The sequence below is a fragment of the Spermophilus citellus genome (genome assembly GCF_964194105.1).
Source record: "Spermophilus citellus genome assembly, chromosome: X".
In the NCBI taxonomy this organism is placed as follows: domain Eukaryota; kingdom Metazoa; phylum Chordata; class Mammalia; order Rodentia; family Sciuridae; genus Spermophilus; species Spermophilus citellus.
This window is the reverse complement of record NC_138190.1, coordinates 33,550,902-33,694,072: the sequence shown is the minus strand read 5'-3', so window position 1 is coordinate 33,694,072 and position 143,171 is coordinate 33,550,902.

Sequence of the window (143,171 nt, the reverse complement as noted above, 5' to 3'; positions counted from 1 at the left end):
TTACTAATTTCTTTCAAATCTTTTTTTTTTCTTTTTTTTGAGGGAGCGTCTTCCTGCATTGCTCAGGCTGGCTTCAAGCTCTTGGGCTGAAAGGGATCCTTCCTCCTCCATGTCCTAGCAGCTGGGACCACAGGTGTGCATATCGCTGTGCCCAGCTGGTAGCCACCCTATTTAAATGGCGTCCTCTTTTCCCATTCTTGTTTTCTGCACCCCGTCTTCTGCCATTACCATTTCAAATAGAAGCGAAGCTGGCAGGGACTGTCACCTCTTTCACTGCTCTGTCCCTGGAGCTCAAAACAGACACTGAGTAAATACTTGTTGAATGCATAAACAAAAGATCAAACTTGACCTTACACCTTTGGACACTTACTCTTTTGGGGGGCCTCTTCCCACTGACCCAAATCTCCCTTGTCTCTGGGCGGGCCTTCTGCTGCCTTCCAGACTCTGGTCAAAGACCTCTCTGGGCTGGCTGCACCCGCCCCGGGACCCCCTTCCTCCCGTGAGCTCCTGTTCCACTGCTGCCCACCAACCATGGCTGATGCTCCAGGTCCAGTCTCCTCACCTGTCTCCTTGGCTTCTACCCAGTGCTCAGGCCCTGAAGCCCTGTGGCTTTTCTCCACGTCGTCCCGTGTGCCACCTCCCCTTCTCCCTCCAGGCCCTGCCTGTGACTGGGCTCCTACTCCGTTCTGAGCAGTGCTCTGCCCGTTCTGTCTCCTGACGCTCTCGCCCTTTCGAGGTTTCCACCTCCAATATCCATAATCCAAAATCAATAAGGAAAAGCCCGACAGCTGAGTGCATGGATTAAAGAAGGAGAAAAGCAATAAAAAAGGGGGAAGAAGAATCAAGGAAAGTCCAGCTCATTAGCTGCTGTCCAGGGCGGCTTGTCCCCTGCTGTTCCACCTCTGTTGACGGGCTGTTCCCCTGCGCATGCGCGCCCTTTCCCTTCACCCCATCCTGCCTGTTCCTAAGCTATTGCCCTGATCCAGGCCGGCCTCGCCTTTCCCTCGGGGGAGGTGGCAGGAGCTGTCCCTGCAGGCCCTCCGCAGCCATGTGAGCCTTCTGAAAAACTGGACCCAATTGCCCTGCATTAGAGGAGATCTAGCCAGGCAAAGAGGAGCTGCTTAAACCCGGGGAAGTGCATCTCAGACTGGCCCCCATGCTGGAACAGCCGGAAGGCAAACATTCTTAGGGCTATAGGGACAACCAGGAACAGGGGGCATTCAGGGGACAGGGGAGCTGGGGTCATCAACAGGACTAGAAGCCCCGAGAAGATGCGGGAAAAGCAATGGATGCTGGAGACGCTGCCCAAGGCAAAGAGAGGAGGGGGACGCGCCTGCTCTCTCTCGGGCCACCTCCCGTCCCCCTGCATTGTCTCCATTTAGGTGAACCGTGAACAGAGGTCACTTGCAAAGGAGCCTGGGAAATGTAGTCTTTGCTTGTTACCCGGAGCAGGGCGAGGAATGGATTTTAGAGAAGACAAATGAGCGATCCACACCCCTTGGCTAGGTGGCCTTTGGCAGGTCCCTTCTCCCCACCATCAGCTCCCAGCTCACTGCTACCTTGCTGCGCGCTGTACGTCTTGCTCCTGGACACTATGCCCGGCATATCCGCCACTGTCACTGTGCCCAATAAGGATGACGCTGGGACCTCTGTTCCTGGCTTTCACCCACATCAGTACTCTTTGTCACTCAGGCTCCTCTATCCAGAGTGTTTTTACTTCTGATCACTCTTGTGTGATGCCCGACCTTAATGCCACCACCTCCACGAAGCCTTCCTGGACTTCACCTCCATACCCAAACGCACACAAACAACCTGCGTTTTCCTTTTTTCTTTTTCTTTCCCGGCACATCGTGCATTGATGCCTGGCCTCCTTCCTCCCTGCCTCGCAGTTATTAATGGCTTGTCACCGCGTCCCCCATTGCCCCGCAGACTTCCTAAAAGGCTGGTTCAAATGAAGCCTGTGCGGCGCCTTGCTCCTCAGAAGGACCCGCCACATCTCAGTTTAATGAATGAACAAGGAAGTCGCCAGCAACACATCAGCAGGTCGCCATGCCCAGTCTCTGTAGGTGAATGAATTTTGGCTTTGGCAATCCGTGCCCTGGGGGTATGTGACAAGTCCCGCTGAGGAGCAAGATGGGGAGTCCTCTCAGGCGGGAGCAGATGTCCACATTCTGCCTGTTATGACTTCAGCTTATTGTCCCTGGGTTTTTCTTTTAGACAGAGAGAATCCGCCCATGTTTTCATGTTGTTCTCATTGAAATCCACCCACGGGCTTTCCCAGAAGCCTCGGGTTTCTTCCTGGGGTTGGGGGTGGCAACTTGCGGGCTGGGGCTCCCTGGGGCACCCATGCAGGAAGCAGTGGTGGGCGGCGGCAAGGGTGACAGAGTTGGACACGGTGGCGGCCACCTCCTTAGGTAAATGCTCCAGGTGCCCGGGAGCATTGAAGACGTGTCTGTGGGTGTCCATTTGTAGGAAGGACTGCAAAAGATGCTTTGCCTTTTTCGGGATGAAACACCCTCAGAGAGTGAGAGGGAGGTGGCTGTGGATGGAAGGCAGAGGGGGCTTGGCCTTGGGCTCCTGCTTCAGGTTGTTCTTGCCTTCGTTCACTTGCGCATGCGTACATTTAAGAACTGAGAATTCAGCCGGGCGAGGTGGTACAGGACTGTCGGCTCAGCTTGGGAGGCTGAGGCAGGAGGATCACGAGTTCAAAGCCAGCCTCAGCAACTTAGTGAGGCCCTAAGCAACTCAGTGAGACCCTGTCTCTAAATAAAACACAAAATAGGGCTGGGGATGGGGCTCAGTGCTCGAGTGCCCCCTATATTTGGAACATACAAGTTTGCAAAGATCAGTGATGTGCTCCAAGGCTCCAGCAGTGGTGACATTCAAATTCATGTCTCTGGCCTCCTAGTCTGGTACTCCCAGGGTTTGGATGTGGTCCCAAGAGGAGACCAGCCAGCCCCTGCTTGGTCCACTCTGTCAGAAGCCAGGAGTCCTCTAAGCAGGTGGAGAAATGTGCTTCCCCCAAGTTCACACCTGGACCTGCCCACAGCACCCTGCCCTTCTGTAGCATGGATGTGTGACCAGAGCCACTCCACGCACTGCATTCCGTGCTCTGGGTCTCTAAAGCTGCGTCAGCTTGGGGTGTGGACAGGAGTGACCTATGTTGTCTAAACAAACCGCCAGCTTCTGGCAGCCTGCCTGCCTGCCAGCCTGCCAGGGTGCGGTGACATGCTCTGGCCCGCGAGGTCATCGTGGCTGGAAATCCTTTAGTGCCCCAAAGCTAGGAGGGCTGCTTACCATCTCCGATGCCCCCAGACACTGCTGCCGCCTCTGTTCACCTCCCCAGGTTCTTTGCTTTCTTTCTTTCATTTTTTTTCTTGTTTCTTTTTAGTCACCAAGAGACAAAGAAGAGACTCTCGTCGGCAAGAAAAAAATCCAAGCAGGTTTCCCCTACGAGAAACTACAGGGAGAGGCGCATTTGCGTCAAAATGAAGGTCTCTAGTCGTTTCTGTCTCTAAATAATGTGACTTTGGTTTGTCACTCGAGATGTATATTGGAAAAACCAGGCTTAAAGTATGTCATTTGAAACAGCCTTTTCAAATGACACCGAAATTATACTATTTTTAGGTCAAACACCTTGCAGACGTTGACATTCTAAGGCTTGGTTACGCGTGCAAACATTCAGAGGGAGACGTGTGACTTCTCCTGTTTCCCAGAAACAATTAACAGGGCGAGCAGCCTTCCTAGCCCTCTCCGTCTGCATCTGCCGGGTTCACGGGTGGAATTCAACATGGCAGGTGTCACCCAAAGGCCACCCCACAAAATAAGAGCCGGTCATTAGAGCAGCACCGCTTTGTTCCCTGGATCCTGTTGTCCTCTCTTTCTGCACAGAGCACGCTCTATATAAAGCCACCACCATTCAGAGTCACACTCGGACTATATAAAGCGCTGCCGAGAGATGAAAGATGGTTTTAACCCCTTCACTTTGGGGTTGGCTGTGACAGCGGCCACCACTCCATTCCAGAACGTGCAGAGTTCTGTTCTGGACCAATCTGGGGTGGGGGTGGGGAGGAGGAAGCTCAAGGTGGGACAGGTGGCCCTCCACATCGTCCCTTGCCTTCCCTTTTCTGCCTCACTTTAGAGTTGCTGGGGATCCCCCAGGCACAGGGTGACAGAAAACAAGGAAGCATGCCAATCATGAGCTAGACTCAGGCTGTGGCGGCAGGAGGGGTACCTACTTCTCTTTGGCACTCGACCCCTGAGCCACATCCCCGCCCTTTTTAAAATTTTACTTAGAGACAGGGTCTCACTGAGTTGCTTAGGGGCTTGCCATTGCTGAGGCTGGAGGATCACAAGTTGCTGAGGCTGGCCTTCAACTTGTGATCCTCCTTCCTCAGCCTCTTGAGCCTCTTGAGGGATTAGAGGACTATACCACTACACCAGGCCATCCCTAGGCCTTCTTATTTTTTATATTGATGCAGGGTCTTGCTAAATTGCTGAGGGCCATGCTAAGTTACTGAGGCTATTCTCCAATTTGCGAGAATCACAAGATCGAAGCCAGTCTCAGCAACTTAAAGAGACTCTGCCTCAAAATAAAATATAAGAAGGGCTGGGGTTGTGGCTCAGAGGTTAAGCACACCTGAGTTCAATCCACAGTACAAAAAAAAAAATGTAAAAAAAGAAGTCATTTCCTATATAATTTAGTATACACACCATAATATACAAATGGTTTAGTGCAAGGGGCATGGCTAAGGTTGAGAGCCTGGCTGTGTGATTTTGGGCCACTCACTTTACCTCTCTGAGCCTCAGTTTCCTGCTCTGGAAAATGGGGCTGATAGCAGCTCCTTAGTGAGTGTTTGTGAGGCTGGGACAAGAAGAGGCCCAGGGCTGACTGGCTGAGAGCTCGTGATTCTTTGGGTTAAATTGTAAGAAATGTGGTGATGACTTACCCTGTCTCGGCCTCTCTCTGCTCAGGTGGGTGAATACTGTGGGTGAATCTGAAACTGGCTGTGGGGCCACAGACTGATGTGCTCATGACTTTCCAGAAAGTCAGGGAGAGAGGATGGTGGGGCCCTCTGTGGTGGCTGCCAGGCTATTCAATTACCTTTGTCCTGGGAGATTCCAGCCACAGTGGCTTAAAAACAGGGGAGACACCCAAATGTGTGGTGCAGAACACACGGTCCCCACGTGTCCTGGGTTATTAGAGTGCTCAGGTATGGCAGTGGCGACGCCTTGGGGGCCCCACCCATGGTGGGCAGCCACCCTTGCCCTTCCCATTTCTTCTGTGTGACCTGTATGGCCACTTCTGAGACAAGCCAGGTTTTCCTTCTGAAACTTGTTTTCCTGGATCACGTGACTCACACCAGGTGAGACGGGGGTCAGGGAGTCCAGCTGCGCTGCAGGATGGAAGGAGGCTGCCGCTCGAGCTCTCTGCCCTCAATCGGACACCAGGGCTCTGAAGGATGCGTCCCTGTGTTCCCTGATACTCTTCCCCTCAGGAGGGAAGCCAGCTGCCATGTGGTGAGACACTCGGGTGGTCTCTGCCCCACCCCCCGCGCCCTCAGCCACGTGAGGGAGCCATCTGAAGCAGATCCCCCAGGTAAGGGATCATGTGGCACCAGACAACCTTCTGTTGGTCCTTTAAGATACCATTTCAAAGATTCCCAGACCCCCCAGATGCTTTTTTATCTTTTTTTTTTTTTTTTGGTTCCAGGATTGAACTCAGGGGCACTCAACCACTGAGCCCCATCCCCAGCCCTGTTTTGTATTTTCTTTAGAGACAGGGTCTCACTGAGTTGCTTAGGGCCTCACTAAGTTGCTGAGGCTGGCTTTGAACTCCCCATCCTCCTGTCTCAGCCTCCTGAGCCGCTGGGATTCTTTTTCCTTTTCTCTGTGTGTGTATGTGGTGCTGGGTGTGGAACCCAGGGCCTCGCACACACCAAGCAAGTGTTGTACCACTGAGCTGTACCCCACCAGCCCTGCCTTGCCTTTCTTTTTGGCTTATGGAGATACTAGATGGGAAAAGAAGCTGTGTGATTTTGGAGGAGGTCAGTGACACTGTGGGTGTGCATACCAAGCATTTTTCATTGCTTATGTCAGTTTATTACTGAACCAGCCCATGGGAAAGTATCATTAGTCTTATTTTATAGAAGAGGACACTGAGGGTCACAGAGGTTAAGACCATTGCTCAAAAACACCCAGCTAAATCCCAGTGACTCAGGAGGCTGAGGCAGGAGGATTGCAAGTTCGAGGCCAGCCTGGGCAATGTAGTGAGACCCTTAACAATTTACTGAGATCCTGTCTCAAAATAAAAAGGGCTGGGGGTGTAGGTCAGTGGTAGAGTGCTCGCCTAATATGTGCGAGGCCCTAGGTTCAAACCCCAGCACCTCAAAGAAACAAAACAACCCAGTTAAATTGGACGCTTGGTTGCTAGGTTGCTATGCCTGTTTCTTAATTTAGAATGGGCTGCTTCCACTTAGGCACTACTCTTGGAGGGTGGGGTGCTTTTCCCATGCCCTGTAGCCCAAGAGGCTGTCAATCCTGGTGTCCCACCGTCCTGTGGCCACAGAAATGGACCCAGTGTTTCTGGCCTGGCCAGAGTTTCCTATTCCTCTAAGCACAGCAATTGGTTAAGGGATGGGTGTGTGATTCTAGCCAGGTAAATCTAGATCTTCCCTCAGGCATCTGTGCTGGAGCCAATGAGGCAACGGCTCTTTATTTCTGCTGGGGTTGCTCCCCGGGCAGCCTGTGAATGTGCGGCTACCGGGGTTGACAGGGCTGTTCACAGCATCAAGTCCAGCCAAGTCATGGAGGAAGGCAAAGTTCTGGCTCCACTTCAGTCCCTGGATCCAGCTATACCTGAAGCCATTGTCTTTTTTTCTTTTTTTCCTGGAGTCCCCAGTTAAAAGAGTTGGTGAATTTCTTTGTTTGTCTTTCTTGTCTCTGCTAATTTGACTTGGGTTTGTGTTGTTTGCAATGCAGTAGACAAACTTCGGAGTTGCTTTGAGCATCTTGGAGCAGTAGAGTGTATCTCCTCCTCTGTGACAAAATGTAGCAGGTGCTGTTAGTGCCCTGTTGGCCTGTGCTGGGGGCTATGGCAGATTGTGCCTTTACAGGCCAGTGGCTTCCTGCATCTCGGCCTGAGGGGTTCTCTGGTTTCAGGACCGTGACAGGCCTGTGGGTGGTGGGAGAGGGGTGGAGTAGGCACTTTTTTTTTGGAGGGGGGGAATACTGGGAATTGAACTCAGGGGCACTTGACCACTGAGCCTCATCCTCAGCCCTATTTTGTATTTTACTTAGAGACAGGGTCTCACTGAGTTGCTTAGGGCCTCACTAAGTTGCTGAGGCTGGCTTTGAACTGGCGATCCTCCTCCTCAGCCTCCCAAGTTGCTGGGATTACAGGTGTGTGCACAACTGCACCCGTCTGGAGTGGGCACTTCTAAAATGCTAGGGAATTCATGGCTGTTTGAGGGAAGGCTAGGGGTAAGTGATTACCTATCTCAGCTCCCTTGTTTTTTTGGTAACAGGGATTAAACCCAGGGGCACTTGACCACTGAACCACATCCCCAGCCCTTTTTGTATTTTATTTAGAGACAGGGTCTCTCTGAGTTGCTTAGAACCTTGCTAAGTTGCTGAGGCTGGCTTTGAACTTGTGAACTTGTGATCCTCCTGAGCTCAGTAGTGAAGTGTTCCCGGGTTCAATCCCCAGTACCAAAATGAACAAAAACAAAAACAAAAGCAGAAAGAAACTCTACCGACTGAAATGACTGGCTCCCTTTTCCATTCTATCATAACCTCTGGGTAGATGCTTGCTCCTTTTTTGATCAGCAGGGACTCTGAGCTGGGATTGCGACGGCTTGGTGGTCTAGTTGTCGTGTTCCTTTGGGCTTAGTGGTTTGATGCTGAGGGCCATTGCCAAGTAGGAATGACGCATCGAAATTTCCTTGCCAGCGTACCCCATGTTAAATGGACTTGCCTTGGAATTTCGCTGTTGACATTGCATGTAAGGTGACCCTGCTCAAGGACCAGGGTGGATCCAGGATTAGGGTGTATCCTGCAGGTTTGAGGAAGTATCCCGGTTTAGGATAATTTGGGTTTAAGGTGTTCCCGGTTTAAGACTTGGGTTTAGGGAAGTTCCAGGTTTAAGGTGTACCCTGCTGGGGGGGGGGGGAATAGGGCTTATCCTGCTGCCTCAGGCACGCCCGATCCTTGAGTTCCTGTTGAGTTCTCGTGAGATTAAGAAAGTATTAGGAAGAAAGCCTCGTGGAGGAGGTGAATGGGGCGGCAGGAGAACTTGGATTTCCCCAGAACGTGTGTGGAGGCCGGTGTGAGTTCGGGAATAAAGAATTGCTGTTTGAATCTACAAAGCTGTGTGGTGGCTCGTGATTCTTGTGCCCAGCCAAGACATTGGCAGTTTGAGTAGACACTCCCATCTATCCCGACTCCCCAAGAGGTCCTGACCAGCTCAGCCGGCCATGTGTAGCCTTGGTTCCCAAGGTTGTTTCATATACCCAAATGCCTGCTCCAGCCCCAGCCATCCTGACTATATTCCACCTAGGAAGAAAGAGGAAAAGGAAACAGAAGGATATCCTGCTTTTCTTTAGGGTTAGTGATAAGGAGGATAATAGTAATAGCAAGTCTATGCATGACCACCTGTGTGCGAACCACTGCGCCAAATACATGTCATTTTCATATAACCCTACCAAGTGGTTACCATTATTAGCCCTCTTTTGCCAACAAAGAAGGGAAGGCACAGAGAGGTTAAGTAACTCGTGCAACATCACACATCTAGGAAGTTGCTGAATCTGGGCTCAGAAGCCCTCAGTTCTTGTGCTTCTCATTTCCTGGTCATTGTACACACTCCCTTCTCTTGCAACTTTATTCACCAGAGTCTAGACATGTGGCTATACTTATCCGCAATGGATGCTGGGAAATGTAGTCTTCATTCAGGGTAGTCAGGGGTGCAGGTAAAACTTGGGGGTTCACTTACTGAGAAAGGTGGGGGCAAACCTAGGGGGCTGGCTACTACTCCCTGACCCAGATGGCTATTGTCATTCATGGCACTGCCCTATTTGGGGACCTGTGCATTCAGTCAGACCACAAGCTTTTGGAGGACGGGCTCCTAGACCCCAAGTAAAGGTGTCATGGAGGCTGTGTGTGGGAAAGGGCCCCTGTTGTTGCTGTTGGCTTCCCATCTCGAACAGCAGCCCCACGGCCAAGATGATTCCATGTGAAGTTCATTGACGTTCTGGATTTTTATGTGAAAGGTCCCATTTTCTGAGTGGGAGTGGAATGCCTGTCACTCTGCTCTCCATTTCAAAACTGTCCCTTGGCTTGGCTTCCAGGACACCAGCACATCTGGCTTTCCCTCAGGGCCCCCTGGGCCTCCTCCCGGCCCCTTTCAGGGCTTGCTCTGGGCCTCTGCTCCTCTTTCTTGGCCTTTCTCCTGGATGACCTCATTTCCTTTCTGCTTTTAAAATGCTGTCCACGTCCTGATAACCAGACACCAGGTCGCCTCAGGATTCCAGACCTCCACAGCCCCTCGCCTACAGCCACCCCGTGTGGCAGTTCCACCCGCACCACAAACCCACCGTGTTCAAAGGGGAACCCCTGGCTCCCCACCCCCAACTGGAATCTGCTTCTCTGCCAGCCTTTCCCACTTTAGTTGATGGATTATTCTAGAACCCTGGTGGCCATTCTAGATACCTCAGCTTCTTCCACATCCAACTCTTCAGCATGTCTCCCAGGTCTAGCCACTTGTCGCCATGATCGCCACACCCTGCTCTGTCTCTGGGGACCCTGCCGTAGTCTTTCACCTGGTTTCCTCCATTTCTCTCTCCAATCCACACTTCAGAGCACAGCAAAAGCAAAGGCAGACCCCTTCCTCCTCTTTCCTACTCACGATCCCTCAGTGACTCCCGAGCGCCTGGGTGTAGCAGTCTGGCCTCTTCCCTGGCCCACAATATCTGGGTCCTTCCTGCCTCTCGCCAGCGCCTCATTCCAGGCACTATTGCTTAGAGCAGACGGCCCCAGACGCACCATCACTGGATTTGCTCGCAGATTCTGTGAGTCAGGATTTTGCAAAGGGCATAATGGAGACAGCTTATTTCTGACCTCTGTCTGGGGCCTCACAGCCAGAAGGCTTGGTGACTTGGGGGTGGGGCCATTTGGAGATCTCTGTGCTCCATGGGGGCAGGCACTTGTGATGGAAGAGTCCTGGACAATAGGTCCCCCGATCAGAGCATAAACACTGGCCCCTTCATAAGTGTCTTGGGCTACCTCACATTATGGCTTCTTCAGGGCAGTTATATTACTTAGGCGCTACCCCAGGGGCCCAAGAACCTATCACCAGTGTTGTGTGAAGAAGGTCCCAGCCGATTTCCCTTTCTGACCTAACCTCCAAAGTCATACGCTGGTACTCCTGCCACACACCAGTGATTCAGATATGGAAGAGACATGGACCCCGCCTCTCCATGGGAAGAGTGCTGAGGTCCCTTTGTAAAAGTCTATGCTTTGGAAAATGTCCCTTCCCCCTTGTTCTCTGGGCCCTGCCACACTGGTCTTTTTTGTTAGCTCCTTGAAGGTCCAAGTCTCTTTCAGCCTCCATGTGGAGGCTGCTCTCTCCTTTTTTTCTTTTTGTTTTGGAACCCAGGGGTGTTTAACCACTGAGCCACATCCCCAGCCCTTTTCATTTTTATTTTGAGATGAAGTCTCACTGAGTTTCTTAGGCCCTTGCTGAGTTGATGAGGCTGGCTTTGAACTCGAGATCCTCTTGCCTCAGCCTCCCGAGAGCTCTGGATTACAGGCATGTGCCACCACGCCCGGCCCAAGCATTTTTGTATTCTTTTGTAGTCTCTGCTCCCATTCTTCCTTAGTACTTTCCACACGTTACAATTACAGGTGCTTTGGTTATTTTAGTTGGACTCAGGCACCAGGGCTGTTTGGTTTTCTGTGGTATCTCCAGAGCTAAGCTAGAGGACTGGCATACAGAGAAGAAACCTTTAGAATCTTCTAGAGTCTTCAGGCCAGTTCTGGAGAACAGCTGTCCACAGGCTATTAACAATGATGCGGGATGGTTAACCCTGGCTGTGTCTCAGGAGTTGAAGTGTTTTGGGGAAGGTGGGATGTGGGGAGGGCCAGCTGAGAAGGAGATGGCCACAAAACAGGCAGTTCTGTTTCATTTCTGGTTTCTTTCCTGGGGCAGGGTGAGGGGTTGGTGATGCCAACCCATGCCCAGAGCTGCCTATTCTGCCCACCGCCGTCACTTCCCGGATCCAGCCTCAAGCACATTGACTTTAGACTCAGTTACTTCAGCCTCTGCACCTAGTGGATCTCCAGCTAAGGGACACTCTTCTCATTCCATGCACTTATAAATTCTAGAACTTTCCTGAACCTCCCAAGGCTGTAGTCAGTGACACTGCTCTTTCCTTCTCTAAATCTTCATGCACATGTTCACAGGTCTGGGGGCTTCTTGAAGACAAGGTCAGGCCCCATGGTGGTCCCGCCAATGGTGGATGAGAGCATTACTCCCTGGGCAGTGCTCAGACTGGCCAAAGCCCCTACCTTCTTGTGGGGCCAAGATCTTTGTTCTGGAAATCAGCCCTAGACACCCTGCAGGCTTTGGGTGGGCCAGGTAGGGGGTGAAGTATCTGGAAGCCAAGTGGTTCCTTTGGTTTGGCAGCTACTTCTCTCTTGTCGCAGTGGGACCTTGGCCATATTAGAATGTCTCCTTGATAGGGGGAATTGGCACATGCATGTAATCTCAGCAGCTTGGGAGGCTGAGGCATTAGAATCTTAAGTTGGAGGCCAGTCTCAGCAACTTAGCAGGGCCCTAAACGACTTAGCGAGACCCTGTCTTGAAATAAAATATAAAAATACTCACTACCCCCAGCAACCTGCCAGGCTAAGGGAGCCCCACAGCTAGACCTGGGCCTGGCAAGGGGATCTGTCTTGGGCTGGGGATGTGGCTCAAGCGGTAGCGCGCTCGTCTGGCATGCGTGCGGCCCGGGTTCGATCCTCAGCACCACATACAAACAAAGATGTTGTGTCCGCCGAGAACTAAAAAATAAATATTAAAAAGTTCTCTCTCTCCTCTCTCACTCTATCTTTAAAAAAAAAAAAAAAAAAAAAAAAAAAAAAAAAAACAAGGGGATCTGTCTACACACCCCGCCTTCCAGGCCACAGATTGAGAAAGCAGGTAGACCCAGACACTGGGGAGGCAGAGTCCACCCCTGCAAAAGGCTATGGCAATGCACCCAGGTCCCCATCATAGAAGCTTAATGTAATTATGCAGGGGTAAACACTTCCGGTCTGAGTGGGGATGAAGAAGACATCCTTTTTGTATGCAAAACCCCCACCCTCCCCCAAAAGTGTACTTAAGCTCTGCTTGACCTCTGCTCTGGGCTCTGGGCTGCTCTCCCTTCTTGAGTGAGCACAGAGCCCCAGCGCGCTGGAATGGATCCCCAATAAATCCCCTTCTGCAATTAAAAAAAAAAAAAGAAAGAAGACATCCTTTCTTCTCCTTCCCCCTCCCCTCCTCCCCTTCCTCCTTCTTTTTTTATTAATTAATTTAATTTAATTTTTAATTTTTTTGATAGTTTGTAGTTGCCAAAGGATGTTTAACTTTATTTATTTGTTTGTATGTGGTGCTGAGGATCGAACCCAGGGCCTCACACATGCTAGGCAAGTGCTCTACCACTGAGCCACAGCCCCAGCCCCTAGTTTTATTTGTTTAATACACAAATGGAGCAGAACTTTTCATTTCCTGGTTGGACATGATGTAGTCACACCATCCATGCAAACATACCCATTCTTCTCCTTCTTGTGCTGGGGATTGAACCCAGGAGCAATTAGTGGCCAGTGTCCCCCTTTTCCACTTGAGACCTGGTTTTGGCTGGGGGAGGGGACTGCCCCGGCCAGCACAAACCACATGGGTGCAACACTGACTATGGGGACACTGGCCTCTTGGCTTGTGTGTATTTCTTTTAAAATATTTTCTCAAAAAATTATTTGTAAGCAATGCTAGCATAAAATTTGGGTCCAATCTCACACCCTACACAAAAATGAACACCAAATGGATGAAAAATTAAGAAACATTAGAAAAAATTATCAAAACCCAAGATAAAATTTCAGAATGAACTATTTAATAATCACGCGGGCAGGAAGGGCTCCCCAGCGCAAAAGACCAACAGCATCCAGAGATGATGCCCACCTCATTTATAGGCAGAGGAATGCAAATCAGAGTGACAAGAGGATGATAGCTTTTATGCATAACACTGGCAAAAATGGGGAAGAAACTTCCCAGTGGCTTGGGAGGCTGAGGTAGGAGGATTGCAAATTTGAGGCTGGCTTCAGCAACTTAATGAGGCCCTAAGCAACTCAGTGAAACCCTGTCACTAGATGAAAAATAAAAAGGGCTGGAGATTTAGCTAGAATAGAGTACCTGGGCTCCGTCCCCAGCACCACAAAAAACAAACAAACAACAAAAGAAACAGGCACACTCATGCCACTGCTAGGGATCTAAACTGGGACAGTCTCCTTGGAGAACAGTTGGGATATATATATATGCACATTCAAATATGGCTATAACCTTTAGCCCAGAATTCCTAGTTAGTTCTTGTTCCTTCAATCCTATAAGCACATGGGCATATATTCTGAGATTTTTATGGAATCATCATTTAATAGCAAAAAAAAAAAAATTAGAAATAATCAGTATGTCCAACAGAAGGGGATGGTAAAAAAAAAAAGCATTTATGTCTTGAAATACCACATAATGGTTAAAAAGAATAACATGGACTGACTTGGAATATTTTCCTAGAAACAAAGTGGGAAAAGCCAATTACAAATCCACATGTATATCAAGTTCATTCGTGCACAACAATTCCTGCATGTGTTTATAAATGCAGAGATAAAGGACTTGAACTCTGTGGTCAGGCAGGGTTGGGCTCCCCAGAGGCACAAGAGCAGAATCTGGGAGGAGAGAGGAGGGAGTTTCGTCTTTCTTTTTTTCCTGGAAATTGTTTATCTTTTTATAATCTCATTTTGCTTTCTGAATTAAAACAAGAAAATATTTTTTTAAAAAATTGCTGGGATTAGTGGCACATACCTGTAATCCCAGTGGCTTGGGAAGCTGAGGCAGGAAGTTTGAGAGTTCAAAGCCAGCCTCAGCAATTTAAAGAGTCCCTTTCTCAGAATAAAAAGTTTAAAAAGGTGTGAGGATGTGGTTCAAGGGTTAAGCACCCCTGGGTTCAATCCCCAGTACCAAAAACTAAAACAAACAAACAGACAACAAAAAAAGTGATGCATGCCTTTTTAGAAGGCTAAGGAAACAGAAATAATTCTGATTGCTATGTTGACTACTTCTGTTAGTATATATGCTTGGCTCTGCTCTTGATGTTGACATGTATTATCTCATTTAATCTTCACAACAACACACTGGGATGTACACTATTCTGATGCCATTCTTTTGTGTTTTTGCAGTGCTGGGGATGGAACCTAGGCTTCACACATGCCGGATGGGGTGAACACTCTACCACTGAGCTACGCCCCAGCCCCTCCTATTTGATAGATGAGAAAACAGCTAGTGAGGGGAGAGCCAGGGTACAGAGGCAAAGCCAATCCCCACTTCCCTAGAGATGGCCACTGTTAGGTCTTATTATTTGCCGTCTATGTTGTGAGTCTGTATGAATGTCTATGTGCAGCGGGGGGAGGACTTTTGATGGCAGATATGATACAAAATCTGGTGTCCTCATAATATCCTTTCATATCCCTTTCCTCGTCCTTTCTTTAGTTTTTGTTTGTTTTTATTTATTTATATGTTTGGTACCAGGGATTGAACCCAGGGGCACTTGACCACTGAGCCACATCCCCAGCCCTATTTTGTATTTTATTTAGAGACAGGGTCTCACTGAGTTGCTTAGGGCCTCATTGTTGCTGAGGCTGGCTTTGAACTCACGATCCTTCTGCCTCAGCCTCCTGAGCTGCTGGGATGACAGGTGTGCACCACCGCACCTCATTTAGTTCTGATGGGGCCTTCTTTTTGTACTTTTTTTTTAGGGTGTGTGTGTAGGGGGGTTCAGGACACATCTGGTACATCTGTTTTGCCCAGGTCATGAAAACAGCCCTTGGAATAAAAGAGAAGGTTTTGACCAGGGGTGGGGGTGGGAGTGGGCCGGCGTCCTTGGTGGGAAGGGATCCCCAGAGGTGACACTTGCTCTGCACGTGGCATATAAACAGGGCTCATTGGGCCATGTGGCCAGGGGCTGCACTCCAGTTTCAGATGCCTGCAGGAACCGAACCTGCCTCCGCTGCGGTTAGGCTGTTGCGCCCTGAATGAATTAAAAAAAAAAAAAAAGACCTGTGAACTGTGTCCTAGAGAAAATATTTTGGATCCAGAAGCCAGGAAGTCATCTGAGCCTTGAGGTAGGGCTGGCGGGGAGCCAGGGTTCAGGAAAAGGCTGCTCCAAGTTCACAAAGCATCCAAGCTCTCTGGGCCTGACCTCTGTCCTCTAAGCCCTGTTGTCACCCTGGCCCACAGCCTGTCACCCTTGCATAGCTGCACATGCGTTGTTCAGGAACCAAGGCGGCTCAGAGTTTAAGAATGAAGAACAAATAGACTCTGGTGAAGCCATCTTGCTTGTCAGTGAGTGTTGGCTCTGGCCCTGAGGGCGCGTGGGGGTGTCCTGCAGGGTGGCACAGGGGGCTCCAGGGATGTGACTGGAAGGGGAGGGAGGAGGTGGAGCATTCTGCCGACAGTTGGTGCATCTGAGTGCCGCCCCTGGGAACCTGGTGTATGCTGGGGCCGCAGCCTGGATCTCAGCCTCCCTGGCTCCGGGGCCCAGGGTCTCTGCGTTCTGCTGGTCTATCGGTGCCTTTCCACACTGGGGGTTCAGGAAAAGTTCCCCACTTGGTCTGAAGGGCAGAGAGAAGATGTGCAGGCTTCCGTGGCATGCAAAGGGCGGGAATGAGCTGGCGAGCAAAGGGATCTGGCTTCTTTTGGGAACTGGACCCCAGGATGCAGCGACTCAGTTTTTGTTTTTTGTAGCAGGGATTGAATCCAGGGTCCTTAACCATTGAGCAACATCCCCAGTTTTTTATTATATTTTATTTAGACACAGGGTCTCACTGAGTTGCTTTGGGCTTGGCTGCCTTCAGCTGTTGGGGTCACTCAGAAGCTCACCATATTTGGCCATCTGTTGGGCTAAGAGTGACCAAGCAGATGGCCATCTTGGCTATGGGTAGCCATTCTGCCTGTCCCTCTCATTCTGCCCCGAGCTGACTCCACTGGCAGACTCTGGATAGGGGACATTCCCCTTTCTTCTAGAAGCTCAGGTGCCAGAAACAGCTTGACTTTAGCTTGAGGGAAACACAAAACCAACCCCATACCCTTTGCTTGCTTTTGTGAGTGTTATTTGTGGGGCACGAGCCTTCCCTGTGGGCTGACTGGTGCTAGGCCGCGGCCTCCTGGTAGGCTGGAGACGCCGCTGGCAGGGACTTGGGCTGTTCCCTGGCCACAGAGCCTCCTCTGCGAAGCTCCCCTGGTCCCAGTGAGGTCCCCTTTCCCCCACTCATTCCCTGCTCTCCGACCCTGGGATCACGCGAGGCAAAATGTGCGACCTCATGTGCCCTGGGGTGGCGGGCCCGTCCTGGGAGGGCTGGACGGGGGTTTAGTCTGGTTCCTCTGTCCCTGGACAGCTTAGTGATTTCCAAACAGCAGTTTCCAGACAGCCACACAGAAGGCGGAGAGGCAGAGAAGAGGCCACCTGCCTTCCGGGTGATGTGTCACAGGAGGAGAGGTCCCCAGGGCCTGACCACTGACAAACGTGACAGAGATTTGTTTTTCATCTGTGACTGAAAAGTTTGTAAGCCCCTTTGGCAGGAAGTCTTCCCTGGCATTTGGTGAAGTGACATTCTGGGGTGTGACAGACCGAGACAACTGGAATACACAAAGCCACTATTGGTGTGTCCAGGGCCACCAGGAGGCCCCCCCTCCCATGGGCAGGCAGGCAAGGCTGATTGACAGCATGAGTTTGGGGGTCACATAGAACTGACCCCTGGTCTCTGGTCTCTGAATTGGGGACAATAAGAACTCTTTCTGGGGTTCTTATGAAAATTCCATTGGATGATACTTTTGAAATCAGAGCGCAATGCGAGCCAGTGAGGTGCCAAGGATGTCTGTGGTGATTATTTTGGGGTGCTTTGTGCCCTGGCTCCTGGGCAAGCACGTGTTCTTTGGTTTTCCTTTTGTGCCCACCCTCTTTGGTCACTAAGTGTTCACAGGTGGCCAAAGGGGCCCAGACCAGGCATCTGATGAACTGATTTCTTTCTGACCATAGAGTCTTGAAAGTGCTAGCATCAGGATTATTTGCATCTTAACCCATCTGGGCCTCATGGATGGATTCATTCATTCTATAAACATTTACTGAGATGCCATCTTCTGCTAAGTGATTCTTGGCACTGGGCACCCACCAGGTGCCAGGCATATTGGTGATCTAACTTCATCTTTGTACCAGCATGATGGAGAAGGTGTTACTATTAGTCCATTTCACAGGTGAGGAAACCGAGGCTCTGGGGCCCCAGAGCAACGCCCCAGATCTGACTGACTCCAGTGCCTTCTTTGAGGGCATACTCACCATGTAACATTTGCGGGCTGCAAACAGAAGCAAGCCCTGAGCCTGCCTACAAGAAGGCCCCTGTCCAGGGGTGGAGACAGGAAGAGATACCAGACCACTAACATGAGGCAATAACAGTGGGCATTGTCTGACACAGAGTAGGGCACAGCTGGGGGCCTTTGGGAATGCTGGGTTGGGAGCACCTGCCAATGTTAAGGCTTCCTTATGTGGATCCAAGGCCAAAGCCATTCAGGACAAGCATAAAGCATGTTGTTCCACCTTCTCAGGGCCCAGCTCCTCCACCCAGGATCAGCCTCCCCCAGCCTGGTAGAACAGTCTCTTTAAAATGTCAGAGCAAGCCAGGTGTGATGGCACATGCCTGCAATCCCAGGAACTTGAGAGGCTGAGGCAGGAGGATCACAAGTTCAAAGCCAGCCTCAGCAACTTAGCGAGGCCCTAAGCAACTCAGAGGGACCCTGTCTCTAAATAAAATACAAATAGGGCTGGGGATGGGGCTCAGTGGTCAAGTGCCCCTGAGTTCAATCCCTGCTACCAAAACAAAAAGTGTCACATCTCTTCAAGGACATACAATGGAATTAGAAGATACCCCCCATGTTGTCCCCAACTTCTTCTATGTACTTATATATACTTCCCCAGATAGTTGTGGTGTGTACAAGGACTTATTATGTATATGGTTAGATATAAGTGTATTCTTTTTAAATATGCAAATATAGCACATTATAAACAAATGGTACGACACGATTACAACATATGTACTAAAGAGCCCGTCACCCTCCTGACTATTTTCCTTCTTGAAGGCCACCCCTGATGCCAACTTTTAATGCTTTTTTTTTTTTTTTTTGGTACTAGAGCTGGAACCCAAGGGTGTTTTACCACTGAACTACATCTTCAACCCTTTTGAGACAGGTTCTCACTAAGTTGCTGAGGCTGGCTTTGAACTTGTGATCCGCCTGCTTTAGCCTCCTCAGCTTCTGGTATTATAGGGATGGGTCACCATGTACTGCTTCATGTGTATCCTTTTTTTTTTTTTTTTTTTTTTTAAAGAAAGAGTGAGAGAGGAGAGAGAGAGAGAGAGAGAGAGAGAGAGAGAGAATTTTTTTTTAATATTTATTTTTTAGTTCTCGGCGGACACAACATCTTTGTTGGTATGTGGTGCTGAGGATCGAACCCGGGCTGCACGCATGCCAGGCCAGCGCGCTACCGCTTGAGCCACATCCCCAGCCCATGTGTATCCTTTTTGAGGGGAGGGTACTGGGGATTGAACTCAGGGGCACTCAACCACTGAGCCACATCCTCAGCCCTTTTTGTATTTTATTTAGAGACAGGGTCTCACTGAGTTGCTTAGGGCCTTACTAAATTGTTGAGGCTGGCCTTGAACCTATTCTCCTCTTGACTGAGCTCCTGAGTCCCTGGGATTACACAGGTGTGCTTCCCTGTAACCAGCTCATATATATCCTTTTCTATTTTTTGATACCAGGGATTGAACCCAGGGGCACTTAATTCCTGGGCCACATCCCCAGCTCTCTTTTTATTTTGTGACCAGGTCTCACCAAGTTGCTTAGGACCTCACTAAGTTGCTGAGTCTGGCCTTGAATTTCATAAACATCTTTTTTAAAGAGACAAATAATGGCAGGCTGCAAATATACCATAATATTCCTTGCTTTCTGTTTTTTCACTTGACACAACATTTTCACAGAATATTCTGAACTAATGCATATAGCTCTATTTTGGGGGGTGGTGCTGGGGATGCAACCCAGGGCCTTTTGGGATGTAAGCACATACTGTACTATTGAGCTGCCCCACCCCCAGGTCCTTGACATAGGTTCTGACTCACATATGGTCTGTCTGTCTACCCTGGCTGGAGAAAAGGTTTTGTACTTGAACCTGAAAACCCATGAATGCATACCTGTCTTGAATCCAGGCCTCAGATGCCATTCATAGAGATGATTCTCTAGGGATGGAATTCTGACCATTTGTCCAAGTGTGGCCTGACCGCCTTCTTTGGAAGTGACCTTCCCCTCTCTCAAGCTCCCAAGCCCAAGGGCCAGTGAGCAGCAGCAGCTGGGGTCCCCTGGTTCCTGAACCCCTCCAGGGAAGGCCGAGCGACGCTCTCTGTTTTCCCACTGCATTTCATTGGCGGCCAAGAGAGACTTTCATAACTCTTGCTATCTTTACAATATGTCGTTCAAATTTAAAACATGCTAAAAGGGAGAAAATATTTATAGAATTTTTCTCTGGAAGGGGGAAAAAAACCCTACTTTTAAGCGTAGCCAATGACATTTCTGGATACCACAGAAGGAAAACAGCAACAATTCGCAGAAGATAAAATGGACTAATTACACAACAGATCTCTAATTTAAGAAACTAGCTACATTCTTCTGTCTTGTGTGTGTGTGTTTTTGAAGATGTCAGAGAATAAAAATACTAGCTCAAAGGCTTATTAAGAAAAAAATAATGCAACCACTCTTCTGCAAGACGTCTGTCCTTCTTGGGTCCCTGCCTCAGTGAGGGCTGTAGAGAGGGGTCCCTATGGTGGCATTTCTTGGCCTGTGAGATAGTTTCCCATGGGAAGGGACAGGAATCCTGCTGCCTGAGTTATTTAAATCCTGCAGTGTGCCTCTCCTTTCCAGAGCTCTGTGCGTGTCTCCATGGCCACAGCTGCCGTGGACACCCAGCCTAGGAGCCTGGCTTAGGGGTGGCCGAGGTAGGTCCTTGTTACCTCCAGCTTTGTTCTCCCTCCTGAGCCCTGCCACTTGGAATCCTGGCTGGCTCCCTTGAACAAGCACCCCGGGTTTCTAGAACAATCGCTTAGCTGCAGGGTGGTCGGTGAAGGGAGTAGGCAGCCCTTCTCCCCTCCCTCGTTTCTGTGAATCCTCGTCAGAGTATTTCCAAATGGGCCACAGAGGGAATCTTTTCCTGGCTAGAATTTCCAGAAGCCAAAACCAACTGCAGCCAAAACCTCCCTGTGAACTTGGTTTCTGTTTGGATTTTTATGGAAACTGTTTCTCTCAGACACACATCCTGTGGGACGGTCTTCCCCTTCCCTTATTTTTATGTATGAGTGGATTATGTCAGCTGTTTAATGGGTTTGCAGCAAATGAAGGCCACAGGCCACCGAGCCGTTTTAATGAAGTCTCTGGCTGGTCAGCCGGTGGCTTTCAGAGGCCTTGGAGAGGGTCCCTGTTGTCTGCATGGGATTTGCTCTCTGCTCACTGCTTGGGAATCTTGGCTACCCCAGTGCTTCTCTGATTGGCTGGGGGATTTGGGGGGAGTTGTTTAATCTCCCAGGCCTGCGATGTAGGGCAGAGTGAACCCCAGCCCTGGGTATTAGCAGAACTAGGCACGAGGAATCTTTGTGGAAAAGGAAGAATAACAGTGAGCAAGGAGGTGTTTTGCAGGAGGGGGAGGCCCTGCTGGGGGCCAGGCTGGGGGTGTCCATTCTCAGCACTGAGTTCAGCTGCGGTGCCAGGGCCTCAGTTTACCTGGTTTGCTGTCCATTACTCAGTAGGCAGAGTGGGGCGAGGGGAGCACGCCCAGGGCCTCTGGGCAGCCCAACCTTCCCTTTGAGCCGTGGGCATCTGAAGAACAGGTCTTCTGTCCTTTGGGGGGACCAAGGCTTCCATGTGGAATCAGGGTACCCTCTCCTTCCCCGGCCGTGGTGATAGCTCTCTGGCTGGCCAGGGGCGGAACTGGGGATGAGGACACTTTCCTGCCTTTGCGCTCAGCCTGCTGCCTGGCCTGAGGACGCCTTATCGCTGGCATTCCCAAGGGGCTGGCTGTCAGCGACTACGGGAGGGCTGATGGATGAGACTTCCCTGGCACAGGGTCCCCACCCTTCCTTCCCCGTGGGCCCCTTTTATGATGTCTCCTCCAGGGCTAGTGGGTTGACAGTGGCTCTGTGGGGAAGGTCAGAGAGTCCTGACCCGCTGCGTTCCAGGGTGTGTATGGGGGAGGGGGATGGAGAAGCCCCTGGAGGAGGGTTCCCCCACCCCCGCCCCCACCCTCTGCCTGCCTCTTTTCTTTTCTTTTTTTTTTTTTTTTTAAGAGAGAGAGAGAGAGAGAATTTTTAATATTTATTTTTTAGTTCTCGGCGGACACAACATCTTTGTTTGTATGTGTGCTGAGGATCGAACCCGGGCCGCACGCATGCCAGGCGAGCGCACTACCGCTTGAGCCACATCCCCAGCCCCCTGCCTGATGCTTTTCAACCCTGCTCTCTGCACAGCCGCCTGAATGGGCTCTTTAAAATGCACATTGGACTTGGTGATTCCCTCCTGAAAACCCTTTGTGGGGTTTCCAGTGTCTGGAGACTGAAGGCCAAGTTCCTGGCAGTGGTTTGTCACCCTTCTGTGTGCAACCTCTCCAGGCTCAATTCTCATGGAACTTTGCCTCAAAATCTGTGTCTTAGCAACACCAGGGACTTGGACGTCCCGCAGGTATGGTGCTGTAGCCTCCTCCACTTCGCTTTCCTTCTTTCTAGAATGTTCTCTGGACCCTCCTGACTCACTCCTATCTTACAGTCAGGAGGCAGGTTGGGTGTCACCTCCTGAGACTGTCTATACATTGGTGGTCACAAGTTCATTCACTGGACTGTTGTTTAGTCAATCAGAGTTATAAGCAACCGGTGATTACAGGTCTGCGGCAGGCCTCGATGAATCCAGCCAGTGGCTGAACCAGAAAGGGGTCCTTTGTGTTGGAACCTTGCCCATCCCTCCCTGTCCTGCGCTTTTCTTCCTTTGCACACCAGTGATCTTTGTTGCCTGCCACGAATAAGGTGTCCCAAAGGAAGGACTATGCCGTGATCCCTAGAAGCGGTTGAGGTTGCCCTTTTTCTTGAGCAGAGGCCGTTGTCTCTAGGGATCACGGCATAGTCTGTGGAAAGCCGTCACTTGGCTATACATTCTTGGTGAATCCAAGAGGTCTCAACATGGGACTTTCTCAAGGCCTGTCACCAGCTACTTGAGTGGGCATCCCTTGTGTCCTCAATCTCTTCTCTTCTGTTTATTGGGCCCTTTGTGCTGTCTTCCCATCTGACTGCCTCTAGATGCTGATGAATCCCCAAATGTCTAATTCCAGCCTGGGCCTGGCATCTAATTCAACCCTGTGCCTGTGAGACTCTGCTCCCAGTCACCCTCAGGGTTGTCTCCCCACTCTCCCGACTCATGATTTGTGACACCTTCTCCCACCACCCAACTGAGAACTGAATTCCAGTACCCCACCCCTCAAATATTGGCTGGCCTCTGGCAGAAGCATTGCTTACCACTCCTGGGCCTAAGACTGGACAGGCTCCTGGAATTCAATTTTTTCCTTTTCAGCTGACCTAAGATAATCCTAATGGGGACAGTAGGGTGACTTTTCACCCTCTTCCTTTTCCTGAGGCTTCTCCTTGCTTTGCTGTTGCTCACAACCAGCAGCAGTTGGCACGACTTACGGTTGGGGCTGCTGCTCTTGGAACATTCTAGAAGCTTCATGGCCCAGTGCAATGTTGGTGCCAGCAGCCCTTGGCATCCTGTAGAGATGAAAACCAAGAGATGTCACTTTCTGATCAGCCCTTGCAGGCTGCCTTGGAGGACACTTTTACCCCAATGGAATGAGCGATTCAATGTCAAGGTGAAGTGCTTCATTTACCTGCTCCTAAATGACATTCACTGAGCAAGGGTGAGCAGTTTGCACATCCATAAAATGGGGCTAGTAATAGTGACCCCAAGAGGTCCTTGGTAAAGACTAAGTAAATAACATAAACTGGGTCACCTATACAAATGTCTTGTTTTATTACTATTAGTGCAGAGTCCCAGGGGCAGCATGCTTCTCTGGAAGATGGGGGAATCTTTGTGTGGACCAAGAACATGGTGCCTTTCTGACGAGACCCCCAGCTGGTTGACACATCCGGGGCTTAGGCTCAGCTGTACCTCCAGCCTTCCTAGACCAGAGCCTGGCTTCTGTTCCCTGATGGGCTCCCAGGTCGCTGAGTGGCTGCTTCTGAAGCGGTATATGTTTGACAAAGAAATGACCCCTGACCTTTCTGAGGTTTTTTTTTTTTGGTGTTGTGCACTTGCATTTATTAACCAGCCAAGGGACTCTCAAATCCACGGCTGCTCTTGCTTCCTGAGAAAAGAGGTAATGAGAGGAAGTGGAGCTGATGTGGGGGAACATGGGCCTGCCAGCCAGAGATTAGGATCTAGTTCTGATTTCTGTCCTCTGCTTTGTCAACTTGGGGCTCAGCAGGTGACCTGGCTGGGCCACAGGCTGCCTGTCTGTAAAGAAAGGAGCTCAGTGTAGATGATCCAGTTTTCATATCCTGTGATCTTATTCTGTGACTTTTTTTTTTCTTTGTTTGGTTATTTTGGTTTTGGTGCTGAGGATGGCACCCAGGGCCTGGAGCCTGCTAAGCATGCGCTCTACCACTGAGCCACTGTCCCCATCCAGCCGCTATTCGGTGACTTTTAAATGATAACCATTTTGAACCTGGAAATTAAATCTCCTCTCCTCTGCCCTGCCCTTCCCTCTTTCCTCCCATCCTTCCATTCTCTCTCTCTCTCTCTTTTTCTTTTTTTCCGGGGATTGAACTCAGGGGCACTCTACCACTGAGCCACATCCCCAGCCCTTTTTATTTTTTATTTTGAGACAGGGTCTCACTCAGTGGCTGAGGCTGGCCTTTGAACTTGCAATCCTCCTGCCTCAGCCTCCCAAGTAGCTGGGATTATAGGGGTGCACCACTGTGTCCAGACACTGTGCTCTCTTTTCAAAGTGGTACCCATCATTTTGAACTCTGGGGACACTTCCTTTGTATATCCCTAAGGATTCTGGTGTCTTTGCTTAAGGGGGTTTTCTAGTCCTGCTTGTGTGTGCGTTCAGCCTGGGAAGTACTGGTGAGGAAATGCCTTCTAGGGTGAATTCTTGACCAATGTGGAATGCACCTGTGCCGAGCCTCCCAGCATTCCTCACCCTCAGGAGGACGGTTCTGTAGTGTGTTCCCCACCTGCTCCCTGAGGTTCCCTGAGAGACTGGGTCCCAGTTGCCCACAACAGAATCCCAATCACCAATGCATCCCTTATCGGCACCCTCCCTCCTGGTCACAAGTTACCGGTACCTCACTGTGCCACTTTGGGCTGAATTGAGTCCTTCCAAAATTCATATGTGGAAGTCCTCCGCCTAGGACCTCAGAATGTGACTTTATTTGGAGATAGACCTTTAACGAAGTGATTAAGCTAAAATGAGGCCATTACTGTGGCTTTAATCTTTTTTTTTTTTTTTTTTGGTCTTGAACCCAGGGGTGCTTAACTACTAAGCCACATCCGCAGCCCTTTTTATTTTTTATTTAGAGACAGGGTCTCACTGAATTGCTTAGGGCCTTGCGAAGTTGCTGAGGCTGGCTTTGAACTCATGATCTTCCTGCCTCAGCCTCCTAGCTGCTGGGATGACAGGTGTGCACCACCGCACCCGGCCGGTGGTCTTAATCTAACCTGACTGGTGTCCTTATGAGAAGAGGAGATTTGAACACAAAAAGAAAGACCAGGGTCATGTGCACAGAGAAATAATTATGTGAGGACACAGGCAGAAGGCAGCCATGTGCAAACCAAGGCGACAGCCCTCAGAGGAATCCAACCCTGCCGACACCTGGATCCTACACATCCAGCCTCCAGAACTATGAGAAAATAAATTTCTGTTGCTCAGGCCCCCAGCCCGAGAAGACTAGTATTCTTCCCAAATAAACCACCCAGTCCCAAATCCTTGGCTTAGAGTCTGCTTCTGAGGGGAAAGAAAATTAAGACATAAAACCTCAGGGACTAGCTGGGTGAGGTGGTGCACACCTGTCATCCTAGTGACTCAGGAGGCTGAGGCAGGAGGATTGCAAGTTCAAGGCCAACTTGGACAATTTAGTGAAACCCTGTCTCAAAATCAAAATGAAAAGGTCTGGGGATGTGGCTTCGTGATAAAGTGCCCCCGGGGTTCATCTCCCAGTTCCACAAAAACAAAACAAAATAAAAAGTCGGGAGTGAAAGGTCAGTGCCACCCTAAAGTCTGGGATGTGAAAGATCTAGTCCTCGTGGACTGAGTTTAAAAGCAATTTGTAGAGAAACCATCTCATTCTTGCTTGGCAGGAAAGGAAACAAAGATTCCAAGACATGGAATAAGTCAAAAACCACTGTGGGCTGGGCGCGGTGGCACATGCCTATAATCCCAGCAGCTCCAGAGGCTGAGGCAGCAGGATTAAGAGTTCAAAGCCAACCTCAGCAACAGCAAGGTGCTAAGCAACTCAGTGAGACCCTGTCTCTAATAAAATACAAAATAGGGCTGGGGATGTGGCTCAGTGGTTGAGTGCCCCTGAGTTCAATTCCTGGCACCCACCCCTCAATAAAACCATCATTATGCTCACCTTGCCATATGGCTATTTGGGGCTGGCTCATTGATGGAGCTGGAAACTGTAGAGGGGTGCACGCCAGGAGTCAAGGCTGGGATAATGTGTGTTGCGCAGCACAAGGGTATAAATGCTTTTATTCACGTGAAATTGCTTCAGAATGAAGGGCCGCTCGCAAACTGACCCCCAAATGGAGCATTTTGTGTTACAAAATAAAATTGCATCCCTTCGGCTCCGAGAAAAATGCATATTGCCCTCCTCTGAAATGTGGTGATAATTATATGCCACATTATTCATCTTGTGTCATTGCTGGTCACATTCAGCATTTGGCACAGAGGCAATTTAGGGTGTGCAGAAAAACAGCGGCAGTCACGCGAAAGGCACCAGGAATGAATTCCAGGCAGTGGAGGTGACTGGAACAGTTGCAGGGGACCTCAGGATTCACTTTCCCCTGAGGCTGACCCAACTGCAGTTTGGAATATTCTCTGTGGAGGAGGAGCAACTTTGACATGCTTTTTAGCACAGGAAGGAAAGAGAGGAACATGGGAAAAGGAAGCTAAATCATGCAAAACTGTTGGGGGGGAGTGGGAGTATGGGGAGGGACACGGGAGTCGGGATCATATGCTCTGGTCTGAGACCACTTGGAGGTGAGGGGAGGGCCAGTTATGAGTACCAGCTGTATTAGTTGTCTTTCATTGTTTAACAAATTACCTCGAAACTTAGCAGTTTAAAATAAACACTGATAGCCAAGTGTGGTGGCGAATGCCTGTCATCCCAGCAGCTGGGGAGGCCAAGGCAGGAGGATTACAAATTCAAGGCCAGGGCCTCAGCAATTTAGTAAGGTCCTCAACTCCTCAGTCTCCGCGGGTGACCCCTCCTACCTCTTAACCAGTTAGAATATTCGAGAAAAGCCTTTATTAGTTTGATATGTTCCGAATGATGTTCTCGTTTCTGGTTCTGAATATTTTATGTTTCCTCTGTGAAGAAATCAAGAAATAGTTTCCCTTTCCCATGGGGTCTTGTGCGCCAGCAGTCAGGAGAGGACGGGGGAGGGGAGGGCAGGGCAGGGAGGCCAGGCAGTGGGGGGGGGGCAGGAGCTGCAGGCCCCCAGCCTGTCTCCTCACCGCACTCCAGATGGTACTGCGCAGGCTCCAGCCCTTTTGGAGTAAGGGCCTGTGGCCTCTGGTGCAGATCCCAGTCACCTCCCTGCAGATCCCGTAGTGCTCTGGGCTGTGATATGCAAAGCTGAGACTGGCTTGGGAGGTAGGATAGTCTCAGCTCGTCCCCAGCTCTGTCATTTATTAGCTCTGGGGCCAGATGGGAGCTCCCTCTGGACAGGGCTCGCTGCCTGCTTGCTACTGTATCTCTTGCTCCTGGCGCAAACCCTGCCTGTGATTCTTTTTAATTTAATTTTTAATTAAAACATAATTTCCATACATTGAAATGCACAGAAGGTGTGCCTTCTGATGAGTTTCGGCAAATACATGTATCTGGGTAACTACCCCTGCCATCAAGATCTAGAATGTTCCCACCTGACCCCCAAATTCCCTTGTTGCCTTCCCAGTTAATCTTCTCTGGTCACTCCAGGCAGCTTCCGTTCTGATTTTTATCACCGTCGTTTGTTTCATCTGTTCTTGAATTTTCTACAAATGGATTATACAGAATGTGCTCTCTTGTGTTTGGCTTCTTTCTCTTGAAAAATACCTGTGAGACTCATTCAAGCTGTTGCAATCTGGCCAGCACATTCCTTTGTATCGCTAAGTAATATTCCGTCCTTTGGCTAGACTACAATTTGCTTCTTCGATCCACCCCCCCCCCCCTCAAATGGATGGAGATTTGAGTGGACTCCATTTGGAGCTGTTAACGAATACGGTGCCTATGAGCATTTATGTACAAATGTTTTTACGGACATATGCTCTTATTTCTCTTGGGTGAGAACCCAGGAGCAGGATTGTTGGGTTGTAGGTTGGCCGTATATTCAACTTTGGGAGAAACTTCCAGATTTTTCCCCAAAGTGGCCATACCATTGTATACTCCTGCCTTGTGTTTGAATCTCGAGCCCCAGGACAGGGACACCAGAATGCCAAGAGTTGCTTGTTTGTCCCTAGGTCCATCCTGACTCCTGCAGATACCAAGCCTTCTTCCCATCTATTCTGCCAATTTCCGGCTGTCTTCCAGTGAATTCCTTTTTGCCCAAGTTGCTCAGAAGCAGTTTCAGTTATTCACAATCAAAGAGCTTTGTAGAAGTGATACAGCACCCGGCTCACGGGGGTTCCTCAATGAATTGTAGAGGCTCTAGTTTTAGTTGTAGAGAGACCAATAAGTCGTGAGTGACAGGGGTTCTTTGTGTGTGGGAGGGAGACCAAGTGCAGAAAAACAAGGTGGGGGGAGTCCTAAGATACCTGGTGTTATGGTTTGATTGTGAGGTGTCCCCCAAAAGTTCAAGTGTGAGACAAGTGTTTGGAGGGGAGATGATTGGATTGTGACAGCCTTAACCCAATCAGTGAATTGCTCCCTGATGGGATTCACTGAGTGGTGACTGGAGGCAGGTGGGTGTAGTGGAGGAGGAAGCACTGGGGGCGTGGCTTTGGGGTCTATATTTGTACCTGGAAAGTGGAGTCTGTCTCTGCTTCCTGATCACCATGTGAGCCGCTTCCCTCCACCACACTCTTCCTCCATGATGTCCTGCCTCACCTCCAGCCCAAGGAATGGAGCTTGCTGTCTATGGACTGAGACCTCTGCAACCCTGAGCCCCCAAATAAACTTTTCCTCCTCTGCAGCTGTGCAGCTCGGGTCTTTTAGTCTCAGCAGTGAAAAAACTGACTCAAACACCTGCACATGCATATATCATATTGTCATCCAGTCTGGGGCCAAGGCCCTTCTCCTTTGGTCCCTTGGTCCTTTGGTCCCTTGGTCCTTTGGTCCCTTGGTCCTTTGGTGCATCTCAGCATTAGCCAAAGAGCTTCTGCACCTCAGGGAGGGGAGAGGTTTCCGAGGCTCCCTGGACACCTGCATGGTGATCTTCTGACTCACAGGTGGCAGAGGGTGTGGACTGGCCCTGCCAAGCCCCACTCGCTCTTGCTGCCAGTTTGAAATTTGCCTTCCCTCTGGCCTCTGGGGCGTGTGGAAGCACCAGCTGCTGTTAATTTGTGGGATGAGGCAAAGCCACTGCAATTTTTGGACTTCTTTATTGTTTTAGTGTGTGATTTTTTTCCCCCGGTGCTGGGGATGGAACCCAGGGCCATGTGCATGCTAGGCAAGTGCTTTGTCCCTGAGCCGCATCCCCAGCCTGGAACTTCTTTATTTTTGTAATCTTGTGGCTGAAAGAACTATAATCCACCTGAGGGAAACCAGTTAATGCTGGGAAATGATTCTTTGTGTGTGTGCACACAAGTTTTTAAAAGAAAATGAAGGCAACAACAGACTCTTCTCGTTCACTTCAGTACTTTTTTTTTTTTTTTTTTTAGGTATTGGGGATTAAACCCAGGAGAGCTTTACCTCTGAGCCACATCCCCACCTCTTTTTAATATTTTATTTAGAGACAGGGTCTAGCTGAGTTGATTAGGGCCTCGCTAAGTTGCTGAGGCTGGCTTTGAACTCACGATCCTCTTGCCTCAGCCTCCCAGGCAGCTGGGATTACAAACATGCACCACTGCACCCAGCTTTAGTTTTTATTTTGAGGCAGGGTCTCCCTAAGTTGCTTAGGGCCTTGCTAAGTTGCTGGGGCTGGCCTCTAATTTGCGATCCTCCTGCCTCAGCCTCCTGAGCTGCTGGGACTACAGGTGCACGCCACTGCGCCTGGTGAAATGCCTCTGCCTATGTATCTTGTGTAGAAATCCAGCTCATTTCTACCATCTCATTCTCTCATGCTCCTTCCCATTTCTGATTCCTATCACGGTAGCTTCATCTTGCCTGTTCTTGAACTTCATATAAACGGAAGCACACAGTGTATCTTCTTTCACACAGCCTGTTGTATTTGAGATTCATCCAAGTTGTTGGGCCTATTAATAGTTTGCTCCTAGTAATGTTTTTAGTTTTTAGTGCCAGGGGTTGAACCCAGGGGTGCTTAACCACTGAGCCACATCCCCAGCCCTTTTTTTTTTTTAAAAAAAATATTTTTTAGTTATAGATGGAAACAATATCTTTATTTTATTTTTATGTGGTGCTGAGGATCGAACCCAGGGCCTCGCACGTGCTAGGTGAGCGCTCTACTGCTGAGCTACAACTCCGGCCCCTCCAGCCCTTTTTATTTTGAGATAGGGTCTGCCTAAGTTACTGAGGCTGCCCTTGAACTTGTGGATCCTCCCGCCTCAGCCTTGGAAGTTGCTGGAATTACAGATGTGGGCCACCATGCCTGGCACGTTCAGATAGTTTTATGGACAAGTGCTTTCAATTCACTTACAAAGTCCCCAGGAGTGGGATAGCCAGGACTTATGGTAAGTGCTTGCATAACTTTATATATAAAAAAACAAAACTGTCACACGGTTTTCCAAAGTGCCTGTGCCATTTTACATACCCACGAGCCATGTGTGATTGTCCCACTCGCTTCTCACTTTGTGTGAGCCTGTGATATTGCCGTTCTTTTCTTTTGGCCATTCTTGTGGATTTGAAGTGGTATCTCACTGTGGTTTTAAACTTGGGCCATTTTTCAGTTCCAGGAGGAGTATGCTGAATTTGAATAGGTGTGCAATGGCTCCTTGTGGGTGTGCTTGTAACCTGCCATTTGAAATATCCAGAGAAAAGCTGATTTGGAGTTCTTACCAACACTATTTACCAATTCTTTTTTGGGGGGGGAGGTACTGGAGATTGAACTCAGAGGCACTCAGCCAACAAGCCACATCCCCAGCCCTATTCTGTATTTTATTTAGAGACAGGGTCTCGCTGAGTTGCTTAGGCCTTGCTAAATTTCTGAGGCTAGCTTGGAACTCGAGATCCTCCTGCCTCAGCCTCCTTAGCTTCTGGGATTACAGGTATTTGCCAGTTCTTGAAACCGCCAGTGGATGTCCCTTGGCAAAGCCCGTGATACCTACGCATTTCAGTTCCTTTCTCATTATACCCATGTAAGTTTTTCTTTTTTGTTTTAGTATTTTTTGTGATGCTGGGGAGGGAACCCAGGACCTCGTGAGAGCAAGTATTCCACCACTGATCTACCCCTCCTGCCCCTGGAGAAGCTCATATAGGAAGCAACTGAAGCTTCCTGCTAACTGTCGCATGGGTGAGCTTTGAAGCATATTTTTGGCCCCAATCAAACCAAGTGGCTTAGGTCCTTGTTAAATTGCTGAGGCTGGCTTTGAACTCATGATCCTCCTGCCTCAGCCTCTTGAGCTGCTGAGATTACCGGCATGCGCCACTTGTGCCCACTGCTGATGAACTTTTAAAGCACCGAAATGTCATGTAAATCCTTCCTTGTATTGTGCTGAAATCTATTTCTGTTGCTCTCCACCCCCGCCCCACCCCATCGCCCTCCAGTTGCTGGTGGCTTCTTGTCCTGGAGGCACAGCTGGAGTAGAATCTAAGTGCGCAGAAATTGTGCTGGACAGGCCTGCCTTTGAACCTGGACTCTACCTCTTCCCAGCTGTGTGATCTTAAGTCTATCACCTTGCCTCTCTGAGCCTCAGTTTGATCTTATACAACCAAGCTCAAACAAAGCCTTCTCCCCTGGAGCCATTGCGATGAGGAAATTGGATTGTGCCCTAGAGCCCTGAGCAGGGCTGAGCTCCCTAGCGGAGCTGGGGGACCATGGGCCTCTGCAGGCCTTGTTCAGTTGATCTTTGTCTATTTCCGCTCACTGTGGGCGCATCAGGTTTCTCAAGGCTGCGAGCAAAATCCTCACCTGCCCAGCTCGCTCTCCCCAAGCTACAAGGAGATAGCCCTGGGGAATCCTCTCCCTGAAAGGCTCCACTTCCCCTGGCCTGGGATCCCCGGCCACCGTTAGGGAAGAACAAGGCCCGGCTGTTGGCTTGGGGGTTGGGAGCTGTCTGCCAGAGACAGGAGGATCACAAGTTGGAGGCCAGCCTCAGTATCTTAGTGAGCCTCCAAGTGACTTGGCAACACCCTGCCTCTAAATAAAATATAAAAGGGGCTGGGGATGTGGCCCAGTGGTTAAGTGCCCCTGGGTTCAATCCCTGGTACCAAAAAAAAAAAAAAAAAAAAAAAAAGACCCTATTTCCAAATATGGTCACATCCTGAGGTCCTGGGGTTAGGACTTTTGCAAATTTTGGGGGACACAATTCAGCCCATAACAAGCCATCTGGAATGAATAATGAGATTGACTATGGGCACAAAACAGTCTAGGGGACAGACAGACGTGGGTCTGAAGGTTGCTTAGCTCCTGCAGATTGAACAGAATTCCGGATCGCTGATGTGCCTGTCATTGAGAGGTGGGGGCTACTATCCTTTCCCTGAGTTGGGGTTCAACTCCGGCTGCTTGGATGGATTTAGAGTGCTGTACTCGAGGCTCTGAGTCAACTTAGCCAGGCAGCTTTAACTTTGGTCTCTTGGAGCCCCAAGTTACCATGTCAGAAGTTGGACCACATTGTTTGAGAGACCCCCATGGAGAGGTCCTGGTGCCACACAGAAAGGGGGAGAGGCCAGACCAAGCCAATCTCCCAGCCTCCCCTGCCCAGGCCCAAGGCCAGGAGTGGAGCCGTCTTGGATTCTCTAGACCAGGGGAACTTACGAGACCCAAGCTACCAAGTGACCCTCATCCGTGCTGTGTGCTGCCAAAGAATTGTCCAACTGAGCCCTGCCCCCAAATCCTGATCCCCAACCTCATGAAAGATAATAAAGTGATTGGTTTTTAAAGCCACTGGGTTTGGGGGTTATTTGTTCTGCAGCAGAGTTAACCAGACTATTTGGAGTTGGCTGGGAAAGGAAGCTGGTGAGTACCGTCCCCTCTACAGGGACAGCAGTTGCCCTCCCCCCCTCCCCCAAGCTCTGTCTATCTTCTGGAATCCAGAATGCTCTGAGCCAGGTGCTGCTGCCTTTCCTGAGGCCGCAGAGTCTCCGGAAGCGGTGGGGAAGAGGAACTTCCATTTCCGGCACCTCTAATGACCTGCTAAGTCCCTCACCATGAACCTCTCTTTCAACCTTTCCGCTTGCTTGCCAAGAGGCCCCAAGCCATGGGCCACATCAACCTGAGCCTGTATTTGAACTGAGACCTGTCATCCTCCCTGGCCAGCAGCCTCTCCTTGACCCCACTCTGTCCAAGAAAACTGCCAGGAGGAGGAGGGCAGGGCAGCCCAGGACTGGTGGAGGTGGCCCTGGCTGCTGGCCCCAGGCAGGTCCAGGCAGAGAGAGGCGGGCAGGGCCTGGGTTGTGGATGTGGTGAGGATCGAGCCTGAGAAACGCATCTTGATAGTTCCCGGAGAGTCTGACACCCCTTGAATGCTGGGAGGCATTGGTTCCAGGGATGGGGACAAGACCCCGGGAAAGTGCTAGGTGACCCCACCCTCTTCCATGGTGGAGAGAAAGAGGACTCGGAGATTGGATATTACCGAAATGACTCTGAGGCCTTGGATAGAGTGTATCTTTGAACCTCAGTCATCTCATCTGCAGAATGGGAGAGTTAGGATGATGCTGTCAGCAATGTGTAGCTCTAAAGAGGCTGTGACCACCTTTGAATTTTTCTCATATGGTCCCTCTCTTCCTCTTGAGTCCCCCCTTCCTCCTTTCCTGCCTTCTGCAAGGATTTATTTTTAGCACCAACTAAAGCCACCTGTCCTCATGGGTTGTAGGGACCATGGCAGAGTGTATTTTGAAAACATGGCTGCATTAATATGTCCCCTCTCATGTCATCTTCTTCCCAATGGATGTTGACACTCCTCTGTGGAGATGTGCAGTCTTTGCTCCCCTTGGGAATTGGTGGCCCCAGGAGTACAACAGAAGCGATGCTCTGTGACATCCCAGGTGAAGTCGTAAAGGTATCTGGAGTTCCTGTCTGACCTTGGATGCTCCCTCTTGGGACCTCAGCTATGCCGGGAGCGAGCTCAAAGCCACAAGCAGAGGCCATATATAAGTCCCCGGCTCCAGCTGCAGCTAAGATCCTGACCACCAGCTAGCGCGAACCTCCAGGCCCAGCCTCCCACTGGCCCAGGTGACACCGCTTAGAGCAGGAAGGAGCTGTTTCTACCTTGCCCTGCTGAAATTGCACATTGGTGAACAAAATCAAAGTTGGTATTATTGGTACCGAGGATTGAACCCAGGAGTGCTTAATCACTGAGCCACATCCTCAGCCCTTTTTATGTTTTATTTGAAGGACAGGGTCTCACTGAGTTGCTTAGGGCCTCACTAAGTGGCTGAGGCTAGCTTAGAACTTGTGATCCTCCTGCCTCAGCCTCCCGAGTTGCTGGGATTATAGGCCTGCGCCACCACACCTGGCCAAAGTTGTTATTTTAAAATGTGAAGTTTGGGGTGATCTGTTATGAAGGTGGAACTGCAGGATAGGCCCATAAAAGATATAAAATATAGAACATCACGTGGTATTTTCTTAGATAAAAAATGTTTAAACATGCCACAAAATGGACAAAGGAGAGGAAGGTCAATTTTAACCTGGGCATGCCTTTGAGTCTGTGCATGTCTGCGAATGCGTGAGGGTCGGGAATGGGATTTCGTCCATATGTCATCGAAGAGATGGGGGCTGGAAGCAGCTCTTTCTAGCAGATAAAATTGTGTGGGGCAGGATGCTTGGTGAGGAAAGAGCCAGTGCAGAGTTCCAGAAGTTCAAGGTCACGGTGGTGGGGAGCAGCCCAGGGCTGAAACCCAAGACAGAGCCGGCTTCTGCCTGCCTCCAGCAGCACCGGCTCTAGCTGGAGCTTACGCATTATGTCCCCCTAATTGCATCTGAGACGGTGGAAGCCAGCCAGGGAGGGCCCTAGATGACATAGGGGAACCATCTGTGCAGGGAGCTCACTCTAGGCAGCTCTGCGGCTCCTCCATTCCACACCCCTGTCCTCCCTCCCTTGGCCAAAGATCCAGGTCCTTCATCTGGATGTCAGCTGGGGTGGAGCCCTGGTCCTTGAACACTGAGGGCTGCTGAGCCTGGAAAGATCCCTGACATGGGAGGGGCTTGGTGGCCGGCCTTGTGTGACCGCACAGGAGTCTGGGGTGAGATGAAGCCCAGGGGGGAGCTTGAGGAGACTCTTGGGGGACCTGGCTCTTCTTTTTTTTTTTTTTGGACCTGGCTCTTCTACTGGGAAGAGATAAGCACAGCCCCCAGCCCCCCTCCCCCCCCCCCCCCCCCCCCGGGGACCTGGCACCAGCCCCCCCCCCCCCAGGCTCCTTGGCTTCTAAGTCAGATGAATGAACACAAAAGGGTCTTGTGGTTGGTTCTTAAAGCCCCAGGTAAACGGAGCAGTTCACAATTGTCAGCGGGCGTCTGCTCCCAGCTCATTGACTTCCCCCAGCAGCCCCCAGATGAAGCCCGTGTACTGCTGTTCTCCCATGTTACCGGCGAGGAAACTGAGGCTTAGAAAGAGTGCAGGTGAGCACTGCAGCCTCCTACGTCCAGGGCTCTATGCTCTCCGCTGCTCACCAGGGCCGCTAAGGAGATGTCATTCTAAAGGAAACAGGCTCTGAAGCACAAATCTCCATTCCACCTGTGTGACCTAGGTGAAGTTACTCAATGTCTCTGTGCCTTTGTCTCCTCATCTGTAAAATGAGCTGTTGCTAGGGAACTGGGGTGAGGATGGAAAATGTTAAGGCTCGCAAACCCCTCAGCCCGGTGCATGGGTGACCTAGGTACTCGGTATAGTGCATGGGATGACTTTCCCCCAAATCGCTTCTGCCCTGTTACTAAACATAGAGGACACTTAGCTGCCATATATGATTGCATTGTGGGTGGTTGTGGCTATGATCTCTGTTTTACCCTATTGGACCGTGAACTCATGAAGGATAGGAGCCAGAAAAATTCGTATCTTCGAGACCCCTTATTCCTGCCTTGCCCCCATTCTCCCAGATCCTCCTCATTTACTTGGAGTTTTCTGAATTTGTGGATTGATGTGGAAAGAAATTAAAATTGGTGCCTAGGGGCTGGGGGTGGGTAGCTCAGTGGTGGAGCGCTTGCCTAGTATGCTCGAAGCCCTGGGTTGGATCCCTGGCACTGCAAAGAATGGGGGTGGGGATTGGGGGACCGAAAGAGTGAGCAAGCTGTCACCTTCTGCCACTAGGTCTTGGAAAGCAAAGGGATTAGGCAGAAAGAACAGCAAGGGGGCTTCCGAGGTGTGGGGGTGCTGTCACCTTACTCCCCAGTATCCCCACTGCAGGAGCCAGGGCTCCTGGCCCCACTCCCCACAGGCAGCCCCCGCCAGCCCTGGGCCCCGTGGCCTCCTCTGGGTTCTAGACCTCCCACAGACATCTTCTTGTCTTCCGTGGACTCCTGGTCCTGGGTGTCCTGTCCTGCCTTGATCCCAGCAATTCTGCATACAGCCCCTGGCAATGGTGACCCAGTCACCAGGGATTGTGCTGTATTTTAAGAGGCTGAGAGGAAGGATTCGGGGTGGTCACACACCAGGCTTCCTTCGAGGGTGCTGTCTGAGACCTGCCAGGGCCTCTCAGGCCACCCTTCGTTCTGCTCCTCATCTTGCCTGGCCCTGTGTGTGGCTGCTGGGGGAACACAGGTCTGGGCTAAGGCAGGGGTCCCAAGGGCACGTGTCGCATAGAGGAATAAAGGGATCTGTGCCCGCCTAGCTCCATCCCAGAGCGCGACGAGGCTCTTCCCAAGTCCTGGTGGGTCCTCCTGCCCTGTCTGCTCTTCCTGTGCATCTTCAGGACCCTTAGGGCTCTGGTCACATGATGGGCACAGTGGGAATGGCCCCCAGCTGGGGCTAGAGGAGTCTGGCTAACTCCACACCCAGGGACGCTCTCTGCCAGGGCCTTAATCATGTCTCCTGTCAGGTGCTGTCCAGGGGGTTCAACCGGCCAGCCCTTGCTCTGCTTTCTCCTACATACCCCACAGCTTTCTGGAAACTTCTAGAGCTTCCAGGTTGAAAGAACCCTCAGAAGTCAGCTTGTCCAAATCCCTGCCTCACTCAAATCCTTCTATTTTGCAGCCCAGGTAAGCTCTCAGAAACAAACCCGGACTCCTCCAACACCTTCCATGGCTCCCCATCGCCTCAGGAGAAAGTCTGAACCGTTTAGCTGAGTCCCCCAAGACCTGCTGTGACTGCTTTTCTAGCCTCACCTTGTGCCAGCAGCTAGAATGTGGCCTTTTCAGCTTTTCTTTGCTGTCTTTCCCTCTCCCTCCCCTCCCCCACTCCCTCCACACACTCAACAGATCACCCAGAATCCTGTGCTCCATACTGGGCCCAGCAGACCTCCGTCGTGGTACCTAAAGCATTAGCTAGTGCCTTTTTATTCCTGACCAGGCTGCTTCCCCCACCAGACCAGAGCTCTTGGAGAACAAGGCTCCATCTTTCCTGATTTGGCTTCCCTAGGACCTCGTGTGATATTGTAGCTAAGAATGTTCTAGAAGCACAGCCTCAAATGGGGCCTCACATGCCAGTGATTTACGGAGCACGGGCTCTCAGGAGAAGCCAGTGAGAGAATGAGAGAAGCCAGAGAGATGTGGGAAGAAGTTAAGCAGGGGAGGAGTGTGGCCTCAGCCTATTCCCTGTGTGTGTGTGTGTGTGTGTGTGTGTGTGTGTGTGTGTTGCTTGGGATGACATCGTGGGAGGAAGAGACAACCCAAGAAAATAGAAGGGTGTGCAATGGTCTGAGAGAGTGTCCCAGAGATGGAGAAAACATGAGAAAGTTGGGGGTGGGGCAGAAAGTGAGCATGCACTTCAGTGAATGCAACTGGAACTTACAGTGTGGTCCCCAGGGCCTGGCTGTCCTGGGCTCTCTGGGCAGGGTCAAGAGTCATGGTGGCCCCCAGGCCCATGTGGCGAGAGATGGCTCTGGGCCTCCCTGAAGGTTTTCTTGCCTTTGGCAAGCTCCCCTGGGGCCCTCGGACTCCAAGGACTTAGGGAGGCCACCCGGTCTCGGGGGAGAGCAGGGCACGGTCACCACTCAACATGCATATTTGTGCACAGGCTTATGTTCCAGCCCCACAGCTCCTCAGAGGACGGGGTGGCCTTGTGCATATTTCCATGTCACTGCAGAGGAATCCGAGGCCTGGGGAGACCTGACAGGGCTCAGAGGTGAGTCATCAAGACAGAATTATGTCCCCAGATTCTCTTTCCTTTGGGAGGAGAGATGCAGCTTAGGGCAGGACATCTTTCTACCGCTGTGGCCTGTGTCTCAGGAAAGGACAGGAGAGGGGTTCCTTTATTTTCTTGGTCCTTGAGAAACCTGGCTAAGTTCCCAAGGGGACCCAGTCCTCCTTTTCGGCTGCTTGCAGTTATTCAGTGGGGAAAACCTGGGCACAGGGCACAGTGGCTGATGGCTGGTTTTGGGTAACCTCTGTTCTAGTCCTGGCTTTGCCACCAAACTGCACATGACCTTGAACAAAACATTACATTTCTCAGGGCCTCCATTTTCCTAATCAGTGAAACACAGATAAGGCCTACCTTATCCACTACTTTACTAGCTTGTTGTGACACTCATTAAGATAACCTAAACCTACTGGGCGCAGTGGCCCACGCCTGTAATCCCAGCAGCTCTGGAGGCTGAGACAGGAGGATCAAGTTCAAAGCCAGCCTCGGCAATGGCGAGCCTCTAAGCAACTCCATGAGACTCTGTTTCTAAATAAAATATAAAGTATGGCTGGGGATGTGGCTCAGTGGTTGAGTGCCCCTGAGTTCAATCCCCAGCACCTCTCCCAAATAAATAAATAAAATAAGTAAATAAAATAAAATAATAATCCAAGCCCCACCTCAATATTTAGGGCCACCTCATTGTAATCTCCCAGCAGCCCTTGGTACAGTCTGTGCTCGTCTCCTATGGCGCCATACCAAATGACCACAAAGCCCGCAGCTTAAGACAATAGGAATGCATTCTCTTCCAGTTCTGGAAGCCAGACTTCTGCAGTTTGACTGGACCGAAACCAAGGTGTCAGCAGGACTATACTTCCTCTGGAGAATCTAGGGGAGACTTCCACTGTTGTATCTACCAGCTTGTGGTGGCCACTGGCCTTTCTTGGCTTGTGACTGCATCACCACACATTTCAAGGCCAGTATCTGCAAGCTCTGGGCTCTGTCTTCACACAGGCACCAAGATCAAGGTCAGAGCCAGGGAGAGAGCTGGAATTCCAACTTGGGTCTTGGAAATTCCAACCTGCCATCTCTGTTCCCGTTCAGCCTGAGCCTTGTCTGAGCCAGGCCTGCCTCCGGAAGCCTTGGTGGCCTCTTTTGGGGAGCCTTCTGGAACCAGCCAAGGGCCATCCATGGTTTGTTTCCAGCTAGTGAATCTGGGGTTTGAGGATCAGGCTGGATGGTGGTGTCTAAGTAAAGGGCATGGTCGGGTTAGAGCAGAGGTCAGGAGAGGACCCCGGCTGCAGCTGACCAGCCCAACAGGGTGGCCTTCGTGGCCCATCAGCAGGCCAGGGGCGGGCTGGCCTCCCTTGTAGGGCAATCTGGGATCCTCAGGACTGGGGTCAGCCCAGGGTCAATGTCGACATAAAACCCAGCTGACTTGAGAGAGACCACCTACATATTTAAAAGGATCTTGGGGAGTGAACGGGCTGTGTCAACCCTTGGGGACGGAGAAACAGGGCGAGTCTCAGGCTTGGGGCTGGAACTTTATTTATGGGAAGAATTTTCCCTTTTAGGAGCTAATAGCAATCAGAAGGGCCCTTTCTGCCTTCTCCTCCTTGTCCTGTTGAGAGAAATGGCAGAGTGTGTGTGGCTTGTTTCTGGGGAATAAGTGCAACAAGCCTATAGCGTGTGTGCGCGTGCGTGCAAACACACATGTGCTGAGGTCAAAGGAATGGAGTCAGGTAATGTGTTTCACAGCCACATGGACTGGCACAACTTGACTCTGCCCACTCTATATTCTGCATTTTGTGCACAGGAAAAGGGAGCCGGAACGAGAAATGCAGGGACACGAGGAACACGGCCGTGGCTGAAGTCTTATCTGGGTTAAGAACCGCAGGAGTGCTCGGCTTTAATTTTTTGGTAGAGCAGGATCAAGGAATCGATTCACTCTGGCTATGCTTCCTACCATTGTTTCTGGGTGCCGTGTTTGATCTGGGCTGCACGTGCAGGTCTGCTGGCCACGCTCGGAAGAAATAATGTATTCTGCATTGCACCGGGTCAAGCTCAACCATGAAACCCCTTTTTAGGGGGGGGACGTTTTCAAAGCCACATACGCAGACATGCACACACACACACATGCATGCATGCTCACACACACACACACACATACACACACACTGTTTGTGTAAAGGATTAAAGAAGAATGAAAGGCCCAGTTCCAAGACATGGAGTGGCTGAGGCTGTGGCCCTCACCCGCTGACCCAGGCCAGCAGTGTCCCTCTGAGTCGTGTGTGCACCCCACCCCAGTGGGCAGGGGCCATCCGGGCTCTTTGATGGTGAGCCTGGTGAGGTTATTATTAGTAACAATGGTTTCCAGCGCACGAGAGCCGAGCGCAAGAGAGGAAAATGCCATTCACCAGCGCAGCAGCCAGAAAAGATGAGATGCTCACCACCTCCGAGCTCGAAATCGGCATTTTAAGGGCTAAGGGAAGTCGGAGCAGCTCCAGGGAGTCACACCACATGGGAAAAATAGGGGGCCACATAGGCCGCGGAAATGAATAATGGGGTGCTGGCAATGAGATGAGCGTGCAGTTGTAGCGCACGGTTGTAAAAGTGGACCGGAGCCTTTTGGACTGGAAAGGCCGTGTGAATGTTGCTGCCACGTTTTGCCAAGTACAAGAAACTGAACAGATTAAAAAAAAAAAAAAAAAAAGAAAACAACCACAAAAGGGAAAAGAAAAATCACAGCCCGAAGCCACCCACCCAGTGCGCACCCCACCCCTTCCCCTTTCCTTTGTTTAGATCAAGTGTCCCCTGCTGCCGCTGGCCACAAGCCAGCTTTCTGTCTCCAAACTGGGGGGGCTTCAGCACCACACACGGGAGGTGTGAGTCTCTGATGCTGCCGGCCTGAGTGTCAGCAGCCCCCGGAGGGTCCCCGTGGCCACAATGATGATTTCTTGGACAATGGGTTGTCCTTCCAGACTGTTCTTTCAGCCTGGCACTACGTGTGAGTCCCCAGAGACAGGACAGGGCTGTGGAGAGCCGGAGCACAGCACCTTGGGCCGTGGGTTCGGGCCACTTGTCTAATTATGATGGCCACATAAAGGACACCCAGCCAGCCAAAGGCAAGGAGGGTCTTTGGTTTCATGGACAAACTGAAGCATTTAAGCTCATCAGGACTGAAAAAGTTAAGTGCAGGGGAAGCAAGGCGGACAAGACTGGGCTTATTCTATGGCACACAAAAGATTTTTAATAAGCTCAGAGAAAGGTCCCCTACCCCCACTGCTCGTGTCTCTCACTGCCTCATTCCAAAGCTCCTGCTTTAGCCAAAGACACGGCTCCCACTAGCTGCCCTGGGGGTCAGGGAGAAGGCGGTGGCTGTGGGTCAGCTGCTCTGCCAAGTTGGCTTCCCAGTGGCTCCCAGGAGGTCAAGGAGGGCTCCTGTGGTGAGTGACAGTTCAGGAAAGCACACTGAGCTCCCTGGGTGGCGCTAAGCGATCCTGCCCAACGAGGTGTTCATGGGAAGTAGGATAAGACACCCACCTCAGTCTCCTTTCAGGCTTTCTCCAAGAATCCAGAAACTTCTACCAGTTTTGCAATTAGCCTTTGGGTACCTAGAAGCTGGTGGGGAAGGCCAGAGGGGTTTATTTTACGAGTGGCACTTGGAGTCAGTTTATAGGGGCCTTCTATGAGAAATGACAGGGCTCAGAGCTTGGGAAAATGAGGACTCTCTCATTTTCCCCAAGAAATGGTTTGAGATGACTGGAACTTCTGGAAATTTCAGAAGTCCATCTTATCTGATGTCCAAAACCATTTCCCCTTCCTTTCATCTAAGGGTGGGCCTGGGGAGAGCTGAGACAGTCTGGTCCACCCAGGATGTCAGGGGTACAGTCCCAGGACAGCCAGGAAGCCTAGCCTGTTGTATTGTGACAGTTTGCTAGATCCTGCCATAGATAGGAGTGGTGGGCAGAGAGTCTAGATGTCTGCTCTGGGCACCGGCGGGTTTTATCCAGTGCTATCTAGGGTTGAGATGCTGGCTGCAGTCTCTGGTTCTCTTTTGCATGCAAACGTGCACCACTCTGATCTCTGAGTTAGTCTCCCAGGATCTCAAAGAGGTTGGCCCAGAGGTGGGCCCGGGTTTTCCTGCCCTGGGAAAGAAATACACCCCATTGTGACTGGCTTTGTTGGCATCGAGTTATACATTGATCTTTGGAGTTGGGTGACTCAAATTCAATGTCAGACTGGCAGACCGTGGTGTGCACCCAGTGAGCTGAGGACACCCTATTTCTGAGTCAGCTCAGGATGGCTCCCTCCCACTAGCTGTCTGCTGGATTCCCTCTTGTAACATGAACAAACCTTATTTCCAAGGTTGTTGCTAGTTCCAGCTCAGCCCTGCCCCGGCCCCGGTTTTTAACTGGTTCAGGAGGCAGGTGGGGGTCCCTATCAAGGAAGAAGCCTAGGCCTCATTACACATTGGTCTGGTTGAGCGGCTGTTGTTTCCAACTTGGAGGATTGTGTCTTCAGGGAATCGAGATGAAGAGACAGGTCAGAAGCTTCCAATTCTAGAACCTTCCATCTCTCCTGGGAACCAGGGGACAGCATTGCAAATCCATTGTTTTCCAACTAAAGGATGTTCTAATGTGCGTGCTTCTTGGTACCACGTTGAAAGGAATGTGAGCCCTGTCCCTGAGAAGTGAGATGGGCTCCACCAGCTAAAATATGTCAGGAATTTCCTGCTGTTAAGTTCCTTGATGCTCTTCACATAGAAGTGCTCAGATTCTTTTTCATCAGAACTTCTTTACTCTTTATTTCGCCCACTGTCCTAACATACTAGAAGATTCTAAAATGCCTCCAATCCCTGCTTTTCATTTTCATTTCCTTTTGATCTTTCTAACTAGAATCAGAAATGGAGAGGAAGAGAAGCAAGTTCCAGGTAAAGGTAAGGAGTTCCAATCCACACAGAGATCCAGAGGCCCCTGGGATACTGAAGCAGCAGGAAGAGGTTACTCTTAGCATCAGGGCAGACGAAGAGCCTGGAACAACCCAGAAATCAGAGCTCAAAGAGGATAGGAGGCTGAGCTGCATAGTGGAGGGGCGTGGCAAGATACAGTTGTTGGTATCTTGAGTGAGTGGGCCACCAAGATGACATCAACTTGGTCAGAGCCGTCTAAGGAAGCAGGGAAATATGGAGCACGGTTTAGATTGGGTTTATTTAAAAATACGTGCACTTTTGCGGCTCTGTTTTGTTTTACAGGGGCTGAGCTTGACTTCTCCTGCCATTTCATTTCTTTGAAAGAACCCATTCTTCCCGAGGCTCGTTAAATGAAGGGTTAGCGATTTCCCTACATGTTATGTCTTCAAGATAAAATACTTCATCTGGCTGCTCGAGAAAATTCACTCTATCTCACTTGACGCAGAAAGCCTCGCGTTCCTTTCAACGTGGTACCAAGAAGCACGCACGTTAAAACATCCTTTAGTTGGAAAACAACAGATTTGCAGCGCTGTCCCCTGGCTCCCAGGAGAGAGGGAAGGTTCTAGAATTGAGAGTGAGGAGCTCCCACTGTCTTTCTGTTCCTGATGATGGAGATGTGGACTCCTTTGGTCTGGCTGAGCCCACACCCGTGGCTTGGTTGTGGGTGACCCTGTAGGCCTGGGGCTGAGCTTGGGTCTTGGTTGATGTGGATCTTTTTCCTGTTGGACACTGTCTCCAAGCAGAGATGGAAGGTTGCTTATCTGGGAACCTTCAGCTCCTTAGACTGCACCCTGATTTCTGCCTTCACTATGACCCCCTCTTGAAAACACACTCCTGGCACTGTCATCCTTTGTCAGCCTGGGTCATAGGCCAGGGAGGATGTTCCTCTCACAGTTGACACTCCTGAGAACATTATGATAGAGGAAAGAAAGTTGGTTCATTGAACATTTATGGGCTGCTATCTAACAGACACTCAGTGCATTCTTGTTGAATAGAAGGGAGGAAAGATGGAAACAGAGGGTGGCTCATGTCTGTAATCCCAGCTACTGAGGAGGCTGAGACAGGAGGATTGCAAGTTTGAGGCCAGCCTCGGCAGCTAAATAAGACCCTGTCTCAAAATAAAATGGCTGGGGGTGTAGCTCAGTGGTAAAGTACCTCTGGGTTCAATCCTCAGTATAAGAGAGAGAGAGAAGTGTGTGTGGAGGGAGAGCAGTTAAAAAGACAGTCAGTGTAGGTAATGAATGATTTAGTCAGGAAAGGGGTGCTGATTCAAAAAGAAATAAAGTGCTAATACCTTTAGGACACTTCCCCCTCCTCTTCACCTGTTGCCAAGGTTACCTGCCTCCAGGGAACTGTTCCTCCTAACAAGGAGCTGTTAAAGAGTACCTCCTGAGGGGCTCCCTTCCTGCCCTTTTGGACAGGTATTGAAAGGCACCCCGGGAAGGTTCCTTTCCCACCTTTTGATCTTGGAGCAAGGTAAGGGGAGGAGGGGACACAAAGGGGAAGGACACCTCCCACTCTCTCAGGCACCAGTTTGGACCCCCTCTTCTGCGGAGGAGCCTCTGTCTGGCTCTCTGTCTGTTCTATCCTTTAAATAAAACTCTTTGCGCTTGCCTTGGCATTTGGGGGGTGTTCAATCTTCAACACTGGGGGAAGGGGATTCAAACCTGATTCTCAACACTGGTATCAGAAGATAGATTACTGCAGTGATTCAGCACGGAGATTCTCAACCTGGACCTTGCATTAGAACCACCTTGGGGTTTTTAAAGTGTACTCAGGTCTCCTTCCTGGGGGCATGTCCTTGGGGAGAGTGTGTCATGGGGGTAATTGAGTTGACAAGAACACTCAGAAGCTCTGGCTGAGTCCCTGAACTGCAGTGCTTCAGAAATTTCTGACTTCTTTGGCCTGGGGTGGGGCCTGGGTGTGGGAGTTCTAAAAGGTCGCAGGAGATTGCTTGTGCAGCCCGGGGTGAGGCTCAGGGAAAGCTGCTGGCTTCCAGGTCAGTTTCCTCATCGGTCAGCCAAGCTTGGCTTCTTCTCAGCTAGCTTTGGCAGGTCATATGTTCTCACTGGGCCATTCTGTGCAGGGCTGAAGGAATCACGTACCCACCCAGATTCAAGGGGAGGAGAAACAGACCCCAGTTCTTGGGATCAAAGAGTATTAAAGAATCTGGGGGCCATGATTTACAACAACCCCAGTTCCCAGTCTTTGACAGCTCATTCCGCATCTTCCATTTGACAGTGTTGTCACCTCGACTGTTCCCTTTGACCCTTGCTACAACCTTCTGAGGGGGTAGTCATGATTGTAGCCTTCTTGCTGAAAAGGAAACTGAAGTTCAGAGAGGAACTCTGATTTGTATGGCAAAAACTCAATGATATGAAGCTTGAACCCACAGCCTCAGTTTCCTCACCTGTCGGGTGGTAGTGGTGATCCCGGCTTCTCAGTGTTGTCAGGAGGACGGAGCCTTTGTGGAGTGCAGAATGTCAAGCAGGCACTTGGGAATGCTGGGTAACAACAGGTGGGTACAGGCATTTCTCCCCTAGAAAACACTGAGCTGAAAGATCTCAAGTCACCTTGGCACCCTCAGGGTTCGAGGTTGCCTGCTCTCTCTGCTGCATGCCCTTCTTAACTCCACCTCAAAGACCTGCGCAGGGCTGAGGCTCATTACGCCCAACTGATTGGAAAGAGGCAGGAGGGCGCAGCAGCCTTGGCAGACCCCGGAGTTGGCTTTGCCTTCTGCCTCCGGTTGGAAAGGTGCTGCACAGAACAGACACAGTTTTACGAGGCCTTTATTGATTGCCACGAAAATAGCCAAGTGGTGGCTCGGTTGGCCCCTTTGGGCAATCCTGGGGCTTCCACAGTGACCAGTACTGGCCCAGCACTCTGACCCCCAGCCCCCACTCCCCAGCCTTTGATGACAGACACCGAGGGATCCTCAGCCGCGGGGACTTGTTCAGCTGCCATTTAGCAAAATGTGGCATGGCCTCCACCCAGCCCTGCTCTCCCCGATCACCCCCAAGAAGCCCACTGCTGCAAGGACAGGGCCGCTCCTTCCTGGGTGAGGGAACTGAGGCTGGCAGGCGCTGGGGGGGAGGGGCTCTTTGCATGGGGGGTGCCCTGCCCAGGGGGATGCTAATGACTACTGAACCCCGCCTGTAATTATGCTTCTCTAAGCCCCGGGGCTGGGAGGGTGTCTTTGCCCGTCTGTTTGGGGGTTCATCCTGCTGTCAGCGCCGAGCAAGAAACTACAGCGACGCTCTGCCACCGCCGTCCTCGTGCTAAATCTGATCTGCGTGTTTAGGATTCATTAAAAAAAAAAAAAACACAAAAAACCCCCCAGTCGCTGAAACCCCTCCAAGCCCATCATTGAAAGAAATTGTGCTCAGTTGAAAGGGTGGCTTGACGTCATGGGGGACGTACGTGCCTTCTCGCGAGCACCTGGAATTAGAAGGCTGTGCTGCGGCAAGTGCAGACGGGATCCAGGCTGGGAGCAGCCCCGCGCAGCCGGCAGCCTTCACCAGGTGCAGGTTGCTCACTTTTCTGGATTTTAAAGATCCCTGGCAGGCCACCACCAGGATGCTTGTCGCGCCCCTGGGGACCCTGCCAAATTCCTTCCAGGCAGTGTAGGCTCTGGGAAGTTCAATGCTTTTTTGGTACTGGGGATTGAACTCAGGGGCACTCAATCACTGAGCCCCATCCCCAGCCCTATTTGGTATTTCATTTAGAGACAGGGTCCCTCTGAGTTGCTTAGGGTCTTATTGCTGAGGCTGGCTTTGAACTCACAATCCTCCTGCCTCAGCCTCCTGAGCTGCTGGAATTATAGGCGTGCACCACCACAGCTTAAAAAATTAATTTTTAAACTGATACATGAAACATAAAAATCATGCATATTCAATGGAGTATGGGGACAGTGGGGATGGGCATGTTCCCTAAAGTCTCAGGAGTTGAAGGTTTGGCTCCAGCTGGTGGAATCAGGAGGTGGTGGAATCCTTGGGGGGAGCCTAGTTGGAAGAGGTGGATCTCTGGGGACTTGGCTTTGAAGGGTGTGTCTTTTCTCTGGCCCCTTCCCTTCTCTCTCTCTTCCTCTGCTTCCTGGCTGCCATGAGCTAAGAAGCTTTCTTCCACCATGTCCTTCTGCCATGTTTTGTCTGACCTCAGGCCTAAAGCCATGGAGCCAGCCAGCTCTGGACTGAAACCTCTTTCCTGCTTAAATCTGTTTTTCTCAGGTATTTAGTCACAGTGACGGAAAGCTCACCAATACAAGTACTCAAATCATTAGTTTTTGTTCCAGTCACTGTTGCTGCACAACAAAGCATCTCAAACTTAGGGACATAACCCCTAACCAGATTCTTGTGCAAAAGGATTTGTGGGTCAGGAATTCAGGAAGGGCTTAGCTGGACAGTTCTCTTGCTCTGATGGCATCTCCAGGGGCACGAAGGCCATTTCTGGAAGGTCCAAGATGGCTTCACCCATGTGTCTAGTGCCTCAGCAAAGATGGGCTGTCACCTGGAGCTACCCCCATGGCAACTGTCCCAAGAGAACCAGCTGAAACTCGAATGGCCTTGTCTCTCCAGCTTTGGCAGCTACACAGTCTCCTGATGGAGGAATATTGAAGAATCTGGGGGCCATGTTTTAAAACAGCTCCACTTTCTAGTTTTAGACAACTCTTCATTCAGTGCCTCACATGTTACACTGTTGTTACCTTGAATATTCTTTCCTTCATCTATCCATTCTTCCTTCCCTCCCTCCCCACTCCCTCCTTCCCTCCCTTCCTTCCTTCCTTTCCCAGGGATTGAACCCAGGGGCACTTAAACACTGAGCCATATCCCCGGCCCTTTTTAATATTTTTTTTTTTATTTTGAGACAGGGCCTCGCTAAGTTGCTGAGGCTGGCTTTGAACTTGCGATCCTCCTGCCTCAGCCTCCTGACTCTCTGAAATGACAGGCATGTGCCACCACACCCAGCTTCAGATTTTCTTTTTGACCCTTGCAACATCTTTCTGAGAGGGGTAAGATAGCCATTATTGTATCCATTATGCTGAAAAAGGAAACTGAGGTTCAGAGAGGTGCTCTGATTTCCTCAAATTCATATGGCAAAAACACATGATACGAGCCTTGAACCCACTTTCCCAGATGACAGATTCTGAAGGTGTGAAGATGAGGACAAAAGTTGTTGTTTTTCTTTTGAAGAAATTATCTTCCATACCTTCCAAAGCCATGTCTTAAAACATCTGATGGGTTGCTTGGGAGACTTGTCACCTATACTGAGACCCAAGACTGAACCCTGAAGAATGTCTTGGGCTGCTCCCTCTGGTCTTCTCTCTCCGTGCAATCCTCACCCAGAGGGCCAACAATAAAATGCTAATTCATCTAATACAAACGTGGAGAATTGTAGAAGTCAGGCGCAGCCAGATCGGCAGCTCACAGGGTAAATATTTGATCAGTGAGTCAAAATTCAAATTTGCACTATTTACTGAAGGTGAAAAGTATATTAGGGAACGGATGTAATGGGGGTTAAGTAGGCCTGTCGGAGGCCTCCTGGAGGATCCCACCCCCAGAAGCCCACAGCTCCTTGCTGACCCAAGTTACAAGCAAGAGTGGTCTGGGAAGCTCAAATCCAGACCACTCTTTAGTGTGAGCCAGAGTTGACTGCTATTTTTTTTTTGGGGGGGGGTGCTGGGGATTGAACCCAGGGGTGCTTAACCCCCATGCCACATCCTCAGCCCTTTTTATTTTTTGTTTAGAGACAGGGTCTCACTGAGTCGCTTAGGACCTAAGTTGCTGAGGCTGGCCTCTGACTTGCAATCCTCCTGCCTCAGCCTCCCAAGCCATTGGGATTACAGAGGTGCACCACCGCACCCAGTTTTGACAGCTTTTATTTTGTGCACTCTCGTTTTGTGTTCTGCTCTATCAACTTCTCCCTCAGGTAGTGCTGGATAAATGATCTAGGCTTTCCTTTCCACCACCACAAAAGCCAGAGCTCCTGCTGGCTTTGCTGCATTACTTGTGGCAGGGGAAGTAGCCGCTCTGAGTGGGTTTTGAGGGCTTGGAAACAGGGAGGTTGGGACAGACATCAGAGGGGAAAGAAGGGCTGGGCTTTGCCCAGAATGTTTAGCTCAGCTCCCATGTTGCCCCAGACCTGTTCAGTTCTTCTTCAAGACCCCTTAAAATGAGTCTAGAGAGAGAGGTGGGGCCTCTGATCAGCCTTGGCAAACCAGGGAGATGCAGGTATCTGCAGAATGTGCCCCTCATGCCAACAACGAGGCTCGAAAGTGGAGCTGAGCTCTGGATTCTTCAGGGGTGAACTCCAAGGCTGGGAGGGAGGGGGGTTGAGCTTGAGCCAGAGACCAGTAAGGACCTTGGCTGCCACAGCCGATGGGCCAATCAGTGGACGTTTTGTGCTTCTGATTGGTTTGTCCCGTTGAACCGTGGCTGGGCTTATCCCAGGCGGGTCCTGGGCTGGCCAGTGCCCTGGTGGGTGACACAATAAAAGCTAATGACCAGGAAAGCAGAACCAACACCCACCTCTAAAACAAGCCATGAGCATTAGGCCCGTGCCGTCGCAAGCTGTGACGGCCGCTGGTTACTGGATGGCAGTGCGAGAGAGTGTAGACGAAAGCATGATGTGGGAGTCAGAGCAGAGTTCTGATCCAGGGGCTTGGGATAATGCAGTAATTCAAAAACACTAGGCTGGGCCAGGGTCACACTGGGCTCCAGACCCATCAGCCTCTGGAGGAACTGTGAGGGGGCAACCAGGCCCGTGGGGGGCTGGAGGGGGGAGAGATTGATTTATCCTTCCAGATGTGCCAAGAGCCTGGGGATTCAGGGAGGGGAGAGGATGTGGCTGACAGGGGAGGCACGGTGCCCAGATTCCCCTTCGAGGAAGGCCTGGCTACCCGGCTGTGGCTGGGTGCCTTCCGCAGACAGCCTCTAGCTGCTGACAGGGCTTCGCCTGAGGCCACACTCTCTTGGGATGGCCTGCATCCTGTGGCTGAGTGGGGGTGGGGAACTGTTACAAAGGTTCCACCATTTTGGCTCAAGGCAGCACACTGTACTGGATGTTCTGGAACATTCTAGAACTTTCTCCTGCAGGATAATTGCAGACTCTGGAGGGTCTGCATCTCAGCTCCAGCTCAACTGCTCATTCTGCAGGGTCCTGTTTTCCCCCACTCCTTCTTTTCAGAGGAACTGAGCCGTCACAAGTCCCTTTAACCCCCAATCTCCATCTAAGTGTCTGCTTCCAGAGACCCTAGCTTGCCACAGAGGGTAACTTATGCCTTTGGGTCATGGATTCTATCCCAGGGACCAGCCGGACTCCAGATGCCATTTGATTATAATCTCCAGGGGTTTTGTCCAGTTTCCCTTAAATTGTTCCAGAAGTTTCCACCACTGATTGTACTTTATTCCATTTGCTTTGGGAAATTATTCCGAACATAATAGACTCCTTCTTTAGGGCCATCCCCACCCCCAACTCTGTCCTCCACAGAAATTTTATTCTACTCTATTTCTTCCTGCCCTACCCCCACCCTGAACCTCTGAAGGTTCAGTCTCTGAGCCTCTAAAGGACACTGTCCTCTGCCCACCTTATATCAGTTTTCTTCTCTTGCTTGTGATGACTGTGGCTCTCTGCCAGGGTCGGTCCTAAGGTGTCCCTCTGCACACAGAATCCCTGTCTCCTGCCAGACACTGGGCCTTTACTGTTGGCGTGAGGACAAGCCAAATCATTTGGCAAGCTGCTCGCTGGCCCTTCGTCACTGTCTCATCACTGTGGCTACTGCTGCTGCCTTAGTGTCCCTTTTCAGTCTCCTAGTCCTCACAGTATTATTCTCTGCCCTCTTCCCCAGGTTCAGACAGGCCAGCCTGGGAACCCCAAATGTCACCTCCCTTGGGCCCGGTGGGGGCCCAGTTCATGGCTTCCATGCTGGCTCAGCAGCCAGGACCTTCTCTGCCCCGCTTGGCAGCCGCATCCCTAACACCAGATGCCTAATTAGTTGCTCAGGATCTCCTCCCGCTCCTCCTCCTCCTTCTCCTCCTGGGGCCCCACCTTTACCCTCGTGCACACCCCGAGTCAGGGAAGGGTGGGGCCGTCCCTGGAGTTAGGAGCATATTTTCAGGCGCTGCTTGGCAAGAGCGTGACGGAGCTTCCAGACCGTGTCCCCATGTGCAGCCTGTTGACTTCAACATATTTATTGTACACTGTGCAGTGGCCGTGGGTGACTGCACCAGCCAGAGCAAGGCCACACAGAAGAGGCCATGGTCACCCTGCTATTGGGAGACCATGTGGCGGTCACCGTCAGCTCTGGGGTCAGCAAGGGCATTTCTAGGGAAGGCAGTGCCCTCCAGCCCCCAGCAGCCAGGGAGACGTGATGGAGGGAATGGCTCCTGTCACCGGGTCCTGCCTCAATCAGGGTCCAGAATTGTCGTCTCGGCTCCATTTACACAAACAATCCAAAAGCCACCCAGCCCCAGTGAAATTCCCACATTTTATTGCCTGTACTGTTTTAGTTCTAATTTGGCTTCATTTGGAATAGAGGTTTTACTAAGTGGCATAAATTGAGCCTAACAAATTTTAAAACTAAAACAGCAACACCCTAAATGCTTAAAACTATAATTGGAGAGAGAATAAGTAAGCCTGCGGGAGGGCAGGAGGGGGGCAGGGGGAGGGGGGACCTGCAGTTCCTGTGGGGCTTGGCAGCTTCAGTTCCGGCTCCCCTCCCCCCAGCCTCTAGCCCTGTAGACTATGCACCTGGAAGCTTCTAGAAACCACGCCAGGGCTCTGCAGGGTGTCTTGCACATCATGGGCATTTAGGAAGCGTTGGGGGAACTCATTCTTTTGTCGTGGCTGTGGACCCTCTGGTCAGAGCAGATTCCTTCAAGGGGACCCATTTGCCCGTCCAGGGGAGGGCTGAGCATTCACCCCCAGCATGGAGACCCTCACATTTGGAAGCAGCCCCGGCCTGCCCTGGCCTCTCCCCTCCCACCTCCAAGCCTGACTCTCCCAAGAGGTGGCCAGGCCTCTGTAGGGGCCACATCAGGGCCCATGCAGACCAAGCGTGTCTCTTTGAGGGACTTGGGGGCCAAGCCTTCTTTCAAGGAAGGCCTCCATAATGCAGAATATAGGCACGAGTGGCCGGGGGGCATCTCTGAATGTGGGGAGGGGGGGCACTGGTGGCAGCCAGAGAGGTCATTCGGGGCTACGCGTGCCCGCTGGCCAGCCTCCCTGGCTACACTAGCAGGTATTGATCACCGTCTCCAGGGAGCTGGTCAGCACTTGGATCTCTGGCGGGTGATTTAGCACATTCTTACATAACACCTTGGCCTGCAGAGAGAGAGAGGTGGGGTGGGGGGAGCCCACACGGCAGCCAAACTCTGCCCTCTATGGTAAGGGTGACCTTGGCCAACCCCCCCAAACTCTTCCATCTTACTTTCTTTAGCTATAAAACCAGGGGTGATGGCAACCACAATTTCTTTTCTTTCTTTCTTTCTTTTTAGTCCTGGGGATAGAACCCAGGGCCTGGCGCATGCTGGGCAACGGCTTTGCCACTCAGCCACATCCCCAGCCCGACCACAAAATTCTTGAAAGCAGAAATACATCACATAGGATGAAAATGCTGTATTATCTTTTTCGGTTGATCTGAAAATACTTTGTCTAAGGACAAAGTATTTTCTAAGGCACAGAACACTACTGAAATTAGCTCAAGGAAACAGGAGGCTGAGGGGCCAGGCAGGAAGGTCCCTTATAAAACCCAACAGCAGGAGAACCACTGGAGACCATGGGGGTAGGAGGGAGGCCTGGACAGCTAGAAGCGGGGCCGAGGTTCTCTGTGTCCCTCCCTTGGTCTGGGGCCCGTGGTGGCTGCCCCCTGCAATTCTCTGGGTGACTACCGTGTTTTATCTTGTCACTGGGGCTCTTCCTCAGCTCATTTGTCTGACCATGCATAGCTCCATTTGGCTACCCCAAAATGGTGGCACCGACTCTGCAAAATGGTTTGATAGCTCCAGGGACCATCAGTCTCTGAATTTGTGTTTCTGGGTTCAAAATCTCAGAAGACAATGTAATTGGTTTCATCCAGGTTAGCAGGTACCCTGGGTAGATAATATGTGAGAATTTAACAACAATCATCTCTAGAACATTCTTTGAGTACTGGGTCATTTTTTTTTTCTTTCTGAAAATGCTTCATGATGGGGACATATTCTAAGAAACGTGCCATTGGGTGATCATGTCACTGTGCAAACATCAAGCACTCCTTGTGGTCCCTCAATGTGATCCAGAGAAGCTGTTGTATATTTAGCATGACACACAGCACATTTGTGAGGCTGGTATAAACAAACCTACTGTGCTCTGATGTTATGATGGCTGCAAAGTCACTAGGCCATAGGAATGTTTCAGTTCCATTACAATCTTATGGGACCATTATCCATTGTTGACTGAAATTTTCTTATGCAGTGTGTGATTTTGTTGATTGTTTCTACCCAAACTCTACTTTCTGTATTTATTCTGCACTGCTTGCTATTAGACTTCTCATCTGGGAGTGGATGATTTCAAGGAAGGGTTACCACAGGCGAAAGGCTAATCTCATCAATATACAAAGAGTTCCTAGGAATCAATGAGAAAAGTACCAGTGATCCAGTAGGAAAACTACGCAACATAATATGGACACATCATTCAGTCAAAAGGAGTGGCAAATGGCTTATAATCATATGAAATATTGCTAATTTTCACTTGAGATAAGAAAATGCAAATTAAAATTCTACTGAGATATTTTCCACCTAGCAGATTGGCAAAAAAATCTGAAAAACTGATAACATCATGGTGAGGCTACCTACCGACAGGTGCTCTCACACATTGTTTGCAAGAATATAAATTAGTCCCACCTTTATGCAGAAAAATTAACAGTATCTATTAAAATTTCAAATGCACTTTTTGCTCCAGCAAATTCTCTTCTGGGAATTTCTCTTACATGCATATGTATTATATCCTGTTTCACTTAGCTAGTACTACATAACCAGCCATCCCAAATTTTGGTGCCTTAAAACCACAACTATTATCCCTTCTCATGAGTTGGTTGGTTGAGTGGTTCTGCTGATTTGAGCAAGACAAAGTTCATACTGTCGAAGTTCACTTGTGTATCAGCGATCAGCAGGCGGATTGGGTAGAGGTCCCTTCACCGGGACAGAATCTGCTCCCAACGTGTTCCATCTGCTAAGCAAATCATATGGTGAAGGGGGGAAGGAAATGCATTCTCTCCCAGTCAAGGGTCAAAGGACAAGGGAGAGAGAAAGACTTGGGGCCATCGATGTGACTTGGGACCACATGGGCGACACGATATTTGTACATGGTTACTTACTGCAGCGTCGCCAGCAATGGAAACAATTGAAAGGGCTGGCCGGAGGGGATGGGCACATCAACTATGCTATCTACACTCTGGAATAATCTGTAGCTGAAAAGAAGAAGAATCCTTCTGTGTTCCATTGGAAAAATCCCGAAGGTATATTGTTAAGTAAAAAAAACCAACAAAACAGGTGTGGGACAGTGTGCATGTAATATGCTACCTTTTATGTAAAAAGGGGAAAGAAATAAGAATATGTGCATTTGTATTTACTTATATTTGCATAAATTAACCTTAGAAACAGAAAAAAGAAACTGCTGGGAGTAGATGCGTGGGGGTGGGGGGACTGGGGAGATAGGAAGCCAAGACAAAGGGGCTGCATTTTTCATTGTATAAATAGAAATAAGTTCCACGAAGATATAATAATACATATTCAGAAAATTAAGACAAAATATTCTCACATGGGCAACAATAAAATAAAAACGGAGAGGAAAATAAACAACCAACAGATTTGTATGGCTTCTAGAAACTTCTGTAAATGTGAAAAAGGGGGGACTGGGAATGTGGGTTAGATTGCCAGCACTGAAACAAAAATGGGGGTGGGAGGGCCCCTGAACTGTGAGGTCCAGTAATCATGCCTAACTTGAACTTTGGCAGTGACAGAACACTCCCCCGCCCTCCGCTCTTGACCAGGGGCTGCCGTTTCTAAAGGATGTCACATACATTTTCCAGACACATTTGTGAGTTGCTTCGAGCTGGGATGTAATCCTGGGTTCTTCAAATGTCACTGGGCTGGTCTGCTGAAGTAGGATCCCATTTCTCTGGAAGTATCTGAGGCCACGTGGGAATGGGTTTCTGTGACATAAGTCCCCATATCAAGCTCTGGAAATGAAAGAGCCCCTGAATAACAGCAAGATCCACTCCTGGACCTGGGGTAGGGGTCAGCCAGGTCCCTGCAGGGCAATAACTCAGCAGTGTCCCTGCATCAGGCCCAAAGATTCTCAGGAGTGGCATTAAAGCTGTCTGAGGCACCCTTTGGGCTCCTGAGTGACCGATTGAAATGAATCCCAGAGTCTCCACCCATTCCTCCCCTGTGCCCACCCCCAAGGCACCAGATGGGACAGGGGAGTTGTTGGTTCTTGAATATACAGAAGATTCTGGAAACTTCCAGAATGATATTTCCCACAGGCAAGCTGAGCACTTACTGTGCACCAAGCATCGTGCCTGGCATGCCGATTCCACAGGGAAGAAGACAGGCCAGAGAGCTTGCCACTGGCAGTGACGATCCAGTAAACAAGCTTTTCCAATAAAATCTGACGTTTGTTTATTAGCAATGCTCATGCGTTGGAAAGAACCACACTCAAACTTGCTTAAAGGAAAATGGCATTAAGATTTCCCCATTGTTTCTAGAGAAATGGGCATCTCATAGAACTCAAGGCAGCAATGTAGCTGGCTCGGGGACATTAGGAACCCAGGAACCTCTTCTCTCCACATCTCCTGTTTCTTCTTGCAATCTCTCTCCTGCAGACTACTTTTTTTCATGTGACTGAGAATATCATGGCTGTTGCTCCAGGGCATTAGAGCTCACAGCTTCAGCCATCCGGTCAAAGATTCACTCACCTTCCTCCATTCTGGCCCCCAAATCATAGGGAAGAGTCTCATTGACTCTGTTTCCTCAGGTATCCTGTTCTGGACCAATCGACTTCAGTAAAGGGACAAGGTCACAAATCAGGAAATGGTGTTGCCCCTGGAGGGGTTGCTTAGAGAGAAAGGGGCTGATGACACCGGAAATATTTGTTCCAGAGCTGTAGAAGCAGGCCTGGTCTGGAGATTGAGAGGGGTCAGCTGCCTCATCCTGCGCCCTGGGAGGGGAGGGGCCTAAGCCAGGCCTAGGAAGAATAAGGAGAGTCCCTGGGATCACTGAACAAGCGTCTGTCACTCCAGTTGGCTGCCACTGGGCCAGGCAGCTTGGATGGCTGGGGTGTTTCCTTTCAACACTCTGCAGCAGAGACAGTCTTGCCAGGTCCTGGCCCCTCAGCCCTGGGGCCTGGCGGGGAGGGGGGTACCTGGGAGATGCTGCTCTGCCCAGAGCCTTTCTTCATCAGCGCCTCACTCACGAGGGCTTCTGTTGCCCGATGGTGCCTGGCACTAGCAACGAGGGCTCTTGCCACTGATTTCTGCCACCAAGAGGCAGGGAATGACGGTCTCGAGCCCCAGGCGCACAGGGAGGTGCAATTCTGGTCTCAGCCACCCACCCTCCCTCTAGATGCCACTTCAAGACAGCCTTCTGTCTCTCCTGGGGCTTCCTGTGGGTCTTTGGCTGGCTTCTGGAATAGGGGTTGTCCCCTCACTTCTTGGCATTTCCAGGGTCAGGACAGAGGCCTGCTAGTCTGGGAGAGCCTGCCTGTTGCCTGGCTTTGACTTCACACCTGTCCTGGGAGTCCGTCTCTCCTGGGCATCTGCTCAGGTCTGGCTCCAGCTGAATTCAGCCCAGCCCCCATCTTGGCTCTTGGTGGCTTCACAGACAAGGCTGTAGGCTCCTGTCCCCTCTATGGGCAACAGATCCCCAACTCACCCTGGTGAGTGGCTTACCTCCCCTCTCAGTGTAAACAGCTTGTCACACCCACCCCAGATATGGGTCTGGCACAGGAGCTACACATTTGCCAGAGGCCGTGGATGCCTGGGGGTAGGGGACAAGTGGCTGGAGTCACAGGCTGCATGATGGGGAAGGGACAGGCGAGGGCGAGATGCACATGTGGGACCAACCACTTACAGCTGTCTCGAAGATCTGGGGTCTGGAGGGCCCCCGTATGCCCTGAATTGGAAGGGAGCCTGAGGGTCTCAGGGAAGTGGCCAAGAGTGGCTAGGGTGGCAGGTGGGGACACTCAGGGGACCCGGGGCACTGGCTATTTACTGTGAGGTGACAGAAGCATTTCAGTATTTTAACAACCAGTACAGCTGTCGTAGTGGTGCATTTCGGCTGAATGTCAGCCCAGGTTGTAGGTGGCAGGGAGCAGCTGGCCTGTCACACTGACGTCGAGAGCAGATGGAGTGGTTATAAACTGTGACAGGAGAACTTTAAGCTCGTCACTGGAAACTTATATCACTACCTTCTCCTGAGAGGGCGGGTACGACTTGGGGTTCCTAGTGAGAGGTTCTCGCAGTGGACGAGACAGCTTTGCCTGGCTGGCCTGCCATTGGGGATCGACATAGTGATTTCCTCTTATTCACAAGCAAATTATACACAGCAGTGATTCATCAGAAAGGACAAGAAGCCAGGCATGGTGATGCACACCTGTAATCCCAGTGGCTTGGGAGGCTGAGGCAGGAGGATCATGAGTTCAGCCTCCACAAAAGTGAGGTGCTAAGCAACTCAGTGAGACCCTGTCTCTAAATAAATTGCAAAATAGGGCTGAGGAGGGGCTCAGTGGTCGAGGGCCCCTGAGTTCAATCCCTGGTAACCTCCCCCCAAAAAAAGAAAGGTCAAGAAGTCAGGGTCCCTGTTTCCCTGGTGTTCACAGCAGGGTCACAGGAGGGATTTGGGGGATAAGACTCCCATCCCCAAACTAACCAAAGAACCAGGCAGTAGGTGGCACTTGCTGAATGAGTCCCTAAGGGAAGTTATGTGGAAGCTCTCAGGGGGTGGCAGTGGGGGACTGCTGTGGCTGGGGACCAGCCCTCCTCAGAGCAGAGAGGGAATCAGCCTGTGAAAGCGGTTCCCTTGCTTCTAGAAATAACAAGGCAGTGCTACTTGCTTCTGATTTTCACCTCCAGATATCAGGCCACACTTTGTCCTTGAAAGTCACTGCTTGTTAACTATGCACGACTGACATCAGAGCCTGTCCTCCTGCCAGCGAGCCAGCGCTAAGGCTGGGCGTCTCACAGGCTGCTCTGAAGGGCTGTTCTAGAACCTTCCTTTTAGGATTATTCCAGCCAGAGGAGGCCAAGGCCCGTGTGGAGGTCGCTCTCCCCTTTCACAAAGTGGTGCCTAGGAGGATGGGGGATGGCTCTATGTCACACAGACACAGAGGACAGGTGTCTCTGGGGGATTCTCTCAGACCCTACCCTAGTGGGCATCCAGGCCAGAGATTCCCTCCCTGGGGACCATTACCCAGGAGGATGAGCTTTGGTTATATTCTGGAGCTGGAGGGTTGGGATCCTGTAAGCTCAAGGCTCTGCCTTTCGAAGAATGAAGACTTGATCCCCATGGTGCAAGATGGCACCCCATGATACCCTGGTTTACTGCACCAGAATACAGGAAGAAATGAATGGTGAGGCATAGACCAGCTGTCTCCCCACACAATTTATTTTTTATTTTTTACTATTCTAAGGAACTTCTAAAGAGTGTCTTTAAAAAATTTTTGTTTTGTTTAATTTTATATTTTATTCTAGAGGTGCTGGGGATGGAATCCAGGGCCTTGTACATGCTAGGCAAGAGCTCTACCACTGAGCTACAGCATCCAAGACTGGATTTTTTTTTTTTTAAGAGAGAGTGAGGAGAGAGAGAGAGAGAGAGAGAGAGAGAGAGAGAGAGAGAGAGAGAATTTTTAATATTTATTTTTTAGTTCTCGGCGGACACAACATCTTTGTTGGTATGTGGTGCTGAGGATCGAACCCGGGCCGCACGCATGCCAGGCGAGCGCACTACCGCTTGAGCCACATCCCCAGCCCCGAGACTGGATGTTTTTTAAGGAAGGTTTTTGGAAACTTACACACGGACTTCTACTTTTGTCCAGTGGACCATACCTAGCTGGGAAATTAGCGTTTCTCCTCTGCTACGTGCATGCGTAGCTAGCTAAGACTAGGAACAATAGGTTCAATCTTGCCCCCCAATATTGGGGTTCTTTAAGGTAAATGCTCTGAAAACATGTTTTAGGTAGTTCCTAGTGAGAGGTTTTTAAGGTTCCTAGTGAGAGGTTACATGCCTGTAATCCCAGGGACTCAGGAGGCTGAGGCAGGAAGATTCCATGTTCAAGGCCAGCCTCTGCAACTCAGTGAGACCCTGTCTCAAAAAATAAAAAGGGCTAGGGATGTAGCTCATTTGTTAAGCACTTCTGGGTTCAATTTCTGGCACCAAAAGAAAAAAAAATCCTTTAGGTAAAGAAAAAAGCTCTAAATTAAATACAATGTTATTTTAAATTTTTTGCTATGGATATTTTACCTCTTTATGGATGATCATTTTAACTCTGAATGCAAGGCATTTTAACAAGTATTTCTCCACTATTTTTCCTACCTCTTTCAAGAAAACAAAAATAAAAACATCCTGTTACTTGCAGCCAAAGGCATTTCTGACAGATACGGGTTCTTTGATCTTCTGTCCTTTTGTTGCCAGATTTCTACCTAGGGAAGTCTCATAATCACCTGCCACCAACTTGCCCCTTCACCAGGTCATAGTCACTTTATTTTTATAAAATGTAATGGCTGCTGTTCATCTGTTCCTTGTCTGCTTTGAGCTCCAGCTACCTAGCTAAAACTCTTTCTTCCTTTGGATTCTAGAATCCTGGATTTCATAGTTTTCTTTCTTTCTTTCTTTCTTTCTTTCTTTCTTTCTTTCTTTCTTTCTTTCTTTCTTTCTTTCTTTCTTTCTTTCTCTTTCTTTCTTTCTTTCTTTCTTTCTTTCTTTCTTTCTTTCTTTCTTTATTTCTTTCTCTCCTTTTCTTTTTCTTTTTCTCATTCTTCCTCTCCTCCTTTTTCTTCTTCTTCCAAGGAATTGAACCCAGGGGCACTCACCCACTGAGCCCCATCCCCAGCCCTTTTAATATTTTATTTAGAGACAGTGTCTCACTGAATTGCTTAGGGCCTCACTAGAATTGCTGAGGCTGGCCTCAAACTTTCGATCCTCCTGCTTCAGCCTCCCAAGCAGCTGGGATTACAGGTGTGCACCACCACACCCGGGTATCTTCTATTTGATATATTGGGAGCTTCTTCTTCATCTTGCCTCCTAATTCTTGGTATTTTATTCCCCAAAATCTTAACCTCAGTACTTTCATGCTGCCCTATGGCATCCACAGCATCCTCGCCACTATGTCCCCTGCCACCACTACTGTCACCATCACACCGTCACCATCATCATCACCACTTCCAGTGTCAGCTTGCAAACAGAATCTTTACTCTCCCAACCTTCACAAGAGCTGTTTAAGATAAGTATTGTTATCCTCATTTTCCAGGAAAGAACAATGAGGCTTGGAGAGATCATGCATTTTACCTGTGAGCAGAAAGCTAGTAGGTATCAAAAGTAAGGTGTGTGTGTGTGTGTGTGTGTGTGTGTGTTGTTTTTGCAATATTGGGGATGGAACCCAGGTCCTTGTACATGCTAAGCAGGTGCTCTACCTCTGACCTACACCCTCAACCCTTTCTTTTTTTTTTTTTAGAGTGAGAGAGGAGAGAGAGAGAGAGAGAGAGAGAGAGAGAGAGAGAGAGAGAGAGAATTTTTAATATTTATTTTTTAGTTCTCGGCGGACACAACATCTTTGTTGGTATGTGGTGCTGAGGATCGAACCCGGGTCGCACGCATGCCAGGCCAGCGCGCTACCGCTTGAGCCACATCCACAGCCCCCCTCAACCCTTTCTATAAGATTTTATTTTGAGGCTGGGTCTTGTTATGTTGCTGAAGCTGACCTCAAACTTTCAATCCTCCTGCCTTAGTCTCCCAAGTTGCTGGGACAGGGGGGATTTGCATTCCTGTCTGTCAAAGCCCAGGTTCCCTAATACAGCATGCTTCTTTTTGGGGGAGTATCAGAGATTGAACTCGGGGGCACTCAACCACTGAGCCCCACCCCCAGCCCTATTTTGTATTTTATTTAGAGACAGGGTCTCACTGAGTTGCTCAGTGCCTCACTGAGTTGCTGAGGCTGGCTTTGAACTTGCTATCCTCCTGCCTCAGCCTCCGAAACTGCTGGGATTACAGGGCGTGCACCACTGTGTCCAGCTAAGGCATGCTTTTTGTTTGCCTTAAACTGCCCCACGATTCCCTCCTCCTGTCTCTGGTAATTGTGGACCATGCGCTCATCACCACCAGCCTAGGTTAATACAACAGTTTGCCCACGACAATAATCCGTTCATTAACATACTATTTTTTTTTTTTACCTTTTTCCCCTTTTCTGATCTAACTTTCTCAACTCTCAATTGTATTTCCTGGGATCATCTCCAAACAGATTATTGGTACTCAGGGAATAATACTTTAGAGAAGGAGACAGGCATAAGACGAAGCTTAATTCAGTGAAACCCCTTTTTCCATGCTGTCTCTCGGTCACCTTTCTGGGTGGAGTTTCATGGAGTTTTGAGTCATGTGTGACTTTGTAAGCTGTCGGTGGTGAGGAGGACCCCCTTGGGTGTACATTTTGTATGGTATTGCTGAGGGGACTGGTCATCTCTTTAACCTTGCCCTGTCACCTGGCTTAGTGGCGGGTGTTTGAGTCAGCTTTTTCACTGCTGTGACTAAAAGACCTCACAAGAACAATTGCAGAGAGGAAAGAAACGTTTATTTGGAGACTCAGGGTTTCAGAGGTCTCAGTCCACAGACAGCAGGCTCCATTCCTCGGGGTTCTAAGTGACGCAGGACATCATGGAGGAAGAGTGTGGTAGAGGGAAGCGGCTCACATGGTGATCAGACAGCAGAGAGACTCCATTCTCTAGGTACAAATACAGACCCCAAAGCCACACCCCCAATGCCACCTCCTCCAGCCACACCCCTGTGCCTCCAGCCACCACTCAGTTCATCTCTATTAGAGGATTAAGTCACTGATTGGGTTAAGGCTTTCATAACCCAACCATTTCTCTTTTGAGTATTCTTGTATTGCCTCCCACATGAGATTTTGGGAACACCTCACATGCAAACCATAACAGTGGGTTTTGAGGCCTTGAATACAGGAATGTTCGATGAACAGTTTGATTGATGTCCTGTCCCCTACAGTGGGCAGGCTCCTCAAGCATTAGGATCAAACTTCTCCCCAATTTCAGAAAACCTGGAGGATGATGAGCATCAGGAAATTTTGGGGACAGTTAGCCTGGTGATTGTCTTACAATCAAGAAGGAAGATGCTATAGTTTGGATCTAGACAGTCTTCCCAAAGACCATGTGTTGAAAATATGGTCTCAGCTTGGTGCTAATGGGAGGTGATGGGCCCTTTAAGGGGTTGGGCCTCTTGGGGAGGTCTTTGGGTCATCCAGGGTATGGTTTTGAAAGAGGATTGTGGGACCCCAGTCTCCTTTCTCTCTCTCTGCACTTCCTGGCCACCAGGAAGTGGCCTCCTATCTGGGAAGTCTGCCATCCCCTCCTGTCTCCCCACCCAAAGCCTAAAAACAACGGGTCTACGTGATCAGGGACTGAAACCTCCAAAACTGTGATCCAGAGTAAACCTTTCTTCTTTGTAAGTTGATTATCTCAGGCATTTTGTTATAGTGATCCCAAACTGATTGACACAGAAGATATTAACCAAGGTATGTATGTGTGTACTAGTGTCAGAAAGAAATAAATTTCCAATCTGGGACAGATTGGCCAAAAAGAGAGAGAGAGAGATACAGAGAAAGAAAAAAAGAGAGGGCTCCTCTAAACAATGGACAGGAGGGTTGAGTGAGCTGCAAGGAGGCCTTAGAAGTCTGCTCTTTGCCCAAACTCCCCACTCTCTGCACACATAGGTCCAGAGAAGGGAACATTAGCATTAGCAGTCCCTGATGAACTCACAGGCAGGTTGTCCAGATTTCTGGGATGTCAGATGGCGTGGTAACATCTGCCTTGCTTGTGAGCATCAAACAAAGTGACACACACAGAGGCACCTAGCTTCTAGTCCTAGCAGGCGGCAGAATGCCATCATTAGTATTCAAATAAACGTGACTCCTATTTAATATGTTGATTAACCTTCTCTGGTGACTTTTGGCTATTTTGCGTGTGCCAGATACAAGCCTTGTTTCTGGCCTTGGCTACTTTGACAGCCACCTTGAGTTGAGAATGGGCTGTGGCACTCAGTGACAGCCTTGGACCTGTTCTCTCTGTGCTCCTGAGGGGTTTGTGGCATTGTGACTCCTCCGCATCACTCTGGCGTGAGCACTCTAGGGGAGTGCTCCTAGCCAGGCTCCAGACAGCCAGACCGCGCACCCCATGGGGCTCAGAGGCCTGGAGATGGCAGAAGGGAAGAAATGAAGCCCAGTTTCCCCAGTTCCTATTATCGGTGAGGAAAGTGAGCCAAGTGAGCCAAGCGACTGAGACTGAGACGGTGGAACGCTGAACTCAACACAGTGACGGGGCCTCCTGCAGCCAGTCACCGCAGAGAGACTGCCGGCCCCCCCAACCACCTCTGGGAGGGTTGTATTTTGGGCTTAGAAGATCGATTGCCACCCTCTCTCCCTTAGCTGCACGTGAACTTCAGTGAGCAAAATGTATGATTCTGCAAGAGGGAGAAGAAAAGCCAGTCTCTGAGCTGCAAGGCGGCCACCTCCACCTGCCATGTTATTAGGCTGATTAAAATCAGAGCCGGGCATAGTGGCACACACCTGTAATCCCAGCAGCTCTGGAGGCTGAGACAGGAGGATGGCGAGTTCAAGGCCAGCCTCAGCAATTTAGCAAGGCCCTAAGCAACTCAGTGAGACCCTGTCTCTAAATAAAATACAAAAAGGGCTGGGATGGGGCTCAGTGGTCAAGTGCCCCTGAGTTCAATCCCTGGTATCCCCCTCCAAAATCATCTGAAAACAGGGGTGGCAGGTGAGGGCCCTGGTAGAGTACCTACCGAGCACCCGCGAGGGCCTGGGTTGGATCCACAGCACCGCTAAAGCCAACAGTTCTAGGGTGCCTGGGGTTTGGCTTGGGAGAAATCAATCACATCAATTTGATGACTAGGGCTTTGGGCACATCTTGCCCACTGTGCTATGGGGCCTTCTGGCATCCTGGGGTTACCAGGTGACAGGAGAGATGTACAATGACCTTCCTGCCCCTGAAACACAGTGGCTTTGGATTCTAGAAAGTGCTTTGTCCCTGGAGCTGCGATGCTTCCTCCCTCCCTCCTGTCCTTTGCTCAAGTAGTTATCTAACGGGGGAAGAAAAAGCCCCACAGGCCCCAAATCTAACCTCAACAGGCAGAACCCATGTCCCCGTCGGAGGACAAGCAAAGACTGGAGACCAATTATTCCTGTCTCCTGTGATGAAATTGAGCCGGAGCTGGCTGCATTAATGCCCATTTAGACCGCGGAAGGGCTGTGACCAGGCCAAGGCTGGGGGCTGTCGGGAGGGTGTGCGAGGTGCAAGGCCACGGCTGCAGGGCCCACCGCCCTTGGCCTTCCTCTGCTTCCTCCTTCATCCGGGCCGTGCTCCCTCCCCAGTGTGCTGCCCCCCTCCCCTCTGGTCCCCATTTGCAGGAGGCAACCTCTTTCCAGGGAGGAGGGTGGGTAAGGTGCATGGGGGGAGGGGCAGGCATCTGTGTCCCTTAGTCAGCCCCGGGGTGGGGGGTGTGGGGACACAGGGGAGGGGGCTCGTTGGTGGGGCACGTGCTGCTTCCAGGCTTCCAGCAATCAGGAGGCACCTGGGCTCCTGCGGCTTCATTAGCTGGACAGAAGGAGGAAGGGACATCAGGAAAGGGAGAGCAGTGTTCCTGTCGCTGCTCCTCTGAACTCCGCAGGACCCCCGTCCACAGCTGCCCTGGCCGGTGCTGGGCAGGGTGGGGGGAGCATTGCTTATATGTACTGCCTGGTGCCAGGGATGGAACCTGGGGGCCTCAACCACGGAGCCCCAGCCTCAGCCCCTTTTTTTTTTTTTTTTTTGGAGACAGGGTCTCAGTTGCTTAAGGCCTTGCTAAGTTGCTGAGGCTGATTTGAAACTTGCGATCCTCCTGCCTCAGCCTCCTGAGCCACTGGGATGACAGATGTGCACCAGTGCGCCCAGCTGTTTTGTTCTTTTTAATGAATTCAAACTGAGCCATTTACTATGCCCCTGGGTCACTCTTGGGCATTTCCCCCCAACTGATGAGCCCAGGATATTCGTCTTAAAGCAGAGCAGGCAGCTATCCAGTTCTGCTAGGCCAGGCCTGGGGCCTGAGCCTGAGCCCTGCCTGCCCACTCAAGAGGAAGGAGCGCTAAGGGACCCCTGTGCGTCTTTCCCCTCCTTTACCTCTCACTCTGGGTTTGAACCTGTTTTGGTTCTGTCCCCAGCTCTGGGCAGCCATCTTGACTGAGGTGTGGACAAAGAGGCTCCAGGCCTGCAGGATGCTTGGAGCCCAGGGCAGTCCTGGGTGGTCATGATCCCAGAGACCCTTGCGCGGGAACCTGTTGTCCTCATTTCTGTTTTCCAAGGTGGCTTCAATTCACAGCCAGAGCTCCTGTTTGTTGGGCAAACAGAGAAAATAGTGCAATGGCAGGAGGCTTGGAGCCTGGCACCTGCTTCTCCCCCCACACCACTGGCCAACAGGCAAGGGCAGGGGCAAAGAGTGACCAGAAATGGGGGACCATTCTGCTCTGGAGCTGGTCAGGAGCACAGGAGTCCTGGCAAGAGGTTACTTGGGGAAGCTGCTGGATGTTATCGACCAAATTGGGGTTTGGGGATTATCTGTGGATTTCATTTATCTGTGTTTTCCCGGGTCTCTCTTGTTGTAGGTAATTAAGAGCTGATTGCTGGTAATTAAGAGTTGTGGAGAGAGGCAGCAGGATCCAAAACCGAGAGTCACACAGTTCAGTCTTCCTTTGGACACACTCCTGACCTCCCTCCTCCCTGGCCGCCCGCCTCTCCCTGTGTGCGCTTCCTGCAGGGATGTGGGCCCTGAGGCGCGGTTCAGCTTGTCAGCGGGATGATTTATGCATAAACTCCACTCTGTCCTCATTCCAGCCTCTGATTCCCAGTCTGCAGCAGACTCTTGTGCAGTAGGTTTGGATTCGACTCTCCTCGCCCCCGGGTGCGCTGACATGTGCCCTTTGCCCGGCTCTGTTGATGGTGGACACTCTAGCTTCTAAGGTAACAGTCACTCCTGGTTTAAGTCATGGTCCCTTGGAGGCAAATGCTGCCTTAGAGTCTCTCTTGTTCATTCTTTATGGGCACGTGTGAGCTGCGGCCCTGGGACAGGGATCCGGGGTGGAGGACTGCTGTTCCTACATTGTCCCAGCATTAAGTAGGGGACATGTGTCTACCTGCTGTCTTCTGTTTCCTGGCCTCATCTTCTGGGCTTGCTGGCTTGAACTTGAACATGGATCCTGATGTCCCATGTGGCCACGGCCTGCAGTCTAGAGGCCTCCCATGCTGCTTCTATGCGTGAGCCCAGTGGGCGCCTCGGGTCAGCCCTTCCCTGTGCCATGGGAGCTTGGTGCTCCTGGCCGCCCTTGTCACTGAGCTCGGGTGTGCAGGCCCTGGGCCACCCTTGGGTCTGCTGTGTAGCCCCGACCACCTTAGTCTGTAGCTCCATGCTAATGGTGGGCCCTGCCAGGAGGGCACGAGGCTTCTGCTCACTGCTGTGGAATGACCCTTGGACCCCTCTCTTCTCCATGCCTGGAACTCTGGGATCTCTATGTGCTACACTTTGAATATGGTTTGTGTCCGTATAACATTCAAGGAGCCTGAAGCTTGGTCCCCAATGTAGTGAATAATAGTTCCCTTTTTCTCCTCCTCCTCCTCCTCCTCCTCCTCCTCCTCCTCCTCCTCCTCCTCCTCCTCCTCCTCCTCCTCCTCTATGATGTTGGCAATGCAATCCAGGGCCTTATGCTAGGAAGGTACTCTACCATTGTGCCTCATCCCCAGTCCCAAACCTCTCTTCTTTGTACGTTATCCAGCCTCAGGTGTTCTATTATAGCAACAGAAAATGGACTAAGATGCCACTACTCTCCTGTCCCAGCACCATAAGAGCCTCAAGCCTGTTCTAGGAACCCAGTCAGCACATGATCCTTTGACTAGTCAGCTAAGCCCTCAACCTGATGGGACCTTTATTCCCTCTCCCTGTGGCAGCAAAATTGCTCTTGCTCCCCCTCTCGTGGGACTCCCAGACTCCCCCATGCTCTGTATTACAATATAAAATCCATGTTTCTGGTCCAAGAAATCAAAAAAGTCCAGTTCAGAATTCTAAGACACCCTGTTTGTTTCCAGTCTTCCTGGTGCTCGTCTCTGGAAGTCGTGGCTGTCAAGAGCGGTGGGTCTATCCATGATAGATTTGTGGAAGTCTTGCTGGGACCCCAAAAGCCTCTCTCGTTTCTGGTAGACTAACATTTATGGAGCCCTTCCAGAGTGTCTGGCACTTTGCACAGCTCAGCTCCTTTCATCCTCCGGGGCCCTGTTGTGCTTTCCATTTTGCATATGGGAAACTGAGATGGGGGCTTGAAGAAGGGTGGATCACTCGTTCTTTTGCTTTCAGCTGTGGCAACCAGTGGCAGGCGGTTCCATGGGGCTTTGGCTCGGCTCACTCTGACAGCATCCCACCTGCACTCAGGACACATCTGTGCCTTTGTCTCTGCGGGGACTTCTGGGCTGGTGCTGCTGCAGAGGAGGGGGTTTGTGCAAGCCACACAGCTGGAAGGGAGGCCTCTCATGCTCACTGGGTGGCAGTTGGTTCTGGGTGTTCTTGAAGCCCCCGGCTGGGGCTATTGGGCAGCCATCTACACGTGGCCCCTCTGCATTGACCTGGTTTGGGTGCTGGAAATGGAACCCGGGGCCTCATACATGCTAGGCAAGGGCTCTACCACTGTGCTCCCCGGCCCCAGCCCTCTATGATAGCTTGAAATCACGTCTGAATGTTCTTTGACGGTCTTCCCAACCCAGTGGTCAAATTCCTTCTCCTTAAATATGGGGCCAAACTATTTTCCAACAAATTGAATGAGTCACAGCTTATGTTGTGGGATTTTTTTTTTTTTTTTTTTTGGTTCTGGAGATTGAACCCAGGGATACTTGACCACTGAGCCACACCCCCAGCCCTTTTTAGTTTTTATTTTGAGACAGGGTTTCACTGCATTGCTTAGGGCCCTTGCTAAATTGCGGAGGCTGGCCTCCAACTTTCGATCCTCCTGTCTGAGCCTCCTGAGTACCTGGGATTACAGGCGTGCACCACCACACCTGGCTCAAAGCTGGGTTTTAAAAGGTGATATGGCTTCCTCACTCTCTTTTCCTTCTCTCTCTCTGCTTCCTCCATCCCAGGTCTTTGACGCTCTGAGCTGCCATTTAAGAAATTTGGCCCCTGAAGCCCCTATGCTAGAGACAGAGAGATGCTCAAGGTAGCCCAGCTAATTTGCAGACTGTTCCCCCATCCCATATTTGAGTGTCTCTGGCCCAGGCAGGAGCCATGCAAGTCTGCACATTGTATTTCTGCTGCTTTCAGAACCTGCCAAGCGCACTGCCCCACTTGGGGACAGACTTTCTGAGGGCAACTGGGCCCTGTAAGTCCTGGGACACTGACATGCTCACTGTCTGGGCTGGCAGCTGCTCTCCTTCTCTGCACGAGCTGCTTGCTCACAGCCCCAGGTGACTCAGAACTAGATCTCCTGCCTCCTCTCTCCCCTGCCCCTCTGGCTCGCAACCGACTCTTCCTATTTGGGGGGCTGAGGGTGCTGTCACTTCACACTGCCTTTCTCTGGCCCCTCCCTCTCGCCCTGGGACAAGATAGGGGGGCAGGGACAGAGGAAAAGTGGGGTCCTCTCTTGGGGTGCCGTAAGAATGGCACTGTACCAGGGACCAGGCTCTGATGCGAACTAGCCATGACACTGGGCAAATCCCTTTACTCTGGTCACAGTTCTCTGCTCTACAAAATCCTCACAGGTTGATACTTTGTGGTTCTATAGAATTTATTCCTTGTTACCCTGGGGCCAGGCTTCTTGGAGGACCTGAAAGATTCTATCAGTATTGATTGTTCCACTAGGAACCCAGCCCAAACCAATGTTACCCAAAGGGGACATTTATCTGTTTACTGAATGGTTCAGAGGTAACCCGCTTCAGGTATGGCTTGATCAAGGATTTGGGTGGTGCCACCAGCATCCATCATCTGCTCTGTTTCCTTGGGAGGACTTGATGGTTGCACATGGTGATCATTCCCTGCCTCACCCCTCCAAAGCCACCAAATCCCCGGAACTTCCAGCGCCCTGGGCCCCCAGCCCGGTCACTCAGTTGCAGCTGTTGCTCTCTAAGCCTCGCTGGCTCCTATGACCAAATCCAACTGAGGAGACAGTCCCAGCATTTCCATAGAGAGTCCTGAAATTCACTCTGATTGGACCAGTTCAGTCAACTGGTCCAATCAGACCAATGGGACCAGGGATGAAGACAACCAGGAGGATCCCTGGAGGGGGGAGGGCGCGGGCTTGCTCTCTAAACCACCAGGCTGGGAGAGTTGCAAACGGATATAGGCAGTGTGTGGGTGGCGGGTGGTTGTCTGTCTTCAAAGATCTTACTCAGGGCAGGTGCCACGGTGCATGCCTGAAATCCCAGCTGCTTGGGAGGCTGAAGCAGGAGGATCACAAGTTCAAAGCCAGCCTCATCAACTTAGCAAGGCCCTAAGCCACTCTGTGAGACCCTGTCTCTAAATAAAATCTTTTTAAAAAGCTGGGGATGGGGCTCAATGGCTAAGCATCCCAGAAAACAAAGAACTCCAAACAACAACAACAGCAACTAAAAGAACAGAGATCTTACTCATGATGCAAATTTATGCTCAGGATGCAGAGGGCTCCGCTCTAATGACCCTTCCCTGTGGAACTGGCCAAGGGAGTGCTCTGTGTGAGCTCAGGACTCCGGGAAGTTATCTTGGAAGAGGTGGGACTTGAACTTGAGAATTTACTTGGAAGGGAGCCCCAAGGCAGGGCGCCCTTGGACACCTTCATGCGTGATCAACAACCGTGCAGCTTCTCTTGGCCTTGGAACCCCATAGACTGCAGCATGAATAGGTTGTCATTGCAGAAGCAAGAGAAGCCACATGAACTGCGTCCCCTCCCAAATTCCCGTGCTAGCCCTTGGGATCCCAGAATGGAACAGTATTTGGAAATAAGTGAAAATGAGGTCACGGTGGTGGGCCCTAATCCACCATGACAGGTGTCCTCATAAGATGACGAGGTTAGCACACAGACTCCCATACAGGGAAGACTGTCAGGACCTAAGGAGAAGGTGGCCATCTACAAGCCACGGAGACTGGCCTCAGAAGGAACCAGCCCTGCTGACAACTGATCCCAGACTTTCAGTCTCCAGAACTGTGAGAAAATAAAATTCTGTTAAGTCCCCCAGTCTGTGCTCCCTTGTTATGGCAACCCAAGCAAACGAATATAACTGATTTCCAAAGCTGCCAGGGTCGAGCATCATGGCACAGGCCTGTAATCCCAGTGGCTCAGGAGGCTGAGGCAGGAGGATCACAAGTTGGAGGCCAGCCTCAGCAACTTATCAAGGCCCTAGGTCACCTATTGAGACTCTGTTTCAAAATAAAAAAATAAAAAAGAAATAGAGATATGGCTCAGTGGTTAAGCTCCCCTGGTTTTAACTCCTGGTACTGGGGAAACAAAATGTCTAGGAACCCCAACTTTCCTTGTCCCTTTCTGGTGGGGGTGGGCAGGGGACTAGTTCTGCAATTTCCTTGCCCTCAGCAGCAAAATCATCTTAATCTCAAAGTTCCCCTGGTCACTTGCTCTGCACCGTTTCTAACAATGACGCCCACACCTTGTCCCCACAGTGTAGGGGAGAAGGTGGAAGACGCAGCCAGATTCAGCTGTTTTTGTTGAAACAGGAGATGGAATTTTCCCCAATGTAAAAATAATGGTGCCTGGTTCTTGTGGGAGGTGGACAGGGCTGGGGCTGGCACCGCAGGCCTCCATTCCTTCAGAAATAGCCGCACAATGGCCTCATTTTCTCAAACTTGCAACTCAGCGAGAACTTGGCCCTTGGCAAGAAGAAGCCGCTCTGCTCAAGTGGAAAAGAGAGAGCCATTTGGTCCATGTGAGCATCCCCTCAAGTATTGGGACTTGAAGAGGTCCCCAGGCTTGTCCATCCATCTTGGGGTCAAGGCATGGAGCCTCTGACAGATTCATGGTCAAAGACAAGGATGTGCATGTGCTTTGACGTCCTCCACATCTGGTGACGATGGAGAAGAACAAAGTGGGTATTTCAGTCAGCTCTTTTGCTGCTGAGACTAAAAGACCCGAGCAGCACAGCTGTAGAGGAGGAAAAGTTTATTTGGGGCTCAGGGTTCCAGAGGTCTCAGTCCATAGACAGCAGGCTCCATTCCTCGGGGCAGGACATCATGGAGGAAGAGTGTGGCAGAGGGAAGCGGCTCACATGGTGATCAGAAAGCAGAGAGACTCCACTCTCCAGGTACAAAATATAGACCCCACAGCCACGCCCCCCAATGCCACCTCCTTCAGCCACACCCACCTGCCTCCAGTGACCACTCAGTTCATCCCATCAGGGAGCAATTCACTGATTGGGTTAAGGCTCTCACAGCCCAATCACTTCTCCTCTGAACCTTCTTGCATGGTCTCACGTGAGCTTTTGAGGGATACCTCACCTCCAATCCCTAACAGTGGAGTATGGGGCTGGGGAGGGGAGATGGTGTTGGTGACTGAGTTTAGGGCTTGGGCCCTTGTGGGAGGGCCAAAGGAGGAACCCTGAAAGGTGAGGGACATCAGGAAAGACATGGTGGGAAAAGAAGCACGTTTCTCCCTAGCCACAGTCTAGACCCTTGCTGTGGGCGGGTGTTCATGAACTTGACCTTCATATTACAAGCCCTGAGTCTCACCTCAGAAGATCTCAGACCTGGCTGCATACTGACATCTCCCACATGAAAAACCAGTGCAGGAGGCCCTGCTTGCCTCTCACCCTATCCTAGAAGGAGCTGGAAGGATCTCTGGGTGTCCTGTCTTAACCACAAGACGCCAGCTGTAGGGAGCAGCCTGCGTAGGGTGGGACGGGGAGGAAAGGGTGGCGGGGGCTGTCCGTTGCTCTCTTTGTGATGGGAACTAGAGAGAGAATCTTTCGGGAACATTCAGGGCTCCAATTAGAATCTTCCTTTCCTGACAAGGGGTTTCCTTCCATTGTTGTGGTCTCCCCTCCCCCTCCAACTAGGCTCCAGGAGGGGAGGGGCCATTGGGGGTGTGCACCAAGGCTTCAAGACAGGAGCCTCTGGGCTTTGGAGCCCACATCGGGCTGCGGGGAGCTGCAGGGCCTCTGAGGGGCATCCTTGAGATTTGGGGGTCTCCTCCCCTTCCTAGCAGGGACAGAGACCATGACTGAGCTCTGCCTACTCCCCTCTCCCTAGGGTCACTTGTACCTGTGCTGCTGTGAACACCTCCAAAGAGCCCCTTCAGGCCCTGTGGGGACCACCCTCCTGCCTGCTGCCCCCTCCCCCCTAGCCTGCTCACCCTCCTCACCCCCCTCTTTCCTTCTCCTCTCCTCCCCTCCCCCTCCCCCCTGAGCTCTCTGGGTGGTGTCGCCACTTCCTTGTTGAAGCCTGCAGTCTGACAAGGGGGGAGAGGGGTGAGCGGAGGCAGCCTCAAGAGTAAGTCTCCTGGCAAATTAGGCAGGATTTGAAATCCATTTTTTTCTCCTGCCCATTATTAATTATTGTTATTTCTACTGTTCATTAGCAGCTCATAGCCTTGATCAACTCTGGGGAACAGAGGCTTTCAAAGCAGTCCTCCTGGAGGAGACCCAGTCCAGGAACCCCCACCCCCCAGGGCTGCAGAGGGGTGCCCTTCAGGACACCCAGCAAGGTCTGCCCCTGTTGCCCTCCCGGATGCAGAAGGCAGAGCCCCCCGCAGCTGCACAGGATCCCCAGTCTTATTAATACTCTACTTGAAAAACACTGAAGATTGAACCTGCATAGAGGAAAACAAGAAAGGATACCCTGATCTTATGCCTCTGCATAGACAGACCCACAGTCGCCTAGGGCAAGACACACGCCATTCCCAGCACCTGTCCCAGAAGCCCCTTTGAGCCTTCTCCCAGTTGCTCTGCCTCCAAAGGCAACTACTATTCTGATTTCCTCCCCCCCCCTCCTCTTCCTCTTCTTCTTCCGTGAGGAAACTTGCTGTGTTTCCAAGGCTGCCCCAAGCTCCTGGGCTCAAGCAGTTCTCCTGCCTCAACTTTCTGAATAGCTGGGACTAAGGTGCCCCCCATGTGGCTTCATTAAACTGACTTCTAATGGCATAGACTTAATTTGTCTGGTATTTATTTATTCATTTATTTGGTACCAGGAATTGAGCTCAGGGGCGCTTTATCACTAAGCCACATCCCCAATCCCCCATTTTTTTATTGTTTATTTTGAGACAGGGTCTCACTAAATCACTGAGGCTGGCCTTCAACTTGTGATCCTCCTGCCTCAGCCTCCAGAGTCACTGGGATTATAGAGGTGTGCCACCCTGCCTGGCAATTTGTCTGTGTTTGAAAATAGATGGTATGACATGTGTTCTTGCATATATGTGGCTTCTTTATCCTGTTGTTGCATGTAGCAGTCTTTTGTTCTTTTCTTTTTCAATGCTGTATATTTTTCCTTGGTGTGAATATGTCATGATTCGTTTATCTGTTCTTGATAGGCGTTTGAGTTGCCATGTGCATTTGTGTGTGACTTTTGGTGGACATAAGCACTCATTTCTCTTGGCTATATCCCTTGAAATAAAATCATGAGTCGTAGGATATGCAATGAAGTCATGCCTGATTTTTCCAGGAGCAAGCCAACAGAAGGCAATTCTTCGTTCAGAGGCCCCAAAGAGAAATGATGGAAGTTTCAGGCCTTACATGGGTGGGGAGATACTTTTGTTTATGTGTAAGGTACATGGTTGCCAATAGCCACGTGCCTGGGCAGGGCCCTCTAGCCCTGACTATAAGTTTAGTCATGTGACTTCCTTTGACCAATGGGACATCAACAAGCACTATTTGATAAGTTATAGTCTGAATGTTTGTGCCCCTCCAAAATCCACAGGGTAGAACCTACTCTCCAAGGCGACAGTGTTAAGAGATTGGACCTTAAGAAGTCACGTGGGCTTTACCCTCATGGATGGTGTTGGCATCCTTACCAGAGGGGCCCAAAAGAGGCTGTTTGCCCCTTCTGTGATGCAAAGACACAGCAACAGGGCATCTATGAAGCAGAGAGTGGCCCTCACCAGACACCAAGTCTGCTAGTGCCTTGACCTTGGACTTCCCAGCCTTCAGAACAATGAGCTATAACTTTCTGTGGTTTATAAATTACAAAGTCTAAGGCAGTTTGTAATAGTAACAGAAGCAGACTCAGCTGCTTATTGCCCTCACATGGGACAAAGTCTGGTCTAGCTCTCCTTCAGATGAAAAGACCCCACAGTATGATCCAGATTTTGGCGATTGGAGAGTTGGATTTGGGGAGCTGCTTGCTACCTCAGGATAACCTGGCCTACCCAAACATGGGTACCAGAAGTGGGATTCGGCCGTAACCACGACCCTGAAATGTGTGATGCTGGCTTAGGGTTGGGTGCTAGATGGCCTTGGTGGCGTTAGGGGTTCCTGCCCCCCAGTCTTCTGCTCTGGGAGTCCAGTGACTTTCTTAGCTGCATTAGGATGGATCTTCTCTTTTATACAACATTCCTTCGTCTTTTCTGGCTTTCTCTGTCGTCTTTTACTGGTGTCCCTTCTAACTCTAGCAACCACTGACTAGTTAGTCGGGGGAGGAGGAGAGGATCTTGGGGACAGTAGCATATCTTTCAAGGCGAGGGTGTCAAGCACTTATTTTGGAAGAGAGAATTCAGCACCAGGGCTGCCAAAGCATTGTGGGTAGACCTTTAGACATCCATCTGGGTTACGAAACTCGAGCGCAGATTTTCCATGACTTGCTAGTTGATTAGCCCATGATGGTGTCTGAGCCCCCTGCAGTTCCTATGAACTTTGGGCTGGCAAGCAGCTGATCCCCAACTTCTCCTCCTAGCCATCGCATCCCTTTGGGCATTACTTTGTCTCTTTGGACCTTCCTGTATAGTTGCAACCTCTATGTGGGGACAGTCATGCTGGCCCAGCCTTCACAGAGTGCTTAGGACATCCATGGCATAGAGCAGCGTTGGGTACCCATAATGCAATGCGGGACAGTTATTTCCAGAAACTGCCATTGGTCCGAGTTGTTTCACTTTGGGGCAATGAGTTTTGCGTTTTTCAAGGTCATGTTGCTTGATGGCCTCTCTCTTTAGCAGGTCTGCCTAAATTTGGTGTGTTCAAGAACAACAGTGGTCTCCAAAAGCTTTCTCTCACCATCTCCTTTTATATTTTTCAATCAGTGGGGACCTTCACCTTGATGAGGCCCTTGGTTCATTTCAGGAAGACTTGTGAGAGAGTTGGACTCCTTACTCTGCGACTGAATCGTCTCTGTACCTGTATCTGTATGTGCCACCAAAGCTTTTTCTTGGCGGTGCTGGGGTTGGAACCCAGGGCCTCGCACATGCTGGGCAAGCACTCTACCACTGAGCCACCCGCTGCAGCCCGCTCATCAAAGCTGCTCTGACATTAGATTTCCTCTTGGAGTAAACCAAGGGGGTGAGTTCCAAATCCACAACCTGTGACCTAGCTTGCGGGGTTGGGGGGCTACTTTATGATCATCTGCATAATCCTGGGAGAATGGGTGCCCCCACGAGGGCACATCCTATGCGTGTATAGGCACATCTTGTTCTGAGAAGAGAGGTCACAGTTTCTTCAGATCCACACGAATGGACCCCAGGAGATGAAGATCCCCCAAGCCTCGCTCATTCCTGTGAGATGAGATTTTTCTGTAGCATCAGAAACAAGCTACTGATGTTGAGATCTATTGTCCAAAAAAAGGAAAACAGCCCAAGGTGTTGGGATCTGTCACAGCTAGACCCACAGACATGCAGGGCTGGTGGCTCGGTTCTGTGACTCTGTGGAGATGGCTGCTGTCCCCTCCTGCGGATTCAGGTGTGCGCGCCTCCTGCCAGGCTGGCCTCGGGGTTTGGTCCAAACAGCTCAAGGCAGAAGGCAGCAGTACCCAGGGGGAGAGCTGTCGTTGTGTCCCCAAAGGCTAAACTTCCCCTTTCTTTTTCATGAACAAATACCACGCTAGCATTTGAGGCAGGGGAGCCGCATCCAGGGTTAACCTGGGCGTGGGACCAGGCGGCATCTCCAGTGCAACTCTCCCAACCATGCTTGTTCTTTTATTTTGATTGATTGATTTTTTTTTTTTTAAAAGGGGACATCAGCAAGAGGAGGGAGGGGAATGATGCCAATGATTTCCCAGGAAATGCTTTGCTGAGAATTATCTTCCAGGAACGACCCACCCCTACTCCTTCATGAAAAGGCGCCCACTCAAGTGCTGCACTCTTCTGTGTGGTCCCCAGGTGGAGGGTAGGGAGCTGGCCCTGATCAGGCACACATAACTGGTCCTGCGGGGAGATGCTGCTTGGCAATTGTTTGTGGAGTAAAAAGAATTTGATCCTGAGATGAATGGCGCTTCCTTAGTCAGGAACCATGGCCCTCCCTGGGGACATTGGGAAATGGGGGGATGTATTCTGTTGTTTGGTTGCCACAATGACTAAGGGGGTGCTACCAGACTCAGTGGCCAGGGGTCCAGGGACACTCAACATCCTACAATGGGGAAGGGACTGTCCCATACAATGAGGATTTGTCCAGGCCCCAATTCCAATAGTGCTCCTGTTGACAGGGCTACTAGCTGCAAAGAAAGTTCCAGGTGTCCTTTCTAAAGAACCAATTGATTCATTAGAGACTAAGGATCATTTTTTAAGGTGACCCAGGGGATTGGGGTAGGGACAGAATTCGTGGACAGCCTGGGCAGCTGGCAGCCCTAAGAGGCTGGGGGAGCCGAGGCCCATGGACCCCCTGGAGGTCAGAAGGAGCCAAGGCCCTGTGGGGGAGGGGTGCTGCTGGGTAGGGGAATTGGTTGCTGCAAATGGAAAGTGACAAGGGCCTGAGGGGAAATGGGCTCATCACTATGGTGCTGGGTCCCCCAGAGTAGGGCAGCTAGAAGGAAGACGGAGGGCCAAGACAGGGACTTGGGATGTCCCTGAGAAAAAGGCAGAGGGGACCCTTCCAGGCAGGCCTGGGACAGATAAAAAGGGCTGCTGCTGCCAGTTCTGTTGTGTCCCGCCCTCTATTTCTCCATTTCAGAGGGATCCTGGCCTCTGGTCCACATGCCAGAATCGCTCTGGCATGGAGTCCCCTCCGGGAACTGTGTCCCTCCTGCTCTCAGATGTATAGCATAAACCAGGGTGCTCCCAGGGCTGCTGCCATCAGGCACCCCACCACACGCAGACGGGAGGATCCTGCGAGCCCAGCAACTGTCCTTGTGGACTGCCCACTCATCCTGTGTCCCCCAGCTCCGGACCAAGCCAAGGGACTTTCAAAAGCAGGTATTGAGGTCAGCTCCTAGCCCAGCGGCGCTTTGTCTTGTGCTAATCTGTGGTTTGCAAGGCAAAGGCGTGTGAGATGACAGCGCAGGGACAGAACTCAGGCTCTGCAGGGGGCGGGGGAGCTGGCTTCCCACAAGCACTGAGGGGAGGGATGGGGCCCAGCTGCTGACATTTTTACAAAGCAAATGTAGGGCTGAGCCGGTGACCTCAGTGTGATGGAAAAAGCCTGTCAATGGCGTGGCTGCCAGAAATGGCCTGTCTGTCAGCCCACCTGTTAGGAAGAGGAAAGGGAGATATTGAGTAATGTCACCCTCGTGAACAGTTGCCAAACATTGACCATGGGCCCGAGCTTCTGAGCCCTCCATCTAGGCCAGCGTGGCAAATCGGCCTGCGGCCTCATGCAAAGGGCTTTACTAATGCTTCCTGGTTGACAGATGAGGAAACTGAGACGGAGGGATCATTTACTCACCCAAGGTTGGACACTTACATGATGAACAGGGCTGTGAGTACTGGCAGCCTGGCCCCCAGCCCCTATGGAGCCAGCCCCCAGCCCCCAAGCCTGCTGCTAGGAGTCTTCAAACAGGTCCGGGAAAGAGAGGCTTTCATGTGCCAGGGGAGGAGGCTACATGTCCACAGTGTTGTTTTGGCCTGGGCTCTGATGACCCACGGCTGCATACCTAGAAAAACAACTACCGTGTTATTAGTATCCCTTGCTGTTCTGGAGGGTCAACTGTCCTGAGCTAGAAGGTTCTCTCTCCTGTCTCTCCCTGTCTCTCGCCTTCTATCTCAGACAACGTCTGGGGCTGGAGTTGTTCTAAAGTCTTCTCTTCTTCCTTCAGGCCGCTGGCCACTGAGGCTGGCTGTTGGCTGGAACTTCAGTGGGAGCATCTCCACATGGCTTCTCCGGGTAGGCTGGGCTTCCCCGCCACATGGTGACTGATTTCTAAGAGTAAGGGAGTCACACAGTGACACTTCTATTCTTGTTACAAGTCTGTCCCCATTCAAGGGGAGGGACCATGTTCCCCAGCCCTTGGGAAGAGTAATATCAGATTGTAAGAAAGGCATGTGGTACAGGTCTTGCAGCCATCTTGGAAAATGGAATCTGCTGCAGCATCCTTCCTTAGAGTTGTTCATCTTGAAAGGGTCTCAACTGTCTGTGAATTAAGCTCAAATTCATTCTGGAGTCCCTGTCCTTGGTGGCAAGATGCTAAATGAGTAAGGACCCAGAGCCTTGGTTAATAGCCTCTGTTCTATCCACATCAGTTTCCCTGCGAGGCCAGGCACTGAGCTGGGAGCTGGGGACACAAAATCCCTGCTTCCAGGGAAGACACCAGCTATTAGCCAAGCTCTCTGTCCTGAAGAGGTGTTGTCTTTGTGATTTTTTTTTGTACCAGCAATTGAACCCAGGGGGGCTTAACCACTAAGCCCCAGCCCCAGCCCGTTTTTCATATTTTATTAGAGACAGGGTATGGCTGAATTGCTTAGGGTCTCATTAGGGCCTTGCTAAGTTGCTGAGGCTGGCCTCCAACTTGAGATCTTCCTGCCTCAGCCTCCTGAGCTGCTGGGATTATAGACGTGTACCACCATGCCCTGCTGCCTTTGGTTTTTATAAATATAGATGGAAAAGGCTCTAAGCAAAGGCAAGTCTTGCTTAGTTTTATACTGTCTCCAGGGGAGCCAGAGTTCAGAACTGCCCTCCTCTATTCTTACGTGGGCCAGGCCTGGGCTTTCATTGTTTATCCTTAGCTTGGACCTGAATTCTGATTCCCCGTTCCTCTCATTCACATGTTGAAGTGCTCTGACCCAGGACCTCAGAATGGAACTGCATTTAGGGATGAGATCTTTAAAGAAGCAATTAAGTTAACATGAAGCCATGAGGGTGGGCTTAGTTTAACATGACTGGTGTCCTTCAAAGAGGAGGTGACTCGGTCACAGAGAAACACCAGAGACACTTGCATAGAGGCCAGATGACGTGAGGACTCAGGAGAGAGGGTGGCCCTCTACAAGCCCAGGAGAGAGAGAGCCCTCAGAAGGAACCTACCCTTGATCTTGGACTGGATCGTTCAGAACTGTAGGACAATAAACATCTGTGGTTCAAGTCACTCACATTGGGGGGTTCTGTTGTGGGAGTCCAAGCAAACTAAAACATTTGTCCTGCCTCCTCTTGAAAGAGATGGCCTTCAGATGAGGTGACCAAGGTGGGCACAGGTTCCCAGAAGGCCTGAGGCCCCGGATGTCACATTCCTTACAAGGGTGGGAGCCCTGGGGCTGGGCAGCCCTCTCCCCCCCCCCCCCCGCCACTGCCTGGTAGCACACAGGGGCTGTCAGGATTGCATTAACTGGACCAGGGCCCCTGGAGTCACCAGTGAGGGGTCATCTCAGGCTAGGCAAAGTGGCAGCCAGCCTGGGGGCAGGTGGAAGTAGGAGGCAGCTTGTGGCCTGTGGGTGTTGTAATTGGAGCATCCCCCTCAATGTCGCAGGCCTGAACCCTAAAGGTGCTCACTTGGGCCCAGGCTCTGCCACGATTCGGGGGATGGTGCAGGGTCTGAGCGGTGGAAAAGCACATCCCAGCGCAGCCACGGGCAGCCCAGAGCCTGGGCCACTCCGGGCACCCCGGCTGCAGTCCTTTCTCCCTGCCCCGTTGCCACCACACAAGAATCCAGGGCCTGCGTGGCCCCGATGCATTTTTTATTTTGTTATATTCTTTCCATTGTCCTGATGTGAATAATTTAAAGTGACACAGAAAGAAAAGGGCAGCCTTGGCCACAAAGGCAGGCTGTCAACTCCCAGGACCTCCGTTTGGTTTTGCCTCCCTGTTCCGTTCCGGCTGCTTCCTTCTCAAACCAACCTCTGGGGTTCTCTTGCTCAGCCGGCACGTCTGCACAGGCATGCTTGCACACACTCTCCAGCGCCCTCCCCCTCCCCAGGTCTCAGTGGGCAGAGCGGGTGACATTTGCGTGCCTGTCTCTGAGATAGGGTTTCTCCTTCTTAGTGTGAATCGTCTGTCTCGTCTGCATTTCCCATTCTGCTTCTCATTTCCTTTCTTTCCCTCAGTTCTCTGCAGTCACTGCTTATGTGACAGAAGGGGCTTGCAAGGAGCCTTATTTTCCCATCTCTTTGTTGTTATCACATTGCAGACAATTCTCTTGAAAAAAAAAAAATTTTTTTTTTTTTTTTTGGTACTACAGATTGAACCAGAGGTGCTTAATTACTGAGCCACATCCTCAACCCTTTTGAACTTTTTTTGTTTTGAGACAGGGTCTCATTGAGTTGCTTAAGGCCTTGCTAAGTTGCTGAGGCTGGCCTCCAACTTGCGATCCTCCTGCCTCAGCCTCCTCAGGCTCTGGGAATACAGACATGCACCACCTTACTCAGTGGTCTTGGGAGTTAAGGGGAAGGGAGAAAAGGGATCCAAGGAGGATTCACCATCCTTCTCCTGCAAGGCTCTGCATTTTCCAAAGACATAAGGAGCAAGTTTGGGGTTTGGACACTCAAGGGTTTCTGTGTCACCTGAGTCTTCTGTGACTGATCCACGTGGAACTGCAGCTGGCCACTGGCATTGTCTGGAAAGCAGCTTTGGCCTCTCTCAGCCTTGAAGTAGGAAGCAGGCTTTATTCGTCAGGAGAAGGCATGGCCAGGATTTCCTGAAGGTTCCTGGCCTCTAGCCTGTAACCCGGCACTGTCCAGTAGAAATAGAATGCAGGCTGCAGATGTGAGCCTCATCCATGATTTTAAATGCTTCAGGGGCCATTAAGAAGGAGCAGGTGAAATTCCTGTGAATAATATATTTCATCTCACCCATTTCTCCAAAATATGACCATTTCAATCTGTGACTGAGGGGAAAAAAATGACGAGTGTGACATTTGATATTGTTTTCTTGGAGCTAAGTCTTAAAAAGCCAGTGGATTTTCAAACGTAGGGTAGATCTCAGTTGGGACTGGCCACATGGGAAATGCTTAATAGCCACATGTGGCCAGTGGCTACCAAGAGTGTAGGCCTAGCCTAACCCAGCCTGGGGTCCTGAGCCTCTGTTTTGGTCACCTAAATGACAGCAATATGAACGTGGCCTTCAAGTGCATGTATGAGGGAAAACCTACGCAGTGACACGTGGAGAATTGGCCGAGCCCCGTTATTCCCCCTCCCCCACCATCATTAGTGATGATCCTCATTAATGGGCTGGCAGAGCCTGGCTGTAGCCTTGTGGCTTCTAGTCCATGGAGTGTTCCGTGCTGGGGACTGGCTCACCCAGAGTCCATTTGGGGCAGACCTGCAGGTGCAGTTTCCAGGTCCTCTAGGCCTGTCCCCCAGCTGGGGCCTCACCTCCTCAGTTCAAGCTCCTCTCTGCATTAGGTCCCAGGCACTCCTCTGGCCTTTCCTTTCTATATATAGTGCTCTGTGGTGACAGCTGGCCATCAGATGACTCATCAGTCACCACGGGTGTCTCCGGATGGAACCCTGAACATTTATTCATAGGGTACTTGGGGCCATTTCTGAACTCCTCCTAGTAACTCTGGCCTTGAGGGGGTTGTCTCGACGAACCTCATGGAAGCAGGGTGCAGTGGCGCAAGCTTGTAATGCCAGGTGACTCAGGAGGCCGAGGCCCAAGGATCCCAAGTTCAAGGTTAGCCTTGGCAACATAGCAAGACTCTATCGCAAAATAAAAAATCCAAAGGGCTGGGGATATGGCTCAGTGGTGAAGCACCCCGGGTCCCATCCCCAGTACTGGAGGGAAAAAGTGGCCATTAGAGGTTTGAGTCATCCATTAGTGGGCCCCTAGCTGCCTGTGGGGACTTGGTCAATCCAGCAGGGCTTTGGGGACTGAGGTCTCCCCTGGCAGTGGGGCCCAGGAGATGTGAGCTCCTTTCAGACACAGTAGGCCCTAGGGGACCAAAAGCTGGCTTTGAGCCTGACAAGAGCTGCTTTAGCCCAGGCGCTTCTACTCACCAGCTACGCCGTCCTGGGCAAGTCCCTTCTGGTTTCTGAGCTTCCGTTTCCTCCTCGGTGCAGTGTGTTCAATCCCTGTGCAGCTGGTGAGCTGAGCGGGTTAGATGAGGTGCCGTCTGTAATAACTGTTATTCTTGCCCAGCCCACGGGCCATGTCACTTCCGCTTCCCTGAAGCCAACCCTGAGATAAGGATTTGTGGGGAGGTGAGTTATTATGAAGGGTTCCCAGGATATGCCATTAAGGGCCTGGGGAAAGTGGGACCAGGAGGGACAGGAAGCCAAGTGCACACTAACTTCCTCTGTAGAGTGTCTTAGCTTGGCCTGCTGCAACAGAGTAGCCTGGATTGGGTGGATTATAAACCACAGGAATTTACTCATCACATTTGTGGAAGCTGGGAGTCTGAGACCAGGGTGTCAGCATGGTTATACTCTGGGGAGGGCCTTTTTCTGGGTTGTGGACTTCATATGGTGGAAAGATGGCGGAAAGGTGGTGGAAAGATGGCGGAAAAATGGCATGAGCTTTCTGTGGTCTCTTTTATAAAGGGAGGTGATCCCATTTGTGAAACCTCCACCCTGTGACCTCATCACCTCCCAAAGACTCCTTGAGGATTGGGATATCCGTGTATAACTTTTGTACTTTTTTTTTTATTGGTTGTTCACAACATTACAAAGCTCTTGACATATCATATTTCATACATTAGATTGAAGTGGGTTATGAACCCCCAATTTTACCCCAAATGCAGATTGCAGAATCACGTCGGTTACACATCCACATTTTTACATAATGCCATATTAGTGACTGTTGTTGTACTTTTTTTTTTTGCAGTACTGGGGATGGGTCCCAAGGCCTCACATGTGCGAGGCGGGCCCTCTACCACTGCACTGCAGCCCCAGCCCAGGGTGTCAATATGTGAGTTTTGGGAGAGCACAAACATTCTGTCTATAACAACAGAGTAGCTTCAGTCTGACTGATATGAGCTACTGGGATTACAGGCTTCATTATTACTATTTATCACTTAAAAGATTGTACCCAGAAATGGTGGCACACACGTAATCCCAGTAGCTCAGGAGGCTGAAACAGGAGGATCAGAAGTTCAAGGCTAGCCTCAGCCACTTAGCAAGGCTCTTGGCAACTTAGCAAGACCCTGTCTCAAAATAAAAAATTAAAAAGGGCTGGGGAAGTGGCTCAGTGGTTAAGTGCCTCTGGGTTCAATCCCTGGTACCAAAAAAAATTAAGTCTCTGTTCTTTCTCAGGACATTCCCCACCAGGTAGCCAGGATCTGCAGTTGTGCGATTGTGTGTATGGTTCTTGGTTTAATGTTTGTCTTCTCTAGTAGAATTCAGGCTGCATGAGGGCAGAGACAATGCCCATTTTGTCCACTGGTAAGTCCCTACACATTACTCAGCCTAGACCTTAACCAGTGCTGCGTGCCCAATAGAAATTCTGTTGAAGGAACGGATGCACAATCTTTAGGGCTTTCTAATCTTTTGCCCTTCTGGGTGATTTTAAAACATGACCCTCTGGGCTGGGGATATAGCTCAGTGGTAGTACATATGCAAGGTTCTAGGTTCCACCCCCAGGACCAAAACTAAATTTAAAAAAACCACAATTCGAAAGTTTTGTGACACACCTTCCAATGAGAAGTGGGGTCTGTTTCTCCTTCTCTTGTATCTGAATGTGCTGGTATCTGCTTCAATCAAGAACAGGCCTGAGCTGGGTCATAAAAGGTTATGCAGCTTCTCCCTTTGAGCAGCTGTCATATAAGAACTCTGACTACCCTGAGTTAGCCATGCATGGAGGAAGCCCAATCCACATGAAGAGGCCACACAGAGGTGCTCAGATCAATCCCAGCTGAGCCCAAGTGAGTCATGGCAGCCCAAATGCAGGCATGTAAATGAAGGAGCCTTCAGAAAATTCCATCCCCTGACACTTTCTGGTCTTTTCAGTGGAGACTGAGTTATGGAGCAGAGAGACAGACATGGTATCACTGTTGTTCCTCTCCAAATTCCTGACCCACACAAACTGTGAGCTTAATGAAACGATTGTTAAGCTGCTAAATTTCAGAGTAATTTTTTAAGTGCAGAAATAATGGGAACACTCTTACTGTGAATTTATTCATTCTGTGTTCATTCAGTAGTCATTTAGCAGGTCCCTACTATGTACCCGGTGACGGTTATGCAGTGTGGCCAGTGGCATCAAGATCCCTCCCTCCTGGGAACTTGCAGTCTAGGGGCTGCCGTGGTAACTGTATCTTGTGAAAACCTGTGTGTTGCTTTTTAACAATAATGAGTAGGTTTTTCAAAACCACTTCCAGATGGCGTGGGGGGAGGGGCGCTTCCTGATGAGTTACCAGGGGAGGCTCCAGAGGTAGGTAGATTAGATAACAGGGACCCAGAGAGCTCTATTATTTGCTGGCTGTCAACCACTTCCCCTGCATCATCCACAGACTGGCTGCACCCTCACACTCTGGGGGAGAGACTGGAGGAGCTGAGAGGTGCCATCCCTGAGACAGAAGAACAAGAAAATGACTCCGGCAGGCTCCAGAAGGGAAGTTGGTGTGTGTGTGTGTGGGGGGGGGGCAGGGTGTTGAGCTGTTCTGGAAGCTTCTCTGGAAGCAGTCTACCTTTGCTACTACAAGTGAAGGTCTTTTGTGCTTGCCCAGGGAAGGTGTCTGACACTACCCTGTATAGGTTGAGGTGGTGAGGACGTAGGGGACAGGGTGTCACCTGAAGTCACCATCATCTGTTCTGTTAATCACTTTGAAAATAAATGGCTGATACTGGGAAGTGGCCTAGCTGCCTTGAACTTTTCTGTCCTGGAAACCTGGTTTTGTCGCCTCCTAGAAGGTTCGAACTTTCAGATGAGGAGTCAAGGCCATGTTAGGACACTTTTTAAAACTGGGCTTCCATCTAGTAGAGAGTGGCTGTGGAGATAGGCCCAGCACAGAGGGGCTGAGACACAGCTGACACTTGAAACTTAAGAGAAGTCCCCCCTCCCTTTGGTCACCCTGTGAGAGTCACGCTGGCCTGGAGGGTGCTTTGTGTTAGTCTGCCACACCCTGGCCAGGCCCCCTCTGCTCTGTAGTCCTCTACAGAAATTCAGTAGCTCAGCTAAGTCAAGCCTGAGTATTCAATTAGGTCTTTGCTATCCATCCGTTCCACAAATATTTAGTAAGTCATGTGGCAGGCACATTGCTAGCTGCGGATACAGATGTGAGCAAGACACATGAAGCTCCTGCCCTTCCTAGAGCTCACGTTTTAATAAACAGTTTGGAGGCAGGCAGGGAGGAAATAAACAAGAGGAACCTGGAGCATTTGGCTTACAATTCAGAGTTGACTCATCTTCAGCTTGATGTCCCTTCTGCTATGAGCTCCTGGCTGCCTGACATTGCTTCTCCTCGAGCAGATGCCTCCTCTGAGGCCTACTACTACTGGTGGTGTCCTTAAGAATGTTCCCAAGGCCAGGCGTGGTGGCGCATGCCTGTAATCCCAGAGGCTCATGAGGCTAAGGCAGGAGGATCGTAAGTTGGAGGCCAGACTCAGCAACTTAGCAAGGCCCTAAGCAACTTAGCGAGACTCTGTCCCAAAATAAAAAAAATAAAAAGGGCTGGGGATGTGGCTCAGTGGTTAAGCACCCCTGGGTTCAATCCCTGGTACCAAACACACATACACAAAAATGTCTCAAGGGCTGGGGGTGCAGCTCAGTGGTAGAGCACTTGCCTAGCACACATGAGGCCCTGGGTGCCATCCCCAGCCACACATACCAACTACAACAACAATAGAAACCAAAGGAATGTTCCAGTCCCAAGAAATCTATGCCCAGGAGAACTAGGTTCGGATTTCCTCTCTAGGTGGACTAAGACTCACCTTTTGAACGTTAGAGGGGCCACTTCTCAGTATCTGCCATTTCTTTTCAAAGTGATTAACAGAGCAGATGATGTTGACTTCAGGGGACACCCTGTCCCCTACCTCTGCCCACTCCCCCTACCTGTACAGGGTAATGTTGGACACCTTCCCTCCCTGGGACACCTTCACTTGTGGTAGCAAAGGTAGATTGCTTCCAGACCAAGAGTTTCTTATGAATCTAAAAATAGACGGATTTTTGTATGGGTTGGGGGTAACATTTTCCTAAGATCAAAAGTTTGGAGAACATGCAGTTAACAGGGACTAAACAAAAGAGCATGTTAAGTCACTTATTCTCATTAGAATGGTGGGGTGCTTCGTCTGCTCCGGCTTAATTCCGGGTGCTTCCTGCCTTCGGATTCCCGTCTTCCTCCGGTAAGCCCCTGTGGATTAGCCTGTCACACTCTGTCAGTCTCGATGCAGACAGCTCTCAGTGTCCAGGTCCTGGTGGTATTATATGATATCTAACTTCAGAATTGCATTATTTATTTGCCATTGAAAATTAGACCAGAAGCTCCATGGAGGTGGGGGTTGGGATTTATTTCTTTGACCAATTTCCCATCTTCTGGAATGTCATTTACAACTCGTGCAGGACGAGCCTTCCAAAAGTTGGCAAGTCCGTAGCCAAAGCATTTTGAATTCCCCAAGTGGCAGCAGAGTAACCCTTCTTGTCCCTGTCCCTTCTTAATCAATATCACCCTGCCCCTTGCAAAGGAATCCTTGTCCTGTGTTTCTCATGGAGGAGTGTGTGTGTGTGTGTGTGTGTGTGTGTGTGTAGGTGCATAGGAGGAGAAGGGGTTGAGGGTCTCCTATGAGCACATCTTTCACCTGCAATTCCAAAGACTCCAGATGCTGAGGCAGGAGGATTGCAAGTTTGAGGCCAGCCTGGGCAACTTAGACCATGTTTCAAAATAAAAACATTAAAAAAAGGACTAGAGACACAGCTTAGTAGAGAAGTACCCCTGGATTCCATCTCCCTCACCCTCGCTGAGGCTGGCTTTGAACTTGTGATCCTCCTGCCTCAGCCTCCCAAGCTGCTGGGATTACAAGCGTGTGCCACCACACCTGGCTTTTCCTGTTATTCTTGTTTGTGATGCAAACCTTGTCTCCTGCCCATGGCTCCCCTTTCCTGGTGGCTCACCCCATGGCCTCCCCCTCCTGCAAGCTGTAGAGCAGATAGTGTATTGGCAGGAAGCAAGCAGTAAGGGTGTGGGGACCCTAAGGAATGCGCAGTTCCCTGAACTCAGGTCTCACAAAGGTGTGGTCTCCAGGTCTCTTCCAGTTATTACTCTTTCTTTATTATGGTTCCACTTTTTGTCTGACTCCTGTGGCTGGCCTTGGGGTCTTTGTCTCTCCTTCCAACCACTAGAATGGCTAAAATTAAAGACCCAGGCAAAGGTAGGGGGAACTACCTTTTGTTGATGGAGTGGAAAACGGTATGTCCCATCTGGGAAAGAGTTTCTGGTGAAGACATGGCCACCTGTGACCCAGCATTGCTGCTGTTGGGCATCTCAGGTGCTTATGATGAGAAACAAATGAATAAATAAACAGACGTACCTCAGGCTATGGAGTAGTACACAGCAGTAAAAAGGAATTAGTTACAGATACTCATAACAACATGGATGAACCACATTCTGTTGAGCAAAAGAAGCTAGAGGTAAAGAACACCTTGTGTGATTCCAGTAATATGAAGCTTACAAGAAGGCCACTCATTTAGGGGCACAGGATCTCAATCTGGGTTCAACTCCCCTTCCATCAGGGCAGCTTTGGCAATGTGTGGAGTCATTTTTAGTTATCAAAGCCAGGTGAGGGGGTGCTGCTGGCATCTCCCGGGTTAAGGCTATGAAATGTCCTACAGTGCACAGGACGGTCCCCCACAACAAAAAAAGGTCCCACCCCAAACCTGAATAGCAGCAAGGCAGAGAACCCTGGTCTGTGGGGACAGGAGTCAGAAAAGAGGTTATCTCTTAAGGAGTGCTGACTGGAAGGGGCACAAGGGAACTTTCTGGAATGATGGAAATGTTCTATATTTGCAGTGCCTAATATAGCTGCTGTTAGCCACACATGGCTATTTAAATTAAAATGAAACATAATTAAAAATTTAGCTTCTTAGCCGCACTAGCCACATTTCAAGTGCTCAATAGCCACATATGACACATAGAGAGCGGTTCCATTTCCAGCTTTGCAGAGTTGTATGGGACAAGGGGGGCTCTATTTCTTGGGCTGGGCCTTATAAAAGGTCATTGAGGCTACACCTGAAATTTGCACCTTTCGCTGCACATAAATTACAGACCTCAATACATATAACCCCGGTGGAAATGAGAAAAAGAGTCCTTTCTGCAGGTTGAGAAACGGCTTCTGTCCCCCAAGGGCATGGTTTCTGTCCTCCAAGGCAGGCCAGGCCTCGGCTCTGCCTCCAAAGCCCCAGTGAGACTGAGAAGAAGCTGGCAGGCAGGGGTGGGGGGGGGGGCTTCTAGAATCTTCCAAGGGGCTTCAAAGGGGCAAAAGTCACCAATGCCACTTGCCCTCCAGGGAATTCAAAGCCGCCCTGGCTGCCCCGGCATGAGCTACCTGGTCCAGCGGACCTGGGCCAAAGAAAAGTCTCCCCCCCACTCGTACCAGGTAGTCCCCCCACCGGGTCTGCAGGCTCTCTTGGCAGAAATTGCTTCATCCTGTCGCGGGGCCTCTCTCGCTCTTCTGGTGTGAGGGTTTTACAATAACAGCATTGTAACCACTTTGAGAAAACCAATAAAAAAGGCGGTAACAAAAGAATAGTGAGCTGCCTGGAAATTGCACGCAGCGGCGCGGCCGGGCCCTGGGCTGCTGTGTGTTTAATCGGGCTCCTGCTGCAGGCTGCAGGCACGTGTTTATTTGGGGGCTGCGGCTGCGGCTGAAATAATGAATCTCGCATAAGCATTCAGATGAAGGCAGGGAGCCGCTCCAGGCTTCTCCCCAGCTGGGGCCGGCAAGAAGGCGCGAACCTCCCGGGGAGCCCGGCTCAGACCTGGGTGGTGGGGGAGGGGCGTGTGTTCTTTCCCTCCCTCCCTCCTCCCTCCCTCCCTCAGCCAGAAGATGCGGTGACCAGCTACCGATGGCTGAAAACAGCACTGCAGCTGGGCCCTGTCCTGTCTCCTCTCCACTGGGTCATGGCCACCCCTCCCCCCCCATCTAATGACCCCTGGGAATCCTCATTCTTTCCATGTCAACTGCAGTGTGCCATCGTTCCTTGCCACTCCAAAAAGAAATTCAAAGTTCTTTGTATACTCGTTCATCTCCAGCTTAAAAAAAGAACTTGATGCCTATAATCCCAGAGTCGCAGGAGGCTGAGAGAGGAGGATCACAAGTTTGAGGCCAGCCTCAGCAACTTAGAGAGGCTTTAAGCAATTTAGCGAGACCCTGTCTCAAAAAATAAAAAGGGCAGGGGATGTGGCTCAGTGGTAAATCACCCCCGGGTTCAATCCCCAGTAATCAGCACCCCCCCCCCCCATAAACAAATTTAAGACTCACAGGAAAGTTGCAAAAACAGTGTGACTAATTCTGATATACTCTCCACCCAGATTCTCTAAATGTTACTATTTTTGCCAATTTCCTTTCTTCTCCCTGTGTGGCTGCTTGCGTGTGTACCGCACACCCACATGTCTGCATGTGTGTGTGTGTGTGTGTGTGTGTGTGTGTGTGTGTGTATGTGTGTATGAATTCCTTGGGAATAAGTTGCAGAGATGCTAACCCTTAACATCTGACATGGGTCTCTTAAGGAACAAGGCCATTCTCTTAACACAGCTACAGTCAAAGGTCCAGGTCAGGAAATTAACAGTGCTATAATGCCATTACCTAATCTACATTTCTTCAACTGTCCCTACTATTATCCTTATATAGCAGAAGAAGAAAGAAAAAAGATTTTCTGGCCCAAGATCCAAACAGGATCAGATATTGCATTTTATAGTTTTGTCTCTTTAGTTACCTTTAATCTGAAACAGTTTCTCAGTTTTGAGTGGAGTTTCATGATTATGTGTGTGTGTGTGTGTGTGTGTGTGTGTGTGTGTATGTGTGGAGGGGTGCTGAGGATGGAACCCAGGGCCTTGCTCATGCTAAGCAAGTGTTCTACCACCGAGCTACACTTTTAGCCCCTGAAATGTGGTTGTTAACAAATTGGTCTTTGTGGGTTTTTTGTGTTGTTGATCCTTCCTTCCTTCCTTCCTTCCTTCCTTCCTTCCTTCCTTCCTTCCTTCCTTCCTTCCTTCCTTCCTTCCTTCCTTCCTTCCTTTTTTATGACACAGGGTCTCCTGTGTCACCCAGGCTGACCTTGAATTCCTGGGCTCAAGCAAGCCTCCTGGAGTAGGTGGGAGTGTAGGTGTGTCACACGTGTCCTGGCTACTTTGATGTCTTGTTTGTTTGTTTTGGTACCAGGGATTGAACTTAAGGGCACTCGACCACTGAGTCACGTCCCCAGCCCTATTTTGTATTTTGTTTAGAGACAGGGTCTCACTGAGTTGCTAAGTGTCTCGCCATTGCTGAGGCTGGCTTTGAACTTGTGATCCTCGTGCCTCAGCCTCCCCCGTCGCTGGGATTACAGGCCTGCACCACTGCACCCAGCTTTATTTTTTATTTTGAGGCAGAGTCTCACTAAGTTGCTTAGCGCCTTGTTAAGTTGCTGAGGCTGGCCTCAAATTTGCAATCCTCCTGTCTCAGTCTCCCAAGTTGCTGGGACTACAGGAGTGCGCCACCGCACCAGGTTTACTTTGATATTTTTAAAGCACACAAGTTTTTTATTTTGCAAAATGTCTCTCAGCTCTCATTTGCTCGACCTTTCCTCGTGTTTTGGGTCAAATTGGGCGTGCTTGGAAAGAATACTGTAAAAGTGATGCTCTGACCCCTTAGTGCATCTTAGGCGGTAAGTGACATCATTTTGTTGACTTCATCAGGGGGTAAAGGTGATGTATGCTAGCTTTCTTCAATGTAACGGGGCGGCTCTTTGTTTTGTGGTTCAGAGTTCTGAAGTGGGCAAAGCTCTTCAATGTTTTGAGGGCTTCGGTTTCTACAAGAAATGGCTGGCACGAGCAGGCAGAAGGAACCTTTGCTTGCATTTCTGTCTCTATGAAACTCACCTGAAGCTCTTCTAGGAGAGGGGCTTCTGGAATGTTTTGCTAGGCCTCCTCCATACTCCCACTCCCAAAGCCTCTCTTCCTAACCAAAGGTCAGACCATCAATACTGGCACCACAGTAGGAGTTCTGATCCCCCAGGTGCCACCCTCCCTGTGGGAGCTGAACTGGAAACATGCCCCCCACCCCTGCCCCACCCCCGTGAGGTTTTTCCTGTAACTCCTGTTGTCCCTTCCTCCTTGTCCCCCCATCAGGTGTTAATGTCACCATGTTATAGTTGAGGAGGAAGACATTAAGCCACAGGGAGGCATTCTGCATTTGTTAGTGGTCTCCCAGCCCCCTCCAGAATCAGTATCTCCCTTTCTTTGAAGCCAGATAAGGCTGCGCTCCTGCAGTGTTGTAAACATCATTTCATTTCCAAGATGGCCGGCATTGTCACCTGAGTGTGTGCCATTGTTGCTGATGTGGAAAGGAGCACCTTGACATTTCTGGTTGTGATTTCAAGTGTCCTCATGTAATAGTACTGGCTCTCATTCCCCGAGCATATAGACACTCAGGGGAAAAAAAACCAGGCAGGGCCCAATTTGGGTGAGAGTGAGGCCAATTGTGTGCTTGCCTACGTGTTAATGGCCCGACTCTATGTGGCATTGTTGAATAACAGATCCTTGTGTAATACTATCTGCTGTAAATAGAACCCCCAAACAATTACAAATGACTATGAGGGTCGCCGCCCGCTCTGTGTGCGTACATGATGGGGGACTTCTGTGTGTGTGTGTGTCCACGTCCGTGTGTGTGCCTGCCCCTGCGTGCCCACAGGCCTCTGTGTGTTCAGAGGTGGAGAGATATTTACACACTCCGTGCTATGCAAAACTATATGAATCATATGGGAATCTATTTAAAATATTGATATTCTCAGTTAAATCAACACTCCGAAATAATGACATTGCACACACGAGCTCTGTTTGGAAGCCGGAGAGGGGACACAGAGACGGTCTTGCATGGGAACCCAGAAATCGGCGACTTGCTACAATAAGGCGGAACGCACAGAAACTACCCTTGAACGGATGCCTAAAACCCGCCGGAGACATACTTCATAGTTAATCTGGTTACTAGGGGTTTATTTCACAGTCAGAAGTTCTTATGATGGAAGGGGCTCCTGCTGGCTTCTCCCACACAGGACTGAATTAATGAATGAATGAATTCAACTTACCAGGGCAGATTTAAACTGCTTACCGAAACAAAATCTGATCATTTTTCTTCCTTCCATTTTCTTTTAAAAGATAAATATGAGCCTCATATGGATGCGGGAAGAGTCATTAATCCTTGATAACCGACCGTTTTATCTTTTGATTAAAAAAAGGCTGAGTGACATTAACAAGCCGGGTTCAGATGTGGCCTGGCAAATAAACACCCAGCATTCCATTTAACCAGGCAGCACCCAGATGTGAAGGCCTCGTGCTCCCGGCTCAACATGCAAGGGACAGGGGACACAGCCTTGTCTTGCTGAAGCAGCAGGAAGCCCTTGAGTTTTTTCAAAACCAGCGCTTTCTGCGCTCCTACCTGGTTGTCACATTTTAAAGGGTGCTTGTTAACAGGGACTGGGAAATATTGTGATGTATGTGACCATCAGCAGCTTTCCGGCCTGCTGGTGGGGCCAAGCGGGTGTATTTTAATAGGCACCTTAACAACCAGGGACTGGGGCTGCTGCTGGTGGTCCTGAGTCCAGAACCCCAGGCACTCCTGCGTGGGAAGGGCCTCAGGAGCCCTGAGTCGAGGACAGGGGCCTGCTGGGCTCCCCTGGCCAGGGCCTGATGGCTCAGGGGGATGAAGAGTCCCCCAGGCAGGGGGCGGGGCCAGGCCTCTACATCCTCCTCTTCCTGTTCTTCCTTTTTCCCTCCCTTCTTCTCCCCTCTTTCTGTGACCCTCCTCTGCCACCCCCTCCCTTCTCCTTCTCTTTCCTCTGCTCCTTTCAGATTCCTCCCTCCCCCTCCCCTCTACCTTTCTCTCCCCTCCCCCTTTCCTCCTCCTCTTCCTCCCCTCCCTCCCCCTCCCATTTTCTTCCCTCCCTCTTCTCCCCCTCCCTTCCCTCCCCCTCTACCCTTTCTCTCCCTTCCCCCTTCTCTTTCTTCCCTAATGCTCAGTCCAAGATTTAAGAGTGTCCCAATATCTTACGTTGAGTGGTGCTAGTAAAATGCCACTTCTCTGAATGACATTCTCTGTCAGTCTCCAGCTTGCTTGCTGCTTTCTCCTTCAGCACCCCCTCAACATCCCCCACCCCTAGAAAACACACACACACACACACACACACACACACACACACACACACACACACACGGGCAGGCCTCGGCTTGCTTGCCCGGGTGTCTAGGAAGGGCCAGAGAGGGCTTCCTGGTCCTCTAGTCGGTGGCTAAGTGACCAAACTAGGCCTTTTGGACCTCAGGGAAGGAGGCTGTCCCTACAGGGTGGAGTGACCTAGCCCAGGAGGGTACAGCTGACAGCGGGCCAGAGCGTGGTCCCCGCAGCCCCAGCTCAGACCACAGTGCACATTGGGGCCATTCCAAGAGGGATCTTCCCGTGGGAAGTGACAGGGACTGTTGTCAGAGGCCTCAAAATCAAGCATGTGCATGTGTGTGCGTGGTGTGCGCTTGTCCACACGTGTGTCTGGAGTCCCTGGAGAAACGGAATGAATGCTTTGGTGGGCGAGGGAGGCGACCTTCTGCCCACAGCCGCTGGGCACCACCCTGTGCACCACCCTGTGCTCCGGGGAGGCAGGCGCGCTTTGCCAGTGGAGAGCTTATTTGGCCCAGCAGGACCAAAAATCCAATTAAAGAAATAATGAGAGAAATGCAAACTCTGGCCTGAGCGCTGGCACCTCCCGGGCGACTCCTTGGCAGGGATCTCTGCCCAGGGGAAGGCCCAGCGATGGCCAGGGGCAGGGCCCAACCCGAGGCTCTCCTGCACCATCGCCAAACAGAGGGTCGCTGCCAGCCGCTGGGCCCTGCCTGCCCCTGTTGCCCGGGGCCACAGCCCCCCACGAGGACCCGCTGGTGGCCCTTGGTGGCGCGGAGAGCCGGACCGCCTGGCAGCGGTGAGGGCACCAGCCCAGCCTCAGCTCTCAGGCCATTTGAGCCACCCGCCCGCCCGCGCCTATTGACATGGGTGAGAATCGCAGAGGCAGATTAAAAGCAGCATATGGCCCCCCAACTGGAAGCCAGCGGGGCTGAACCAACACTGGCAAATTGTGTTCAAACCGCATTGAGAATCCTGGCAGCTGCACCTGGCATTGGGGAGCAGCCGGCGACCTGCATACAAAGGGAGTTTTATACTCAGGGGGCTGCAGCAGAAGTGGCGGCGTCACCGCGCCCCTCCCTGCAGCCAGCTCTTACCTCCCTCCAGCCAGATCTGGGCCCTGGCCTGGCCCTGGGAGGGGCAGCTGTTTGCCCAGGTCAGGAAAGGAGGTCAGGAGGGCAGGCTCCCATTTGGAGCTTCAAAGCCACGATGAATTTTGCAATGTCCTCTCCAGGCTCCTGGCCCTGTGCCTGGGTGCCCCTCCCCCAATTTATCAAAGACAATATTCTCCTGGTCCTGGGGAGGCAGGGAGCCCACGGGGAGCAGCAGGAGGCCGGCAGCCTTCCCAGCTGGACAGAGAAGAGGTAGCTTGGCGTGCTTTGCAGCCTCTGTGGCAGAACCCAAGGAAGGGAGCCTCTAAGTGTCCCCAGGTGCCAGGTGACATGCAGACTTCTAGGTTCTCACTATAGTCTCTGTTTCTCCAGCCCCATGTAAGTAAGATTCAGGAGTCAGGGATGTTTTGTTATATCATGAACCCAGGGGAAAACATAACTGAGGTGACATATAGAAAGAAAGAACAGATTGATGGAATGGGGGAGGGGAGACCAATGAACTTGCATTAAAGCAGCAGAACCCGGTAGGGACAGCGCTCACTGGGTCAGCATAAAATGAATCTGGGCACTGGCACCTGCTTAATCAGGTGGGTGCTGCAGGTCAGCTGGGGACACCTGAGCTTGCTGAGCGGTAAAATCTGGCATACCCAAGGGTCTGTGAAATCAGGTGGTGATGGTTTAGGGAGTTTGTGTCATAGACTAGGGTTGAAAGAGGTGTAGTTGTTTTCCTAAGGATCCCCCCTGGGGGACTGTGGCTAGCACATGAAGTCATTAAGAATCCTTCATAGCCAGGCAAGGTGGAGCACGCTTGCAATCCCAGACACTCAGGAGGCTGAGGCAGGAGGATCGCAAGTTGTAGGCCAGCCCGGGCAATTTAGGGAGACCCTGTCTCAAAATCTAAAAGACCTGAGGATGTGGCTCAGAAGTGCCCCTGGGTTCAATCCTCAGTGCCAAAGGGGGGGGGAGAGGGAATCCTTATTCCTGGAATCCTTCCCCCTGACCGATATTTGAAGGGTCAGGTGAGATAGAGATCCAGGAAAGAAAAATATCAAAAATTTTTCAATAGTACGACTCCCACATGCTGGGGCCAAGGCTTGGCCTGCTTCCTGCAGCCTGCAGCGAGGTACCCTGAAAGAGACGTGTGACCCTTTGCTCCCACCCTGAGGTGATAATTCCTCCGTGTCTGGCCAGTGAAGTAGGGTCAGCACAACCTTCCACAATGATAGGCAGAGACTTTGGGTGGCTTCTGGGAGAGTAGAGGCAGGCCCAGGGGGTTGGGGGTGTGTTGTCATGATCAGACCCTCCAAATGAAGGCAGGGCAGGTTTTGCTGCCCAGACATAGGACTGAAAGTGGTGTCAGTGCCCTGTCACTCTGGTGTCACTTCTTTCTTTGTGGCTTGGGAAGGACAGTCACTTTGAAAGACAAGCCATGACTGTTAGCATCTTCTGTGTGCTCCAAACAGTCTCGCGCACGGGTCAGGACATAGGAGCCTCGGGAGTCCTTCCAGGAAGGGCACATCTCTATGTGGAAATGGCTGGGTGATGTTCAGTAACCTGATCAAGGTCACATAGGGGTGACTAGACTTTGCAAAACTCCCCAGGAGCTGGAAATATGGGCTCTGTTCTGGGTCTCCATAGGAGGACTTCATGCCGGAAATGTTCCATCCTTTTGATCTCCAATTTTGTTGCTGCTGTTGTTGTTTTTGTACTAGGGATTAAACCCAGGGGTGCTCTATCACTGAGCCACATCCCCAGCCCTTTTTGTTTTATTTTTTTATTTTGAGACAGGGTCTTGCTAAGTTGCTGAGGCTGGCCTCAAATTCGTGATCCTCCTGCTTCAGCCTCCCTAGCTGCTGGGTTACAGGCATGTGCCACAATGCCTGGCCTGGTCTTCATTTTTGAAAACCACACTCCTACCTGGAGCATCCTGTGCCTTCACTGACAACAGCACCTGCTGGTTTGAACAACCAGCTTGCTTTCCTGTTTTGAAAATTAATGCCACGTGCTACACATGTCCTTTGTAGAGGCAACAGTAATTTGTGGACAAGCAGTTTGTTCACACTTCCTGGTATTCACTTACTGGGGTAGTTCCCTCCCACACTGTCCCTGGGTTTAGCTGGGTGACTTGTTTGGGCCATGGGACACTATCAAACATAATTAGTAGAGGTTTAAAAAGTCCTTGTGCATGGAATATTACTCAGCATTAAAAGAGAAGAAAATGATGGCATTTGCAGGTAAATGGATGGAGTTGGAGAATATCATGCTAAGTGAAGTTAGCCAGTCCCCCAAAACCCAAAGCCGAATGTTCTCTCTGATAAGTGGATGCTGATCCATAATGAGGGGGGGGGGGCATGAGAAAAATGGAGGAACTTTAATTGGGCAAAGGAGAAGGAGGAGAGGGGAGGGGCATGGGGGCAGGAAAGATGGTGGAATGAGATGGACATCATTACCCAGGGTACACATATGACTGCACATATGGTGTAACCCTACATCGTATACAACCAGAGAAAAGAAAAGTTTCACTGCAATTGTGTGCAATGAATGAACATGCATTCTGCTGGCATATCTACCTAATTAGAATAAATAAATAAACTTAAAAAATTTAAAAAAAATATTAAGAAAATAGTCCTTGTGCATTGGGACTTGCCTTCTCATTTTGCTTTGGTCCATTTTCTGTTGCTATAACAAAATACTCGAGACTGGGTAATTTATGAAGAATAGAAGTTTCTGTCGCTCATGGTTGTAGAGGCTGGGAAGTTCAGACGCATCTGCTCAGCATCTGGCAACGGTCTCCCTGATACGTCATGACATGGCAGAGACATCACATGGCAAGACACAGCAAGTGTGCTGGCTTCTTCTGAAGCCACTGATACCATCATGGGGGCCCCACCCTCATGACCTCATCTAATCCTAATCACCTCTCAAAGGCCTCACCTGCGAATACCATTGACATATGACTTTGGGGATTAAGTTTCCAACTCTTGGGGGACACATTCAAACCGTAGAACATGCTGTTCTTGGAACTCTACCAACAAGTAAATGTGCCTAGTAGAAGCAGGTGGAGGCAAATGGCTCAGTCACTGCTGCCACTCAGCTGCCACCCAGCACCAACCACCAGACATGCATGAGGCTATCCTAGCCCCATCGGTCCCTAGATGACCTGCCAGCTGACCATAGTGACATGAGCGAGTCCACTGGGCGCACAGAACTGCCCCCACAGTCCAATCCAAATTGCAAACCCCCCCAAATCATGGGTTGATAAATGGTTGCTGTTTGAAGCCACTGTTTGTTTTTTTAAATTGTGGTAAAATACAAATAGTATAAAAATTATCATTTTAACCTTTTTTAAGTACAGATGCTCTTTGGCTTATGATGAGGGTACCTCCTGATAAACCCATTGGGAGCTGAAATTATTGTAAACAAAAAATGAACCGAGGGTGGGAGGTAGAGCACGTACTTGGCATGTGTGAGGCCCCGGAGATTCAGCCCCAACATCACACGCACACAAACAAACAAAATCTTCTGGACAGTTCTTGCCCTGCCCCTGAAGACCTTAAGGCCTAAATTAACGTGACATCTGTGTACATATTTGCACAAGCCACCATGTGCCCCCAAAATGTAGGGACATGTCAGGGGCAATACATCAAAGAGGGACCTCTCTTATTCACGATCAGGGTTTGGGATGGTTTGGGGCTGTGGGATCCTTATTCTGAGAATCCTGCCATGAACCTGAAGATTTGTAGCTAGAGGCCCAGGGCCTGCTCTGTAATGGCCCACGGCCCTGGCAGGAGACTGGGACAATTTGCATCTTATTCTTTACCCCATGTTTCAAATTCTAGCATGGGAGAATGAGGAGGTTGACCCCAGGTACCTCCCTGGGGATTTCATGGCAGCTCCTGAGGCAGGTGAGTGTGGTGCTGATAGTGATAGTGGGCAGGAACAGTCTAGAATCTTTGCCAGCCAGGGGTTGAGATGAGACATGGTTATCGGGTTGCCGCAAATGAGGAACGTTCCCCTTGGCCAGGAGCCCAGACCCTACTGGTTGGTGAGGTTTTCAGGAGTCAAGAGAGAGTGCTAAAAAAAAAAAAAAAAAAAAAAAAAACTATTTGTAGCTAGGAGTGTCGGCGCACACCTGTAATCCCAGCAGCTCAGAAGATTGAGGCAGGAGGATCACAAGTTCAAAGCCAGCCACAACAACTTAGGGAGATCCTAAGCAACCCAGCAAGACCCCGTCTCAATTTAAAATATAAAAAGGGGTGGGGATGAGGCTCAGTGGTTAAGCTCCCCTGGGTTCAATCCTCTGCATCCCCCCCGCCCCCCCCCCCAAAATTGCCAAGGTGGCTCATCACATTGAAGATTCTGGAACCAGACAGCTGAGGTCATATTGTCACTTGGTGTTCCCTGGCTCTGTGACCCTGGTCAAGTGGAACGGATCCTGCAGAGCTGTTGAATGGGTTGGGTGAGATAGTAGATGTTAGAGTGCTCAGTCTGGTACCTTTCACGTGACAGCCAGGGATCCAGATGGAGGTAAGAGATGGTCCATGGAGAGATGTATGCACTGGCTCCTCATACCTGCTGGTGAGCTGGGCCCCATTCTTCCCATGAGGGTTAGCCCAATCTCACAAGCACCTTGTGATGCTCTCCTTGCTACCCACCTGCTGGCAATCCACCTGCAAGGCACAGGATCAAGGCCAAAGTCCAGAGGTGGAGGGATGTACTCTAGTTCTAGTGAGTGAAACTGCAAGGTCACATATAAAAGGATGTGGGTGCATAATTCCAAGGAGGTGGGGGGGAATTGGAGACCCATGATCTATATCCCACTCTGTCCAATAGCTTGCAAGCCATTAAGAGCATACTAGGGCTTGGGGTAGCTCAGTGGTAGAGCACTTGCTTAGCATGTTCAAGGCCCTGGGTTTAATCCCCAGCACTTCCAAAAGAACAAAACAAAACAATACACCCTACTAAGTCCATAGGAATAAATCTTCTGCCCAGCACAGTGGCACACATCTGTAATCCCAGCAGCTGAAGCAAGAGGATCTCAAGTTCAAAGCCAGTCTCAGCAAGTTAGTGAGGCCACAAGCAACTCAGTGAAACCTTATCTTTAAATTACATACAAAATAGGGCTGGGGACGTGACTGAGTGATTAGGTGCCCCTGAGTCCAATTCATGGTACCCCCCCCCAAAAGAACAAATCTCCTAAGCCCCTAAATTCTAAAATGTGTGTGTGCATGCGCCTATGCATATGATCGCAGAGTGAGTGGGAAAGAAAAGGGGCTTAGGGAAGACAGACAAGGGGCTCACTGTCCCTCCCCAGTCTCCACGAACCCCTGTCCTAACCCAGGTTCCTGTAACCCAGGTTCCTTGTCATTTGCTGCGCTGGGCTCAGTAAATATGTTAATTGACTGATAAATATGGACATTCCCTGGGTCTTAGGCTGAATGTCACCGAGTCACTTTCTACCACTTGAACTGAGTCCTGGTGCTCCGTTTGCTTTATTTTTGAACAGTTTTTTAGTTGTCAATGAGACCTTTATTTTACATGTGGAGCCGAGAATCGAACCCAGGGCCTCGCACATGCTAGGCAAGGGCTCTACCACTGAGCCACCACCCCAGCCCCATTTTGCTTCTTTTTAAAGAGCTTTGAGCTGGCTGCTCTGCTGGTTCTGGTCTGAAACTCGCTGTACCCCCTCCCTCTGCACATCCACCCCCAGTGGGACGCCGGGGTCTGGCATGGGACTCCCCCCACTGAGCTGGGAGCTGTCGCACTGTGTCTGGGCTCCCACATGTGGAGCAGCCCACAGTAGATGTGCTCTCAGACACTGTTGTTTGTGTGGAGACAACGGGCTCTGTGGGTGACGTGGGTGCTGGCAGGATGTGTGCAAGTCACAGTTTGCACCAAGAGCAGTGCATGATTTCGTTGGGGATAAGACACACGTGGATGCCAGATGCCGGGCAGCCAAGCCAGGGCGGTTCGTGGTTGGGAGCGAGGGCGGGGCGCTGTGCACGGGGAGGCAGTACAGCCTAGTTTGGTCAAATACGATGACAAGTTGCCAATAAGGGCGCTCCCTCTGCTTCTTGAGAAGAGCCAAGAGGTCCAGAGGAAGCCCGGATGAGGCCCGTTTGAGTAGCAAATTCTTCATACCTTAAATTCAGTGGAAGAAGGTTTGCTGGTCAGGGATCCCATTTTGGGTGTAGGTGGGTGGGGTACCAGGGATTGAACTCAAGGACACTCAACCACTGAGCCCCATCCCCAGTCCTATTTGGTGTTTTATTTAGAGACAGGCTGTCACTGAGTTGCTTAGTGCCTCACTGCTGCTGAGACTGGCTTTGAACTCCCAATCCTCCTGCCTCAGCCTCCCCAGCCACTGTGTATAACAGGCGTGTGCCACTGTGCCCGGCAGGGTCCCATTTGTTTTTATACTTCTTGAAAAATAATTGTTATTTCCTTGCAGTAATGAAAGCAGATCATCCCCTATTGTGCAAAAGTTGGACTAGACAGAAAAGTGTAACAAAGACACTGGAAAGGGCCTATAATCCCTTATTAGAGACACTGCCCTGAACATTTTGACACATTTCTTTCTATCCTGTAATAAAACCATACAAAGCATAGCAGTTAAAAGCGTAGGACTAGGATCTGGCATTCTGGGTTCAAATCTGTGCCCTGTAACATTAGTTATGTCATTTTCTGTTGTTTTTTTTCCCCCTTGTAGTCCAGGGATCCAACCCAGGGTCTTGCATATGCTAGGCAAGCACTGCTGAGCCAGCTCCCCAACTCCTAGTTGTGTCATTTTAGAAAAGTTATTTAACCTCTCTGTGCCTCAAGTTTCTCATCTGTAGAATGGGGATATGAATGACTTGTGCTTTATGGGGATAGTACAAGAATTGAATGAGAGATTATTTCTGTAAGTAAGTGCCAGCACATAGTAAATGCTCAATGAACACTAGCTATTCAGGTATTTCTATATATCCCCATTTCGACCAGACTCCTTAAAAAATTTGAATTCAGTTTCTTTTCTTACCCAGTGAGTATTTTCCCATGAGCATTTTCTTGTATCATTAAAAACTCTTACAGAACCTCCTTCAAAATGGCTTCAGAATTTGGGATCCCATGGATTCATCATAACTTATTCTTATTGTGGACATTGATGCTCTTCTCAGGTGTTTGTGAATGTAAATAATACTGCAAGGAACATGTTCATTGGGGTGCTCTGTTAATTTGTTTCTAACATTTTTTTTTTCTTGTTGTAAAAGTAAAATATACTCACTATACCAAAAAAAATTGAATACAGGAGAATATAAAGAAGAAATTAAAGTTGAGAAAGAGAGAGAGACTGCAAGGACAGAGACTCTAGCCATCAAAAAGGTAGATCTCGGCTAGTCCTCAGGGCTCTATCCAGCACCTGGCAGCCTAACATGGCCAAAGATAAATAACAACCAGGGACAATATGAGGGACATCACAGAGCTTGCCCCAAGTGACCGGCTGGGGCATGGAGAGCCTAGGGATTTTAAAGAATACCAGGTTCCGTGCTGTGGCCGGGTTTCTAGTTTTCACAATCAGGAAGCTCTCTCCTAAGGGCTTTTTGGACAAGGGGGGCTCTGAGTAGCCTGGATCAGGAGGCCCATCTCCCTTGTCCATCCTCTGTCCCAGACATTTGGGCCGTAGTCTTAGAGCGCACAGCCTACTCTGGCCTCAGCCCACCTTCCCAGTTTTCCTTGAAAGCCCGCAATATTCCATGTCGTGCTATTTCCCATGGGGCACCCGAAGAGGCTTTGCGGCAGCCCTAAGAGATCCCTAAGGGATGACTTTCAAGAAAGTTCTCCGACCTATTGGGAGCTTCTGGGGGGATGCGGACTCTGTAAGCCTGGAGAATTCCGATAGAGGAGTGTGACTGTGGCTGTTTCCAGCAGACCATCTGTAAACCTGGCTGCCAGGACTTCGTTGCAGGCCTGTGCTTGCCTGGGCTTCCGCCCATCACAGGGAAACCACAGTCTCTTTCCCCTGCCTTTGAATCCGGCTGGCCCTGTGACTTGGTTTGGTCAACAGCATGCAGTGGAAGGGTTACCATGTGACTTCTAGGTCTTAGACTTTTGGCCTCTTTTCTTTACAGTACTGGGAAGGGAATCCAGGGCCTCATGCCTACTAGGCAAGTGCTGTACCACGGAGCTGCACCCTAGCCTAGTTAGACTTTTTTTGGTGGGGGGGATTAGAACCCAGGGGCACTCAACCACTGAGCCACATCTTGAGCCCTATTTTGTATTTTATTTAGAGACAGGGTCTCACTGAGTTGCTTAGGGCCTCACTAAGTTGCTGAGGCTGGACTTCAACTCAGGATCCTCCTGCTTCAGCCTCCCAGCAGCTCTCTGTCTCTCTTTTTATTTATTTATTTTTTTAAACTGTGCTGGCAATGGAACCCAGGGCTTCATGCATGCTTAGCAAGTGCCTATCACTGAGCAACACCCCCAGCCTACTAGACTTTTGTTCTCTTGAATAGAACTGCCATACAGAAAGCTCAGGCTGTACCAATGGAGAAAGAGAGACGGAGTGGACCAGAATAGCAGCACCATACTCAGTGCCCCTGAGTTCAACCCCTAGTACCAAAAAAATGAAGAAGAAGTGTCCCACATGTGACCTTGGTGCCATCATTTCAGAGTGTGAAGGAAAAGATGGAGGCTACTCGTTGGTTTCCAGAGGGGAGCAGGGGGACCACATGGCTGACCACACTCCCGCACTGTGCTTTAATTCCTTCTTCCTGTCTACATTCCTTCCATGCACTTCCCCCAAAGGCAACTCTTGATTTTTGTTTGTTTGTTTGTTGGTACCCAGGGGCGCTTAACCACTGAGCCACATCCCCAGCCCCTTTTTTTTTTTTAAATTTGAGACAGCATCTTGCTAAGTTGCTTAGATCCTTACTAAATTGCTGAGGCTGGCCTTGAACTTGCAGTCCTCGGGCCTCAGCCTCCTGAGCTGCTGGGATTACAGGTGTGCACCACGGCTCCCAGCTCTTCCAAAGGCAGTTCTGGATACCGACCACAGCCTCTACAGGAAGACAGAAGCGTTCTTCCTTCCTATTCCACCTCAGTGGACCTTTGTGGATATTTTCCACGTCCACAGGCCTTCACATTCTCCTTCAGAAAGTTTTTCACGTGACCTTGGCTTCTTTGGAACGTATGATGCTTACCATAATCTCTAGTGCCTAGAGCATAAGCTCTCTGAAAAGAACCCTGCTTTGTGGATTTCTGTCTGGGCCAGGGCCTAGCACAGGGCGGATGGTCAGGCGTGACGCAAGGGTTTGGAGTGAGTCAGGCCAAGTGACACACCCAGGGGCCAGTCTTCCCTCCCTGGCCATCCTGGGAGCTGCAGCTCCCACTCTGTAACCAGTGGCTGGTTGTCATGCGGCTTCTTGATGTTTGTGGGCCCCACGAGCGAGCGTTCTGGGATCCTCTGTCAAGCTTGCTGCGGAGCTCAGAGAATCTTCCATGGAAGCAGCAAGATGTGCGTACACACACACACACACACACACACACACACACACATGCACAGGAACGCACAGATTCAGCACTCAAGCATGGAGACTGCCTCAGGGGAGACACTGTCTGCAGGAACCAGACTCCACAGCCTCCCCAGGGACTCGTCATCGCGTCTCTCGTCAAAGTGTCACTTGTCAGGCACGGCTCTAGCTCAGCGTGACTCGCCCCCTCGCTAGCTTGCTCTCTCTTGTGCAGTCGGAAGGGCCTGGGAGGGGAGCGGGCTCTGCGCAGCTTCCAGCCAGGCGCCGCCTGTCTTGTCCTTGGCAATTTCTTGGCCTGGCCCCAGAAACCCCAGTGAGCTGCGGCCAGGAGGAAAGGCCACAGAGGTGGTGGTTGGAGGTGCCCATGTGCAGCTTTGGGAGCCAGCCCTGCTGGGCTGCGTTCCTGGCGTCCTTCAGTCTCATTTTTAGCAAATTCCTGGAGAGTAGCAGGTTTGAGCAGGACGGGCCCCCACCCTTTTGTACAAAAAAAAAAAAAAAAGAAAGAAAGAAAAAAAGAAAAAGGATCCTGGGTCAGTCGGGGAAAGGGGTGGGTGTGGGAAGGTCATCTGAGGGCAGGCAGCTGGGGATCGGTCTTCATCTTCTGGGGCCCAGAGAGACACAGCCCCTGTGACCACCTTGGGTTTCTGAACCTCTTATCCCACCCCAGTAGGGCCCTTGTTTTCTCTGAGCAATTTTCCTCCTCCTGGTCTGACCCTGCAGCCTCGGCCCTTCTCCAGGTCTTTATAAACAGCTTCCCCGTGCAGGGCGTCCCTATTGTCTCAGGCCCGGATCTGAGCACACACATGCTTCTCCTCTGGAAATATGGCGAGCATCTGCTGGATCTAAGGCCTGAGTTCTAGAGTGTCATCAGAAGGAGACACAGCAACGACAGGAGCAAATGCTGGGCCAGCCGGTGCAGCGACACCCTGGGCTGTGATCTGGCATCCGCAGTGACATGACCCTCCTAGACCTTCAGCCCAACCTGTTCAAGCCCCTCACCCCTGGCCCTTCCTTTGAATTCCTCTGCTCTCCAACTGGGTTCTCTGTACTCAAGCGTGTCCCGCCATCCATGGGAAGCTGCTCCTCATACAGCCATGGGGCTAGTCCCAGTGAAGGGTGTGTTGGAACTGTCTCCCGCTCGCTCACGAGAGCCGAACCAGCTGTGCACATCTGCTCCCACCTCTGTGTTCAGACACCACAAGACTGTAACTTGGAATTGGCTATTGTAAGAAGATTTGCCCTATGCAAATTGGCAAATGCTAGAAATTAGGATTCCCCCCCCCCCCCCCAGAGAGCCGATTGTTTAACTTGTACCAGCACACCACTGGTTAGAACCCACGGCAGGCAGCTGAGAGGGGCATCGCCAGCAACCACACCCTTTCCCCAAGGGGTCTGGGTGTGTCTTTGTTGTGTCTTTGTTGCAGGGCTAAGTACAGACTCTAGTTGGACTCGTGGGCCCCTTACTGCTCTTAGCTTGTCATCCAGAAAAAGCCTGATAGGATTGTTTACTTCAGTGGTCCTCAGGTATTCCAACCTCTGGCTACAAACATATCTTTCAGTCTCTTGTGTTGAGGGCCACAGCCGAAGGGAGTGGTTGAGAGGTGACTCCAGCGAGCCATTGAGATGATGATGGTTATGTTAAGCTGTGTATTCAGTTGTATATGGACCCCTGCTGTCCGGCAATAGGTGGCTCTGAATAGGGTGGCTCCTGCACCTCAGGTGCCTGCTACTTTGGAGTTCCCTTGAGTTCTCTGGTTGAGTGGGGTAGGTGCAGAGGGGGGGGGGGAGCTGAGAGAGTTCCTGGGGTGTGTGTGTGCGTGGAGTGCTGGTGGAGTTCGGGCAATAAAGTTTCCTGTTTGAACATACAAGTGCAGTGTGGCGGCTCGGTGAGTTGTGCCCAGCCAGACTGCGGCACTCTTGAACCAAGAGCACAGGTCACATTGAAAGAGGACAAAACCTGCCTTGGGCACCTGGAATAGACATTCCATGGACAGGAAGTTAGGCTTTAGCAGAGACACAACAAAGATCATCAAAAAAATCAGATGGTCACAGTTGTGGAAACTAAGGTTCCTGGGGAAACCAAGTAATTTGCCTAAGGTCACTCAGCTGGTGACCAAAACCCTCAAACTGGAATCATAATCTCTATACTCCTAATGTCTAATGTCCTAATGTATATGTGACCTCAGTGTGACAGGTAGGTTCCCTGGAACAGGTAGAGATCTTGGCTGTGTGTGTGTGTGTGTGTGTGTGTGTGTGTGCGCGCGAGCGCGCGCACACGCTCTCTCCTGCATACAGGTTCCCCAAAGATGAGAAAAGTGAGACCTGGGCACAGCCTGGTCCAGTTTCCTTCGTCTACTTGGCCACTATCTAGGACACCTTCATCTTAACCATAACGAGTCACCAGTATATAGTCACCGAGAGTCAGACACACCCAGGCCTAATTTGGGATTCTATCAAGCCCTAGCTGTGCGACTTTGTGCACATCGTTTGAGCTCTCTGAGCCCCTATCCTCATCTGTCAAGTAAAGATACCATTGTACCCACCTTCTGAGATGCTGGGAGGACAAATGAGATGGGGGTGGGGGTGGGGGACACTGACCATGGGGCTCACGAAAAGGAAAGCACTAGTGTCAGTTCTTCTCCCATGTCAGCTGCCTCCTCCAGGAGGCAAATGTCCAGATGGAACTGGAGGTGCAAGGGGTTTATTGGAGCCATGCTTGCGGAAGTTGAAGTGGGTGGGAAGGAGGAGGAGACAGGGAAGTCTGCAGACCAGGGGAGCAAAAGGAAGGAAGGGTGGGTAGGGAGAGTCCCAGATGGCCACATAGCTCTGTGGAAAACCTCAGCCATGCAGATGGGAGTGCCAGTGGAAAGATGACCCAGAGCAAAGTCCTGTGCCAGCCAGAAATAGCCATGCTCACTCCCTGGAGGTGCACAACCTTGACCTGAGAGCTGAGGCAGAGCCCAAAGGCACCCATAACTGAAGGGTGTCAACTAATTGCATTTTTTTTGTACTGTAGATTGAACCCAGGGTGCTTAACCACTGAGCCACACCCTCAGTCCTTTTTAGTTTTAATTTAGAGACAGGATCTACTAAGTTGCATACAGACTTGTTAAATTGCCGAGGCTGGCTTTGAACTTGTGATCCTCCTGCCTCAGCCTCCCAAGCTGCTGGGATTACAGGCGGGTGCCACCACACCTGACAACTAATTGCTCTTCTCATGGGAAGTTCTCTCTGGAAGGGCTATCTAAGCAATATGTCTCCAAGGCTGTCATGGTCCCTTCTAAACTTGCACATATTTATAGAATTCCCTTCTGACACAATAGAGTCCAGTACTGTGGGGTGACCGCTGACAACCCCTGCTATATGAATGCCCTACCCAGTGGATCCCCAGAACTAGTCCTTTGTTTTTCACCCCCTAACCCTGGCCACCCCAAGTTCAGGTGGAAGGGAAATAGATGATTCTTCTTTTTCTTTTAATTTTTTAAAGATGTTGATGGACCTTTATTCAATTATTTATATGAGTTGCTGAGAATTGAACCCAGTGCCTCACACATGCTAGGCAAGCGCTCTACCACTGAGCCACAACCACAGCCCTAGGTCCCTCTTCTAGAAGGAGGATAATGGCATGGTTCTGGAAGAGGACGTGTGAACATTTTTGGACAACACAATGTACCACAGAGCCCAAGGAGTGAGAAGCCAAGGTCTTCCCTTCCAGGAGAGGAAAGAAGTTGGACCAAGTTCAAATTCCTTCAATTTGTTGATGCAACTAATATTTATTGAACACTTACTATGTTCCAGGTTGTTTTAGGTGCAGGGGGGGATAAAAGATGGACAAAAATCCCAGTTTTTATGTAGATGATGTGGCAGTGAGAGAAGATTGACAATAAAATGTCAGGTGACACTAAATGCTATGTATAAATGGCAGCACAGAAAGTGATCAGATGAAGGAAGGATGGTAAAGAGTGGAACAGCCAGTTCCTTCCAGGATTCAGGAGTTTCTTGGTGGGAAGGAACCATAAGGAGTGGGTAGGTTTGGCCATTCCCTTGAGTGTGTCCTAGACGCCTAGCTCCTGGGGTTGGATAAACTTCTACAGGGTGTGTTGGGGAGGGACTCTCCCTCAGGCTGAGTCCTTGCCCAAGGTCACCAGCTAGTTAGCAGCAAAGCAGAAACAGGCCTGCAAAACAAGGGGCCACGTTCTAGCTTTCACGCCCAAGGACTCCTCCAGCCTATCCAGTCTCCTAGCAAAACACTGCGGGGGGCTTATAGGAGAAGGTGCCCCCGGGTGTGTGCATGCAGGGTTCTGTTCCTTCTGAAAGCTGAAGGGTCCGTGTTGGAACGGGTCTAAGCTGCAAAGGGACAGGGAAGGAAAGTACGTGGGGAATATAACTGAACTCAGCCAACCCTTCCAGGACCAGCCTGCTCAACCCTCGGAGGCGGCCGCGGGTGCCAGGCTCTCCTCCGCGTCTAGGGTAGCAGAGCAGTTACGGAGGGCGGGTGAGGTGGCCATCCAGGGCCGTTCTCTCATTCCACCTCCCTGCTAACCCGCACTGGCTGGAAAGCCGCGGGGGCCAGGCTGCGGGGAGTAGTGTGAAGACAGGAGCGGATGCCGGGCCCGGGAAAGTGGGGGACGCGGGAGGGACCGAATGGTGTCAAGAGAGGGGAGCGCGGATTTAGGGGTCCCCGTAGGGGTGCGGGGGTGGAATTTGCAGGGAGGGCCGGAGGGGGGTGTCTGGGAAAGGGGTCTCTCCGAGCGCGGTGGTGGGGGCGGCGGAGATTGGGGTCCCTGAAGCATCTCTGACCACAAAAGGCCGGGGAGCGCGGCCCGGCGGGCTTAGCAAGCCGTATTGATCGAGGGGCGGGCGCAGTGAGCGCGCCGAGAGCAGCTCCATCCATTAGGGCCGCTGTTCGCCTCCAATTAGAAAAAAAAATCATTACTCAGCAGCCAGCAGCGGCCTGCGCGCCGCCCGGGACCGCCTGCGAGCGAGCGAGCCAGCCGGGGAACGCGGGCTCCCCGCCCCCGCTCCCCACCCCCAGCCCCCGGCGCCCCGCCTCCCCCGGCCCTAATGACAACTATTAGAACTGCCTCCCCGCACCCACCGCCCGCCGAGCACAAAAGCGCGAGATTCATTTGGTAATCGGGGTAATTACAGCGGGGCGCGGGGGCGCACGCGGCGATGGCGGGCGCGCCGGCGGAATGCTAAGGGGCCGGGCGCGCCGCCCGTCCCCACCCGCTACCCTGCCACCCTTCCGGGCCGGCCCCTAGCCCGAGCGGCGCCCGGGGGCCACAGCTCCCCTCGCCCGAGCCCTGCCCCTCTCCAGCTCTGGACCGGGGCTGCCTGGGGTGGGGTGGGGGCTCCTGGCACCGGACCAGAAGCCCTCCGCCCCCGACCCCCCTCGCGATCGGCCTGGGCAGCGCGGCCTGCGGCGCTCGGGACCAAGATTTGCCACATCTGGGAGCCGGAGAAGCCCTCCGAGGTCCGGACGCATAATAAATACCGTGTGTAATGTATTTACTCTGCTGCCCCCAGTTAATTTACACACCCGCGCTGCGCCGCGCGCCCTCCCCCGCGCGCCCCGGCCTGTCGTTCCTATTTACAGGCGCGAGGCGCCGTCCCTTGAGAGGGCTTTTTTTTTTCCCCTTCATCTTTTTTTTTTTTTTTTTTTTTTTGAGAGCTTTAGGATGGATGCAACGTGTCATTAAACCTGAAAGGAGCTGTTACTTATCAGTAATGGTGTTTTCCAGAGGCCTTTTTCCTCACCTGCGCGGGCACAGGTACCACCTGGGTGGTGCATGAAAGCAGGGGGTGCCCTGATGGCCCCGGTGAGGTGTTTCTGTAATGCACTCTATGAGGGCCTAGCAGGAGGTGGCCGAGGCATCCCTGGGGCCTGTCCCCAAACCACGGGAACACAGAGGTCTCTCCACCACCTGGAGGAAGCCCGCTTGGCCCTGCACCGTGAGTGGGGGTAGGTATCTCTCCTTCCAGAGCTGCCTCAACAGCAAGGGGTTATGGGACTTCTCCAAAAGCTTTCCCTCCTTAGCAGGCAAGAAACGCAGCCTTTCTTGGTGGTGCGGTTCTTGCAGCAGGAAGGCCCTGTGTGACACGGACCCTCCAGGCAACTGCCTTATCTGGGGCGGTTTCCCATCTGCCTCTCTGGGCAGCAAGATTGCCTTCCTGCGCAGGACTTATCTTGTGGGGAAGCAGAGGGGAAGCTGGAGGCAGGCCCAGCGAATGGAATGCTCCCTGGGCCTTGTGTATTCTTAATGACCCATAACAGAGTCCTCAGTGGTGAAAAAGAAAACCCAACACCCTTTAACCCATTCTGTGCCCACCCTGGTCTGTGAGATTTATTCTTAAGAGTGCTGTCCTATCCTCCAGAATCCTCTCTGGATTGCATCTTAGGGCTGCCCCGTCCACCTCAGCACCCTGATGCCCAAACTTTAGTCTGGCCAACTACCCCGGGCCAAGGGCAGAGGGTGATGGAGGAGCCCTACCAGGGCTTGGAGACAGAACTGGAAAGCCCCAGAAAATGTGGGTACATTTCTGAGTAGCTCTGCATTTTTTTTTTTTAAGAGAGAGTGAGAGAGAGAGAATTTTTAATATTTATTTTTTTTAGTTCTCGGCGGACACAACATCTTTGTTGGTATGTGGTGCTGAGGATCGAACCCGGGCCTCACGCATGCCAGGTGAGCGCGCTACCTCTTGAGCCACATCCCCAGCCCACTGCATTTTTTTTCTGAAGTGGAGATTCTTAAAAGGATATGAGACAGCCCCAAAGGCTAAGAACCCCCTACCAGCTCTTTGACCTTGTGCAGGTCTGATTGCTGGGCCTAGCTTCATTATCGGTAAGAATAAGAATATCCCAAAGCAGTTGCTCTCATGAAAACAATGAGATAATGCTTTAATATTTGTAAACCACACGGGCGTCTACAGAGATGAATTATTAATGATGCCCAAAATGACTGTGTGTGAACGAGCATGTATTTGTGAGTGGGGGGTGCAGGGGGAGTAGGTGCGAGGATCGTTAGGATTATATTCTCCCTTCTTGGGGTGCCTCTGTCCTGAACCTCCTCATTTCTCTACCTCTGCACCAAGTGGGATTGATCTAGGATGTTATCCCTTCTCTTTGAGAGGCGAGAAGCTTGGGTGGGTGGGCGGGTGGGCGGGGGAGTGGGCAACAGGCTCTTCTCCGGCCATGCTTGTGAACACGTAGTAGTCATCTGCACAGAGTAGGTGTGTAGCACATCTTTGTTCAATCATCAAATCAGTAACTAGGTGGCTGAGTGGTGGCAGTCTAGCTCCTTATTTCTTCTCTACTTGAAGATAGAAAAGGATTCCAGAACTTTCCCAGCCTTAGTCCTCATCTTTTCTGATGGACATCTTACATTCCAGGAACTCAAAGGTTATTATTATCCCCAAATAACCAGAATCCAGGGTGGTAAGTGTCCCCTAGAGAGGTGACAGCTCATTCTCTCCATCCGCACACTAAGAAACGAAGCTGGAAAACTTGGCTGAGGTCTTGGGGCCAGGATTAGAGCCAGTGCCCCTCCCTGGTGCACCCCTTCACGTCATTGCTAAAGAACTGTGGTCTCCATGGGACGGAGCTACCCAGAGCTTGCTTCAGAGGAGACTATTCTGGGAGACTGTCCTTGGCCAACAGCCTTCTGCTGCCACACCTTCAGGATCCTCTGTAGCGTTCCTGCTGAGGCCACTTTTGCCCCAGATTGTTCTCACTGAGTTGGGCACAGTGTAGGCGACTAGAACTGGGCCCCTCTTGCCTGACTCAGGACCTCTCTGATGAGACCTCTGGGTGCCCCATCCTTTGTCAGAGCTGTGCTGCCATATGGGGGACTTTTCTCTCCCACCCCTCCTTCTCTCCTCCTCCCCTTCCACAGGGGTCAGACCTGCTCCTTGGTATCACCCCCAACCCCACCCCGGGCATCTCCTGCTTCCTCCCTCTTTATTTGGGTGCTGGCAATTGAACCCAGGAGGCTTTAGCACAGAGCTACATCCCTAGTCCTTTTTTATCGTTTCTTTTGAGACAGGTTGTTTAAGTTGCTAAGGCTGGCCTCGAACTCATGATCCTCCTGCCTCAGTCTCCTGAGTTGCTGGGATTACAGGTCTGTACTGCGCCCACTCTTCCTCTTTATTCTTTACAGGCACCTTCCCCAGTACATCTCTTATACTTCCAATTCCATCGTGTTGTCCTCTAACTGGAGGACCTAGACTTTGACAGGGACCAACACTTGGCATGGCTTCCTCCATTTGCAGTAGAACCTTTGTGTGCTCAGGAGCCTTCAGAGAGCAGAGTGGTGCTACTCTCTGCCACTCGTTTGCACCATTCCAGAAGGTTCCAGGCTCTAGATGCTCTAAGGTGTCCCCTGTGGGGCTGGGTGGCATGTTGTATGTGTTTTGTTTTTATTCTTCAAGTTGCTCCTGGGTAGAGTAGGGCTCATCTCTGCCCTGGGACCCTGCTGTCCAAAAGGCTGGTGCCACTCACCAGCTTGCCCTGTTGCTCTGGATAATCAGCGCAGAGGCCAGACCTCATTGTAGGACTCGGAGCTCTTTCTACGCAGGAATCTGAGAGCCCAGAGCCAGCCCTGCTGATCTGGACGTTGAATCCCCAGACTGGCTTCCAAAGACGCAGGAGGTGGGGTGGGCGAGGGGGCTGGGAACCCAGCTCCCTATGACATTCACAGGGCTGTCAAATCGCCAAATTGGATAGAAAGTGGCGGTGGGGGGTGGGTGTGAGGGTGGGGTGTGTGTGGGGGCGACAAGAGAAAATGCAAAAGGCCCAGCTAGAGCCCCCGCCTGCCGGTAGACAAGGCAGCCATCAGCCCAAAGGCGGATGAAACAGACGGCTTTTTTTTTTTTTTTTAAGGTGGGAGCAAAGGTCATTAGCTAAGGCAATGTGTCATCTTTGACATCACGAGGGCAGTTATTTGATGCTGGAAATCAAGGTCTGGTAGCCTGGTCGCCTTGCTCCTTGGCCTGGGAGATGGAATCACAGATATTATTCCCTGGGGACAAAGGACAGGCCCTAGGCTAGGGGGAGAGTGAGTGGCAGGGAGGTCTGATGCGCAGTCCATCCCCTTACCTTTTCCAGAGCGGAGGCATCTGTGAAGTCTCACTACCCACTGGCAGCTCTGAAGGCTCATGGGATTGAGGCCAGAGCCCGCGGTGGCCCGCCCGGTGGGCTATTTTTTTTTCCCCCAGAGTCAAACTTCACTTGCGGGCTCCCTGGACAGGAGTGTGGGGGGTGACATCTTTGGTCCTGGGGGATCTGGGGGATCTACAAGCTCTTTTCAGCTCCCGGAACACGAGCTTGAGGCTTTCATTCCCTCTGAGGGGCCAGTTGGGTTATCTGCTGTTCAGGGGGCTCCTGGGCAGCATGGCTCTGCCAGAGACTATGGGGGAGAAGCTCTTGGAGGATCTGCTCACCCTGCAATCTGCAGGCTGTCCTCCCCGCCCCTCCGATAAGGAGGAGGAGAGCCAGGCTCTCTGATTCTGGGCAGGCAGGCGGGCAGGCGGGCAGGTGGGTGAGCTCTGGTGTGTTGTCACCTGGTGCCCTTGGGCCTCCTGTAGCTATTGCTCCCTGCTCCACCTCCCCTACCTCTTCCTGCCAGCTGTAAGCAGCTTCTCCTAGGTTTCAGGGCTTTGGGGGGACCTTTGCTCGGACTGTGCCCCAAGCTTAAAGCATTCGCTTATCTAACTCCTACGCATCCTTTCCCTTTCAGCCTAAACTCCAGGAAGTTTGGGCAACCCCCACGGTAAACAAAGCCCAATGTTTCCTTTATCTGGGGCCTTTACTATGCTAATGTACACAGTGTATCTTCCAGGGGGTGTGCCCATCTTTCCAGAAGTGTTTGGCCACAAAAGCGCTGCCTACATCTTTATCTATTAACCCTTTCTCCCAACAGAGGTGGAGGCTTGGAGAATGTTTCTCCAAGCAAGAAGAAAGGAATGGAAACCCCTCTTAGTGGAGACAGAGTCCCTGTCCTATGGCCTGACTTCTGCTCTCCTGGGAGAAGAATCCAGAGAACTAGCCCAGTCTTGTCAGAGTTGCAGGGTCAGATCCAAGTTTGGGGGCCTAAAACTCACACAGGGTTTGGGGCTTTTAAGAAAAATAGTTCAGGCTGAGTGCGGTGGTGCATACCTGTAATCCCAGTGGCTTGGGAGGCTGAGGCAGGAGGATTAGGAGTTCAAAGTCAGCCTCAGCAACTGCGGGGCACTAAGCAACCCAGGAAGACCCTGTCTCTAAATAAAATACAAAATAGGGCTTGGGATGAGGCTCAGTGGTGGAGTGCCCCTGAGTTCAATTCCCGGTACCAAAATAAAAGTAGTTCAGAGATACAAATTACTACTTCTAGGGCCCTACCAGGGGCCTTAGAAGCATTCTATGCAAACCCTGAACTTTGAGCTTTATTACACCAAGGTAAAATCTCTATCTGTGCAGAGGCTTCAGTATGGGCACGTGTGCAGCTGTACACATCCATGTGTGGGGTCAAGTGCAGAGTCTTGGACTCCTCTCCTTGGACTCTTCAGTATAAAACACTTCCTGGCCATGGCTTGCTTGCCTCTGAGTTCACAAAGTGTGGTTTGTTCTGCTAGGCCAAGCCAGGGCTCATTCGAGTGAGTAGGTGAGTGGTCACAGGCATGTCCCCTTGTAGCCTCCAGACCAGTTAGGGCAGCGCCATATTGGTTGGGCAGATCATTTTTTACCCCCATCTGTTTTCTGTGTCCAGCAGGCTGATCCTTGATCCTGTGGACCAGATCACATGGGCTGCCTTGGCTTCCAGGTGGGCTTGACCAAGGGAGGCATTGACAGGCCATCAGGCACCTTGCTAGTCTTCCCTATCTCTCTTGATTTCTAGCATCTTCCTCCAGTTCCTTCGCCATACTCTTCAATAGGAGTGATGCCCTTGGTTAGGTCCAAAGTCATCTCACCAATCACAGACAAGATATCTTGAATTCCCCCATTGGCCAATTTGAATATGCAAATGCAAGGTGTCCATCACTTGAGGTAAGCTCCCCGCCCCAGTCTAGAGCCTGGTTGGACTCCTTGACTCACCCCTGCCAAGCCATTAACCCTAACTGGCTTATCCGTGTGGACTCCCCTTTTCGGAGTGTCCAGATGAGGTAATGGGAGCAATATAACCCCTGCCTCCTGCAGTTTGTTGGGTTTTTTGTTTTTGTTTTGATTTTTGACGGGGAGGGAGGGAGGACTCTGTCATTTGGGGGAATGTGATAGAAACTACCCAACAAAGTACATGAAGTTAGCCTCATAAATTACAAAATGAAAGGGTGGTTTCAGTGCTGGGCTGGTCAATGCTTATCAACCGGCTCTCTGCCCCGTCTCCCAGCCCTCCTTTTTAGCATCTGCTGATTTCCATGATGGAAATATTCCCACCATCGCCAGCCACAGGCTCCCCACGTGGAGCTGGGAAGAGACATGCCCATGGTGGTGGCCTTGAATTTCCACCTCACAGACAGGAGAGACCGGATGACCTCAGAGACAGAGGTAATGGCAGACTGTGGCCAAGTAATTGTGAAGGCATGGATTGGAAGTATCCATTGCTTTTGTTTTTAAATATAGTTTATCCCATTTTAAATTTCAATTATTTTAATCTAATTTATTTTACTGTTTGGTAACAGTTGGGTGTAACAACCAGCTCGCAAAATTCCTGAAAAGTTAACACAAAATTCCTGAGAAGTTCTCACAAACCAGGGCTCTTCGGCTCTAGAGTTCCGCCAAGGCCTTAGAGTTCTGTTGGCTGGGTGGCGATAAAAAGAAAAATGAATTTTTGTCAAAGATTGAAAACAAAAACAAAGAAAAGCTTTCAATTGCGCCACCTTGTGGCACTACCTAACAGCACCACACCCCCTGCCATCCTAAGTCCCCCACTTTGGTCATGGGGTAACTATCGGGGTGACCAAACATCCAGGTTTGCTTGGAAAGAGACCTTGTTTGTGCTCAGTGTCCTGGCTTAACTCTGAAGAGCACCTTTTTGTCAATGTCCCCAAAGTGTCCTGGTGTGATCAATAAGTCTACCTGCTGATAGAGTGTAACCTGCTTGAGGGCAAGGCACTCGCTTATTTACTCTGGCATCCCTTAGGCCAAGGTGGCCTGCAGGGATACTTGTAAAAGGAGCAGTGAAAGTTAAGGCTACATGACAAGTTTCCGGCCTTGTTTGTTCCTTGGCTCGCCCCTGGGATTTGGACATCTTTTCGTTCTGCAGAGGTTTTGAGTGTACTGTGATGGCCCTGGAATCCCTGACCCTGCTGTCCTCATCTTCGTGCATAAAAAGCCAGGCTGATAGACGTCAGAGCCTTGTCTCCCAGGGAGCGTGAGGCAGCCAGAGGGTGTTGGTCTGGCCATCTGGTGCAGGAACAGTCGAGCCGTGTGGGAGCCCAGCTGGCACGGGGATCCTTGGCTGTCCCCAGCAAACAGCATGGGGAGGAGAGCCGTGGGATCAATAGTAATTTCCTTCAGAAGAACGGCGATGTAGTGTGGTTGGCAATGACATTGGGCTTTCCCTGGCACGGAGGTCTCTAAATGCACTTGGCCCTCTTAGCTAGGAAATGAACTTGCAGCACAACGCTGGACAGGGAAGGGAACAAGGACAGGACTTTCTTGGCCTGAACCCAGGAGATGTTGCCAGGTTGGCTGTGGCTGCAAGTTTTCTCTGTGCTTGTGTGTCATCGGCATGAGCCACGTAGACACTTGGAGGCACTGACAGGGAGGAAATCGTGGAAGCTGGGACTTCCCGTGGGCCCGCCGGTGCCTCCCGGGCAACATCCATCTACTCAGCATTGCGGAGAGGCTTCTGTGGGTCTGGAGCAGGTTCTGGGCTGGGGCGGTGAAGGTGCCTGACCACTGCTCTCTCCAGATGGGGGTAAAGAGTTACGGCACATTTCCAAAGCAAGGCTGTCACTACAGATGGAGACAGCAGTGAACTTGAGGCGCCCAGGGGAGTGGCTAGGAGTCCCGAAAGGGTAGGTCAGGCTTGAGTTGCCCATGACAGGAGGAGGAGGAGTTTGGTTGGACAGGGAGGAGGATGTGGCAGTGTACCACCTCGGATCCCTTCTTCAGGGTGGAATTGCCCTTGGCTGATGGGGGCTGAGCCGCCTTGCCCAAAGTAGTGCCCTACCCCTCCACTTTCTGGCTGGCAACTCATACTCAGTGACTGTTCTATGGTGGGGGCGGGGAGGCATACAAGGAGTCACCCCCCCCCCCCCCGCAAAATCCAGACATCTCTGAAGGACCATCCAATTCTGGAACTTTCTGTGGGGTCAGCTGAGCCCTCTGTTGCAACTGCCCTGTAGTTCTGCTTCTCCCTCTGTCCCATCCTGTCGCCTGCCTCCCACACAGTTGTTATTCCTGAGAATGCCCGGATCAAGCACTGGTCTCCCATCTCAGAAGCCATCTCCCAGGCAACATGACAGAAGCGGGGGTGGGGTGGGAGGGACAGTTCTTCTCCTGGGAGACAAACAGCCTGAAGATGGACATGGAAGGTAGACAAGCGGGCCAGGAGGGAGCGTCTCTTCTTGGAGGCCTGGCCCGGGATGCAAACCAGGAGAATTCTGGGAAGCAGATCCTTCATCCCTTCTTTTTGTGCTCAGGGAAGATTCCTCACACAAAGGTCTTGCATTCCTACAGTTAGGACAGGAACGTGGCCCGGAAGCATTACTTTCAGCTGCCTGGTCTGGCATTTCTTAATTTAATTGCTATTTCTCAGCAAATGGGCCTGCATTTCCCCCTGGCCTCTTATTTCCTCACGTTGTTGCTGTGCTCTGTTTTGAGCTGCAAGTGAGAAAAAATAAGCACTTGGAGGCCAGGTTCCCTTGGCTGACCAGGGCTACAATGATGAGCGAATTCCTTAACCCTGGGGGTTGATGGGCTAGTGCATAGAAAGAGGTGGACTGGGTCCTCTAGAGCTTCAGCCCTGTCCTAAAGCTAACTTCACAGGCAGCAGCCTAACAGAAGAAGCCAGCTTACTGTTCAGGGTGTCCATTTCCCAGATGGAGAAACTGAGGTCAGAAGGGGAACTGACTTGTCCACGTTTACCAAGCGACAACTGGAGACCCTGAACCCTGATTTTCTGGTGTCCCAGCCCTGCTCCAGCAGATCTCACAACAACATGTGCCGGTTTCTGAACTTCCCGGGGATTTAGCCTTGCTGATTCTGCAGCTAGTGTTCCCAGCCTCCCCAAACGGTATGAAGAAGGCAGCGGTTTTGGGGTGTGGCCAGAGCTGCCTCCTGGAGCCCAGAGCAGCCAGGAACTGCTCCTGTTTGTTCCCAGGCTTTCCAGAAGGGCACCTCCCTCCTCCCCGCTGATGTCAGCCGATGACGTCTGAGCTGCATTCAGGCCATGCTGTCATTTGTCCCATGCTCATTCAGCTGATTAAAAGTCATCAATTGTTTTTTAAGCCACCAGCAGGAGAGCCACCAGGCGCCATTTGTTATTGCCCGGCCATGCTGTGAGATGCTGTTTAAACTCACTGAGCAAAGCTTTCGGAAACCAGAGGCCAAAAGCGGTTTTGGAAGAAAGAAAATAGGAGAGAAATGAGTGGGCCCACATCTTTGCCGGGAGGAACAATCGAGCCAGGCAGCTGAGGGGCTGGTCCCCCTTTTAGCCGCTCCCACGCCGTTCCTTTCAGGGGCCTTTCTCTTGGGGCCAGAGCTACGGGAGCTCCCTTGGTCTTCCTGCCTGCAGAATAATCTCCACCGCAGCTCACAAATGTTCACCTGGGCTCTTTGACCTTCAAGTGACACCCTTGCTTTTTGGCCAGCAGACGTTTCCAGAATCCTACTAGCCCTGCTCAAACAATCGCAGTGGCTCCCTATTGCCTGTTGCCTGGTATTTGAGGTTTCCACTATATGGCCCAGACCTTCCTAGCCACTGTCCCCCAGTTCCGTCACACCTTTCCACCTCCCCAGACCCTTGCTCTTGGTTCAGGTTCTCACTTCAACTTGAAACGCTGTGTTGCATCCAGTCCTGTCCCTAGCTCTTTTAAGGCCTGTAGGCCTTCCCAAGGACTGTTTAGGAGCTCAACTTGTCCTGGTGTCTTCCCTGAGGCCACAAATCCAGATCCTCTTTGCCCCCATATAGCCACAGGTGGAGTACATGCCACGGATGCCTCCCTCATCTGGGTCCCCGTGTGTTTAGCATTTCTGCGCCCACAGCTGCCAGCACCTGTGTCTCTGTGCCTGGGGGCTCCCCCGGATGGCTTGAGCCCTCTCTGCCCTCATGAGCAGGCAGACCCTGCCGAGGATTCCTGCTCCCTGGGAGCAGCTTCAAGCAAGGGTTGATGAGGAGCTGGTGGAGAATACCCTAGTTCCCTCGCCCTGCTCACGAGCCACGTTTCCTGTCCTGCCTCCTCCCAGATCAATATTGACACTCAGACTCTTATCTCAGGGTCTGCTTCTGGTGGGGCCCAAACTTAGACCCACAGGTCACTCTGTTCTGGTCCTTTGTCCGGCTGAACCAGCCTCGGATCCTCTGTGGGTTCCAATATGGTGCCTGGCTCATAGCAGTTACCCCAAGGTCGGTAACCTGGAGATGGTAAACAACTCAAATCTGTCTTAGAAGATCTTCTAAATGAACTGAGCAAACCTGTTTTCTGTGGATTGTTCTCTCTGCTTGAATATGTCTCCTCCTCTGTGCTTTGGCTCTGAGGCCAGGAAATGGACTTCCTTCAAGATCTAGCCCTATAAACGGCATGGTGGCACACACCTTAATCCCAGTGACTCAGGAGGCCAAGGCAGGAGGATCATGAGTTCAAAGCCAGCCTCAGGAACTTAGCGAGGCCCTAAGCCACTCAGTGAGACCCTGTCTCTAAATAAAACACAAAATAGGGCTGGGGATGGGACTCAGTGATTGAGTGCCCCTGGGCTCCATCTCTGGGACCCTCCCCCCAAAGATTTAGCCCTATCAACGCTTTCCCCAGCCCCCACCTCCACCCCAAGTCAGCCCACCTGAGAGGAGAGCTTACCTCTCCAAATCCTGAATGAACTTCAATAGTGATACATGGTTCATTTTCTCTCTCCACTGGACTCTCCCATTCTCAAGGGTAAATCCCCAAATCCCAAGGGCTTCCTGTTAGTCACTTTTTCTATACCCAAAGGGAATCCGAAGGTCTGACTCCATATAAACCAGGGAAGGTCAATGTCATTGGAAGAAGCAGCGTTTTTCTTTTTCTTTTTTTTCCAGCCATGGTTTATACAACTTGCAAATAGATGTCATGCTTTTGTGTCCATGGAGTAGGGGTGAGGGGGCACCCTGAGATGGGGGAACAGGTAGAAAGACCTCATGGCCACCACCTGCTTTGACCCCAGGAGCTTTTTAGCCCCATTCTTGGATTTCGATGAAATGTCTTGAGTGCCATAGAGGGACCGCCACTCAGGCTCCCCTTCTGTGGTCTTGCCAAAGCCAGGCTGGACCAACACAGGTCAAAGCACTTACATGAGAAAGGCTGGTGTGGACAGCTCTTCCAGACAGTTCCCCTGCGGGCCTCCCGCCTCAGTTCCAAGTCTGCATGGGGCGAGAAGCATGGGAGCCCAGGCGGAGGGGCCACAGGGGGGTTCTCTGGGCCTGCAGTCACCCGACCCCCAGCACCTGGAAAGAGCATTCTGTCCTTTAGAGACAGTTTCCATTTCCATCTCTTTCAAAACAAAAGCCAGCCAGTAGGCCCCAGGCTACCCCATGGAAAAACAAACGCCTGAGGAGTGCCTCTCACATCTCTGCCGACTTTTCCAGACCACAGATTGGGACTTGCTGATGGGTAGGCCTGGGTGGATTTATGGCAGGCCATCAGCAAGGGGATACTTGAGGCTGGAGGTGTGCCCCTCCAGTGACAGGGGCCAGTGGTGTGTCCACACCGTGGGCACTGGGCTGGTTGGGGAAGGGCCACAAGAAATGTCCCCCAGGCTTGGGACTCCCAGAGGAGTGGTGGGGAGGGGAAGGCCTGGCTTCTTTAGTGTGGATTGCTGTTACCCTGGAAACGGCCCTTCTGGCCTACAGGGCTTAATAACATTCCTCAAAGTTTTCAAGAGTTGTGAGTTTTGGAATGATTACATAAACGTGGCTTTGTGGGTGCAGGACTCGGCACTGGTAATGTTCCACCTCTGGAGTCAGGCGGCAAAGAAAAACAGCAGAACAAAGGACACAGTGCCGCCTGCGATTTAGAAAGACTTCTGGGTCGTGGAATTGTAGCTGCTGCTCGGGAAACTTCTGGGCTTCTCTTTCTCTGAGATGCAGCTGGAACTGGGGTACACATTGGGGTATTTTAGAATGCCCTGGGCCTTCTAGGTGCTGGGCTTTCTTATTATTCTTTAAACATTTGCTCTCTGGGTGGCTGTAGTTACGTGGTTAGTTGTCCTATTACAGAAGTATTCAGTAATGAACTGACCACATGAAATTTGTCCCCACCCAAATGTCCCTCCCTCTTTACTAACTGCATCCACCCTACCCTTGAACCTCCAGGATTACAGCCCAACAAGAGGCAGAGTCATTGTAAAGTGAGGTCAGAGTCAGGCACGGTGGTGCATGCCTGGAATCTCAGCAACTCAGGAGGCTGAGGCAGGAGGATGGCAAGCTCGAGGCCAGCCTCAGCAACTTAGCGAGAGCTGTTTCGAAATAGAATAAGATTAAGAAAGGGCTGGGGGTGCAGCTCAGCAGTGGAGCGCTCGCCTAGCAAGCATGAAGCTCTGGGTTTCATCCCCAGCACTGTGACAGGTGAAGTCCTGAGCTGCTGTATTGCCTGAAGTCATTGAGTATGGTGCTGGGGTATTGCAAGGTGTCATTAATTGGGATCTTTTTGCAGAGGGGTGGGGGCTGCTGCAGATGGAACCCAGGGCCTTGCACATGCTCAGCACACTCTCTACCAACTGAGCTACATCTTCAGTCTACACGGTCTCAAAAGAGAAGATCCATAGCAAGAGGCATGATAGGAGGTTCCAGAAGTGGATACTTTGAAGAAGAAAGAACTAAGAGAAACCTTTGGGATAGCCCATGAAGGCCTTGAACCTTTTGGCCAAAATGACCCTCTTCATGATGGTGTTTGAAAGTCAAGGGTGAATCGGAGGCTGTTGAGCTGCTAGATGATTTGGTAGGGGGTGTGGGGGGTAAAGAAAAACTTTGAACTCCCAACCAAACTTGTTTGCCCTTTGTTATCGCTAACAAATGCGCAATTGCACTTAGAAACTGCACGTTGACAAAGATAAAATAACCCATTTTTTTCCCAGCTTTATTGAGTTATGGTTGACAAAAAACTGTATGTATTTAAGTGTACAATATTTAAATACGCATGCACATTGTGCAATGACTACCACAATTGAGCTAATTAACATATTCATCAACCTCACATGGCTCTATTTTGTGAGAACACTTGAGATCTATTCTCCTAGCAACTTTCATCACATTATTATTAACCAGAGGCTCCATGTTGTCTGTTATACATGCAAAACATACTCATCCTACATAATGGAAAATTTGGACCCTTTGACCCTCCCCTCCCCCATGCCTGGTAACCACATCCTACCACCATTGTATCGTTTCTTTCTTTCCTTTTTTTTTTGGTACTGGGGAATGAACCCAGCAGTACTCTACCACTAAGCTACCTTCCCAGCACTTTTAATTTTTTTAATTTTGAGACAGGCCTCACTCAGTTGCTGAGGCTGGTCTTGAATTTGCGGTCCTCCTGCCTCAGTCTCCTGAATGGCTGGGATCACAGGCCTGGGTCACTGCACCCAGTATCATCCTATTTTCTCTCAGTTTTTTTTTTCATTCCATATAAAAGTAAGATAAAAAAAAACCCTCATTTTTTATTCAAGTGTCATTTTCAACATCAAGTCCTAGTTACAGTTTCCCCCACTATTTACTTGGAAACTTTGGTCTCTATTTTAAATGTTTCCCCATGTTGGCTGACATCAGGTGACAGTAGTTACAAGTATTTCCAGCAGCTGGTGAATGGGCCTGGGATGGTGATTTTTCTCTGGTGGAGGGAGACGGGAAAGACTACAGAGGATAGAAGGATGTGGGTCACCTGCATGCAGGATGGGGGACAGCATTCAGTGTCTGAAGCTTCTTCAAATGTGGCTTGCCATCTCCTTGCGGACACCTCTTTTTCCATCTGCAGCCCTCTCCCCTATCTCAGTGGACAACTACCCCCCTACAAAGGCCCATGCTCTTGAGATGCCCTCTCAGACTTGACACCTGGTTGGCACCTAGCCCTTGGCAGTATTTTGCTGTGGCTGCTAAGGTGACTGCTTAGGCACAGGGGCAGGTAAGGCTGGAGGAGGCAGCCCCTCAGCTAGGTGCTCTGGTCTGCCCAGATGTTTTGTATATATGTTTTTTTGTTGCATAAAAGGGAAAAGATGGAGCAGCAGGTGTTCACAGGCAGTTTTACTTGAGAGCCCACCAATCTGCATTGTGTCTCCTCCCACCCTCCCTTTTCTCCCAAGGGTCTCTCCTGCAGGCTTCTGCTAGTGACCTTCCCGTGGCCCTCAGAGGGGAAGAGGAGAGAGCTTTTCCCAGCGGGTCCTAGTAGGGCCTTCACTACCGCCACCTCAGCCCAGGGTCTTGTTGGCTCAGCTTTAGAATTCCCTAGGGGGAGGGCTTTTTAAAAATTCTCCTTGCCTGGGCCCCACCTCATTCAAATTAAATCCAAATAAATGAACTCTGAACTGGAGACTGGAGCATCACTGATTTAAAAAAGTCCCAAGTGAGACTGGTGCATGCCTGTAATCTCAGCTTCCAGGGAGGCTGAGGCAGGAGGATCACAAGTTTGAGGCCAGCCTCAGCAATTTGGTGAGACTCTGTCTCCAAATAAAGTTAAAGAAAGGGCTGGGGATGCGACTCAGTGGTAGAGGGCTTCTGAGCTCAGTCCCCAGTCTCACACACACACACACACACACACACACAGCCCACAGATGATTCTGCTGTGCAGCCAGGTCTGAGGCCTGGTGGAACCTAACCGACTGAACTTTGGCACAGAGCATCCTCCCCTTGGCCGTTTGGTTCTGGCCTGGAAAAAGCCTTCAGGACACAGGGCTTGGCTCCAAGGACCTTTCCTTCCTGCGGTTGGGCTTGCTTGTGGAACCGGAGGTTTGGTAATTAATCACTCCTTCCCAAGTCTATTATCTGACCCTCCCCTTGTTATTCATCTTCTCCAGTGTTTACAGCTTCAGCTCCAACCTGGATCTATACACTCCCTCTTCTCATTTAACCCAGTTCTTTCCTTTGGGTACAGAATCAATGAGACAAAGAATTTCGAAATGCAAAGGCCCTAACTCAAGAATGAAGGCAGATATTCCTGGTCTTCCCAGACTTCTGAGGGGATGCGTAGAATGTAGGCAGGCCACGATCAGAGCTGGCTGGGAAGGAAATTATTCATTTGGGGGTTTTGCTCCCAGGTTTGGAAGGAAGGCCCCGCTGCATTTTGGGAAGCTCAGAGGATCCCTCTTAGGGATCCCCCCAACTTCTAGCATAAGATGTGCCCCATTAAACACTTGTCAATTGGCTGAGGACAGCCCTGGGGCTAGCCCAGGAACTTCTGGGGACAAGCACTCAGACAAGGACAATGAAGGGTACCTAAGTTGGACCTCCTACAAAGCAGAGGACCCCAGCCACAGAGAAAGGAAGTGATCTCTGGAAGGCCACCCAGTGAGCTCTTGTTACAGCCAGACCTGAAACCCAGCCTGGCTGCTTCCCCATGATTATTAAATTGATAGACATTAGGAGGTCCATGAACTTGGATGGGAAAAGAAAAATTACATCTTTATTTTTACTAACCTTTAACCAAAATTGAGCGTTTCCTTTAATGGATGTAGGAAACAAACTGCACTGATATTGGCAGTAGTTGTGATTTTGTTACTGCGTTAGTCCATTTTTCTTACTATAATAAAATTCCTGAGGCAGCCTACTTTATAAAGAAAAGAGGTTTATTTTGGCTCATGGTTTGGAGGTATGAGTTCTAGGGGTCACATCTGGCAATGGCTTTCTTGCTGGCAGAGTTCCAAGGCAGTGCAGAGCATCACATGCAGAGAGAGAGAGAGAGAGAGAGAGAGAGAGAGAGATTCTCTTCTGGTCTCTCTTCCTCTTCTTTTAAAGCTATTAGGGTGGGGGCTTCACCCTAACAACCTTGTCAAATCCAAATCCTAATCATTTCCCAAAGGCCCAACCTCAGATTAAGTTTCTACCCTCTTATAAACTCACAATGGAATTAAATTTCAGCATGAGTTTGGGGGGACTAATCATATTCAAATCATAGTAGTCACCACAAGGAATCACAAATATTTTATACTACATTAGTTATTGTGGGAATCTCAATACCATTTACACTCACTCATCACTGTTTTGAAATTACAGCAGTTGTTTTGCTTCATTTTTAATGCATTAAATAAAAACACATAAATGACTACTATATCATCATTTTTTTTGTGTGTGTTTGTGTATGTATGGTACTAGGGATTGAACCAAGGGGCATTCTACCACTGAGCTACATCCCAGCCTTTTTATTTTTTATTTTGAGACAGGGTCTTGCAAAGTTGCTGAGACTGGCCTCAAACTTATAATCCTCTTGCCACAGCCTCCCGAGTAGCTGAAATTACTGGCTTTTGTCACCCAATATTTTGATATCATTAATGTAGCAATATTAATGATTTGTTTGCAATTCTATGGCGTTTTCATTGTTACTGGGGTTTGGGGTTTTTTTTTGTTTGTTTGGTGCTGGGGATGGAGCCCAGCACCTCATGCATGCTAGGCAAATGCTCCACCACTGAGTTACCGGCCCAACTCTCCATACCTTGGCATTTTATTGTATGTGTTGTTCTAAAAAGGGGTATCAGTGGGCTTCACCAACCTATGAAGAGTCCAGGGCACAAACAAAATTATGACTCCTTTGTAAGCACAGGTCTCATAAACACACAGGAAGTCTTCTGCAGTCCACTCAGTTTCATGGTGATTAAGAGTTCGGTGTGGTGACAACAGACCCGTGTTTCCTTCTTAGCTGTCATTCAATCTCTTGGAACTTCAGCCTCCTTGCCCATGAAATAGAGGTAATATCAGGCCCCCCCTTTCAAGGATATTGTGAGGATGAGCAGGAACTTACAGTGTTTGGCCCAGGGCTTGGACGAGGGTATGGTTTCCTGCATACCAGTGGCGGCCGTCACACATGGATGTGTTGGGGAACGAGTTGGCAAGAATCCTTTCTTTATCTTGGCCAACTCAAAAGAAAAAAAAAATCTTTGCTAATTTGTCAAACTTTTGCAAACCTCACTTCCCAGATATTGAAAAATATTGTCTGAGACCAGATGGCCTAAAATGATGTTTTCAATTACATGAAAACATTTTTTAAAAAATCAAAGTATAACTTATATCATAAAGTGTACTAATCTTAAGTATACAATTCAGTAAATTTTACATATGTCTGGATTCATGTAATCATCTTCCAGATCAAGATATAGAACACTTCCAGCATTCTAGAAGGTTCTCTTTTGCCCCTTCTCAGTCAATGTTAGTGCCCTCCTTAACCACTATTTTTTTTTTTTTTTTTTTTTTTTTTTGTGGTGCTGGGGATTAAACCCAGGGCCTTGTGCATGTGAGGCAAGCACTCCACCAACTGAGCTGCATCCCAGTCTCTTAACCACTATCTTGAGTTCTATTACCATTGATAAATTTGGCCTGTTCTGGAAGTTTACATAAATTGAATCAGAATATAGGCAGTCAAGCTTTTTTTCACTCCATATAAAACCTGTGAGGTCCATCTATGATTTTTTTTGTTGTTGTTGTTGGTACCAGGGATTGAACTCAGGAACACTTAACCACTGAGCCCCATCCCCAGCCCTATTTTGTATTTTATTTAGAGACAGGGTCTCACTGAGTTGCTTAGCACCACACTTTTGCTGAGGCTGGCTTTGAACTCATGATCCTCCTGCCTCAGCCTCCTGAGCTGCTGGGATTCCAGGTGTGAGCTACCATACCGGGTCCATCTATTTTTTGCATATATTAGTAGCTCTTTTTCATTGCTAGATGGTAACCACAAATTTACATATCCATTCTCCTACTGATGAACATTTGGGTGGTTTCTATTTTTCCCCCTTTTATCTTATGAATAAAGTTGTTATTCCCAAGTTCTTGCATGGGGAAATGAGCTCATTTCTCTTGAATGTTTGTAGGACTGGGATTCTTGGGTTAGAATATTTGCATGTGTTCAGTTTGAGTTTCAATTCCATTTTGTAAGATGTCATCTATAAAGAACGAGGCTTAGAGAAGGCAGCAGGTGGGATTGTTGTGTCTTGAACAACAGTTTCCCCAAACTAGCCTTCCCAGGTAGCAAGAAATTCCAATGTCAAACTTAAAAAAAAATTGATTTCATTATTGTTATTAACAAGTAGATTTTGTTTGCCGATCATGGCTTCCTAGTTTGGATGGAGAAATGGGTTGGGAGTGAAGTAGAAGAAAGAGGAACACAGCAATGAGTCTATCAAGGAGCTGGTGTGGGCTACTGAGATATCTCTGACCAGGCCAAGTTGGTCAGCAATCCCTAGAGAGAGAGGCCAGCTCCCCGCCCCCCCCACCCAGCCTCCTCTTTGCCCCCACCCTCACCCCTGCTAGGCAGTAAATCCCTTCAAGCTGACTACCTAGGGATGATCAACCTGGCCACTGTGATGGAGCCATGACACGTGTTACCTTTTACTACCAGGGTCCTGCCTCTTACTCTTACCAAAAAGCTTCTTCACAGGAGTGAGGTTTTTGGTGAACCCTAAGTCTGGGGCCTTTAATTAAACACACTAGGCTTTATACTTAGCTCCTTCTTAATTAGGATGCTTGGTGCCAGGCAGGATTTTTCTAGAACTGTGATTCTCAAAGTGTGACCAGCTGCGTCAGCATTACATGGGAGATTGTTAGAAGCAACCTTTCCTGGATCTCACCCCAGGCCACAGAATCAGAAACTTGGGGCCCAAGAATGGGGGTTCCAACGAGCCCTCCAGGGGGAGTCTGCTGTATACTCTAGTGTGACACTGGATCTACCCTGGCTTACATCATGCCGTCACTTTGAGATCACCTGGGGATTCAAAAAAAATATTGATACCCGGTTAACCCCCAGAGATGCTGATGTCATTAATCTGGGATGTGGCCTGTATCTATTTGTTCTCTGTTACTATAACAAAATACCTGAAACTGGGTAATGTGCAAAGAACAGAAATTTACTTGGCTTATGGTTCTGGAGGCTGGGAATTCCAAGAGCACGTGCTGGCCTGGGCTCGGCATCTGGTGAGGGTCTTCATGCTTCATCATAACATGGCAGAGGCATTACATGGTGAGGTAGAGCAGGTGTGCCAATGTGTCTTCCACTTTTTTCTTTTCTTTTCTTTCCTTCTCTTCTCTTCTCCCCTTCCTTCCTTCCTTTCTTTCATTTCATTTTAAAGACAGGATCTAGTTAATTTGCTCAGGTAGGTCTTAAACTTATGCAATCTTTCGATCCTCCCATCTCAGCTTCCCCAGTAGCTGGGACTATGGGTGTGTGCCACCAAGTCTGGCCTCTTCCTCTTCTCACAAAGCCACTAATGCCACCATGGGGACTCCACCCTCATGATCACGTGGAAACCTCATTACCTCCCAAAGGCTCCACAGTCAAGTGCCATCAACATATGACTTTAGAGATTGTTTCCAAGACAGAAACTTTTGGGGGACACGTTCAGATCACAGCACCTGGGTATATAGATTTTTAAAGGTCACCAATCAATTCCAATGTGCCACCAAGATGGGAAACCTGGGAGACAGCACTTTTGTTCTATGATTTCTACATCAGGGCCTCTAGACATTGAGAGACACTCCCTCTGCTTCCTGTGGTCTGGATTTAAGGCCTGGGGGATGTGGACCCAGTGTCATAGGCTGGAACCAGCTTCTACCTACATGCCAGAGGACACTGCATCTCTTCTCAGTTCTGGGTTCAGTGATATTGCATCACAACAGCTTGAAATTGGCTATGGCAGGAATATTTACACCATAGGAATGGGTAATTGCGGTCAATCAGGGCTATTAGCCCTCATTGCTTTCCCACCTGACCTGTCTTGTGCTGCTGCGGTGGAAGCCAGGGCCTCATGTGTGCTAGGACAGTGCTCTACCACTCAGTCATGCTCCCAGCCCTGCGACTTCCTTACTGGCTTGCTTCGGGAAGGTCTCCTGTTGGGGGCACCCAGCCATGGGTCTGGATAGGAAAGGGCTTAGGTTAAGCAAGGTTCACTCTGCTAGCCAGAGGGCCCAATACAAATGGGAGGAGGACAAATGATACAAATGATGAGGAACAATCTAGAATGCATGGTAGCCCTTAGGAGCAAAATAGAGGTAAAATATGGTGACAGGGCTATTCATAAAATTTGGGGAAGCCAGAACAAAATGAAGATTTAAATTGAGTGTGGTGGCTCATGCCTGTAATCCCAGTGACTCAGGAGGCTGAGGCAGGAGGATCACAAGTTCAAAGCCAGCTTCAGCAACTTAGCAAAGCCCTAAGCAACTCAGCGAGATCCTGTCTCTAACTAAAATAGAAAAAAGGGCTGGGGATGTGGCTCAGGGGTTTAGTACCCCTGAGTTCAAACCCCAGTACCCAAAAAAAGGAACCCTTTCTTCTGCTCGCTCAGCCCTTCATGGTGTTTTGTGTTTGCTGCTTAATGTTGTGTTTCTCGTGGGTGGGTAATCCTCCTGGGACAAGTACAGCCCCCCCCCCCACAGGTGCCTCTGGTCTTGCCTCACCATTGATTCTGTATCGGCAGTCCACCCGCTACCACGATCCCTCTTTTTCCAGCCAGACCTATAAGGCAGAAGGTAGGGGACAGAGTCTCCTCTTCCCTAGAGGTGCTGTCTCCACTTGGGGTGGAAGGGTGGTGGGAGAGTGAGCCCTGAGAGATTGCAATCTAGGATGGGGATGGGTCACGGCCTCCCTTTGGCCAGGGACCTGCTGAAAGTTGTCCTGGAAGCCTGTCTCCACTTCTGTCCTCTTCCAGGAATAGAGAGCCTCAGTGGTTGCTGGCTGGGTGGGAGGAGGTGAAAGAGGAGGCTGGGTGGGACCAGGGTACCTGTGGGTGACCAACAAACAGCTAAGGGACTGCACCAAGGAAGCCGGGAGGTGGCAGAGATGGGACTGTGCCCACAACTCATGCTTCTTTGTCCCATTGGACTTTACTGACCAAAAACCAAAGATATAATCTCCTTTGGTGTCTGCAGGGGATTGGTTCGAGGATCCCCACCCTCTAAAACCAGGATACCAAAATCCCCAGATGCTCAAGTGTCTTATATAAGGTGCCAGAAAATTTGCATAGAACCCACGTACACCTTCCTGTATACTTTAAATCATCTCGAGATTACTTCTAATACTCAATGTAATGGAAATGCTATGTAAATAGTTGCTATACTGTATTGTTTAGGGAATGACGGGAAAAAGAAAAAAGTCTGTATGTATTCAGTCCAAATGCTACGTTTTCCTGAATATTTTCCATTTGCAGTTGGTTGAATCCCCAGGTGTGCAGCCCAGGGGTACAGAGGGCCGGCTACCCACCATGGGGCGTTCCACCCCCAGCACAGGACGCTTCTGAGCATGGGCCATGTGTGGCTGCCCTATTGACATGCCTAACAGAGCTGGCCCTGCGCCATCCTATGGTTCAAGCTTAAAAGGTATCGCTGCTCAGGACCTGCTCCTAGGGGGCTTGCTGTTCCTTTTGCAGTCCTTGTTCTCCGGCTCAGAGCCGGCTCTGCTAGCCAGACACCCATCCTGGGCGGCAGGGTCCTGGGGAATACATTCAACTCACGCCTGCACGAAAGTAGGACACGATGTAGCCGTTATTGATTTTCCTATAAAGAGTGAACTTTCTATTAAAACAATCACATAAATTATTTAACTAAACCTCACATAGCAGTCTATGGTAGTATATAACCAGGAGAGACAGGATCACGCAAGCCCTTGAAAGAGAACGAGAGCCCGTACCTTCACATGACTTGAGGGGCTTGGGGGGGGGGGGTGTCATGACTTAACTTAATAAATCTATTTTTTTTTTCTCCAGAGCTTTGGGATTACACATGATCCTATCCCTTCTGTCTCTGCAACTGCTTTCGAGGCAGCTCGGGGATCGGAAGCCACTATATTGGAAATGAGGACATCTTCTATTCATTCCATCCTCATTATCCCCATCACCCTGATTTTGCAAAGAGCAATGGCTGCCCCCTGCAGCTAGGGGGGCTTTCTCAGCTGCAGACTGTCCCCATTCCCCTGACCCCTCTTTTTTTTTTTTTTCCTCCTGCTTTGGTCAGAAGAGAATGGACATAGATAGCAAAATGCTCCTCATTTCCAAAATGTTGCACAAACCCCTCTCCAACTGCCACCCTCCCCTGAGCAAAAGATTTCCTTGGAAACTATAACTCATTCTCCCACTGTTCTGCTGGCCTGGGTTAAAAAAAAAAAAAAAAAAAAAAAAACACGCCCCCTTTTTTTGTATCAAACAGCTACAGGTTAAGTAGCCAGTATTCTTAACAGCTTAAAACTAGCTTCAGGTCTTTCAGAGTTTTAAAGGAACTTTTACCTCTGGTCCTGTAAACATGTAAAATTATAGTGCGTTTGAATGAAACAAGACCAGGTTAAAAAAAATTATACAGTTATATAATAGTTCCTTCACATGCGCACTTTCTCTTTTGGAGACTCGGGTGTGAAAAGAAAAGCCATTTACTTCTACCCAGGAGGAGGGTGTTAACCTAACTCAACTGACCCCAGAGAAGCTGTTACCATCTCTGCCTTTTGTCTTGAGCTGTCTTGGGTGGAGGGCCGCTGCACCTGGGGTTAATTGCCCAGTCGTAACTCTGGTCGTTAAAATTCAAGAGGTGCGCGCGCTGTAAGACACTTGAGGTAGATAAACTGTCCTGTAACTTTTTATATATGGCACCCTACCCCCCGCTTTGGGTTCCCACACTACTGTTGGCCTAAGCCAATTAGAACTTGGCAAAGAGGCCAGGCCTGATTTCCTAGCTGGGATTCTGTTGGGAGGCACCAGGAAATGTCCCTTCTTTGCTCCCAACCACAAATTGGTTGCTTTTGTTAGTTAAAATATAAAAGTACCTCTTCGTTTTTCCTATATTTCCAGTATCCTTTTAAATTAAGATCTTGTTTTTTATTATAATTTTTTTCCTGTTGAAGTTTATCTTCGGTTCACTAATTCACGGGAGTTGAACTTTGGGGTTTTTCTCCAAGCTCATATGAAACGAATCCCTCCTCTCTGCCAAAAAATAAGAGCCCAGAAGGTTCTCTCCTTCTGGCCCCAAATTTTCAAACTGTTCAGCAGTCTTATTGGCTCTGTTGCTTGGTGTCCTATACTTCTCTGGTGTTAGCATCTTGTGAGCCCTTGAAAGAAAAATGGAGAATGATGGCTGGGCGCAGTGGTGCATGCCTATAATCCCAGCAGCTCAGGAGGCTGAGGCAGGAGGATCTCGAGTTCAAAGCCAGACTCAGCAACAGCGAGGTGCTAAGCAACTCAGTGAGACCCATCTGTGGGGAAGCTCTGATTTCCCTGGCTGGGTTCCTTCCATTGTGTAGAGCTGCACCCCAAACAGATGGGATTTGTAGCACTGAGAAATAAGCAGGAGAGCCCAAGGTGAGGGAGTAAGGAAGCCATGATGGGGGGCGGGGTGAGGTGGAGGATGCCGCACACAAACTCTTTAGCTTTACTTGCTTCTAGTTACTGGCTTTCATCACTGCTTTTAGCAGTTGCGTAGCTAAATGATCAAGTAAATAGGCCCCTACTAGCTTTGCTATATAGATAACACTGCTGATGTATGGTCACTATGGCAACGATTATTGAAGTTGTTTTTCAGGAACTGGGAGGTAGCCTTTATTAGTTCCAACTGGTCGAAACTGCTGACCCCTGCACTTTGGCCTGTGTAGGTGTCTGATGTGTGAATTTTTTTTTTTAAAGATAGAGTGAGTGAGAGAGAGAGAGAGAGAGAGAGAGAGAGAGGATTTTTTATTTTTTTTTTATTTTTATTTTTTATTATTTTTTTTAAAGAGAGAGTGAGAGAGAGGGGGACAGAGAGAGAGAGAATTTTTTAATATTTATTTATTTTTTCTTAGTTCTTCGGCGGACACAACATCTTCGTTTGTATGTGGTGCTGAGGATCGAACCCGGGCCACACGCATGCCAGGCGAGCACGCTACCGCTTGAGCCACATCCCCAGCCCGAGAGAGAATTTTTTAATATTTATTTTTTAGTTCTCGGCGGACACAACATCTTTGTTGGTATGTGGTGCTGAGGATCGAACCCGGGCCGCATGCATGCCAGGCGAGCGCGCTACCGCTTGAGCCACATCCCCAGCCCCTGATGTGTGAATTTTTGACATCAAAGGACCAAAACTCCACCCACGGGTCATCTTAACACTGCCATTTTCTGAACCCACGTCCTCTGAAGAGCCATGAATTTGGGGTATGTGTTCCCAGACCCCTGATGTATTTACTCCCAATTGCCTTTCCCCATGCTTAGGACCACATGCTTCATTAGCCCATAAAGCCTGTACCCAGGGAGGTGAATTCGAGACTTGTTCTGGAATCTCCATGAGATTGGAGCTTTGTGAATAAATCTTCTTTTGCAAAACTCATTCTTTTAGGGATGGGTATACTTCACAGTGGGCACGACAGGCCTGCTTCAGTTACAAGCAGGGAACCTGCTTTACTTAAATTGGAAAGAAATTACATGTCATCAGTCCTTCCATCACGGCCATGTCCTCTCCCCACCACCTCTGACATAAATTGGATGTCATTCATTAGCAGACATGTGCTGGACTAGTGTGTTCCAACTTGTGAGTCAACTGTACCCATCTTTTCCCAACTCTGACTCCAGTGACATCCCCTCAGTACGTTGAAACCAGTCCCTACGAGAATATTGACACCAGGAGAATTGGCAACTGCTACAAATTGGGGCTTTTTGCTTTTTCTCTTTTGAGAGGTGGGAGCAGTTGAGGAACTCAACAGTCTAGTGATACTCAGTTTCCACCCCCATCTGTGTGCCTTCCCCTAGGGAAGAGGCTAGAAAGCTGAATGACCACCTTTGCCAGACTCCCTTGCAACTAGGGTTCAAGATTGCAAAGGAGTTTCCACCCAGTAGATGTGTTTGCCCCAATTGCTTAGGACTTGGAAGATGGACGAAAACTGGAGATCATATTTCTGAATCTTCGGCAGGCCTTCAATATGTAAGCAAGTTTGTAGAGACATGGAATTTTCTGCAGCAGCATTCTGATAGCCAGTGTCTGGCTTTGTGGGTGGTGAGAATTGGCAGTAGCCAGTCTCCATGTTTTGATTGTCTGAACTGGATATCAGCAGCTTTTTGACCTTTATATCACAGTTCTGGCTATGTTCTTGAATTCATTAATCCCAATGGAGACTTCTTATCTGCACTTTTCTGATTGTGACTGTTATGGTTTGGATATGAGTTGTCCCTTAAAAAAACCATGTGTTAGGCAATGCAGGAATGTTCTGAAGTGAAATAATTAGGTTATAAGAGCTGTAACCATTTGGTAGACAATTTGAGAGGATTACTGGGTGGTAACTATAGGCAGGTGGGGTGTGGCTGGAGAAAGAAGGTCCCTGGGGACATGTCCTTGGGGATTATATTTTGTCCCCGCTCCTTGCTCTCTCCCTCTTTTCCCTGGATGCTATGAGCTGACAGCTTTCCCTCACCACACCCTTCTGCCATGACGTTCTGCCTCACCTGGGGCCCAGAGATGATGCTAGCAACATTCATTTCCCTGGGTTAAGTCCTTTTCTGTTAAAATACCCAAAGCAGGGTCTGTTCCCTGCAGTGAAGTCTGCCATTCCCTGGCACCTGGATTTTGCTAGGGTGTTCATTTTGAGGACAAAAGAAATTTTGTTTGAGGTATAGAATATGCATATGTATATCTCTATCTATTATACACACACACACACACACACACACACATATGGCTATCTATCTTAGATAGCTAGATAAAATTACATTTCTTAAGGGCTAAGACCAGTGGGAGGAGCCTTTTCATAGTGTAATACACCAGAGATGGTCAATAAATAGCTGAATCAATGGATGGATTGGCTAATGGATGTGAATGATACTGGGGTATTATTATTGAGCTCTGAACTTGAATTCCTGCCTAGCTCTTCTCTGATCCCCTCTCCTCTGTCTAGCATTGTCTAGCAGAAAAAGTGTCAGCCCTGGGCTCAAACTCCAACTCTGTACTCATTTTATGATTTAGAAGGTGCCCTGTAAGTAGTTTCCTCATCTGTAATATGGGGCTAATGTTAATAAGAGCTACTTTTCAGGGTTATTGGAAGAATTAAAATTAGACTCATTGGACCTGTCCCAGACACTTTAAAAAATTTTCTTTGGTACTGGAGATTGAACTCAGGGGCACTTTATTTAGAGATAGGGTCTCACTGAGTTGCTTTATGCCTCTCCATTGCTGAGGCTGGCTTTAACTTGCAATCCTCCTGCCTCAGCCTCCTGAGGCGCTGGGATCACAGGTGTGTGCAACCGTGCCTGGCTAGTCCCAGCCACTCTTCACTCACCCAGCCAGGATCAGGCACTAGGGCGCACTCCCTGGAGTCATGTGACCTTCATGGTAACTCTTGCCTCTCCCCATCCCCCCAACCTGCTTGCTTTGAGTCCTGGGGCCAGTTAATTCACTTCTTAAAACTCTATTTCCGGGGCTGGGGATGTGGCTCAAGCGGTAGCGAGCTAGCCTTGCATGCGTGCGGCCCGGGTTCGATCCTCAGCACCACATACCAACAAAGATGTTGTGTCCGCCGAGAACTAAAAAAATAAATAAATATTAAAAAAAAATTCTCTCTCTCTCTCTCTCTCTCTCTCTCTCTCTCTCTCTCTCTCTCTCTCTCCTCTCTCACTCTCTCTTTAAAAAAAAAAAAGCAAAAAAAAAAAAAAAACCTCTATTTCCTCATATGTCAAAGGAATAAAGAGAAAAAATGCCTTCCTCAATCAGGTGCTGTTGGATCAAAGTGTTCATGTGTATGTAGTATTTTATGTGCTTATGTCATTAGCATCACATAGACTCATCTGTAAAATGGGAATGATGGGCTAGTCAATTACAGCATTGTTGTAAGAATCCCATTAGAAGCCTGGCAAGGTGGTGTATGCCTGTAATCCCAGAGGCTTGGGAGGCTGAGGCAGGAGGATCTCGAATTCAAAGCCAGCCTCAGCAATAGTGAGGTGCTTAGCAACTCAGCAAGACCCTGTCTCTAAATAAAATATAAAGTATGGCTGGGGATGTGGCTCAGTGGTTGAGGGCCCCTGGGTTCAATCCCTGGTACCCTCCCAAATATATATGGTCTGGGGATGTGACTCAGTGGTAAGGGCCCCTGGGTTCAATCTCTGGTACCAAAAAAGAAAAAAATTTAAAAAATTCATTAGAAAATACAGTGTCTGGCATGAAATAAATGTTTAATACATGGTAGCTCTTATTATTAGTAGTAATGACACTCAAGAATGACTTTGATAAACAGCTTCTATCTCATTGGCAGAAAGAAGAACTACAGTCTAATTGTTCTGGATCCAAACCATTGTTTGTGACAGGGATTCCCCAGATTGCACCTGGTACTTGGCTTCCAACCCCAGCAACTAATCACCTGGGTCACCTTGGAGCACATTTTGCACTAGTCAAGCCTGGAGGATTCATTAGGAAGTCTCATGATCAAAGACTAATGACTTTTAAAAAACCATTTAGGTGAGTGTTTAGTTATCATTGTCTTCAATTAAAAAAAAATTCTTCTGGTAGAGATTATTTGGGCCCTGATTGATGACCTGGAACCACACTGGCACCTTGATCACTCAGTCGTCTCAAAGTTACCTGGCCCCTAGGGGACCCGCTGGCGGCAATCAGAGCCGGGTGGTGGGGAATTCCAATGGGGACACTGGTTCTGATTCAGCTCAGTTTCAGGAGAGAATATGAGTCCCAGCTCCATTAAATGTGAACTCTGTGTTTCCATCCCTCGCTGACGACCTTGAGAAATGAGCCAAAAGGGAAGCAGCATTTATGAAGATGTTTGGAAGTATGTGCTGCTCTTCTTCCACATGGGGAGTTCTTTATTTTTCTTAGATTTGATGACACTTTGAGAATCTAGTAAAAGTTGGGACCTGCTCCCTGGAGAAAACACGTCTGTGCACAGTTTCACCTTTGACACTGAGGACTCCTGACCCCCTGAGTCCTAATACATGGCTTCCAAGCTCTGAATCTTTGCTTTAGATACTCCAAATATGGTGCAGGTGAAGCCACCCAGTGTGAAGCCCCTTCCCCTTCCCCCAAGATGTTTCCCCCTGTTATGGTTTGAATGTGAGGTATCCCCCAAAAGCTCACATGTGAGACAATGCAAGAAGGTTCAGAGGAGAAATGATTGGGTTATAAGAACCTTTACCCAATCAGTGAATTGATCCCCTGATGGGATTAACTGAGTGGGTGACTGGAGGCAGGTGGGGTGTGGCTGGAGGAGGTGGGCATTGGGGGGCGTGGCTTTGGGGTCTATATTTTGTACCTGGAGAGTGGAGTCTCTCTCTGCTTCCTGATCTCCATGTGAGCTGCTTCCCTCCACCACACTCTTCCTCCATGATGTTCAGCCTCCCCTGGAGCCCTGAGGAATGGAGCCTGCTGTCTATGGACTGAGACCTCTGAAACTGTGAACCCCCAAATAAAGCATTCCTCCTCTAATATTGTTCTTGTCTGTCCTGTCATCATAACGGTGAAAAACCTGACTAAAACACCCCCAAACAGTATCATTGTTCTTGTTGCCATATAGAAATATGGTGACATGCGGGTGAGACGTTTTGGTGCATTTTCTTGCTGTGTGTGATTTTAGGAGGTTGTTTACTGTTACAGTTTGGATACGAGGTGTCCCTCAAAAGCTCCTGTGTTAATGCAGGAGTGTTTGGAGATGAAATGATCACATCCTGAGAGCTGCAACCTCATCAGTGTATCCTAGGTTGAGTGGCCTGACTGGGTGGTTATTGTAGGCAGGTGGGATGTGGCTGGAGGAGGTGGGTCACTGGGAGCGTGTCCTGGAAAGGTACATCTTCCTCCTGTCCCCTTCCCCTCCCTCTTTTTGCTTCCTGGCCACTGTGAATGGAGCAATGGTCCTTCACCATGCCCTTCCACCATGCTGTTCTGCCATCTTGGGCCCAGAGTAATGGAGTTGGCCAACCATGGACTGAATTTCTGAAACCAGTTAAGGCTCAAAATAAAATTTTCTTCCTATAAGTTATTCTTAGAAGGTATTTTGGTCACAGCAATGAAAATCTGACTCATACATTCAGGATATCATTTTATGGTAGTCTATGGTCAAAACTCGCCTCCCTGGTCTCCATGTTGGGAGAGGTTGAGCTTTTCCTGCTTGGTTTTATATCACTGATTCTGCAAATTACAGTTATGACTTTTTCACCCAGGCTGCTGGGGAACTCAGATTCAAACTTCCATTTGGCCTCCAGAGAGCGCAGAGGGTTTTGTGGCAGGTATTTTGAGTCACCTCCCTTTTATAGCCATCTTACCTTCTTATTCTCATTTTTCCTTTACCTCATTTGTTCTTATTTACTTGTGATTTGTTTTATGCTGTTCTATTGTATGCATCTTTGTAAAACTTAAATACATCTTTGGAACAAGGCAGATAGAAATCAATAAAAATGCATAGTGGCTAATGGAAGTTCTGGACAGCTTTCTTCTTGCAAAAACAATTGTCCCTGAACATACAGGCTGGGATCCTGAGGTCACAGAGGGGAGTTGAGGAGGGAGATGAGAGGAACATCAATGGCTCTGGGTAGGAAATCTACCCTTATCGCTATGGAAAGAAGCACACGACATTGCCGCCCCCCTTCTTCCAATTAAAAACAATAATCACACCCCCCTCCCTGGAGAAAAGATGTATATTATAAATAAGGTCACATAAAAAAGCTACTTTATTGTGGAGAATTTTGAACACAAGCAAAAGCAGATTAAACATTATAATGAGCCCCAATGTACCCCTCACTGGAACCCAAGCCGTGAATCCATGGCCCATCCTGCTCTGTCCATATGCCCCTCTTGTATATTTATGATTTGCAATTTTTAAAATCAAAGTATAACATAGTCTACATAGAACTGGAGTTGTGGCTCAGTGGTAGAGCACTTGCCTGGCAAGTGTGAGGCTCTGGGTTCGATCCTCAGCACTACATATAAATAAATAAATAAATAAAATAAAAGATCCATTTATAACTAAAAATATTATACACACACACACACACACTCTACAGAAAAGTGCACATACAATAAATAGACATAGCACATGGGGCGGGCCCATGGAACTAGAACCTAACACAAGAAAATGAAATATGACCAGGGCCTAGAATCTTCCTTCAGGCCCTCTTCTAGTTATTATCCCCCCTCCCCCACCCCCACCCCCTGCTGCCCTGACTTCTAATGTCATAGACAAATTTTGCCCATTTTGGACCTTTACATAAAAGGAATTCTGCCTCATAGGCACAGTTGGGTCCCCGAGTCTGACCTCTTATGGGTACCATCATGTTGGTGAGATTCATCCGGGTGGCATGTGGGTGAGTACTTCTTCACACTTGATTGTGAAGTGGCTCTGTGTTGTACGGATATGCTGAAGTTTATCCAATTTCTTCTCACTTGGAATTTGGGGAGTGCCAGTTTGGGGCCATTCTAAATAGCTGCTGTGAATATTCTAGTGTGTCTTTGGTGAATGCATACAGGTATATCCACCCACCTTCCTTTGTTTTTTTGAAGCAAATCTCAGACACCACATTATTTCATTTACAATTGTTTTAGTAGGTATTTCTGCAAGAGGACATAGCCACAATGACATTTGGGTGATATAGAATTTTTAAAATTAATAGCTATTGTGTGAGGAGAGGGGGTGTTGTGGATTGAACCCAGGGGTGTTCTCCCACTCAAATATATCCTCAGCCCTTTTAATTTTATTTTCAGACAGGGTCTTGCTAAGTGACCCAGGCTGGCCTCAGACTTGCCATTCTCCTGACTCACCCTCCTGAGTACCTGAGATTACAGGCATGTGCCACTGCACCCTGCTCTAATTTACTCATTTTGGGGGGTGTATTGGGGATTGAACTCAGGGGTACTCTTCCACTGAGCCCCATCCCCAGCCCTATTTTGTATTTTATTTAGAGACAGGGTCTCACTGAGTTGCTTAGAGCCTCACAATTGCTGAGACTGGCTTTAAACTCGAGATTCTCCTGCCTCAGCCTCCTGAGCCGCTGATTTTATAGGTGTGAGCCACCAAGACTGGTAATTTACTCTTTAATACAATTAAATACTGAATCAAGGTTCGGATTTCCAACGGTGGGGCTGGAGGCGTAGCTCAGTCACAGATCATGTGCTTAAGATGAGGGGCACTCTGGGTTCCATCCCCAGCGCCAAAAAATTGAAAAAAAAATTTCCAATGGCCTTGGAGACAATACAGTTTAAGAGGGGAACCAGAAAATGCCCACCCACCAGTGGACTTCTGTGGAGTCCAGTTGATCTTGCAGGTCAACTTTCTATCTGACAAGGACAGTGGCCTGGGTGGGTGGGGTGACCCCAGCTCCTCGGGACAGAGCACTCTTCTCAGGACACACCATCATTTTGAATGATTCTCTCAAGTGGGAGGAAGATCATGCCCCTCCCCACACCCTCCAAGAGCCCCTGTAGTTTGAGAATCCCTGGCCTAGAAAGATCTTGGAGAAAATATTTCATTGACTGGCATTCATCCCTCAAATACTGATTTTTTAACTTAAAAAAACTCCTAATTAAGGAAATTTTCAAACATACACACAAGGAGAGAGGAGGATGTAAAGAACACTCATGTGTGCATTACCCAGCTTCAAAAATCTCCTCAAACATTTACACCAATTTGTGCTTCAAGATGGCTGACTTGTCATTCGTCTTCCCCTTTCAAACTCCACCAATCTGATAGAAAATTTTTACATAAATAAGTAAATGTGTGTGGAGGGGTATGAGGGGAGAAGAGATGGTGTAACTACAGAGGAAACAACTGATATTTTTCAAGGTGGTTGATGGCTGGGTGCAGTAGCACATGCCTGTAAGCAACTCAGGAGGCTGAGGCAGGAGGATCTTAAGTTTGAGGCCAGCCTCAGCAACTTAGCAAGACCCTGTCTCAAAATAAAAAATTTAAAAAGGGGCCTGGGGGTGTAGCTCAGTAGCAAAGCATCTCTGGGTTCTGGTTGATGGGTCCATGGGGGAGATTCATTATAATGTATTTATTTTTATCTTTAATTCCTGGAAAATACATGTAACATAAAAGTTACCATCTAAATCATTTTAAAGTATCTAGTTTAGTAATGTTAAACATATTCATATTGTTGTACATGCAATCTGCAGGAGTTTTTTTTTTTATCTTTACACAACTGAAACTCTAGCCCCATTTCCCCTTCCCCAACCCCTGGCAACCATTCTTCTTTGTCTCTATGAAGTTGACTACTCTGGGCAATTGTATACAGCTGTAATTCCAGCAGTGGAGGAGGCTGAGGCAGGAGGATTGCAAGTTTGAGGCCAGCCTCAGCAGTTAGTGAGGACCTAAGCAACTTAGCAAGACTCTCACTCAAAATTAAAAAAAAATAGTAATAATAAGGGCTGGGGATGTGGCTCAGTGGCTGAATGTCCCTGGTTCAATCCTGGGTACCAAAAAAAAAAAAAAAAAAAAAAAAAAAAAGAATATGTCAGTGTTCTCTGAATTTGAAAAAGTGCAATTGCTTATGTGATATACTCATTGCAGGGACCCAGTAGCCATCTGATCATGGCTGAAGATTGAATTGATGACAGGGCTGTGAGGTTCTCTCGACAAGGAGTTTTTTTAAAGTGTAAAAGAAAAATTAAGAGACACACGGCAGGACCTGAAATTCAAGTATCTAAGGAGAATTCTCAGAAGCCAAAAACAGACAGCCTATAGGAGAGGAAATAAAGTCATAATAGAATAAACACTTTCTCTGGGCTAAAGAAAAACTTCAATCCTCAGAACGAAAGAGCAGACGGAATACCCAACAAGAATTATAAGATGCATCTCTAAAGGTACTGAAATTTCTGAATTCCAAGGGTAATGAAAAAAAAAAAAGTCCAAATCCTCCAGGAAGGTAAAAAATAGCAAGCTAGTGTTAAAGCCCTCAGCTGGAAGCTAGAAGAAAATGGAGCAATGTCATCCAACTTCTGAGAAAGATCATTTGAGATCCAAATTCTATACCCAGCTGTATCAGTCAGGGTCCAATCTGCAAAGAAAGAAGCAACTGTACCTAGTTGGAGCCTGTTGGAAGCTTCCTACCCAATCATCTCCTCCCAGGCCCTCCTATTGGTGGAACCTAATGAAAAGGTTTCTGGGAAATGTAGTTTGCTGACTGTCAGCTCCAGCCCCATGGCAGTTGAGTTTCAAAGGCTAAATATAGTACTGAGAGACAGCAAGTAAACAGTAGCACAGTAGCTAATAGATAGTCAACTGTGGGGCTGGGGAAGTGGTTCAGTGGTAGGCTACTTTCCTAGCATGCATGAGGCCTTGGGTTCCAGCACTACTAAATGATAATGAAAAACAGAAAGAGAATAAATAAAAACATAATTAAGTGCGAGAG